This window comes from Acomys russatus, chromosome 30 (genome assembly GCF_903995435.1).
Source record: "Acomys russatus chromosome 30, mAcoRus1.1, whole genome shotgun sequence".
Taxonomy (NCBI): Eukaryota; Metazoa; Chordata; class Mammalia; order Rodentia; family Muridae; genus Acomys; species Acomys russatus.
This window is the reverse complement of record NC_067166.1, coordinates 6,029,906-6,174,084: the sequence shown is the minus strand read 5'-3', so window position 1 is coordinate 6,174,084 and position 144,179 is coordinate 6,029,906. Positions and strand designations below refer to the sequence as shown.

The following is a 144,179-nucleotide window of genomic DNA, read 5'->3' as shown; positions in this document are numbered from 1 at the left end:
TAATTCTCACAGATCTTTTTATATTCTACATTCCTGAGTCAGAGAAATAATTCATGGATGATTTGGGGAAGAAGAAGGCAGACCGTCTTACCTAGTTATGGAAGGCAAGAGTCTAGCACTTACACTGTGTTTCTCTCAGGATGTTTTAACATCCTGCTTGGACCACAAGTATAGAATTACAGGATCTGAAAGCTGACTGATGCCCACTCCAATAAATTCTTATCAGGAAACTGATCTCATTCGGGTGTTTCAAATGGATATATGTTCATAAAGCCCACCCTCACAGAGATGTGAGCAGGGTAAAGTGACTTCAGGCACTCGGGGACATGCGGATAAAAGGAGGCTATTGTTGGTGCTGTTTTCCCACCAAAGGGGGGTGGGGCTGCAGAATGGGAGGGTGAAGACTAAAGCCAGGAAAGAAGTATCATGGGCTCTCACTCTCTTTCTCTCCTTGGATTTTCTGCAATTTCTTCTCATGCCAAACTACCAGAAAGCTGAAAGGCAAAGAATTCTGGGTAATATATAGTACACACAAAGCATGGAATAGGGTAGGAAAGGGGAGGGATTGTATTTGGGATGGGAGGTGTCACATGGAAAAACCCATTGTGGGATATAAGGGAAGCTATAAACTCTTTATCTGACTACAGACAGGGAGGGACCAGGTGGACAGTTTTTCATGGCTGGTATGTGACAGTGTGAAGATAAAGGTGGGTTACCTTGGAGAGGTGAGCTTGCCAGCCTCTCCAGGCTGGAGATGGCCAGTGGATGCCTTAATGGTTTCAGGGATCAGTCCTGGCCAGCAGTGACCCTGGTGGCAGAGGGGCTGGGGTTCCCCAGGCAAGAATGCTAATTCTGCAGCCAGTGGTGGCATCCTAGAGCCACAAGACTCAGCCCCCAGCTCCCAGCATAAAAGAGAATGTCAGGGTCTCCCAAGAATGGATTACTGGGATGGATTTGAGGTACTGGCGGGTCATCTTATTCTGTGTCCAGTCTCTTCTCACACCAGAGGAAGTTGCTGGGTCCCAGCTCTAGTTCTGTCTGGCTTCTGTACTGCCCTTTACACTAGTTTAACTGAATAGAAGCCCAGAGAATTAGAGGTGGGGACAAGACACAGATGGTCCTCTCTTGCCCAAGCCACTCTCCAGAGTCTCATTGGTCATCTTGCATGTCAGTTCATGAGGCCGAGCGCATCAAACATTGCTCACCTTCACTGCAACATAAGAAGAGGAGTGAGACCAATGTTGGAAGTTATGACCAACATTAACATTACACCTAGTTTCACCCCTGTGGGCAGACATCATCATGGAACAGAGAATTAAGCAGGAAAAGCAAACAGACATGCCCATCAGAAACACAGTTATGTAACCACACTTGACTAGCTTAGTTACTTATTTGGGATGCTCAGTGATGTCTGTATTTATTTCTGAATGTCTTGGAAATTGTTCAGCCATGTCTTTCATCCCTCCCTCCTAAGGAGAGCTTTGACTTTCATTCATTTTGTTTGGGAGAAGGGATTATGCCACCGAAATCCCCATTGTCTAAGATCCAAGTGGCTATAGCAACTAAGTCTCCTGTTGAACCTTCTTCTGGGCTCAGTCCTTGAAAAATTAGTTGGGAAAGATTAGAGAAAGCTCCGTGAAATGACTTTTCATTTCAGAGGGGCGGTGAGCCGGGAGGCTCATCTGTCCTTTGATCCTCGGTGACTTTTCTGATCCTCTGAGTCTGTATGACTCATCTCACCCAAGGCCCTGTTATTTCACTCCCTTGGAAACTGTTGGGGTGTTGGGGTGTTATAAATAAAGCCCACTCTCAGCCTTCAGGCTCTCAGCTGGATTCTGCAGTCTCACTAACCCCCTAAACTCTGAACCAATATTGAGGCTTCCTTATATATGTGTAAGGCTGGATCTATTAAAATAAACCACTATAGTAGTTTGAGCTAATGTTGACTCTTTGTTGTATGGACTGAGCTCTGTCCATACTCTCTTATCCTGGGCAAACTTACTGTAAAGGTTTAGTGGATGAGGACACAGCCTGAAGTTCTGTCACATCCCAAGGACCTTCTCTGCTTCCTTTTTTATTCTCAATGTCCATCCACTTTGGTGCTTTAAGGGCACCAAGAATCATGGGTTTATAAGGAACCAGGACATCAGTGGAGTCTCTTTGAGTCCTAGCTGGAGTCCACCTTGTCATCAATGTCTATGGAGTGATCACTACTTACCAGGCACTGAGTTGTGAGATCAACTTGAAGACGCATGGCGCTCTCATGTGCCTCTTAAAAATAACACTGTCGGCAATTGTGCATGCAGGGTTCAAACTTGGGCGGTCCTGACTCCAAGCTGTATGTTGCATATGGCGGAGCAAACCAGTTGCTTCTGTTTCCCTGTAATTTCAGATAGAAGAATGAGGGTCAAAAGGAGTGATGGTTTGGGTGCAGTGGGGAGCGAGATTAAGGACAGACAGCTGGTGTGTCAACTTCCACAAATGTGTGGTAGTGCTATGACATTGCAGTGGCCTTTAGCATGTTCGTTTGAAAAGGGGTGTAGGGGGAGAGCATCCCCGATGCACCATTCCCTGCACCCCTGTATGCCTTGGAGAAAGTTGAGGTGCCAATAACTCTCTCTCATTCAGTGTCACTTGGAAGGCTGTGGTGGGTTTTTTTGTTTGTTTGTTTGTTTTGTTTTTGTTTTTTTAAGACAGGGTTTCTCTGTTTAGCCTTGGCTGTCCTGGACTCACTGTGTAGACCAGGCTGGCCTCTAACTCACAGTGAGTTAGAAAACCTCTGCCTCCAGAGTGCTGGGATTAAAGGCGTGCACCACCATGTCTGGAAAGGCTGTGGTTTTTAATCCTACCTTCTGAAAGTTGCCTTCTCCTCCTCCTCCTCCTCCTCCTCCTCCTCCTCCTCCTCCTCCTCCTCCTCCTCCTCCTTCTTCTTCTTCTTCTTCTTCTTCTGTTTTCTTCTAAAGGCTGTACTATGTCATGAGCTCCTGGGCTATGTAAGATTTGAACAAGGTCACAGAATTGGTTTTGCTTGTTGAGGAATAGAAGGTACCTGTCATGGAGTGGCTATGTAAGGCGAATGGATATGACATTGCAAGGTTGGGTGAGGGAGGAAATCCGGCCTGGAGGAAGTCAAGGAAGGCACCATTGAAGTATGAGGTCACTGAAAGGATAAGCCAGAAGAGAGATCATGAAAACCCAGTCATCCTGATCTTGGCGTTTCAGCCTCCAGAGTTGTGTGATAGAAAGTTTTGTTTAGAAAACCCAGCCTGCAGCGCTTTCCTGTAGGCCTCCAAAATGATGGAGATTTGGACTCATTGACTCACAGTCAATGCTGTCTACAGAATCGAATCTTGAATGGTTTTCACACTGTATTTATATGTGCTGTGTGACTACTGCCAAGCAAGATTAAGAAAAATTCAAGAGCTTTAGAAAACAGTAACTTTACTTGTAAATGATTTGTTTTACCTAAAGTAATATCTTATTTAAAGATAAGTGTTCAACTTTCAACTTATCAATTTAAAAAACAAAACAAAATGCTCTGTTTTCTTTGTCAGGTGAGTAAACCATTGTCCTTGAGCCTTTTCTTTCTTTTCTTTTAATTTTAATTTTATTAATTTTTTCAGATTACAACTCAATTGTTATTCCCATCACGTGTATCCTCCCATTCCTCCCTCCCTCCCACTTTCACCCTATTCCCATTCCCTAGGCCTAAGACTGAGGGGGACCTCCTCCCCTACTTTATGGTCATAGGCTATCAAGTCTCATCTTGGTAGCTGGCTTATTCTTTCTTTGAATGCCACCAGGGCTCCCCATCAAGGGGGGGTCATCAAATATGGGGCACCAGAGTTCATGTGAGAGTCAGTCCCCATTCTCCACATAACTGTGGTGAGTGTTCTGTCTATTGGCTAGATCAGAGTAGGGGTTCGATGTTTACTACTTATATTGTCCTTGGTTAGTGCAATAGTTTGAACAGACCCCCCTGGGCCCTGATCCAACCATTACGATGTTCTTCTTATAGATTTCTAAGACCCTCTGGATCCTTCTATTTCCCCATCTCCTGTATTTCTCTTTCCTAGAGTCCCAGTGGGATATCTTCACATCTATCCCAGTCTCCTTGAAAGTGAAGTCTTTCATGGAACATGCCTTTTGGGCTAGTTCCCAATTATAAGTGACTATATACCATGTGAGTCTTTCTGCTTCTGGGTTAACTCAGTATGATCAACTCTAGTTCCATCCATTTGTCCACAAATTTCTGGATTTCCTTGTTTTTAATAGCTGAGTAGTATTCCATGGTGTAATTGTACTAGAGTTTCTTTGTTTTTTTTTTAATTTATTTTTTATTATAATTTATTTATATTACATCTCAATTTTAATCCCCTTACCCTTATCTTCCTGGTCCCACCCACCCTCCCTCTTTAACCTTAGTCCCCTCCCCTGACCACTGACCAGTGTGGTCCTTCTCCCCCACCTTTTGTTTTTAAATTTTAACTTTATTAATTTATTTAGATTACAACTCAATTGTTATCCCATTACTTGTATCCTCCCATTCCTCCCTCCCTCCTGCTTTCACCCTATTCCCCTCCCCTAGGTCTAAGACCGAGGGGGACCTCCTCCCCTACTATATGGTCATAGGCTATCAAGTCTCATCTTGGTGAGCCTTTTCTTAAGTCAGGCTTTTTATGAGTTGGATACACGCTAGCTCAGAGTGTGGGTATATGTAGAGCCTGAATGTTGCTAGGGGAGGACCTGGTTCATAGCAGTAGCCGTTTTGCTTCCTGTGTCCTCTCTTCAGGTACTGAAGGTGTTTATTACTTGCTTATTCTAACCGCCATTGCTGTGGGAATGTGCCTGAAAGAAAGCATCGCTCGGCACTTGGAAGTCTTCAGCTCTCCTCATTGAGTGCGAGTGGCTGTCAGGCATTCTGTCTTTTAGGCATTCCTGGTGCATCAGCAGGGAAAATGGTATAATATCCAGTCTCAGATGGACCCAATTGACCACTTTGACGTGTTGAGCCTCTCACACTTAGGCCCCTTTCAACAGTGTTTCCCGGTGGCCTTTTCTTCAGCCTCTTTGCAATGCCCTTCAAGTATTTCCTGGCAGGGCCAGGTACCCTACATTTTCTTTTTTTTTTGGGGGGGGGCATAGAAAAAAAAAGGGGGTACCTGGAAGGTAATCAAATCACTCATAGCCTTAAAGTTTTGTCATGTTACAATTTTTCAAAAGTATTAATATTGAAAACCAGCAAGTGTTAGTGCTCAACAACGCAATCCTGTGCAGCTATGTTGATTTCCCGCAGACCAGCTTTCTAAACGGGACCACGTGAAAAATCAGAATTTTGATTTGCCACCTTGAGAAGTGCTGGATTCCTTTCATTCTCGAGAGCACTGTTTGGTATTTTATTCAGCGAGTACTTCCTAAATATATTTACCGAGGAAGGCGGGCTCAGCATGTGGTCTGGAAAATGGTGGTGTGGACTCCCGGTCTCCTGTTAGAGACCTAAGCTGGCATGTGTGTGTGCGTGCTTTGGAACCGGGAGTGGGCTATTAAGGTTGAGTTTTACAGTATATGCATCTTAACCCCAAAATACTTCTAGTCAGATCAAGTTAGGATGATGTTTTTCAGGCCGCTTGCAAGAGTAAGGTCTTAGATTTCATAATGTAAGGCTCTAGAAGGAGATTAAAGACGGATAAAATGGAAGGCATTTTGCCAAGCAAACCTATAACTACCGTATTTCACTGAACCTAAGACGTCAACAGGGTGACACGTATCATTGTTCTGTGTCTCTGTTAAAGAAGGAAAACATTCACTCAATTAAATTCCGACATAATACTTTTACTTTGCTGGGTTTCTTTTTTAACTTATAATTATATATATAAAAAAACTTGTATCTTATTTAGAGATAAATAGTTTTTGTCTTATTTGGACATAGATTTGCTTTTATTATTTACACGAAGCTTGTATATTCATAAGAAGAAAGATAAATTCATTAACATTCCTGAGATGACTAACATTCATATCTGAGCCATCTGATTTTATGACTCTGTTTATTTATTTATTTTTAAATAGGTGGTTTCATGGCTACAGTTCCCTAGCCTGCTGTGGTGCAGATAGCCTGCTGGCTGAGACGCACTAGGGCACCCTTGGGTGCTGTATTGACTAAGCTTCCAGATTATAGTCCTGAGAACTTCACAACAGCTATGGCAGCTAACAGAAAGAAATGCTCTTTTTCTTTTCTTCCACCTCTTCTTTTTTTTTTTAGAAAGTCACAACATGGCACTTCACTGTGAATGTCCCCGGGGTAATGAAGCCAGGATATTTTGACATCAGATTTAAAGCAGGAGTCTGGAGCTGCCAGTTCATCCCAAGGGATGAGCTTGGAAGTTATTCTTATTTCTCTTTTGGACCTCGGTTAAAAAAAAACAAAAACAAAAACAAAAAACCAAACCAAACCAAACCAACCAGCCAAACAAACAAAAACCCATATTTTTTACAGCAATCATTTATTATGCCCATGTCGTGAAAAAGGCCATCATCACTAGACAAGCCAAGGAATCTACTGAGGGTAGTCCTGATTCATATTTTACTGTATTGTAAAGGGGTGGGTTCAAGGTCGAGCAAAGGAAGTGCCTCGTTAGTAGAAATACAAAATAGCACAATTGTTTCCTATGACTCTTGGGTTAATCAGACATGTCAGTCTCTCCAAAATTCCTAGCAAGAATTCCAAGTATCTTAGTAGTAGCCTCTAATGTGACTTATTAAATCTGCGTCTTATTGTGTCAGATGGTTCTAATGTTTAGCTGACTTCCAGAGCCTAAATTAATGCTTTAGTCATTTAGGAAAATGATGGTATTAAAAACAAAAACAAAAGAAACTCTTTTTAAGCTAAAACAGAAGTTGGATGAGGTATCTCGTCACGCCATGTTGGAATGCGGCGAGGAAGGACTCTAGGACACAGCTGGGTCTTCCTGGGGGAGAACTGTGAAGCCGTCACCATGGTCCCCTGTGAATTATTGGCTGAGAGGGCGACCTTGCAGAAAGTGAGAGGAATGAATGGGGCCTGGAAGCAACAGTCACTGTCTCATTTCCTTTCATGGTACCATTTGTTTTGCAAGAAAAATGTAATATGTTAGAGTTGATCTGTTCTTTTCCACTTTCCGTTTGTCCTCACATTATCTCTTTTTGAAAGGGGAGACATTCTCGTGTCTTATGCTTTACTGAGAAAAAGGGAGGAGACTTCATGTCTGTCAGCGAGGCTGGCTGACGTCCTACAAAGACCGATGGAAGACCTGACGCTTGGACTCTGGGCGTCTGACGTCAGAGCTGCGTTGCCATATCACATTGCTTCTTTCTGTGTGTTAGGGCAGCATTTGGTTTTCTCTGCATGTGGGTCCATATTTGGAGGTGCAGGGTCACTGTGTGACTGCAACCTCTTTTAGAGATACACTCAGAGCCTCAATATCAAGGACTGGATCTCATCTGTCCCTTGAAAGCTCATGTGTTGGGTACTTGATTCCCACCATTGCCGTGCTCGGAGGGGAGACCTTTGGGAACTTATGGGGCATGATGACTCTGACTTCCTCCATGGCTACATGAGGTATTGGAAAGTTGGAGAAACTTAAAAGGTCAGACCTACTTGGAGGAAGTAAGCTTTGCTCTTGAATATTATACTTTGCTTCTGACACTTCTATCCTTTGCTTCCTGGCTGCCAGTGGGTAAACATCTGTCCCTGTCCTGATGTTCCATCTTCTGTCTCATCACAGGAACAACAGAGCCAAGTTTCCATGGGCTGAAACCATGAAGCAAACCAATCTTTCCTGCTTTAAAGTTGATTTTAATCTGGTATTTTACCACGGAGGAAGAACCTAACCCTCATGGTATGAAAAAGACCTAGTTGCTGGAGAAACTCACCCTGAGTCTTTAGGTTAGAACCTGCCAGAATTGGGAACAAAGAGAGGCCTTTTGAGTGGTAACAACTCTTTAGGTGCTTCCAAGTCTAGACCATGTGACCCCATAAAAAAACTCTGATTCAGTGAGCCACGCTGAGTCTCTAGAGTTTTACTGGGTTAAAAACAACAATGACAACAACAACCTGACTCCATTGCTGTTTCCATAGATTGCGTTCTAGTTAAATATCTGGATGTGGTGGCAAAGAGCTCAGAGATCCTCGGTTGAGTTTTGTAGTAGGCGCTGAAGGTATGCTGTCCTGTCTTCCCACGTTATCTCAGGCCTTTATATTCATGGTTGTTGAAGGGCAGTTTGCTCTAAGCTGCGGTGATAGTTCTTCAGATGCCTACAGTGCTGACCTGCCCATTAGGACAAACCAGAGAGCCAGCATTCCTGATGCTGCATTTCACTCGACTCTTCTGTGCAGATATAGTTTTTGAGAATAGCCTGAAAGTTGGGTATAGCCTTAAAAAAATGCCTTTCTCAAAAATCAAAACTTAGATAACTGTAGAGATCATTTTTAGAAAAATACTTGCTGATACCTAAGTACATTTAAAAAAAAATTTTTTTTTTATGAATGAAGCAAATCTTGGGCTGGGGAGATAACTTAGTAAAGGGCTTGCCACATAAGCATGGGAATTGGAGTTTGAGCCCAGCACTCACATAAAAATCTGAGTTTATAATCCCAGCATTGAGAATTGGAGGCAGAACATCCTTGGTGGCCCACTGGCTAACCAGCCCAGCCAGTGAAAGATTCCATCTCAAAACATAAGGTATAGTAAATCGAGGTTGTCATCTGACCTCTACATGCATTTACACATGCATGTACCTGTGTACACACAAACACCTACACACAGCACACGTGGACACTTACATGCACCTCCATATACACCCAAAGAGAATAAACGTGAATCCCCTGAGATTAGACTCTGGCTTATAATGGTCATGGTATTTTCACAGCTCTTGCTCTCTTTAGTCTTCTCAAGAGTTGTTGTGGAGGACTAAATCATCGGGCACATGCCTTGCTTCTGACCGTATAGTTTGGTAGGTAGTTAAGAGGTTTCTAGAGCAACTATAAACTAACTGTTCCCATGCCCTTGACTTAGACAGATGAGCATTGGCCACCGTGATTCTCAGCTGTGTGGGAATCATCAGGATCCTGTGGCTTTAAGGAGCTCTCATGCACTTCCAAGACTGGAATGTCAAGAGCACAGAGAAGAGTCATTACACAAAAGCTGACACTTGCAGCAATGTTATAAGCAGGGGACGTTTTAGATGGCCCCTGCTACACACTGGGCAATTAAACTTAAAATCTATTCTAATATACCTAAAATCTACTTGTAAGTGTTTCCACTTTCTCCTAGGCAGTATTTGCCTTTAAGTCTACCCAACACTATCTGGTAGAGACGGTTTGTTTGGAAGGCACAGTTAATATGGTACAATTGACTCGACCATGAACTATCTCTTGAGGGTTTGGAACACACACAGGATGAATCCCATTAGATCTTTGTCTACCCATGAATAAATCCTTGGTATTTTATTACAGGCAATCATTGCATGTAAAGTAAAGCACAGATTATCAGTGCATACTGCATCAACTAGTTTATTTGGTTAGCACCATGAGTTCAAGGAAAAGATCACAGTGACTCTTGAAGGGAACAGGATGTGCTGGACTGAGAAACTCTCTGGTCGGAATATTTCTTGGTCCTCTTCTGGAAGACTGCTTGTAATAACTCTTGGGTCCAGAGTTCATTTGGACTGACTTGTTGGAACTTGAACTTGCGTTTTTAGAGTTGCGAGAGTCTGTCCTTTCTTACTGTTTGACACATAATTGGTGCACAGACAGAGCAGGATTGGGACGTGGCAGACAGCAGCACAAAGTAAGCCTTCATGTTTTTTTTCTCTGCTGACTGAATATTCAAATTGGCATCTTCATCAATGATGCTGCCCATCTCTTAACCACCTTCGTGTTCATTAATGATTGTCTTACTTGAAAAGTTGGACAAGTTAGAAATATAAAACAATTCCATCAGGACTGCTGGGACAGAGGGGTTTTGTGAGATCTTAGAAGGGAGTGGTGACCGTTCTCCCCAAATAAATTCTTAAGTATTAATGCCTTGAGATAGTGTGATCATTGATGAACTCTGTCAACGCTATTTTCTGCTTTCTTCTGTGGACTGTGTTTAGTTTAGTGTAATGGGTTTGGTACATTTAGATGTATACTTTCTTTCTGTCCAGTGCATTTACCAAACGTGGTGTCATTTGGGTCTCAGTTTGGCTTACCTAGTGGAAAGTATCTGTGTTATGTATGGTCCTCAGGTGGAAAAGAAATCCATTCTGTGACCTATACTGGCACAGCTCAGTACTTCATCCATCTGGGCCATTTGCTTGTCACACTTGGTTTTGGAGTCTGTATTCCATTGTGCTGAGCCCACTGGTCTCAGGGCTGGAGCCCTAACTGACACTGTTTTCCATGTGATGTTAGACCAGTTACTTCACCTCATCTGTTTTCTCGTGTCTAGGATGGAGGTATGAATAATACCTAGTTCCTCAGGTCGTTTTGAAGATTAAATGTGATAACCTGTGTAACACGCTTAGCTTAGTGTTCAGCCCACAGTAAGGTCTTTATAGAGATCAGCCGTTATTTACCACACTTCCAGTTAACCGCCATTTTCTCAGAAAGTCATGTTCAACGATATCTCAACAGGAAACAGCTTAACTCCTGAACCATACCATAGGCACTATTGTCCATTGAGTCATAATTTTGTTGTGATGAGCAGCAGAGTGCCTCTGATGTTAGGCTGAGATGATTCTCGTCAGCCTCTTGGCAGTATGAGAGTCGTCTTAGTCAGTGTCCTCTTGCTGTGAAGGCACACCATGGCCAAGGCAACTCTCACAAAGGAAAACATTTAATGGGGGCTAGCTTACAGTTTCAGAGGTTTAGTCCAAGAGTGTCATGGCGAGAAACATGGCAGCATGCAGGCAGACCTGGTACTGGAGCTGATCCAGCAGGCATCAAGGAGAGACTCTATTCCACACCGGGCCATAGCCTGAGCATGTAAGACCTCAAAGCCTTCCCCTGCAATGACACACTTCCCTCTTCTCATAGTGTGCTGGCCACTCCCTATGGCCAAACATTCAACCTCATGAATCTAGGGCGCCAGACCCATTCAAACCACCCCGGGAATCATGAGCAAAATCTCATCTTGAGTCTGTTTCTTCATTCATTAAAAAAGTGACACACGATAATAGTAGCTGCGTCATAATATTTTGGTGGTGGTGGTGGCGTGGTGGTGGGGTGGTGGTGGGGTGGTGGTGGTGGTGGCGTGGTGGTGGGGTGGTGGTGGGGTGGTGGTGGTGGGTGGTGGTGGTGGTGGTGGGGTGGTGGTGGGGTGGTGGGGTGGTGGCGTGGTGGTGGGGTGGTGGGGTGGTGGTGGGGTGGTGGGGTGGTGGTGGTGGTGGTGGTGGTGGTGGGTGGTGGTGTGGTGGTGGTGGTGGGTGGTGGTGGGGTGGTGGTGGTGGGTGGTGGTGGTGGTGGTGGTGGTGGGTGGTGGTGGTGGTGGTGGTGGTGGTGGGTGGTGGTGGGGTGGTGGTGGTGGTGGTGGTGGTGTGGTGGTGGTGGGGTGGTGGTGGTGGGTGGTGGTGGTGGGGTGGTGGTGGGGTGGTGGTGGTGGGGTGGTGGTGGTGGTGGTGGTGGTGGTGGTGGTGGTGGTGGGTGGTGGGTGGTGGTGGTGGTGGTGGGTGGTGGTGGTGGTGGTGGGTGGTGGTGGTGGTGGGGTGGTGGTGGTGGGGTGGTGGTGGGTGGTGGTGGTGGTGGTGGTGGGTGGTGGTGTGGTTGGTGGGGGTGTGGTGGTGGGGTGGTGGTGGTGGGGTGTGGTGGTGGTGGTGGTGGTGGGGTGGTGGGGTGGGGTGGTGGTGGTGGTGTGGTGGTGGGGGGTGGGGTGGGTGGTGGGGGGGGTGGTGGTGTGGTGGGGTGGTGGTGGTGGGTGGTGGTGGTGGGGTGGTGGTGGTGGGGTGGTGGTGGTGGGTGGGGTGGGTGGTGGTGGGTGGTGGTGGGTGGTGGTGGGTGGTGGTGGCGTGGTGGTGGTGGGTGGTGGTGGGTGGTGGTGGCGTGGGTGGTGGTGGTGGCGGGTGGTGGGTGGTGGTGGTGGGTGAATCATGGGAGTTAATGATAACAAATTCTTTGGCAGTCTCACAGAGACAACCATGTTTTCCCAGATATGTGAAGTGTAGAGAATAAAGACAAAAAAAGTAAACAGAAGACTACTAGGTATCTAGAAATGGAAAAGGGCACCATGAAGGGGGACTAAAGCAAAAATAATACAAGCTAGAGATTGACACACTACTGAGATCTCAGCAGAGATTCTCTTAATGTAATGAAGCTCACAAATGGTCAGAGAACAGAGAGTGTCTATGGAGTGCTCAGCCACAAACGTGACACATATACCACACCCCTCACCCTCACCCATTCCCCTTCCCCCCTCCCCTAAGGCACAGGGACTATTGTGGAAGAGGGGACAGAATGCTTGTATGTGTCTGTGGTCTGGGAGGATTGAGGTGAAACAGCATCTTCTGGATATGATGGTGCCACTGCACTTCAACTCCCAGCATCTGTGGTTGCTGGTCTCTATTCCAGTATGGAGGGAGGGCAGGCTCAGGGGCCCCTACCCCTCCAGTACTGAGGTGCTCTTGATAACTGAGGACTTCCAGTAGAAGGAGGGTTTAGTTTTCTTTAAGGGCCCCGGGTAGGTTGACCAGGCCCAGGGGATGGTCCTATATCCATGAGCATGAAGGCAAGCACAAATTGGAGTCAGTGGCTTACTTAAAAAGAGAGAAGGAGACAGAGAGAGAGAGAGAGAAGACAAAAATGTGGGAGGTGAGGGGTGGATTTGGGAGGAGTTATGGGAGCCGAATGAGGGGCCAATAAAAAAATCTTTAAAAGGTTGGGCAATCGAAGGATTTCGTATGATCAAAGCATATCCCATGTGTGGAAATGTCAAAATGGATTACTTTGTGTAATTAAATACCTAATGGATTACTTTATATAATTAACATACACACGAAGAACAGTACTTGGCATTTGTTGTATACTTAGTAGGCCTTACCTACAACCATCACGGGCATTGAGTGTCCCACTTGCTAAGTACATGTTTGCTCCTGGAATAATTCAAGTTAGATTGTCATGGAATTTTTGGGAAATCTGGGAGCTAAAGACTTGCCTTTATTTCCCACTCCTCCAATTCCTTGAGCTTTTGTTTCTGCCATCTCCGTTCCCCAAAATGGACCCTGGCAACGCCTAGACAGTGGCTTCGATACCTCTTGCTTTAGGGGCCACAAGACTTCCAGAGGTCAAGAACTCCAACACCATCAGCTCTCAACAGAAGATGAGGAATTCTTTAGACACCCCAGAGTCAGTTTGCGACAGGTAGGAGTTGCCCACTTCACTGGGTCATTTCTTTACCAAGTGATAGTGACTTTATTTCCATGTTGACAAATGGGGTGGGGAGCTTAAAACTGAATATATAGCTAGTGTGAGGACTTCCCTGTCTTCTCTCAGGGTTAGCATCGTCCTTAGAACAAACCTTGCTGTGTAAGGTCCTGGGCCAGCCAAGACTTTAAGAGGACTATTGTTTTCCTTGGTGGGCCACACTCTGTATCCCTCCATAGCATTAAGACCTTGTTTCCTGGTGGTTAATGTTTTCCTTTCCCGGGACTTGCCTTTTTGGAGCTGTGTTCCTATTTCCCTGCTGGCCCGCTTGTTTCTTTGGGCTCACTGCCTCGTTTGGCGGTTTGAAGCTCTGATAGATGCCAGGAGGTGAGAGGAAGGACTGGATGGATGCGGATGCAGTCACTGGACAAACAGACTCGGTGATGGATGAGCCTTCTCCCCAGGGAGTTTGGGTCAGGAACAATCCAACTGATAAGTTTTTCCAGAACTGAGTAATTCAGAAACAATGCCAGGGCAACCTTACCTCTTTTATTTTTGTATTGATTAAACAAAACGTTTAGCTGCAGCACGTCTTGCTAAACACATGGCTAGCATAAATTGCTTTAGAAATTACAGCTGAAGAGGAGCATGCGAGGAAGGAAGAAGTCTTTGAAAGACCTCTATCCAAATATTTTCTTTCTTCTAAGACTTGAGAAAGCACAGTATAGCCATTTCTTCTTCCAAATGACCTCATAGCTATTTGTTGAGGGGAAATACTAAATGCTATTATATTATTGCTGTTGTCATTGTCATCATCATCATCATCATTATTTGATAGATGCTTCTTCTGGCTTGATTCGTGTCTGTATTGGTCTCGTCAGGACTAAGGGACCCTAAGACAAAGCTACATCCTAAGTATTATGTCGGTGTCAGAGCAATTCCTGTGCAGAAGGGGGCTATGCAACTTTCTTTATTCCCCCTTCTCAGATGTCCTTGAGTCCTTGAGACGGATGTGAGCGGAGGTTTTCAGCCCTCATGCAAAACAACCATCTAAACATAACAGATGACATCAGCGTGGGCTTTTCAATTCCTGGATGGCAGTGGCGTGTTAATCCAGCCTTCATCCTGGATTTCATAAACTAAAACAAGAGAGGCTGGCAGGAGCACAGCGCTGCCGCTGCCTTGAGGAAATTGATGACGGGGAAGCATGCGGGCAACGCAGTGTATAAAACCCATAAACGTGTAGGCAGAAGCTCAGCTACTACTTTGGACGGCTGCTTCCAGCCGGCAAAGACGACGGCGGCAGGGGGCTGAGCCTGAGGCAGCTGGGAGATATGAAGAACCTCTTGCTGCTGACCACACTCCTGGTACCTCTGCACCTGGGCATGGCCTGGAGCGCCAAGTACGCGGTGGATTGCCCGGAGCATTGCGACAATACCGAGTGCAGAAGCAGCCTGCGGTGCAAGAGGACCGTGCTGGATGACTGTGGCTGCTGCCAGGTGTGTGCCGCGGGGCCCGGAGAAACCTGCTACCGAACAGTCTCAGGCATGGATGGTGTCAAGTGTGGTCCTGGGCTAAAGTGTCACTTTTACAGCGAGGAGGATGACTTTGGTGACGAGTTTGGTATCTGCAAAGGTAAATAGCAACTTTTTGCTCCCCCCCCCCCCCACTGTTCAGTGCTCCCTGAGGGCATTTAGTCAGATTGGGAGGAGCGCTCCTCCTCTGAATTAGCTGGGGAGGATGGACAGATGCAGGCGGTGTTTGATATAGAGAGAAGGGTTTTCTGCAGAGAGGTTTGGAAAGCAGCGTGCAGGAATCACACAGCAAGGGCTACGGCATTCCACTCACTCACTGCATTTAGACTCGAGAAAGAAAGTTGCAAAGGTAGCTGGTGTGGCTTCTTTTTCTGGGAGGCTTTAGAAACTTGACAGGTAATCTGTTACAAATGGTTTAGGTGAGCTTTCCTCTGCAAGTCAGTGATTACAGCGGCCCTCCCAAGATAACCCTTAGAGTGGCTTCTAGCCCCCAGATTTCACCAGCCTTTGATCTTGAGAGAGTTCACAGGGAGAAGTGCCTCGTTCAAGCTCGAGTATTTCTGGTGAGAGCTAATGCGCTTTATGGCATAGGGTGGGCTTAAGTCAGCCAACGAAATAACTCACGTTCTTGTAAGGGCGTCCCCTGAAGTGTAGAATAAATCTAATTTTACATTTTAAAAAATTTCAGCTGGGCAGAAAGTAGCCAATGTTTTAAGACAAGCAAAAATAATAGCAACCTAGAAGTTTGCAAAAAAAAAAAAAAAAAAAGTGACTGTTTCATAAATTTTAAAAAACATTTTTAAAAGAACATTAAATGAAATTACAATTAAGACAAAAACCAGAGATAAATGATGCATTAATGTATCTGTGGAATTTGTTTTCAAACCTGGTGTCTAAATTAACGTTTTAAATGTATAAAAATAAAGAAATCATTATTAAATTGTCTCCATAGATAGAGGCCATATACTCTCATCGTTATATGCTATTGTGATTAAAAGGCAGTGCATCCATCGCTTCATCCAGCTGTGTAATGCAAAGAAGCTGCCAAAATCAGAAAGCCAAGTTCTGAGAATTTTTTAAATAACTTATATTCTATGTGTTCAACACAATTACATCCTTTCCCAAATAACAATCTTCCAGAATCAAGATTAATCTCATTAATTCTCATTTTAGAAAACCAGTTTATAAATTAATCATCCTTTAGTCTGCAAAAACTAATGAAAGGTTTGGAAATAAATTCTAGGAGGAAAAACCTAGAAAATGTTATTCTTTGCTTAGCTTATTTTTGAGTAAGACCAACAAGAAGTGGGCTACTAAGGAAATAATTTCTTTGGTGAACACACATATACACGTCTCTTTCAACTGAGCAGGCTCTGTATTTTCTGGAAATTACAGGGCTTATCTGGCAAGAAAGGAGCAGCATAAGGAAATTAGGGAGGAAGTGGTTAACACAGTCCTGTCTGTTATAAAGCGAGCGTATGTGGCGGGGCAGGGGGTGGATGCTTTTTCCTTTGTAAATGTGGTTATGAATGGACGGAGACATGAGGTAAAGAATCCAGCTGTGAGGCAGAGGTGACTGAGCTATTCTATGAAGAACCTATTTTGAATTGCTCTTTCTGGCAGCCTTCCCATTGCTGGTGGGCTCAGTTGTTCGTTGCTGGAAACAACTGGGGCTCATTTGCTGCCTTAGCTGCTTTGTGTGGTGTCAGTTGGTCCCCACTGCTGCAGGTGGACCCCTTCCTCCAGCCACACACTTCAGCTTGTATGTCCCGATGTTTTCTGTTTTTAGCATTTTAGACGCTTTGACCCCATGTTGCCGGCTAGCCGTTAGGCAGCCAATACTGCTTATCTAAGGGATGTTATCTATCTGCTCAGCTTTCAGGACCTCAGGGGCCACCTTGGACCTGGAACTGGGAAGTGGGCTAAGGTTTTCGTTTTCAGCTTTGCTGAAGATGTTCACACCCTAACCCTGTGCCTTTCAGTCAGAGAGCTCTCCCAGATGTGCTTTAAGGACTTTCCTTCCTAGGCTAAGGAGAGGGCATAGCAGCGGAGTCCTGGATTACCTGAGTGGCAGGAAGAAGAGCAGTGCAAAATCTCCTTAAAGATCTACTTGATGCATGTCCTTCTTGACCACTCAGTGCCCTGCTGGGTGGCTAAACCTCTCCAAAACCTCACGACTTGTCTTTGTGCATGTGGGGCTGTGCATTAGCAAGGGTGCGTCCCCATGCCAAAAGAATATATCTTCTGCCAGTGGGTCTCAACCTTCCTAACGCTGTGACCGTTTAATACAATTCCTCCTGCTGTGCTGACCCCCCCCCCAGCCATAAAATTATTTTCGTCATTACTTCATAGCTGTAGTTTTGCTACTGTTATGAATTGTAATGTTGGAGATATGGAGTTGCCCAAGAGGTCGTGACCCATAGGTTGAGAACCACTGTTCTATACAGCTCCTGCTAAATTAGCCTACTGAGATGCTGTCAAACATGCCACAAATCCCACTCCTTGAATGAGGGACAGACCTCTTTACTTCACCGCAACATGTCTTGGTCTAAGTATTAAACACTGAGGCTCTGAAAGAGCTCCCCATTGTTGCTAGGTGTGCAAGCCTTCAGGCATGTAAACACTGAGGTTTCTTCCTCACTTAGCATCTTATCTCTCTGAAGAGAGCTTGATCAGTGAGTCTCTTAGCAGCCGAGGAAGTTGGTGAAGGCGTAGTGCTGTTCTGAGAGATAAGGGATTTTAGGAGTGTGGGAGCAGACTGAGGACTGTCTGTCTGTTGGTCAGGTGGGTTGACAGGCCTCTTAGCCCCTTAAAACAGTAAATTGTCAGCTTCTGTAGACTAAGGACACACTCAGGCCCATCAAACTACTTGAGGAGGTCATGGTTACATCTCTTAAGTTTCCCATCCTTCCTGAGCTGTGACCAAGATAACCTGCAAGACTCTGTGTCATCTATGCAGAAAACAAATAGAATTAGGAGTAGTCCAAGGATGGGGCTGGCAAGAAGCCTCAGTGGATAAAGGCACCTGTTGTCATCCTGACAACCCGAGTGTGACCCCACGACCCACAGTGGGAGGAGAGAAACAACTCAACAAGTTGTGCGCGCACACACACACACACACACACACAAAGGCACACAGGCACATGCATGCACACATATGTCTTCGAGCACACAACCCTGAATGAATAAGAAAAGAAAGAAAGCAAACAAGGAAGGAAGGAAGGAAGGAAGGAAAAAGGGAAGTATTCTTAAAGGACTGGTCTAAGGAGATTGGTTATGTGTAGCTAAATAACTTCAGCTTCAAATCATGATCTTAATTAAGCCTGAGGCAGGTGTTGTCTGTATGACTATGTTGTTCCACATTTACGACCCCAACTTTCATCTTTCAAACCCTGGAGTTTTTGGAAAGTGATTTTTTTTCACTTTTCAGTCAAAGTCTAGGAAATCGATCAAATCCTAAGGTTATCATCAGAGCTGGGGTGGAGGGAGCCCCATGATTAACAAGCAGCATCCTCTCTGCCCTCAGACTGTCCGTTTGGCACCTTCGGGATGGACTGCAAGGAGACTTGCAATTGCCAGTCGGGCATATGTAACAGGGTGACTGGGAGATGCCTGCAGTTTCCTTTCTTCCAGTACGAGGCAGCCAAGTCGCCCAGCAGGACCTCAGCCTCCCACACAGGTAAGCTAAGCAGGTGACCTTGGTCTCAGTCCGAATCTCTGTAAAAGCCAGTGAGTAGAATATAGTGTCGCTCTAAATGAGCTTGTTTCTTTGTTTTCTTCAGGGGAGAGACTAGTGGTCCTTGAGTTTGGTTGCTGTTGCTAGTTTCAAAACAAGTATCATCGATAATTCTGGGGACACTATGGTTTCTCGTAAAGTTTATCATGCTTTAATGAATTAACAAAAGCAAATCTGCCATTAAAAAGCACTCAACCAAGACATGCAAAGTTCTTTGAAATCATTGGTGTTCTGTTTTATAGACTCACCAGACAAAATTATCTCTCGCCCAACTCCACAGAGAAAGAGAGCAGTCATGTATTTGTTGGATCAGCTTTAAGAGCCAAGATAAAAAATACAGAACATTTCTCCTCCTCCTCCTCCTCCTCCTCCTGTTCTTCCTCCCCTACTTCCTCCCCTCAGCCCTCCGCCTTTTTCATCAAATGGAAAAATAAAACAGAATAGTTGTGTTTTTATGAATTTTGGAGCTGATAAGAATTAATCCCTCTGGTGAGATCCAGGGAGTAATAAAACTGTAGCAGGGCCTCCCTGACTGGGCTCTGCACTGGTGAGCAGTGCACTGAAGTAAGAAGATTCCATGCACGCGTTTGCTTATCTCGCTGATAAAAGGTCAGGCATGTAGAACTCTTATTAGGTTAAAAGTAGCTCATTTAGCATGACTCCATCAAAAGAAATCAATACATGACACAGCACCTGTCATTAGAGCTTACGCCTCCAGCGCATACATTGGCAATGATAACTCGTTACATATTTCAAAATTGTTAAGAGAATAGATTTGAAATATTAAAAGTTGTATGGTGGAGGGGTATGTTAATTAGGTTAATTTTATCATTTTCTACAATGGACACAAATATCAAAACATCATCTTTATCTTAATAAAAAAAAAAAAAAGAAGCAATTTAAAACAACTGCACTCTTGGGGCTGGAGAGATGGCCTGGTGCTGAACGAAATGTCGTATCACTCTTCCAGAGGACCTTACTTGCATCCCAGCACCCACCTCAGGCGACTCACAGCCACCTGCAATGTCAGCTCCAGAGAGATCGCCTGCTTCTGCAGGCAAACTACTCATGTGCATTTAACTGCCCCCCCCATAATAAGAATAAAATGAAATAAATTAATAAAATATATTTTTAAAAAAGAATAAAATTAAAAAGCAAGTATATAATAAGAGGTCATTTGGAGAAAATCAAATTCACTCTTAAACCCTCAACGTTTAGGCACAACTGTTCATTAGTGTCAATAAGCTATACCTCCTCCACATAGGAAGGAGTCACTCAAATCCATTTTACCTAGACTGTGTTTCTGGCCCTTCGCGTGTGAAATTCCATGCAGAGATTAAATCATGTGACGTATCTTTGCAGTCTTTGACAAAGCAAAGAGCTGGAACTTAAGGTCTGAATAGCGTTCTAGGCGAGTCTCATCTGAAGTATGCAGACAAATGCATTAAGGCCACCAGCGTATCTAGCGCTGCCTACCCACAGCCCCTAACTAGCTCTACAGCCTTTTAGTTAGCCCAGTGCTCACTGGTCTCCTTTTCGTCACGCTCTTCCCAGCACCTGGAAACGGTCTGTCTCCCAGATCTGGAAGTGCTTAGGAGTTGAGATTTGAGATTGATTTTCTTGGTTTACCTCACAGCCTCAAGCATTTTCCTCCTCTTGTGTATTTTCTTTTCTTTTCTTTTCTTTTTTTTAATTGAGCCAGACTCTCACTATGTAATCTTGGTTGGCCTGGGACTTACTGGGTAGAGCAGGCTGGCCTCAGACTCAGAGCAACACATGCCCCTCCCCTTTGATTGCTGGGACCTAGGTGTGCGCCACCACGCCTGGCACTTGTTCTGCTTTCTTAACAACATGGGCTACAGAGAACTGTGAAGGGACGAAGTTTCAACCTTCTTCGCTCATTTAAATTTGCACCCAACAGCCGGGCGTGGTGGCGCAGAGGCAGACGGATCACTGTGAGTTCGAGGCCAGCTTGGTCTACAAAGCAGGTCTAGGGCAGCCAAGGCTACACAGAGAAACCCTGTCTTGAAAAACAAAACAACAACAACAACAAAATTGCGCCCAAATCTTTCTCTTGGGCCAGCATTTCATTCTGTTGCTGGTCTGTGTTGCCTTTGTTGTGTTGGTCAGTTTTCATGGCCTTGGAGACCGAAGCCAGAGCTTTGTCAACACTGGATGAGTATTCTACCGTTGAACTATATCTCCAGCGCTCTGTTGTGGCCCTTACGTGGTACCTGGGATGGGATGCCTGGAAGGATATAATGGCTCCTTGCAACAGTCTCTTGATGAGCACGCCTAAGTCCCTCATGCTGTGGCCATTGGCAGCTTCCCTTTGGTTGCACAGCCTCCTTCATATGAGTTTGGCACTCTCTCTGGTTTGCTTGCAGATGATCCTGATGTTTGGCTACTAAATAAAAGTCTTAGAAATATATATATATATATATATACACATGTATATATATATATATTCCTGGTGATCAGTATATAGTATACTACATAAAGATATTTCTATCCAAATATGGATAGAATGGATATTCTTAATAGAAATATGAGAGGGAATCAGTTAGGTGGGATTTTTTTTTCTTTCCTGATCTATGGTATTTGAAAGTCTTTTATTCATGTAAATTTTGTGAACCTCTGGTTCGAGAAGGAGTGAAGAACGTCTGGAAGGAATGAACAGGCCACCCTCTTTGCCTGTGCCTTGTCTAGCTGGGATTGGCCTCTCTGTGTGCTAGTCTACAGGAGAGAGCATGGCTCCTCAGTCCTGCCACAGGCCTCACATTACCGCCTCACACACCCACCTGAGCCCACCCCGTAGGAACAGATGAAGTGACTCCCAGGCCCACTACCGTAGGGTTCTCAGCTGCAGGGGATCTTCTTCGGAGTGCTATCTACTGCTGCCCACAGATCTCTTGGCAGGTGGGATTCCTGATCCTACCTATCTCAGTTTTAAATTTCATTATTATTATTATTTTGGGGGGGAGGCAGTCAATGTCCAAGAATAGAAATTCATGAGTCTTTTTTTTTTTTTTTTTTTTTTTAAGGAGCTGGGCGAGGCATAAGAGTGCTCCCTGCCTATTTGGCTGCCATGCCACACTGATCTTGCACCATTCTATTTCAGGATGTGCCCTGTGAACACAGGCATGTCTCATTCCTCTTAGAGGCAGAACATGTCACTCTAGAAAATGCTAAGTCTTATAAACCTTTCTCGTATGAAGAGCAAGGTCTACTTTTAGACAAGACAGCTACTTTCTCGAGTTACACCAAAAAGTTAATCCTTTTTTTAAAAATGCAGTTAATGTAAAATTCCTTTTTAGAGACCTGGTCTTGCAGCGTTTGATCATTTACTGAGTACGTATGAAGTGCCTATCATGCTCCAAGCATTGTTACGCATGCCGAGGAGGCAGGTGAGCGAGTCCTGCTTTCAGTAAGCTGAAATTCTAGGGACAGAGTGAGATTATGTCTGGGAGGGGGAGCTACATGTGTACCATACATAAGTGATGGCAGGTATAGCGAGAAAGAACGCAGGGGTGCTGTCTCAGCTGGAAGACTGGTTCGGAGTTGTTCCACAGAGGTGGCAGAGAATTCTGGAAAGATCTGTTTTAAATTCAGTTAAGAGACAAAACCAAAATAAAACCTACCCAGGCTCAGTCTCTGGCTTACAGACGTTTGGATGTGATTTGTGTGCCTTCTGATTTCAGAGCGTGACACGGCATCTGGAGATGGCAACGCTGTGAGAGAAGAGATCGCTGAAGGCCATGCTGCTCGCCCCTCTGTAATGAAATGGTTAAATCCACGCTGACCCTGGCTGAAATTTGCCAAGAGAAGGCTCCACTTTTGTCACCAACACTCCAGTGAACAATTTAAGAACCGTCTAGAACATAGACTATGGACATGTAATTTATGGAGATCGAGTGTGATTCAGAGTGGATTCAGAAAACAAAATAGGTTACATACAACCCATAAAATACATATGACTGAACACTTTTAGATACCTGTTAAATATTTAAATGCATATAAATCTGTTAAATTTATGTGTGTCTGGAATCACGAAGGAACTATATGTGCAACTGAGATGGATGGTCTTACGGTCCATGAGCAATTCCGTCCAAGCTGAAGAAACTGTGGGTTCTTTGACTTGGGTGTACATTCTTGTTGAGATAGAGTTGAAGGAGTTAGCAGCAAGAGAGGGTGGGGACGGCAGTGAAAGTAGGAGGTTATAACATGTGGCTCCTCCTTGTCGTAGCTTAAAATTTATTATTTTGTTTTAATTGGAGGAAATAAAACAAGACCAGAAAAGCATTGAAGGAAATGGGATATTGGAAGCTCATGGGAGTCTGAACAATTGCTTTGAATGGAAATGCTACTATTATAGCTACCTGTATCTGATTATATATATGTGTGTGTGTGTGTGTATACATATATGTGTGTGTGTGTGTATACATATATGTGTGTGTGTGTGTATACATATATATACATATATATATATATATATATATATATATATATATATATATATATATGTGTGTGTGTTCCCATCACTGGTTTAAACACTGTGGGCCTTGAGACGACAGATCTAGGAAGTAATTTTCCTCCTGGGAGACAGAGCAGAGTGAAAGTGACTGTATGTATATGCATATGTATATGTATATGCATATGTGTATGTATTTTTATAAGCAAATTTGCTAGTTTAAATATTTCTCCAATACATGTATTTCTAATCACCTTAGAGAAATTACCCCGATGTTGTTTGTTTAAAATGAGTTCTCAAGCACCCATATAGGGAAAATTTGTTATTAGCAATTGCATTAATAGTAATAAAAATTCAGTTACTATAAGTTTATAAAATGTTGAAAATTTTTTTAAAAATGATGCTACATCTTGAGAAAGTTTTAAATTTAAATCAGAAGAAAATACCTTTAAAACCATTTGAGAAAGAAGAGTTAACTTTTATCAGGAAACGTATTGGCTTTAAGGTACAGCTTATTTTCGTTTTTCACTCATTCACACTTGATTGATGAGTGGAACTGGGATCACACCCTGGAGGAGCTTAGCAAAAAAAAAAAAAAAAAAAAAAAAAAAAAAAAAAAAAGGACTGTTGTACCAGGTGATGCTGGGAAGTATTTGCAGAAGTATTTTTATTTGGAGTGAAGAGTTTATTTAAGAATTATTTCATTATTTACTTATATTTTATTCTCAAACTTTGCCAACAGAGTCGTGACTGTACCTGTGGGAAGATCCTTGAATGTAAGCAGAATCAGCTGTTAGGTTTTGTTTTAAAAGAACAGTTTTACTATTGGTCAATAAAAATGACGCAGCTGTTCCGTGTTGACTGGTTTCCTGTTAAATTTTACTCAGTAACTAGGGGGCTAATTCACAGTAAAGGGCAAGCCTTTCAGTCAAAGTTTATGCTGCAGACGCGTCGTTTCTCCCACCGACAAGAGTGGTAAGAGATTTCTGTCCTTGCTTCTGTCTTTGCCCCACACAGACTCTGACTGTACACATGCACCCATTTTACTGTTTTATTTACTTCTTTTTCAAAAAAAAAAAAAAAAAAAAAAACTCTCTGTTTATTTATCTGTCTTTCTGTCTACTTAAAAACAACAAAAGCTGGACGAAGTGGTGCACACCTTTAATCTCAGCACTCAGGAGGCAGAGGCAGGCGGATCTCTGTGAGTTCCAGGCAGCCTGGTCTACAAAGGAAGTTCAGGACAGCCAGGGCTAGACAGAGAAACCCTGTCTCGAAAAATCAAACCAAATTAATAACAACAAACCACATTTTTGTATGTTAAGTCGGCTGTAGAGTGAGGGTTGGGGCAGTGCTATGGGGTGGCTGAGAGATGGCTCTTTCTCTGTCATTCAGATACCAAACTCAGCATGTATCTAGTTTTGCTTTTCATTTCTTCTTAGAAGGTTGAAAAACGTCCGTGAAAAACACTCACTACACCAGATTCCAGGTTGGTCGAGAAAATCCCAAATATTTGCCTCATTTGTCGGCTAACCGACTGACAGTTACAGATCCCTGCGTGCCAACCCGTTCCCACTCTCCTCAGTCTGTACATCTCATGTTCTTACTCATAACCAACATTAGCAATTTATTTTCATTTCTTTCCTAACATTTTTTGAAAGTAGTTGTGCCTTTAAAAATGAGGACAAAGGCAGATCTTTCAGTAGCTTTGGGGGAAGAGAGAAACTGCCACATTGAAGCTTTCACACACCACACCTGAGAATGGCACAGGTGAGTCAGACTTGTGCACAAGTTACAGGCTCATTTGAAAGTGCACTGATACAGCAGTAGGGAAACAGCATCTGCATATATTTCAAAAATCCAGCTTATTTGAGGTTTTTAAGCAGTAAAAATTAGATGTGAGTTAGACACAAAGTTACATTTTAAAAAGATATTTATATTCTTAGTAAGTTTAAATAAAAAAGTGAAAATCTATACTGTCACCCATGTCAACAAAGTTTTATGAAGTTCTCTTAGCACCTGACAGCTTTCCACTCTGCCTACTGGTGTGCAAAGTGACTGCAGGGACTAGGAGCCTAAGAAAAGTTGGTGAATTGGACATGCAGGGTTTCCACGGCAACACAGATGAGAGTTGTCCCCAGCCCTCGCCTCCCAGACACTGAGAACATCACCAGTGCAAGCAATAATTTCAGGCTGGCTCTGGTGTTAGCCTGACTAGACTGTTGTTTCTTATAAGAGACAATTTGGAAGGACTTCTGTTTCTACTCTGTTTCAGTCTTCCTTTTAGGTGGAGTAGTGGATTCACAAATGCAAAGCGACAGCACACAGCCTTCCTTTTTAGTTACCCTAATCATTTAACTAATATCCCATTTCAAAGGAGTGTGTTCCCAGGAGTCCTGCTCAAACTATGGCACCAGCCAAGGACAATACGTGCAATAAACTTCAAACCCCTACCCAGATCTAGCCAATGGACAGGACATTCTTCACAGTTGAGTGGAGAGTGAGGCTGACTTTCACACGAACTCTGGTGCCCCATATTTGACCACGTCCCCTGGATGGGGAGGCCTGGTGGCACTCAGAGGAAGGATAGCAGGTTACCAAGAAGAGACTTGATACCCTATGAGCATATACAGGAGGAGGGGGTCTCCCATAGTCACAGTCATAGGGGAGGGGAGTAAGGGGAAAATGGGAGGGAGGGAGGAATGGGAGGATACAAGGGATGGGATAACAATTGAGACGTAACATGAATAAATTAATAATATATATATATAATAAAATATTTTTTAAAAATAAGAAGAGTGTGTTACACAGAGACTCTGCAATGTTAGCATCTCTGGAATCTTCTGGAGCCTTCAGTAGACCACACATTGTTGATTCAGAAGGATTGGAGAGAGGGGCCCGAGAATGTTCCATTTGAGTCACTCCTAGGTGATTGAAGATAGAAACCGTACTGTAAGAGAGGCTGATCTAGAGACATGCAGATGCCTAGAAATGACATATAACTGACTCAAGTGTTAGTCTTACAAAGAATTGGCTACTGTATTTTCTAAGCAGTTGGTATAGCTAATTTTTGTTTTGTTTTCAAGGCAGGGTCTCACTATGTAGCTCTGGCTGTCCTGGAACTCTCTCTGTAGACCAGGCTAGCCTAAAACTGACAGAGATCCTCCTGCCTCTGCCTCCCAAATGCTGGGGCTAAAGGCGTGCACGAGCCACTGCTCCTGGCAAGGAGCACTCAATTTTAAAATGTGTTGGGTTTTTTTTTTTTAATATTTAAAAAGAGATGGGAAAAAGTCCAAGTAATTTTCAACTTTGGGATCATGGTATTATGTCTGCAATCCCAGCACCAAAGAGGCTGAGGCAGAAGGATTTCAAGTTTGAGGCACCGTCTCAAAAAATAACAAACAAATGAAAACAAAAATAGTCAGAGGGTTTGTAAGGGCAGATAGGATATCATCATAGGAGGATGGAGGTGGAAGCCATGGAGACTCAGGAAGGTAAAGATAACGTATCCTTTTTAGAAAGAAAAAAGTTCAAGCAAAACGGTCAGTTGTCTTCTGTGTCCCCCAGAGAAAACCGCACTGAAATGTTTCATGTGGTCATGGAGAGGAAGGGATGGAGGCCTGTCTGAAAGGTGTGAAAACTGCACGACAGATGAACACTTTTTCCAGAAGGCTGTCTGGGACAAGCAGAACGCACCAAGCCTACAGCAGCATGGAAAACTGTACCTGGTATGTTGGTTTCTTTCTGTTCCTCCCACTCACTAACAGAACTGGCATTCTACGTGCAGGGTTATTGATGAGAAGTGATGAAAAAGACAGATGCCGACTGTGGGCAGCGTGAAACCAGAGTGCTGAATTCACTGGAGTTTGCAGAAGGGCACCACCACTGAGCTGGTGCTTGGTGGTAGGCTGTCAGGAGCATTGTCACGTGTTTGAGGTCAGCATGGGCTACCTAGTAAGAAGCAAGCAAGCAAGCAAGCAAAAGAAGCTAAAAGAGTATTATTGTTGTCTGTTTGTTGACAAAGCTCATATTATCATATAAGTAATCTAAATTTTGCACAAAAATATGTGCATGGATCAGTGATGTTTATTTTATTCTTTGTATCTGTATGTATTTTCTTTAAAAATTCTAGAAGTTTTTTTTTAATTGGGGGGAAAGAATAAGGTTATCTTTTTTTCTTTTTTCTTTTGATCCTTCAAGAGTTTTGAGATGTATTTTATCACCTGGGCACTCAACTTCAAAAACAGAACTTTAATCTGAGTGAGTGAAGACCTTAGCTCTCTGCTGGAGCAGATAGTGTCTCAACACAAGCAAGCTTGCAAATCCTCAGAATAAAGGTCTTTGGACCAAAGTGCACTTTTTAAAGGACAACTCACCTTCTGCACCTATGCTATCTGCTTCAGGCACAGGTGGCGTAGGCCACCAGGGTTTTTAAAGTATTTCCTGACGCCTGTGGAATTGGTAAATATTTCCTGTTTTTGTTGTGTCTACAGAAAACAGGAATTAACAACTTGGAAGTGTGCTCATCACACACCCATTGTGGATGACCTCTATGTGGGCAGCTTTCGGTGTGAGACACTTGTTTTCTTAAACTAGCCTAATGATTTCTCTTAAGAGAAAAGCTATTGTTAGAATAATCTATTGAACGGAATGGTGGAGGAGAAGGTTTATCAGCAGGGAGTGGCACCTACCAGTGCGGCGGGGGGGGGGGGGGGGGGGGGGGGGGGGGGGGGGGGGGGGGGGGGGGGGGGGGGGGGGGGGGGGGGGGGGGGGGGGGGGGGGGCACGCGCGGATGTAGCTAAAAAGTCAGCTGTCATCCTTAGTATGTGGGACTGATGGCTGAACAAGCAATGGGCTGACTACATAGTACATCTTTAAGAAGATAATCAACATTTCAAAGTTCTTCAGAAGGACAAGACGCCTGGACCGGCTATACCAGAGTGAGTCAGGGCAAATCCACTGCCACTTGCTAGCTCTTGACCTCAGGGGAGCTATTCAGCCTCCATGTCCTCTGCCTGGGTGTGAACAATGGCTTGTGTCACTGTTGCCATGACAGCTACACATGCCCATTGGTTCTCACTGCTGTACCTGCTCTGTATCACACTTCCCAGGTGGGCATTTGTGTCATTTTCAAAGCCACTCTCATTGCTGCTTTTAAGTTCAACTTTCTCATTGTTGCAAGACTGACACATTCAAAGCCTCTCACGCAGTCCCTTTACAAGAAATAGGAAGCTGGCTTTAGGACTAAGTTAAAGCTATCCGTGAAAGGTGAATGACCCTGAATTGAAATTCACTTAACATCTTTAGAAACTCTCCCAATTCTACAAAGAGGTGACTATTTTTAAAGCCAAATAATAGTGTTTTATTTAGATCTCCAAACAATTATTAGCATATGCCGCTGAAAACAAAACCAACAAGAAATACAATGCTTGAGAGGAATGTGAGGGACCCCTGCAGATGTGACACAGGTCCTTGTGGGTTATTTTTAGCTTTCTATTCTTGCCTTTTATTTCAGGACTTGGCTGGCTTCCTTTGTGGCTTCCCCTTACCTTCTTCCTTATATAACGCACTTGAAGCCTCCGTTTAGAAAAGTCCCGGCTCTTAAAGGAAACTGAGGAATGCCGGCCTGTTCAGGAACTCCTGCCACTCTTGGCGGCAGTGAAGTTCTTGGTTTGAAAACACAACCCAGGAATGTTCGCACCTTGGTTTACTTTCTAGTTATTTAACGCACCAGAGCCCCCTACCCCGCCTGGGTTCGAGATTAGAGATAAGTAGATATGGAAAGCCATTTTCCTGACTTCTTTTTCAAGGCTAAAAGGGGAGATTAGAGAGCGAACCCCGTTTTCAGTCGGTTTATATAAAAACAGCAGGCAGTTTTAAAAAGGAGGAAGGAAGCTGGTGAGTGTGAAGCTATTTCATCCTTTAGCTGAGAGTTAGGTGACTTCAGCCGAGGAACATTCGCTGTGCACAAGACAACAGTTACAGAGTGACATAGGGTCTTTGTTTGTCCCTGTCCCTACAGAGAAAGCGTGAGCAGGAGGGACAAACAAAACGGAAACACAGGAGAAGGCAACATCACACCTAGTCATTTTTATGGTTCTTTGGCTGCAAGTAAAACAAAACAAGAATGGGAAAATACTGATGTCCACCAAAACGTAATTTGTTGGTAGGGCGTGGGATGCTCTGCAAAATGGAAAAAACCCACCGCTGAAGAAGCTGGTTTGGGAAATCGGTATTGAGGGGAGGTGAGGGGCAGATGGCCCCCACCCTCACTGGATGCTGCCAGCCGGTAACACTTCTCTGTGCCCACAGCCTCTCTGATGATGCTCTCTGGGAAGGTGGCCCCACGTGTGGTGGCCCATTTCAGCAAACAGCTTAACTGTGACAGCTACTCTTCTTGTAGGTGAATTTCAGTTTGGGATGTGTCCAAATCCATTGAGAGCCCTGTCCGCGGATTAAAAGAGAGGGATGTGGGAGAAGGTAGAGTTAGGACAAGTTAACTTAGTGCCTTCCCCAAGGAGAACCGCAGGGCCCAGGGTGTGTGGCTAGTAGCTGTGACCTTGAAATTCAAACTTCAGGACAGGTGAGGGATTTTAGGATCGTCTTGATGGCATTTTCGTACTTGGCTGTGAAAACAGGTGGGAAGAGTGAGGCTAGCCGTTTCCCTCAATTTGTGTGTCTGTGTTCCTTTCCTTGAGTACAGACTCAGCTGCCTCCCCTGGTGCTCTGTGTGTGTTTAAGTGAGGAGAGAAAATGCGCAGGCAGGAACCCATTTCCTGGGGAAGAGCCTGGGTCAGGACATCGGGCAAATCTTCCCAGACCATGTTGTTTACTGGCCAAGGCTCTGGAATGCTGAAGCTTTGGAAATCTCTTCTTGGGGGAAGGTTTTCTTTTGTGGCTTTTGGAATGACACACCTTCAGAGTGATGGGTTGGGGGGAGGGGGGAGGGGACAACTCTGCTCATTATGCTGTGGGAAAAGTTTTTCCCTTGATGACTCGAAAACATTGGCTTGTTATTCCGAAAAAGCCGAGCACATCCTCATTCCACACAAACAATGTGACACAGACTTGGACTCGGGCCAAAGTGCTCTATGAATAGAACACAGCGGACAGCCTTAGACTCTCTTCCCACTGGCAAAGCAGTCCTGGAAGCAGCAGCCAAGGGAAGGCAGCAGCTTACCTGCTCTTAGGAGGTAGACGCGGAGAGGATGCGGGACTATCTTCCCACACACGACTGGACCAGAATCCTTGCTTAGCATAGCAAGGGAGCCCTGTGTCAGAGAGGATGCCGGCACCTGGCACCAGAGATGCACCTGCCTTTGAGTTGCTCTTGCAGAAGATGAATTTCTAGGGAAGAAAAGTAGGGTAGTATTTCCCTGCTTTACAGGAGAGGCATTCTGAGACCCTAAAGGATTCCTGAGACCGTGGATAGTACCAGCTCCTACACACGCACATATTCTCTCTCTGTCTCTCTCTCTCTATGTATATATGCATACATATATATAACATATATATGTATAGATATATATATCACTGTCATATTTGTATATGTGCATATATGATAGTGTTTAATTTATAAATTAGGCATGATAAGAAAGTAACAATAATTAATAAAATAGAATGATTATCACAGTATAATGCAACAAAGTGCCAAACTCCGCACTTTGGGGCCATCATTAAATAAAATAAGTGTTGCTAAAATATCAAACGTGGTGTCACCATGACAGTTCAGTGCATCAAGTTAGCTATTGAGTGATTAATGGGCAGGTAGCACACAGCAAGGATGTACTAGAGTGAGGGGTGATTTACATCCTGAGCAGGATGATGTGGTGTGACATTTGGTCCCGGGACTTAGAACAACATACCCTTTAAAACATGTGAATTGTTTATTTCTGGGATTTTCCATTTAATATTCTCAGGTTATGGGTGCTTGTAAGTTACTGAAAGAGTGGGCAACACGGATGCAGATGAAGAAGAGAGGCTGTACACAGAGACACGGTGACCTTCTGTCTGGGGCTGCACCGCGTCTTGTGGACGTGATGCTTCTGTCTGAGTTTACTCACTGCAAAGAACAGAAAGCTGCCTAAAAACACAGGGGTTACAGATAGATGGATGGGGGCATAGGATAAAGATACAGAGAGCTGACAAGACATGTCTTGCTCCTTTCTCCTCTTCTGTGGTCCTTCTGTTACCTTCTCCCCCCCCCCCCCCCCCCCCCCCGTTGCCTTCTTTATATTCACTTTCTCCTCCTGCCTATCAATCGAGTCCTGCTTAAAAATAACAGTTGTAATAAATAATAGGGCTTGGAATACAGCTCAGTGGTAGACTGTTTGCCTAGAACACAAGAAGCCTTAAGTTCAATCTCCAGCACCACAAAAATGAAAATAATAGTAATAAATAATGCAATAGTAGTATAATAGTAATAAATAAGTAATAAGTATATAAATAATATATATAATAAAATATAGTATATAATAAATATATAAGTATAATAAAGAATAAAATAAATAATAAATAAAATAGTAATAAATAAATAAATAAATAATGACACTTTACTCACAATAGTTGCTAATGATGATTGCGTATTCATCCACACTTGCTCTGGGTGCTTCGCATGCATTCACTTGTCAATTCTCATGGCATCACGAGGCAAGTGCTGTCTTTATACCTGTGTTTTCAGATGGGTATGCTGGTGTGTGTGGGTAGAGTAGCCTGCCTACAACTGTGCTGTGTGTGGTCAGCCCCATGACTGTGGAGAGAAATGACTGACACTTTAAAGTGCAGCGTGTTTGTTGCTAGGCAAGAATGTTTGGCAAGTGAGATTCATTACATTTATTCTCAGCTTAATGATATTCTCACTTTATAACGGATTTGCTTGGGAGGCAATGCCACTCAAAGGAGGGGGGGCATCTGGATTGGCTCACGTGACATAAGTGGGTCCAGCTGGCGTCAGTTTTGCCTGAGTCTGAGGATGTCACCATACATCCTTAGGGTCTCCTTCACTCCCTGTGTCTCAGGACTGAGGTGAATTGGGGGAATGACATCTAATCTCATAACCTCAGGACTCCTCTTCAGGACTCCTCTGATCACCACAGAGGAGATGCTCCCAGGATGTGCTGTGATCGGGCGGTCTCAGAGCCCGGCTGGGGTGGGGAGAGGGCATGGACTTTCCACAGAAGGAGGAAGAGGAGGAGATGGAAGGCAGAAATGTAGGGACAGAGAATGAGAATCCCGATGTATCTCTGGCCAGAGGAGTGCACACAACACTGGTGGGTTTCTGTCTTATTTTCGTTGGAGCTGCTACCATTTTGGGGCCCAGTTTAACTCTTGGCTTCACCAAACTCGGCAAATGAGTGGAACCCTTCCTATCCATCCAGGGACGCTAGTTAACGAGCTCCGCAATGCTTAATCTTTATTGCTAACTGGACTGGATTTAGATGCACGCTGTTGGGAACGTCTCAGATTCTATAGACCACATTCACGACACGGGAAGACCTGACCAAAATGCAAGCAGCTGGGTCTCAGAGTCGAAAGAAAGAAAGAAAGAAGGAGAAAGCAAGCTGGGTACCAGAGTTTGTCACCCTTTCTTCCTGACTAGATGCAAGGAGACCAGCTGCTTCAAGCTCCTGCTGTAACGAACCCCTACCCTTAAACTGTGGGCTGAAATAAATTCCTCCTTCTTTAAGTTACCCTGTTAGTTATTTTATCGCAACAATAAGAAAAGTAACCGATACAGGCTCTCCCAACTTTCTAACGAGAAAATTAAGAAATCCTATCTTCCCCTGGACTCTTTCCTGCCCAATTTGGGATTTGACTTTCATTCCTCTTTGGTTTCCAAGACTTACGATTTATTTATTTTGAGTTTGCAAGTCAAGTTCCTTCACATTTGCTTGTGGTTTCTCTCAGTGCTGCCTCTGCTGTGGGCCCTGGTGTTTGCTCAACACTGAGCAAGTCTGTACTGGAGACGTTTCTGTGCTTGGCAGGGTGTTGACACATCTCAGCCGCAGCAATGGGGGACAAGGAGCACGCTGCTGTGGGAAACATTGACGGGCTGTGCTGGAGAGCCAGAGGCTCAAGAGAATGGACACAGTGACACGGTGCAGGCCTGAAAGCTCCCACATTCTATAAAGAGCATGCACCCACTTGCTGGATGGACTGATGGCAGAGAGATGCCCTCAGCGGTGCCCACTGGGGCGGTGTCTACTGAAGACAGTCTTTCGGCTGTGCTGTCTGCATGCAAACAGGGGAGCTCCAGATAGTTCGCGAGGTTTTAGAACTCCCCGAAGGCTCTCCTGAGGTACTGTGGGCAGAGAGTCATGGGTTAGCTTTTCCTTTGTCGTCCTCCTTCCATTCCAAAATGTGGTACAAAGAGAGAACTGCCCACTAAAATCACCTGCATGTCAATTTTCATTTCAAAGTAGCATGTATTGGGCAGTTTTCCAGTACTGTAGTAAAATATCTGAGATAATCAACTTAAAGAGAGGAAAGAGTGGTGGTTTTGTTTGGGGTGTGCATATACATGCAAGGGCGTGTGTGTGTGTGTGTGTGTGTGTGTGTGTGTGTGTGTGTGTGTGTGTTCTAAATGGTTTCAGTCCAGAGTCTCAGGTCGAAACAATTACCCAACGTGGAGGGCTAATGGGGTGCAGGGTTCTTTGCAGAAGTGCACAGGGGCTGCAAGTGCTGCCCTTTTGTGATCCTTGCCTGGGAGAATGAGTTTTTTCTCTTTGCATCTTGCCCTTCAGCCTACAGGAGGCGCCTTTTTGCTGTTCGTCAGCTGGGAGAAACCCCCTTGGTAATTTGTTTGTGTGGTGGTTCTTTTGCAATGGTCATGAAGCCTCCAGAAAGTGTCTTTTGCCAACCCAAGCTCCAGATCTTCAGGGAGTGGATCTTTTACTTAAGTTTGGATAAAAATATTTTTGAAACAAAAAAAAAAAAAAAAAAAAAGAAAGAAAAAAGAAAAGAAAAGAAAGAAAGAAAGAAAATCAAGGTGGAAGTGAAATATGATGTCTTGAATTTGAGGGGTAAAACAAATGAAAAGGAAGTTCCGTAGGTTCAAGAGTTCAAGTCCTTATTTTTGGTTTTTAGTCAGATATTGAGAAGATAGCTGAGAAATCCATCTCTGTTTGCAAATCAGGCACAACAAAAATATGTTCTTCAGGGTTCCACATCTCAGTCCTACAATAGCTCACCACTGTACCATGGGCTTTTGCTGGGCAAGAGACAGGAACCAAAGGCAGGCACTAAAGTTCCATCAAGACTAAAGAAACCCTAGATGGAACACCCAAAATGCCCAAGTGGCAAAAATAGTAATGTTCTTTGTTAAAGAGCAGTTTAAGATAGTGAACAAGTTTCAGGGTTACCTTGAACTGCTATTTCTGTGTTCCCACACTGAAGAAGGATATAAGCTAACAGACTGGAAGATCATTGTGTGTACCCTTGATGAATTGGGCCCTTGTTTCACATATGCTAGAAGAGACATTTGTGTGTGGTTATGAATAAATAAATAATTCTTGTTTCAACTGACCAGCCCTGCTTTTGTCCACAAGCTGTCTGCAACCTGATTGACTGATCTCTAGGTTTACCAACACCTTTTGTGACCCAGACAAAGATGGCAGGGGAAAAGAAAAAAAAAAAAGAAAGAAACAGTTCTAAACACAGAGAAGAAACAAGAATAGGAAGAGGGTCTGAATGGTGGTGGGTACAACTCTACCAGGGACTCAGGGAAGAGAGTCAAAAAAGATGGAGGGGTTTGATCCGGAATAATGCATACCAGGGAAGAGGCAGCAGGAACAAGGACGAAAGCATGGAAATTTGTGAGCTCAGGGCATGTGAGGAATTTTAAGTAATTCTATAATGAACCCAGGAGGAAGAAAAATTCAGTATGAGGTTGTAGAGAGAGAGACTCAAGATGGGCTGCAGATGGTCTCGGTACTGTGATGTGAAGGCAAACCAATAGATGCTTAGGGTGACGTGTTGGTGACAATGGCCTACGTAAAGGATGAAGAATAGGAAGAAACAGTAGTGAGGCCAGGCCTGGTGGTGCACGCCTTTAATCCCAGCACTCGGGAGGCAGAGGCTGGTGGATCACTGTGAGTTCGAGGCCAGCCTGGTCTACAAAGCAAGTCCAGGACAGCCAAGGCTACACAGAGAAACCCTGTCTCAAAAACCAAAAAAAAAAAAAAAAAAAAAAACAAAAAAAAACAAACAAAAAAAGAAAGAAAGAAGTGATTAGTTCTGAACACTTGCTATAGCTTTCGTGTTTTAAAAAACATATTTAAAGGTGCTTATGTGGCACAATCAAGAGGAATTTAGTGAACAAGTGACACTGGTCAAAACTAAGGATGGATCTGAGCTTTGAGTTTGGATGCTGGGAAGGTGTTTAGGGACTGGTGATGAAATGATATACTTGCTGTCTAAGACACAGTAAGTTCCCACAGCCCACACAGGTGGAGCATAGCTTTGTCACAGTATACATCCAGATTGGAGGATGACTGGAAAAATTAATGTCTGATGTTGACCAGTCTTATTTCCCTTTGCTGTTCTGGATGAAAGCATTGGTAGTTTAACAGAAACGTTATTTCTCCCCTTATCATCTGCTAGTACATTCTAGCTTTGCTTAAATGCCCTCACATGCCCAAGGAAGACGGCATGCATCTGCACCACCCATGACCGATCAGTTCTGTTTGCCTACGTTGATCTGAGGAGGACAAACTACAAAACCTACCAAATGACTCACAAGGGCTCTTTATTTCAAGTGTGGTGGCAGGAAGCCCTGTGAGGGGCTGGAAAGGCAAGCTGTACTTTCCACCAGAAATATGAATGTCTGGGAGGCAGAGAAGCCACCGTGCTCCAGCCCTTGGACAAAGGCAAAACACACAGAGGGGTAAGCAGAGCCCCAGAAAGCAATTGTAGAGCAATTGTAAAGCAAGGGGAAGAGACAAGTGACCAACAATCACGGAGATTCCACCGCTTCTGCCTTGGGTGTGCAGGCGGTGTGTGTCCCACCGCTTCTGGCTTGGAATGTTTTTGTTTTGTTTTGTTTTTCTGTTTTGCTTTTTTTTTTTTTTTTTTTAACTCTGTAGAAATGTGAAATAAGCAAAATCAAAGAAAGAAATCTGAGACATGTTTGACATCAACTATTAAGACAAAAATTGCTTTTGAGAACTGTTACTTCTCACCTGATGGAGTTTCGGCAAAAGAGTGATACTGTTGGAAGAAGTCTGACCAAATGTTCCATAGACAGACATATTTTGAGTCACCTCTTCCTATCCTACTGTTTAAGTGGGCGATCTTTGGCATATTTTTTTGTGGGCCTCTAAACCTGTCGTTAACTTTATACTTAAAATATTCAGCCTGGTATTTAGTTCATAAACAGCATATTGCCAGACTGGGTTTTTCTTTTTTGTTTGATTTTTTAAAAGCAGAAAATATTTATAACATAATAGTCAAGAACCAAAATGGCTGTTGTCAAACCACATTGTCACCGGCATTTTTAAAACATTTCCAGACATAACAAAATTTTAATAGAAGAAAAAAACTCACAAACAGTAATATAAAATTACTTTCTGCAATTTAAAATGAGTTCTCGTTTCATGGGTTTAAAAGTTGTAAGACTTAATGTGTTGGGTTTTTTTGGGTTTTGTTTTGTTTGTTGTTTTTTTTTGGGGGGGAATTGCAAACATATTTGTTGCTGAATATTGGAGTCATAACAGACTTCTGCCAAAACAGCTAGTAAGCCCTGAGCTTAGCTCTGCTCCTAAGCACAGAATGAAACTCCTTGGAAAAGGCTCAGAAGGAATGGCCAAGCTCTGTTGCTCTCCTGGCATCTTCCAGGTAAGAACTTGGTGCCATACCACTGTCACATGAAGATGCAGCAGTAAGATGCCGTGCTGGAAGCAGAGAGCCTGCATCAGAGACCCAATCTCCTTGCTCCTTGGCTCTGGTCACCCCCAACTTCCTGAGCCTTGATATAATACATTTCTGTCCTTTGTAAATTACCCAGCTTCAGTTATTTTGTCATACAGCTGTGGTAGAGTGACGTTATTCAATGATGCTGACCCTCGTTTCAGAGCCAGTGGATGTCTAGCCTCCCGTGAGGTGAGCTTAACTCCAGTCCAGTCCATTTATTTTCTGTTGTTCAGTACAGACATCAATCGACCTTTGGTCAAATCATCAGTGGCAACATCAGCTTTTATTCAGTAGCCATGACAAAAAGTTACCACAAGTTGGAAGATCAAGGTCATTGGAAACCTCTTTCTCTTAAGGAGGCAACACAGCAACAGGCTTGTTGTGACATTTCTAGTCTGCAGCACCCTGGGCGTGCTATTGCCTGCACCGAGGGATTTCTCCCCCTAGCTTGGATATAGCTGTGACAAGGTGGGGGGAAGAGTGGGGGAAGGGGGGGATGGTGGCAGTAAGACACTGTAAACAGGAGTAACAGTGCACAGCACACTATTGCAACTGTGACATTGATCCCCAGCATCTCCCTTAGGGAAGACTCAGTCAGTGCAAAAAGGACACCACCTGTATCCTAGCCCGTAAAGTTGGGGCTAAAGCCTTAGAGAAGAGGGTGCTCCCTCCACACAGAGGAGGTGAAGGGTTTGTTTGTTTGTTTGTTTGTTTGTTTGTTTAGGGGGGAAAGAGTGTGTCATTTGATCTCAGTAACAACGGGTTACATCTTCAGCTCTAGTCTATTTATTCTCATTTTCACAAAACAAAACATATTGAATTGTACTGTTCCCACTGCCAGGCAAGTCTCTAGTGACTCGCAAACACTAACGGAGCTCTTCCCGTCCCTGTTAGACCGTTTCTCTCTATGTAGCCTGCCTTGCCTCAAACTCATGGCAAGCCTCCTGCTTCAACCCTCTGGTTTTGTCACCGTGCCCAGCTGAAGTTGAGTTTGTTTATATTTGGTGGTGCCTATCCTAGCCAAGCATTTGACCAATGACTCCACACCCGGTCCCTTCATGTTGCTGTTGTTGGGTTTTGTTTGTTTTGTTTTGTTTAACTATGAAGGCTCTTTTTTTTTTTTTTCTTTTCATTCACTTTCTTCCTCTTTCTTTCCCCCTCCCTCCCCCCTCCCTCCCTCTCCTTCCTTCCTTCCTTCATCTATTCATTCATTTATTCATTCATCTATTTATTTATTTTGTTGGGACAGGCTTTCTCTGTGTAGCCCTGGCTGTCCTGGAACTCACTTTATAGACCAAGCTGTCCTTGAGTTCTGAGATCCACCTGACCCTGCCTCTGGAGTGCTGAGATTAAAGGCATGGACCACTACTTCCCAGCAAAGGCTTTTATGTCTCTATCTGTTCTCCCTTTACTAGATCTTCAAATGTATACATACACATTGGCATATAAGTATATATATTTACAAGGTATATCCACTTGTGAAGTGTGTGTTGTGGGAGAGGATAAATAAATATATAACAATTATCTCTCTGTTGGTTTCTGTGACATAAGTATCTTACTGTGAATGATTTCGAATTTCGAATCCAATCTTGGTGAACTTGGATTTAAGGAGTCATGTCTTTGGCTCTCATGAGCCAGGGGAAGCTGCCTCCACATCACTCTCTCATGTATATTCTATGTGTATACATACATACATACATGTATGCCTTGTATATTTATCAAGCATGCCTAATATTTTGTTGAAAGACTTTGGCAATGCATACCTAATTCTTTTCCCAACAGTTGAAGCTCATTAAAAATCATCTTTATTCTCTGAGCTAAAACAACCACAGGCAGCACTGGCTAAATCTCTGCCTTCTCTTACTTCCAACCCTCAAAATATGAAAAAGAGAGATTATTACTTAATTTCTAGGTTAAAGTATATTAGTTTTAAGTGTCATAATTTGTTATGATTGGAATCATTTTATTGCTTTAAAAACTGTTTTTAGACCAGTAATGTCTGGTCTTACCTTAGCTAAGTATCTTTTTAAAATATAACATATAGAGAAAAAATAAAACATGAGGGCTAGAGAAATGGCTCAGGAGTTAGGAGCAAGTACTGCTCTTGCAGAGGCCTGAGTTAGGTCTGTGGCACCTGTCTCAGGTGACCCACAACTGCTGTAACACTGACTCCAGGGGCTCTGACATCCTCTTATGGCTGCTGAGGGCACTCAAACACATGTGTGGGCATGATCCATTCATACAGACATACATGCACATAAATATGAAATTAATTAAAGCCAATTTTTAAAGAAATAATCACAGGACTTCCTGCTTTGATTTTGGGGTCCTAGTTCAGTTTTCTTTTATTCATTAGATTTGAGTTTGGTGGGATAGACCTTCTTGTGGTGTGGCAATGGAATGTGTCAGGAAGACAAGGTGGAAGGGAAGCCAGGGAGACAGCCCGGTGGTTCAGAGTTCTTGCTGCTCTTGCAGATGACCTGAGTTTGGTTCCCAGGACCCAGTTGTGGTACCTCAGCACTGACTGCCTGTAACTTCAGCTCCAGGGGATTATATGGTTTCCTCTGACCTCCAAGCATACCTACACTCCCGTGCACATCCTCACACACATATATGGGGTATGGACATGGAATTCCCACCAGAAAACTGGGTACAAATAAATGGTACTTCTATGTATTCGAGCTTACCAAAACCTAATACTTAAGCACTTCTCTCTCTCTCTCTCTCTCTCTCTCTCTCTCTCTCTCTCTCTCTCTCTCTCACACACACACACACACACACACACCTTAAAATAAAAAAGGAAAAAGCGAAATGACTGTCTATTCACAGGAATTCTGGGAGACCGCCAGCCTTCCTCAGCCCAGAGCTTCTCAACACCTAAATGGTTGGGGAAGCATACCTTGGAGGGTTTCCTCTAGGCTGGGCAAAAAGTCTTTATAATTTTCAGTGACATGTACATGTTTAAAGTTTCCTTGGGAGTTTGGGGAAATTGTGAGCACCTGTCATGGCCAAAGACTGAAACTTAAGCAAAGGCTTGCAGTTCAGACACATAGTTGCTACGCTCCTTTTCATAACTCTTATTCTGGAGAGGAGTAGTTTGCTTGGCCATTGCCACCAGGGAACTGGGTAGCAATAAATGATGTTTCTATGTATGCAAATATATTACTAAGTCAGACACCCTTATTCAGACAATCAGCTTTGTAAATAGAAGACTAAGCCAAAACCCAGGACATAAGGATCTCTTTCCCCTGTAGACATCCACCACGCTTTGGACTTCGGCTGACATGTACTTATGGTTTGGACTGTTGACAAGACACTAGGACATCCTGGTACTGACAGCCTGTTCTCGATACCTCTCCTGTCCCCATTGCTTGGAGCAGAAATCCCACCCTTGTCCCCATGTGCTGTGGTAGCAGGTAGGTCACCATAGTTACAGGTGTGTGGAGATGTAATCCCTTGACCTCCACAGGGGCTCTAACTGTGGTTTCCATCCAAAGCAGGCTCATCCATTCGCACACCGTGCCGTACAAATACAGTTACTCTCCGCGTGAGCCACAGCAGGGGAAAAGAGACCTTTTGCAAGCTCATGGGGTCTAGTTAAGTTCTAGGTGTGTCCACTATTTGACACAGACATCGTATCAATCTTGTCATCCACAACCAAGAACCAAACAATTGAGTCAAAACCCCAAAGTGCCCCATCACAAATCTCACGAGGATATAAGTATGTTCATGGTTTGTGTTGGGCAGCATTAGCTACGCGGAGCCTGCAGACCACAGGCTGTGCATGCCTGCACTGACCTTTGAAGCTTTTGCAACTTGCTCATGCCGTCTGCTTACAGACGGACCCCTCACTGCTGTTTTCCACTCTCAGGGCTACGCAACATGGGGGGACTCTCTCTCTCTCTCTCTCTCTCTCTCTCTCTCTCTCTCTCTCTCTCTCTCTCTTTCTCTCTCTCTCCTTTGGCTCATTTGCACTTTCAGCATCCTATGACTCTTTGCAACATAAAAGCCAGAGCTGCTTCCACCAGAAACTGTGCCTAGCTGAAGCACCCTCCTTCCTGTGCTTTTCCAGATGTTCGCTTGTTACCTTCTCAGCCATTTGTCACGTTCTGCTGCTAGTAAGTGGAGACCCATTTTGTTGATCTCTGTTTCCAGCCCCATGCTGGCTGAGTCTTACATATTCAGTAAGTGCCTGCTCATTGATGACTATGCAAATACAAAGAGGATAGAACGAACACAGTATTATACACCTAGCACATGCAAGGGTCCCAGGGGCTCTGTAAGTGGGATAATGTGTATAAGTCTTCACAGTGTCCTCTGAGAGAGAAGCATGCTGTGGACGGAGAAACTGAGGAGCAGCAAGGCTGGCTGCTTCCAAGCGAGGGGGCTTGTAAAAGAAGAGAGAAATTGCAGAGCAATGTCCTGTTGAGTGGCTCTGCAAACACAGCTGGGCCAACGGTAACACCTAGCCCTAATCTAAGCCTGGAAGGGAGCAGAGGCAGCTTGATGGAAGCCTGATTTGTGATTTCACTGTGGGAACTGTGGGTGGTAAGAGATCTGATCCACAGATGTAAAAACTCCTTCTCAATGGAGAAAGCCTCTCCCTAAAATCAAACCTAAGGTGTCCTGGTTACAAAAGGGCTAAAAGGAAGATATCTTGTTTTCTTTGCTTGAAAAAGAATCTTAAGTTTAAAACCAGGACCACATGTCTATAAATTTAAAATACACTTTTTGGCTAAGGGCTTCCCCTCTGTTCTTGTCACACCGCCACTGTTTATCTTGTAGTGTTTATATTTTGTTACTATGCCTCGAACAGAGTTTTGAAAACAACTCTTAGATTAAACAAATTCAATCATTAGGCTTCATTATTTTTTTTTAAATACAAAACATTTATGTGCACTATGTGCAGTGGCTCTAAGTGGCCAAGAATTGTGATTAAAAGTGATTGTTTTAAATTTCTGGGCGGAGGTCAGAAGACATCTTCCAAGCGTCAGTTCTCCGCTCTCACCGTGGGTTTTGGTGATCCCACTTGGGTTTGTCAGGCCTGTGTAGCAAGTGCCTTCTTACCATCTGGTCCAATGAACAGAATTTTTGAGCAACTGACTCTTTGATACTTACATGTGATGATGTCCAACTCAGCTTGCAACTGTTTGGCACTTTAAAGGAGGAGGAGGAGACTGAATGACAACTAGGAGCCCCGCCAGCCTGTCCCAGCGGGCACAGCTCCTGCAGCGTATGTTAAATGTCATCAAACTGGTTTATGCTCTTGATTCAGAATGAAAATTCGAGGGAGAGATGGAAAGAGAAGAGACCAGGTCTAGAAAACGAGAGACTCGCAAATGTAATGAGGAAAAGTGATGAGGAAACAAGAAAATGAGGGATCTGCAAATGTGAACATTTAGCTGCAACTTTCATTAATGAGTAATCACCTTGAAGGTTCCGGGAGGACTAAATCTGCATCCTGGAGCATGACCTGCTGGAGCTCGGTGCAGGGATGGGATGGACACGGTTACTATTTGGAACTGTTTGTGATGATGGTTCCAGTTTTGTATGGCTGCTGGCTGTTGAAATGTGGATAGCTGGAAGAAAGAGAGAAAGAGAAGGAAGGAAAGGGAAGAAGGAAGGAAGAGCTTTACTGTCACTTACTCTTAATCAATTTAAATATAATTAATCATAGTTAGCCGGTGGCTGCCATCTTGGACAGCAGAATTCTGGGCTGTCATTGGCTCACAAGAACTAGCACATTGATGGACAGAAGGGATTTATAAAAGGCTGGCGTGACTTCCTGCATGTTTTTGAGGATAAGGATTCTTACTGCTTGGTTAAAAGCAGACCTTGGAAAAGACTGTGATGGATGAATACATACTAGACTAATGATACAGACAGACTACGTAGCTTGGGCACATTTCCTGCTGTCTGAGTTTGGGAAATTCAGTTTTCTACTTCAGCTGAGAAGAAGCCACAGGCCCATGAGCAACCTTATCAAAACTTTAAACTTTGGGTACCAGTGTTTCAGAACTCATAATAACCAATTGCAGCTCATCAAAAAGTCTCCTGTTTTTATTCAGTTTTTAACCCCAAGGCAGTCTCTTCCAGGACTATGGAATTTCTTTCACAAAAGCACGTTCACTAAGATAGCGATCTGTAGCGCGTGGGAAAACTGAGAGAACAAATGAATGATAACCAATTGTCTGTCTACACAATCCCACAGCGTCTGGCCTTGTCAGAGGGCTCAGCCCTTCACAAAAACACATCTGTGAGGTCCCCAGAAGAGATCTCATGGCTGTGATCCTTGTCACATGCCTCTTTGTTTTTCCCTTGAGAATCCGAATGAGTGAAAAAAAAAAAAAAAAAGAATCACAACCAAACAAAAGCATCAATAACAGGAAACTGTTGGTGAGAAATACCCTGACGTTCCTGTAAATTCACGTCACTAGATTCCCCAGGGACAAAGGTGCACGAACTGCACGGGTAAATAATTATGATTTAATACAGAGACCTTGCGGTGTTGTTTATGGCAGAACAACAAAAACTAATTGTTTCTGGAGGCGCAAATAAGCAAATAATAGAAACATATATCAATATAATCAGGAAGTGGTGATGTTATGTCTAGGTCAGCTGCTGAAAACAATTTGTAATCTATCAAAGTATCTGCTCTGTGATCACAAGCTTACACAGTGGGACCGTAGCGGGAGGAGATGCCGTCACCCACTGGTGCTTAGAAAGCACAGAGAGGCTGCACGCTCACCCTGGAGATCAGGTGGGAAGACACTGGTCTGTAGGTTTTAGGCACACGGAGGAGAGAAGGACAATAACAAATGTTTCCTTTGTTCTTTAAAAGGGTTTCCATTGGAGGGCAATGTCACGCCTGTGTGTAGGTGTATGTCCCAGCAAAGGAAAGAGGCAAGTGGCTGTGCTTAAACAGTTTTCTTTTCATTATAACTCATGGTTTATCTGTTGCAAAGGAGAAAACCCACAACTCACTGCCACCCCCATCCTTCTTACGGCAAAAGGCCTTAAAAGCCCTTGCTGGGCATCTTACGATGGAGGGGGCTGAGGGGGGGAGAACCTAATGTTTCTGTGAATGTGGAGTCTTAGCAACACTGCAAGGCACAAAGTCAGTCCACCTGGACTTCTCACGTGTGATGGCACTGCTCCTTCCTGGGTGGTGGACAGCATCCTCAAGCCTCACTCTTTGTGTCTCTAGAAAGGTTTTTTGTTTCTTTGTTTGTTTCTTTTTAATTTACCTAGTCACACAGCCAAGCTGCTGTCACCTGGATCACCCCTCCCTCCCACTCCTCCACTTCTTAAATGATCCTGTGGTAGGCGGGATGGTGTGCCCCTCCCCAGATGTCCACATCCCAATTTCCAGAACCTGTGACTTTATTACCCGTCAGGATATAAGAGACTTTGCACATGTGATTAAATTGAGGATCCAGAGCTTTTTTTTAAAATGTAGGATTTCCAGATGCGTCCAGTGCTATCACAAAGGTCCTTTTGGGAGCCTCGGCTGCCCCGGCCCGCCGGGGTTCGACTAACACTTGGGAGGAGAATTTTCCTGTATGGAGACAGAACACTAGACACGAAGAAGGGGGCAAGTCTGGATTCTGATCAAACCCCGTTTATTGAAAATTTTCACAGAGTTTATATAGGCACAGAGGCATGGGTATTTGTGTAAGCAAAGGTTGCTATAGATACCTAACTCTGGGATGCTCCAGCAGGTAGGTATCTACCTTTACAGCTGCTGATTGCAGGAGAGAAATTCCAGGAAAGTCTTGAAGGATCTGGTTAGTCAGGAAAAAGCCCCCAGAACTGCTGCTCACAGGCAGCTGGCCTTTAATCTGATCTTATCAGTAGTCCCACCGGAAAAGGAGTAGCTCGGGGGTCTAGAATGACCAGCCCCCACAATAAACCACAACAGGTGTCTAACTGCCGACCTACGACAAGCTCAGCTAGTTTCTGGTGAATGGCAGACTTCTGGAGAAATAGGAACCTAGATTCTGACAAGATGGCTGAACATTGGCCATGTAGCCCGTCCCCAACATTCGGCGATGTGACAGTAGAAATAAAAGCAGGGAGATTTGAAGATGCTATGCCACCAGGACCAAGATGCTATGAAGACAGGGACCAAGAACCATGGAATTCTGGTGGCTTCCAGAAGCTGGCAAACATTCATTCCTGAGCCTCCTCACGGCTTTGGTTTTAGCCTCAGAACTCTTGGTTTGGACTTCTGACACATACAGAACTAAAAAACAATAATAAAGTCGCCGTTGCTTTTGACACTAAGTTAATAATAACTTGTTGTGGCAATAAGAAACTGATACAAATTCAAAATGATTTTTTTCTATTAACCAGTTGTACTGAGCCTGTGAAGTTGCGTTGCTTTTGACACTAAGTTAATAATAACTTGTTGTGGCAATAAGAAACTGATACAAATTCAAAATGTTTTTTTCTATTAACCAGTTGTACTGAGCCTGTGAAGTTGTTGCTTGTTTTGAGTCCTAATTTGAGAAGAGTGGGGTACAGAGAACAATGATATTGGGGCGTTTGATGAACACTAAGGTCAAAACTCCAGACTCAGTGGCTGAAAGCCGGAAGAGCTAGGGTGGAGGCACTGGGAGGGTATCTCATAAACCTGCCAAATGGTTCAACCACCTGACACCATGGTTAGAGGAACAGCTCCCTTGCAAACTCTCTTAACATTTGAACACAGGGAACACACCTCTGATTAACATTAATCACTTCACTATATTAGCAAGACAGTTAAAAGCCTAGCCTAATTTAGGTCTTTAAGATTGCTTTAGATTTCTGTCTCTAACTGTGCGCATCAGATGTCCTGGGTATATGTATCTAGAGAGCAAAGCCCCCTCTGTTTCCTCCGGGTCTCACTGTGTACTTACATGCACCTGAGAATGACTCTTCTCTTGAAACAGGAATTCTGAGACTTGGACAAATATATTTCAGTAAACACAGCTCCCACCCCATCACTGTAGGCACCAGACCTTTTCACACATGGATATTATTCAATCAATTAAGAAAACCTTGAGGGGGTAGAGGTATTATTATTGTCAATTTTATGCTGATAGATTTAAGTTTTGTACAAATGCAAAAATGGACGTCTATGGGGTTTAAGAAACTCAGAGCTGCATAGAGAGTGATGAAGGCAGAGGTTGAGGCTAGCCCTGTCCAATCCAAAGGGCTCCTCCTGAGAGAACTGGGTGAGGTATGTGTGATGTTGGTGCGATCCTGGACCTCTCCCATCTTGTGAAGTATTCAGCACTAAGACTTCCACAGCCCGGGCGCTACAGAAGTCTGTGAATCATTTGCCTTAGCGCTTCCTCCATGGCCGCCATCTTCTTCCCCAGGAACTCTCTGAGGAACATAGCCTCAGACAACCTTCCTGCCCAAAGCAACATCACATTGTGTTCTCCTATCTATCCTGGAGAAAGGCCCTTTCCTGCAAATCATCCACTTAGGCTGAGTTAGGGGCCTTGGTGACTCCGCCAAAGCCCGAGACGATAAAGCTAGAATGTTAGTTTGCATGCAGGCCACTCAGCCAGCACCAAAGGGCCCTGGCATGTTGCAATCACATGAAGCTATTCATTGGTATGTGCTAGGATACAACTGGAGGGTGTTTAGCAGCTCACAAAGATACTTGGTTGGTTTGTTTGTTTGTTTTCAGAATTACCAAACACATCAAAACACAATAGAAGGTTTTGCATTTTGTTTGTTTTTAGCCATTGAGTTGGATATATATATTGGGGGAACTACTCAGTTGGACTCTATCAAGAATAAAATGTTTCCTTTCTGTGTTAAAAGCAGTGGCGCATTCCTGTAATCCCAGCACTCGAGGAGGCAGAGGCAGGTGGATCTCTGTGAGTTTGAGGCCAGCCAGGTCTACAAAGTGATTCCAGGAGGACAGTCAGGGGTACACAGAGAAAGCCTGTCTCAAAACAAACAAATAAACAAACAAACAAACAGCAACCATAGGAGTGCAAGTTAGGAAAAGCTAGCTCAAGTCTTTTGAAAAGTCCATTGTCAAGAAGTTGTTAGCAATTTAAAAGATTTTTCCTGTAAAGACTTTGCTCTGAAATGATTTCACATTTTTCTCAACACCTTACATCAAGAACTGAGGATTGTTAGTGTTTGTGGTTTAATATAGATGAAAAAAGGTCATGCTCTTCTTGGGAGACAATGAAGAAATGACAGACATTCCCTGGTGGATCCCTGTAGCCAAGACGCCCTCGAGGACGCCATCCCCCTTTCTCCGTGTTGTCACACTTACGTCATTCCCAGCCCTCATCTCCACTAGATGTGCCCACAGCAGCTCTGAGCAACGAAACGAGACCGAGCAGATGAACGTCACTCTGAGTCAGGCCCACAAGCCTGCTCTCTGTAGAGCCTCGCTGGCTTTGCTGATGCACATGCCTCTGAGACCCTGGAATGCTGAACCACCAGATGGAACATGCCTGGATCATGCCACCTGTTGACTTGAGGTTTCCAGCACACCAAGCCTCAGACATTTGGATTCACTGGATACAGGGAGCATTTCTTGCCTCACACAGTACCATCCTTTAGGAATAAGGTGCCTTCTTGTAGTAGAGATGGATGTGGAAATGAGACTGAAAAGGCAACACTGAAATGACCTGTATGTTTTCTGACAATGGCTAAGAACAGTGCCAATTCCTCCTCTGGTCAAGGAAAAGCAAAGCAGCCAAATCTTTGGGGAAAAGGAGTATGTGCTTGCACTGTGCTTTCTGAACCACCCTCGCCCCTGCTCTTTCTAGCTCTAGCACTTTCTTGCTGCCAAAGTCTGAAGTTGCAGCACATCGTAGTTTGTTATTCTGGTAGAAATTGCTGGCCAATGTTCCGACAGTGCGGGCATCTTTATGTAGCCTGTACTGACCATCGCAGAAGAAAAGGCCATTCGAGTTCCCCAGCTTAGCTCCTGCTAAATCAATCCATCATTAGCTCCTGGGTGAGGTGCAGGGATCACGGATAAGGAGACATTTGTCACAACCTGGGTGGGGACAAGCCTTTGTCCTGGAAGCATCTAGGTATCTGGAAAGTCCAGGAAGAGAGCAGAGGGCTAGCTGGGAGTCAGTTTGATTTGTCTTCACAAAAATACCAGGTTCTGGGACTAACTAAACAGTGGGCCTGGCAACGTGCTCCTAAACGTGAGCTTGGCTATTTGGGCAGTCCTTCTTTTGGCCCTGCCCATAAGCCACCTAATATTTCAAGAAGACTGATTTGATCCATTTCTTAAGTCTCTAAAACACCTCTTGTTGGATCCTAAATTGTGAATCTCCTGGGATAAAATTAAATCTCTAATATCCAGTAACTTAAAAGGTGGCTTTTTTTGGTTGACGTTAAAGAGACAATTAAGTTAAAATAAATCTTTGGGGTGAAGCCTAGTCTGTCCTCTCTGGGATATTCATAAAAGAGAAAACTGGCATCATGACAAGACTTGGGGCAAATGCACACAGCACAAAGACCTTGTGAGGACCCAGTGGAAAAGTGGTCATCTAAATATCAAGGAAAATTGCTCTCCAGAGACAGTGGACCTGTCTATACCATGATCTTGAACCTCCACCATTTAGGTCTATGGGAAAGCAATGACTGCACTCCCACAGCAGCACTAACATGAAAGCAGGCCTCCTGCAGCGTCCCAGCTTCTTGGGACACAGGACATAATAGCAACAAAAAGGCTAAGCTTTTCTGCCATTATATTCCGCAGAGCAGGCGAGGAGTCCTAGCTCACTCCCCGGCCAGAGAACCTCGGGCCAAGGAAACAAGACAAATCTCTCGAGCCCATTGTCAGCAAACAGTCTTCAAGTGGGTTATGGCTCGGTTTGCCTGGCTGACTTCTAAAGAGTGAGACGTCTCCGAAGCGTAACTAGGCCAAGTGTGCCAAGGGCCTCCCTGGAAGGACAGTGGACCACACGGAATAGCCTGGACATTGTTGAGTCACTCAGAACACATCTGTGTCTCCCGGCTCCGACCCTGAAGAACCTAGCTGACCAACAGAAGTGCCGAGTGCTGTTTCTTTGCCCAACTTCCGACCCTGCCCGCTAGGCACAGCCCTGACTGAGTCTAAGAGACAAATCAAGGCTCCGGTTGTTTTAGCATTCGCCGCCTGAGAACACTGTTCATAATTTCATGCCTTGTCCGCCTTCTTCCATTAAAACAATTCAGGTTTTTCATTATCTCTATTTTTAGAAATCACTTGGTGTTAAAATATGATCATTTCCCTCCTAGATTTCTAAGAACTTGGGAATGGAGGGTGGAACTTGTATTTTAAGCAAACTTGTATTTAAGCAAACTTGTATTTAAGCAAACGCTTAATTTTTTTTTACTGCCGTCTCTGCCTGCCAGTGTCATTATGTGCACATTACAGGTTAATAAACTGAATTAGACATTTCTCAATTTTGTTCTGAAGTACCTTATAGTTTCTAAGTGGTCACCTCAGACTGTCAGTTGTAACTTTTGGCCCTTGAAATTCTTTTCGTATTATTTACTTTAAAAAATGGTTTGGTTTTGTTTTTTAAATCTCCAAGCATTCCCTGTAGGGAGAAAAGCAACAAAGCCATCTTTATTTTATATTGAGGAAAACTTAGGCAAAGGGAAGACAAAGTTGCCCTAATCTCCTCAGAGACCTGTGACACAAAAGGGACATGGACCACTCATGCCTTCCTGCCATCCACCCTGATCATTCTCGGCTGGGCAAGGGGAGCTCGGCTGCACATGCCTTTCCCTAGTACACATTTGTCTTCCTCAGATGGCTTCCTTAGTCGTTGAAGGGCATAGACTTTTTCAGAGTAGTGTGAGGTTTTCAGTATTCAAAACCAAACCCAAACCTAGGCTAAGTAAGGAGGCATACGCTTCCAGAACACCGTGCTTTGTGATTTGTTGTTGTTTAGGTTTTGTTGTACGTCCACATTTCCCTGAATGCCTGCCTTAAAATTCTGCCCAGGTACTAGAGAGATAAATCAATGGTTAAGAGCACTGGCAGCTCTTTCAGAAGTCCCGGGTTCTGTTCCTAGCACCCACCTGGTGACTGATGTCTGCAACTCCAGGCCATGATTTTTTTTTTCCTATCTTAGTTTTTTCTCCTTTTCACGTTCCCCTGTTGGATTTTCTTTGTCTCTTAACGTTGTAGTATCCACAGCTCAGTTTCTGGATGTTTTCTTGATCTAACTAACAGATGTCCGGCCCTGTGGGTTTAAATGTCTCAACCACGCAATGCAACACCTGGTTGGACTTCTTTCCTAAGAGGTCAAACCCGGTGGCCGTTGCTGGACCGCAGCTGCCAAAATGAAGTTCAGTCCCTTCATGACTTCTGATCGAAGCAAGAACCGCAAACACCATTTCAACGCACCTTCTCACATTCGGAGGAAGATCATGTCCTCCCCTCTTTCCAAAGAGCTGAGACAGAAGGATAACATCCGGTCCATGCCCATTCGAAAGGATGATAGAGTTCAGGCTGTCCGAGCACACTACAAAGGCCAGCAGATCGGCAGAGTGGTCCAGGTATACAGAAAGAAATATATCATCTACATTGAACAAGTGCAGTGAGAAAAGGCACAACTGTCCATGTGGACATCCACCCCAGCAAGGTGAGTATCACCAGGCTAGAGCTGGACAAAGACCACAAAGGACTGGAAAGGAAAGCCAAGTCCCGACAAGTAGGAAAGGAGGAGAGCAAATACAAGGAAGAAATGATGGAGAAGATGCAGGAGCAGAGGCCTCAAATGATGGAGAAGATGCAGGAGCAGAGGCCTCAAATGATGGAGAAGATTCAGGAGCAGAGGCCTCTCATATACAATTTCCATTAAAGACTATTTAATTAAAAAAAAAAAAAAGAGGTCAAACTTGCCTCCTCAACTAGACTTGTGAATCCAGGTGCCTATATAAGACCTGATTACCCCTACCCAACCAGGCTTAGGTAAGAAAACAAACAAACAAACAAACCCAATATTCACTGTGACATGAGAAGCTCCCTGGGCACTGGGAGGGTTAGAGATGCAAAGAAGAAATGCAGAGACTAGACGCAGGAGATCAGGGGAGAAGAGGTGACTGCTGCCTGGCCACCAGGAGCCGTGTGCATTTCCGCATTGGAGCTCAGACGCATACACTGTAGCAGATGCCATGTTTTCAGTCTGGACCTACTGGGTTAGCATTGGAACTACTAGGAATGGAATACCCTTGCCAAGACCTTCTCAGAGGGAGGAAAAAGGAAAAGAGGGCCAGAGAGAAGGAACAAAGGGTGAAAGAAAAAATTAACCCTTTGAAGATGTGTTGGGAAGCAGAGGCAGGTGGACCTCTGTGAGTTTGAGGCCAGCCTGGTCTACCAAGAGAATCCAGGACATCCAAGGGTCTGTGTCACAGAGGAACCCTGTCTTGAAAAAAACAAAACAAACCAAAACAACAACAACAACAAAAATGTGTGTAAGGAATTGTGCCTGTGGTGTCTCACTCTTGTAACTATGTACTCTGGTCTCTTATCTCAGATGTGTTGGACTGTCCTGTGTGTGTGTGTGTGTGTGTGTGTGTGTGTGTGTGTGTGTGTGTGTGTGTGTTGGTCATGGATGGAAGTCACAGTAACTAAAAGGGAACAGAATAACCACTCACAGCAGTACAGTTTTCTATGCTCGCCTATCCGCTGAACTCTATAGCAGCTTCTACCTACCTTCAGCTTCTGTCTTGTCTTGTAGACGTTTGTGCATATGTCTCATCTGCCTAGGAAGAAGGAGCCGAAGTGGTTGGCCTACGGCTCATATTCTCTCTCCATCATGAGGACGCTCACGAGGGAAAGAAGAGAAGTCGATTGACTTGATTGAAGCCCTTGTCAGCAAATAAGCAGAAAATAAGTAGTGATGTTCCCCAAATAGGGGCCCTTGTGTGGGTCTCCCAGGTGGGGGTCTTCGGTTATCTTTGGAAACATAGCGGGTCTATGGCTTTCTGTAGCATGGCTCTTTGGAGAATTGTCTGGTGGGAGGCATCATACTTTTGGGTGTAAACCAGAGACGTAACATATTGTCTACACTACCTGGCATGTAGGTGGCCTTTGATTTTCCTAAGAAGGTTCATTCGTAATGAGCCAAAGTACGAGCCTAAAGAATGTCTCAGGCCTCCCCTGGCTGTGCCTGTACTTGCTGAATGCTTGTTTCTTTGAATCAATAGTAAAATCGAAGTTGGGTGAATTTGATTGGAGAACGTAATCTTTTCATTAGTCCACTCTTCTGTTAAATCATGAGCTCCTGGAGGGCCAGAACTTTAAACAAGGCAGCTCTGTGTCCTTCCTAGGTCTGGCATTGTATCTTCTACACAGGACAGATGCTGAATAAAGAAATAGAACAGAGTAGAGTGGCAGATTATTAAAAAAAAAAAAAAGTCCAGAAGACAAAAAGGCGATGGGAAAATATAGGAAAAGAAATACACGCAGAGAGAAATGATGTACATTTTAGTACTTTGTTTCAGCATCATGCCCTTTCCTTGGAATATAATGTGTATAGAGTATGGATGTGGTTTATTTGCACATTAAATTCAACATCTCTATAAATAAACAACAAAAACACTAAGATGATCTGGGTTCTTTAAAGCTTTTCCATTTAAATTCAATTATAAAGCTTATGGACACATTCTGAGGAAGTCTGAGCTATCTTGGTTTGTGGTAGGTCATCAGTCAGAGGCCTTTATCACGTTCATCATCTGTAGTTCAAACTGCGTTCCGCTGAGGAAAAAAGTAGTCTGTATTTCCCCCTAATAAGTAAAGCAACCTGTCTAGACCCGGAAACTTAATTTGCATTTGCTCCACTGTGGTTGGAAATGTAAGTTTAGCAGGCGTACTCCCGTCTTTATGCAGAGCAAAACCTCGTGGGTGCAGATGGAAATGCTGTGTGTTTTAGAGTTACCTACGGGTGCTGTGTGTCTTAAAGTCTCTCCTTTCCAGTGCATCCCTTCGGTCCAAATCACTGTTGGCACTTGCATTGTTTTGCTTTGAAAGATACCCCAGGTTAAGAACAAGGGCATCATCTACCAACATTCAAGGGTGATCTAAAAAGAAAACCCAGGAGTGCAGTTACCCATTGATAGACAAAATGGGCAATGTCGTTTTCTGAGTCACTCAAACGCCATCCTTAGAAAAGTACTCGGAGGCAGGGGAATTTTTATTTGGAATAGAGAGTGATTTCTGGAAGTGGGGAGAAAGGAGAGGAAGAAAGTCAGAGTGTGGCATGAATAAATGTTGTGTTAAGGAGAAAACTCCTGCTCTTGATGCCTGGGCTCCAAGATCCACCAAGTGTTATGGGAGTGTTCGCCAGAGAAGATGCTCGGACGTGGGTCTAAGCCAATAGAAAGTCTTTATTAGCCGGCCAGCAACTGCACTGGGTGTTCAGGAGCCAGTGTGGCTCCAAGCCTTTATTAAGGTTAAGCTTTCAAGCTTAAAGACCATGTTTTGCATGGTATATTTCAATTAATAAGAACAGTCAGCCAGAAGTGGAACCACTGAAGTCAAAACCCGAGGCTGCTGCATTTAGGCACTTTCCCAGAACTGTGGACTTTGATGGATTAGTTCTTTGTTTTAGTTTTGGCAGGTGCTGTTGTCTACGTGCTGAGTTTTACAACCCAAATGGTACCTTCCACCATGGCATCAGCTGTGCTAAGGCCTTGGAACCTACTAAGCCTGGAGCCCTGTTATAAAGGCAAAGGTGAAACATGCATGCCGGGACTATTTCTTGGAAGCTGAGTACTTGTCTCGTAGCGGACAACCCTCATTAAATGGTTTAGGGTTTCTCCTATGGGCCATTTAATCTGTAGACAGACCCCCACAGCATACACAGGATTCCTATGCCATAGGAGAAAGCCCCAGGCAGAGGGCAGGAAGATGAGGTAATTGGTGTACAGATAGTGCAGGACTGCTCCTTGCACGTCAGGTGAACTTGAGGTGGGGAGAAAGAACGTGGGTTGGGGCCCCAGCAGTGTCTGCACTCAGTGGCTCATCCCACAGTCTAGAGCCAGAATGTCAAGGAATAGGCAAGAGATTGATCAGGCACTGGTTGATTTGGGACGAGGGGGTAGGGTGGTGAAGCAGACATGAATAATGGGGGAATGATACTTTGTGGCTGGAGAGAGAGGTCCGAGGCAAAGACTGGGTGTTGGAATCTGTGGATACGGGAACCTGGGAGACAGAAGGAAAGTTCGAAAGGGCATGTTTCAAGGAAGGGTCCCATCCTTCCATGACCTGTTTGGTCCTCGTGAACTTTAAGAATTCAACTCAGAAGCTGGGAAAATCGGACCGTACACAATCTAAAAAGAGGCCGATCTAGTAGTCTCATATTGGCAAAGTCCTCTCTCTCTCATATCAGCCCATGACTCCTCAGTCGTCACCAGCTCGCTTGATGCCTTGCTGTTTTGGTGCATCTGTGTGGGCAGAGCACAGGTTTCCACATTAAGTGACTGGGCCCAGCAAAGCTGATCGTGCCCTACTTATTTTTCCTCACCCAGCTTTTATTTTAAACTTTCAGGATGACTTGGACCCTTTAAAAGCTTTTCCCCCCCCATCTACAGGGTTCCTTGTTGTTTGATTTTCGTTGTACAATCACATTTCCCTGAATGGCTGCTTTAAAATTCTGCCCAGGGACTAGAGAGATGGACCAATGGTTAAGAGCACTGGCAGCTCTTTCAGAAACTCCAGGCAGCTCTTTCAGAAGCTCCAGGTTCTATTGCTAGTGCCCACCTGGTGACTGATGTCTGTAACCCCAGTCCCAGGAAATCTGACGCCCTATTTTGGTGGCCTCAGTGGGCATTGTATGTATGTGGTGCACAGATAAGCATGCTGGAAAAACACTCAAACACATAAGAATAAAAACAAAATTATACCCTAATCTTATGCCTTCTTTATCTCTTATATAAAAGATAGCTGTAGCCTCCTAAGTCTCCCCTCGACATCCATGGCTCACCACACCCCATTTCTATTCTGTCTTCACTCCCTCATCAGGTTGGCCTTTTCCTAGGGAGTGTATATCACTCCACTCTCTTTTCAAGCCTGGAAAATCAGGGGTACACACACACAAACACATCTCCCTACTTCAACCTTATAAAATACGTCCCACATGGACCCACTTTCTTATCACTAAGCCTATGGCCTATGCAGTTCCAAACTGCAGATTTTGCTCAGCAGACTCCTCTTCGTGGGTTCATGTTGAAGCCTTGAAGCAGAGAATTCACATTTCCATCTTCTTCTGAAACACTGAAAGCTTGAGCAACATTGCATCAAATATCCTCAAAATCAGGTTGGTGTGAGAGATGGCTGCTGGGTGATGTGCTGTTTTTTAAATTACCTGATTTATCAGTAGTGTCAGTATGCCTGGCTAGCAATCAACCAAGACACAGACACCTGCTATGTTTTCAAATAGCCTGAGTTAACCTGGGGGCAGGGCAGACATTAATCCTCTAAACTACTTACCATAGTGGGGCAGGTAGGGGATCCCTGCCTCAATCCCACCATCTGCTTCTTATGATTTCTATCAAGCTACCTCCTGTCCATAATCCAAAATACTTGCTAATGTTTTTCACCTGGGCTGGATTCTCTATCCATGCCTGCCATATGCTTCTCCTCCATTTAACCCATGGTGGCCTTCTCCTCGCCTCTTCTCCTCCTTGGGTCTTTCTCTTCTTCCCAGGATCATCTCTCTATCTCTCTCTGTCTCTCCAAGCCCAGGAACCTTAGCCACACCTATCTCATCTGCCCTGCCCAGGTGGGATGACTTCTTATTAATTAGCATCAAAATACATCAGACTATCGCCCAACAGTGATGACTTTTAGACTGCTGAGAACCTCAGGGCTGAGGGTGGGCTGGACAGAAGGCTCAGCAGTTAAGAGCACCGACTCCTCTTCCAGAGGCCCCGGGGTTCAATTCCCAGCACCCACATGGCAGCTCACAACTGTATTTAACTCCAAGATATGACACCCTTACTCAGATATACAAACAGGCAGAACATCAATGCACATAAAATAAAAAATAAGTAAATTATTTTATTTTAAAGAGAGAATCTCAGGGCGTTGTTCAGACTGATACAGCTATTCAGATACCAGATGATGTCTGATTTGACAAAATATCTATCCAGTTGTTTGCTGATCATAAAATTGAGTAGAGACTTCAATGGCAAAGACCATGCATTAAATAGAACCATCCCAGGCAAGACACTGAATAAAGTGAGATAACACTGGTCCCTGAGGAGAATGTGACTTCCAAGCACCCTCACAGCATGCTGTCCAAAATTCCCAAACGTCAACAAAAAGTGGCCTGTCGAAGTTGTCTCTGAGAAACCTAGACTCTGACTTTATTATGCAAAGATTTTAAATAAGTGATTAGACAGACATATTTCCAGAGAACTAAAGGAAATGAGATCTAGCTGACTGTATGTGTGCGAGAAGACTCTCTCACCAGATAGTGGGTATCAATAATGAAAACAGAAACTATGAGAGACTAACATGTAAACTCTGCAGTCCAGAATTACAGCGGTGACAAAAATGAGAGCTATCAGAAGGGCTCACGTGATCTGTGGAACAGAATCAGTTAACTGGAGGACAAGCTTATGTAGACACATATTGAAGCGCTATAAAATACAGAAGAGGCCCAAAGTTATGTCACCAGTTTATACGTGAGTAGGGCAGCGGGTTCTGAGACAGAGAGAAAATTCTGTACTCTGTAGTCATTTACAGTCATTTGAATGTGAATACAGTCTGTCGGGAAGAGAAAGGGGACAGTTCCAAGCCTGGAACATAAATGCTTGGCTCTTGGAAGGAGAAATGTCATTATTGCATAGATTGCAACAGATGGCGACAAATCCTACCCTCTCTTTAACTTGCAGGATTTTTAGTCTAGATTTTAGTTTCATTGCTTTAATAGCCCCAATGTACATAAATATGAAAATGTTCCTCAGAGTCCCACAGCCTGACTTTTATTGGAGTTCTGACCATGCCAGATGACAGGGTGCCTCAGAACGTACAAACGACTGGACAGCTTTGAGTCTTGCTTTGCCCAGGGAGATTGTAGTTTACACCTGGTATAGCTAAATTAGGTCCTCTCATTATTTGTAATGTTTGCTTTCATTCTCAAAAGTGTCTCATGGAGATGCTGGTCATGCCATCACCTGACACAGTACCCCGATGGCTCCTGTTGACAGTGAGTAAGGCCAAAGGAATGAAGGAATGAAGACACGGGACCCTGGCTCATGACTAAACGGCTTGTCTCCATAGAGCCTGAAGAGCCATCTGCACAGTTGGTATTTCAGGCATTATATTTGTGCCATTTTGTATCTAATAAGTCCCCCGGTGGAGAAAACCTAAGCCCCAGGAAATTTTAGGAGGAGGTAGATAAGCTTCAAACAAAGAGAATAAATAGCAAGGAAAATAGTACAAAATAGCAAAGAAATGAATCAGCATTGAATCACAGGCAAAAAAAAAAAAAAAATTGCCATTGGTCCATTTTAAGGGTATGAACCAGAGGGGAAAAAATGAAAGAAATGGTCCCTGAAGTGTTTGGCAGTTAGGAAAGCCCACAGGACAGTGCTTGTATTTTTCCCCAGGAAACACTTTGATGTGTGAGGTGGTGTCAGATTCTTTGTCCTGTGTGAGCTCAGCTCTGCTGCTTAGGTTTGAAGTAGGGACAGAATTCTCGGTCCTCGGTGTGGGATGCTGAGACACAGAGATGAAGCCAAAGGCTCTCCTACCCACGGACTTCCTGCCAGGACCCTGGAAAGGCTTAGTGGTGGTGGAAGCACCTTTGTGTAGCTTTCATTAACTTCATTCAACCTCTATGCTCCTCACGCAGTTAACTTCGGTTTTTATTGGATGCTTATAAAATTTAGTTGTTTATATATAGTGGTGGTCATCTTTCCTTTACAATTTTTATGAACTTGTTATGTAGTTGAGGCTTGCCTTGATTTTCTGATTCTCCTAACTTATTTTCCCTAGTGTTAAGGGCACAGGCATGGCCCAGAAACCATAGTATCTTAAAGCATAGAGGCTGACTCGTATAATTTGTCAAAATGGAATTGCTATAATAAAAATCACTTTTGGTGCATTGTTTCTAGAGAATTAGAATTACACCTACCCAGGGCTTTTATTTAGTGTCCGTCCTGCCACTCACCAGCATTAGGGCTCCCACCTGTCTACAAGAAGGCATGACACAGTCCTGACTTGGGGAGCAGAAGAACATGGGAGACCAGTCAGAGAGAAATAGAACAGCCACCTGTAGCTCCCTCAAAGGACTACAGACCTTCCTGCCCCCGCCTACTTCTGATGAGAAACCCAACACTTTAGGTAGCCTTCTTGCCAAAGCTGTAAGGTGATAGAGAACTCAGAATCCCAATGACCTACCTCCACCTCCTTTGAATTTTATTAAACCACGGATCCCAATGAACTCTAAAGGTCCACAGCAGAAAGCTATCCAACCTCTCCTACATTGAAGAGATGGAAGACACACGTCATGGAGTTACTTGGAGGTAAGCTGCTAACAGTAAGGACAGTGTGGTAGATACAACAGTCCATCTCATGATAGAGATGAGAAGGAACAAGGTCCCACATCTCTCTCTAGAAACTTGCCCCTAATGACTTAACCTCCAAAAGGTTAACCACATCCCAATAACATCATTTTTTTTTCAGGGATGAAATCTTTAATATGTGGGTCTTAAGCAAAAGTGGAAGATCCAAACTATAGCAAAGACTTTTTTTTTTTAATGGAGAAAGAACAAAGCTGGAGGACTTAGCTGTTGACTTAAGCAGGCGCAAAGGGGCACGTTGACTTGCGGATGAAGTTTTAGAGTCACATGACAGTGCAGGCTAGAGGGTGTTCATGATGTGCTTAGGATGTCGTAGAATTTGCAAATATGGTAGCAACCACTTCCTTCTCTCCTGTGTGCACAAAGGTTGCTTCTGTCAAGAGCGGTGGCATCTACTTTCTTCCCCCCTTGAAGCTGGGATACTTTAGATGATGGTTTGAAAAACAGAACCAGGAAACAGAGCTACTTAGGTAATTCTAGGTCCAGCCTTAAGGAGGTTAGACAGCTTAACGCTCCTTCGTTCTCTTTACGGTCATACCTCATGCTGCAGAGAAGCACAGGCTAGACCATTGTGAGAAGAGAAAGAACACAGGGTATAAGCTTAGCCATTCTCTCGCGATGCCCTTTGGAGGGCTTCTCACGTGTAGACACACCGCCGAGTGGGCGCTCACTCCCCACTGCTCTGGGTTTCTACTTTACTACCTGACTACAGAACCGCTCAGCAGCTATTTGCTCTGGAGTCTTGCTGGTTGGCTGAACCATATGTCTTACAGCTGTGTCTGGAGTGTGTGACACTCACAACACATCTTTCAATGAACAAGCTTTCAGGCACTCGGCGCTGGGCCGATGTATTGCAGAATAATCTTGTGGGTTTGGACGGAGGACAATGGGCTACATTTTATGACTCAAGACACATGGCCACCTTGACTGTACAGTCAAATTTCCAGGCAGATAACCAGAATGTCTTCAGGAAAAGTGAGGTGAAACAACAGTTATTGCCTCACTAAGCTGTGCTGGTTTGTGGCACGGTACCCGGCTTGGGTGGTGGCTGGAGAAAGTAACGCAAGTATATCGAGCTTTTGATGCTGCCAACATGTAGTTTAGTAAGTTATTAACATGTTCCAATAAATAAATAAATGAATGTCCTGGTTATAGCTCGTGTTTGAAGGTTAGTACAGTTCCTGGTTTTTTTATTATTTGCTTGTCTACTTATTTATTTGGTTTTCGAGACAGGGTTTCTCTGTGTATCTTTGGCTGTCCTAGACTCACTTTTTTCCCTCCTGGCTTATTTTAAAGATGCCTGTCTGCCTAGGAGGGACACTAGCACCATGCCAACAAAGGAAGCCAAGAGATGCTTAGCGGTACCCATTACTAGACTGAAAGATAGTTCCGTAATTATTTTAAAGCCACCTAGGATCTACTTGCACCCCCTTAATAGTTAATGTAGATTTCTCCTTCTACCTCTGTGGCCCTCACTGGGGCTCTTGGTGACGACACTGTTTGGTGACTTCCCATAGACCGAATGAGTGGTCAGAAGATGAACTTGCTGTTCCCTTAGCTGTGTGGTCCTGGGCGAGTTATTCACCCTCTCTCTCTGTCTATGCTCAACATTGATTCATGGTACAAGGCTTCCTTCTCCTTCCCTTCTGGTCATCATCGTCATCGTCGTTGTTGTTGTTGTATGGTTGTTTTGCATTCTTGCCTTTGGCAGTTATATAATAGCTTATTAGACTGTACTGGCTCAATGAATTAACATGCTTGGCTGACTATACATTGCATGCTATGCACTGTTAACACTTGCACACATGCACATACACATGACACACACACACAAGCGCGTGCGCATGCACACACGCACACAGACAGACAGACAGACAGACACACACACACACACACACACACACACACAGAGGAAGGTGGTTCTAGGAGCTTCTAGAGGCAGAAGGTAGTTTATACACATTTTAAAACAAGATACACAGAAATTCAGATGCTGATTTTTAAAAAATCAGATAAGGAGAAAAACCATGCAGGAAAAAAAATATGGATCAGTGAAGAATGAGGTTAGTGTCCCTTTAAAGAGAGGGCTTGGGGAACGCCCTGGGAGAAGCTATACTGAGCAAAGCCCTTGAGAGAAGGGAGTGAGTCCTGAGGATGAGGATGAAAAGCAGAAGAGAGCGGTGGCAGAGGCCATAGGGTGGCGAGTTGCATAGGTTTTCACACAGCCCAGAGGCAGCTGCTCCTGAAGCAGGGAAGAACTCAGCGGAGGGTAAATCGTTCAATTGCAAGCAGGGAATAGAGATGGAGTTGATGCCCACTGGGGTGAATGTGAGGGGGTGGGGATTTTCATGTCTTTGTAAGGGCTTTGGTGGCCAAAATCAGTAAAGGGGCATCTGCAACAATCAGAAGGGGAAGTGCTAGTTGCAGTGGCTCTCAGCTTATGGTTGTGACGACTCCTTTGGGGTTGAATATCAAATATTTACACTACGATTCGTAGCAATAGGAAAACCACAGTTATGAAGTAGTAACAAAATGCTCCCATGGTTGGGGGGGGGGTCACTACAACATGCGGAACTGTATTGCAGGGCTGCAGCATTGCAGGGGGCGGGACTGTATTACAGGGCTGCAGCATTGGGAGGGTTGAGAACCATGGTACTGGTAGCTTGAGACCTGGGTGGCAGCATCAGTGAATGCAATGGAGTAAGACTGAGAGTTACTTGGGCTCAGGCAGAAGGATGAGGGGACAGCATCTCCCTAAGATCTACCCCCTGTGGCCTCCCATCAGCACCAGTCCTCAGTCACTACTAGGTCAACTGTGATCGGCTGTCTCCAGGATGCTCCAAATTTATCTCACCCCAAAGCACCGTTCCCTAACCCTGTCCCACTCCAGCAACCCTCTGTTGTTATTCATCATTAATTACTTAGCACCATAGAATACTGTGAAACTGTCCTCTACTCTCCATGCAGAATAAATGAGAATTGTAGGTTACATCCACATTGCTAACTGAATACACATTTCCTTTCACTCTCGCTCCTCTCTCTCTCTCTCTCTCTCTCTCTCTCTCTCTCTCTCTCTCTCTCTCTCTCTCTCTTCCAAACATTCAATTCCACAAATATTACTATTTGTGATGGTGAAGGAACTTCTAAAAACCTTGGAAGGGGCCAGGTGCAGCTCCAGCCGAAAAGGCAGGTATCTGGTTCTGAGATGAGACCGTAGGGAGATAGGCAAGCTCTAAGGAGCCATTGATGGGCTTGGACCCCAGTCCCCTGATCATACCAGGGAAGGGGCGGGTGCTCATGCCACCATCAAATAGTGAGCTGCTCAGGGGAGGGTGGCTTAGGTCACTGATTTGTACCCCGGTTCTTGTTGACCTTCTTGGCCAGCAGCATAAGAGACTGTTGTAGAAGTCCGGCGGCTTATGGTAAAAAGGCCTAAGACCCAGAGCATCCCTTAGGCCATGAAAATAAAGACACCAAAACCTTTTAATATTTCAAATCTTAGGACTTAGTTGGGCAGATTCTCAACCAGCTCATCTCATTTAACCTGTTCACCTACACCTATCTGGCCACGTGGATAGCTATACCTTCTGGGCCCATAGTCACATCTGTCTCCTGGCGAAAAGGCCTTTTCTCTTTCTTCTTCCCAGAGTCTTCTCTCTCTCTCTCTCTCTCTCTCTCTCTCTCTCTCTCTCTCTCTCTCTCTCTCTCTCTGTTGTCAACTTTTATTGCCCAATCAGGGACAATTTGGGAGGCAAGATTCACACATGAGAATCAACAAGGACCCTGGGGGGCAAGAAATCAACATTTGAACATGTACTAGGTTCCAGAACAACCCCAGCAAGAGACCTGGAGCCATTGTCCCAGAGATGCTAGGCTCCTTTCTCTCTTTCCCTCCCTCTCTTTCTTTCTTTCTTCTCTTAGTTCTCTTTAGAGAAGCCTCTAAGTCTGAAAGCATTTATCATGTTGTGATAGCTTTCTGGACTGGAAAATAGGAAAGAACAAAAGACAGAGTGTTTGTCTTTGGCAGTGGCATTACAGTTGAATGGAAGATACTGGGTTTGTAAATGAAATAATTAGAGAAATACAACTATAGGGGAAAAAATTAAAGATGTGAAGCAACCATTTGGGGGACAATAAAATGGTGTGAAGAGAACCACAGAGTGCATGCTGAGCTCCAAAGACCGGAAAGGAAATTCCGTTTGGGCCTGGGATGCTCTCTCAATATTTCCCCATTGACAGTCTCATTTGCAATTCACCAGTGATGAAGGTTTAACTCCATGAAATACTCCAGTGAATTTAAAAAAAAAAAAAAAAAAAAAAAAAAAGCTCTGTCTGAATCCCCCCTCTGCAGAGCCCTCTGAAATATTTGGGGATCTCAAGTCTCCCTATCTTTTTCTGTTAACTCTGACTTGAAATTGAATCTGTGTTGGACAGGCACACTTCGGTTTTTCTTATTTTCTGCGAGCTTCAAACACCCAAATAAAAGGGAGGGGGGACCTCCCCCTCACAGAACCCAAATGACTTAGGTTTATAGTTTTGAGTCAGAAGATTCCTGCTGTGCAATTCGTTCTCGCCATGGCTCTCTTTCTCTTTTCACACTGGAATGTTGGTTTTCAGCAGTTATCTCTCCTGTCAAAATACACAGAGCCGCTTTTAGCACAACACCCTTTTATTTCATTTGGCTGGATAAAGGCAGCTTTGTACAAGGGAAATCGAGAGCTTGTCAGCTGAATTTTTGCCTAATCCCACTTGAACATAAAGGGGCTAAACTACCATTTGTGTTTCATTTCTTAGAAGTGATCTCTAAATTCAGCTTTATTTCATAGCACTCCCTGGACAGGGGACTGGGTCAAAGATGACACTTTGAAATAGCAGATTTTCATCAAACCTAATGGCGCCCCCAAGTGGCTTAGCTTGTTTCAAGATAGGTACCCCATGGCAGTTCTTTGAAAAAACATTCTGTCTTTCCTTCTTCTTCTTCTTCTTCTTCTTCTTCTTCTTCTTCTTCTTCTTCTTCTTCTTCTTCTTTTTCTTCATGGTTATTTTAATTATCTGTACATGTATGTGTCTGTGTGGTGGTACGCACATGTGTTTGGGTGCCAGCAGAGGCCAGAAGTGTCGGAGCCCCCTGGAGCTGCAGGTAACTGATGTTTGTGGTCCACCGGCCATGGTTGCTGGGAAGCAGGCTCAGCTCCTCTGCAAGAACAGTTGGTGCTCTTAACTGATGAGCCGTATCTCCAGCTTCCAAACTCTTGTTTCTTAGAAACTGGTGACATTATTTTGAAATAATTAGACTCTCAGTTAGGTCTATCATCACCGACAACATCACCACCACCTCTATCATCATCATCATCATCATCACCATCACCATCACCATCATCACCATCATCATCACCATCATCACCACCATCATCATCACCATCATCATCATCACCATCATCATCACCACCACCACCACCACCACCACCACCACCATCACCACCGTTTTGGTTGCTGGGAATTAAACCCATGGCCTTGTGAATACTATGCATGTACTTTACTATCAGGTGACACCCTTAGCCCTTAAGGTATATATATATTTTTAAGATGACTGCAAATTCTTCAACACTAGCCTTTAATTTTTGGAGTACTTGAGATGTGTCTTGCTACTTGCTGCCACAAGAAAGAAACTTAGATGCAAAGGCTGACGTTAGTAGAGGCGGCTGACTTTTTTGATCTCGTGATATGACGTCATCTACGAACTTACTAGACCATGTTCATAGCTATCACGGGATGCATACAGCCCAAAGTCTGCACCATAGGCAAACCTGTGTGAGAGCATGCCTAGTCGGTGGTTTCTCTAATACTCTCATGGGAAGGGCAGGTTAATTAGAACAAATGTTTCCATCTGAGTGGACACTTAAGGAATGAGAGGAAACCTGAGACAATGATTTGAACTAGAATTCGCACGCGCATGCCCTGGTCATCGCATGCTGTCTTAAGAATGTGCAAAGACCTGTGCTGATCCAGGTAATCAATGGGACTGAATGTCTTGATTTGCTCTGCAGTGCCAATGGTGGAGTTATCGATGGAACAAGAGCACGGTGCCTTTTATTTCTCAAGGCTGGACACAAACTCTTTGCAGCATCTCGAATTGATGGAAAACCACCCACCAGACCTCCTCTCATTCTCCAGTGTACTGGGAGTGAAGAGAGAGATGACGTAGCTACGGGGTGTGGCTAGATAGGAGAGCAAAGAAGATGCCACTCTGCTGGCTAGAGCTGTACGGCCACACTGACATGGCAGGCAGCAAGGAAGGCCTCCGATTCATGACTTTGTCAGGTGAAAGGACAGCGCTCAGACTTGATAAGACATACTTAACAAACTCTTGCAGGGGGAAGTGTGAGAATCAAGACAGCGCTTGCGCGCCCCCACGCGATGCACTATTCACACTGGCCACTAGAGGGCAGGCCCGCACAGTGTTCCCTGTGGGGAATTGCAGATCTTGAGACGATCAGGGTTTTTCTCGGCTTCCGCAGGGAAAATATCCTTAAATCTCAGACCAGCAGATCATCCTTGTGATGAGGCTCTACCTTTTACATAGCAGAGCGTTTAGCAATATATCTGAGCACTCGAAGCCATCAGCCACTGACTCCTCAGTCATGACAATAAATAATCTCCAATTGCCAATTATCCTCCGGGGAGGAGAGATTGCCCTTGGCTGACAATCACTTGTGTATTGTATTCTAGAGTTGTGTACCAGTTATTCCATCGTTATAAGGCTCAAATATCTCTTTTCTCAAGATTCTTGTTTGGCCTAGAGTCAATGGACATAACTTTAAAAAGACACAAGTCTCCAGTAATTTCCCAGACACGGGGGCCTTGATCGGGGCCGTTAGATACGATTGGGCTCACGTTCGGTTGCCTCTCACTATCTTCTCTCTGTGTGTTTCAGAGTCTTCTGCCGAGAGTTCAGACCACAGGAAACAAGGTGTTTTGTAAACTGATTTACACTAAGGACTTCCTTTGGATATCTGTATCAGCCACTGTGTTGATGCTCAGAGAGTGGAAAGTCCTGAAAGAGGATGTTATGTTAACCTAGAAAGTTGCCCCCCAACCCTGCACCCGGACCCAACACACACATTGTTTCTCTTCTGTAGAACAGGCTGGCCCACCAGCCCCTGCTGGGGTTAGAGGCGAGCATCACCATGGCACTGTTTTTGTGAAGGAGTATGGTAGTTTGGAGACCAGGTTGCAGGGTCAATTACTAATTATTCTAGACTGAATGCTACCCATGGATGAACAATATTAGGGGTTATTCCTACTGTAGCAACAGTCAATGCTATGTTGTCTGCGGGCCGAATTAATTAAAAAAATGTTTGTATAACAGAGATTATGGCAGTACTGTTACCACAAAGACAGAAGAAAAAAGTGAAAATAGCTATGTGTGGCACCTTGAGTCCCCTCACTGCATATAAAAATAAGTGCAATGAAAGTATCAGCTTACAGACCTTACATACACACCACAAAATATACCAAAAACAATTTGTAAGAAGTTATGATTTTTATGTATAATACTGATTCAGTATTCATTCTAGGGGTGATTAATTTTTCATTAAATTAATGTGGGTATAACCAACTGTATTGAATCCTTAATAGCAATCTAAATCCCAACAGCTAATTCCTAAGAACTCATTTTTAAAAACCATTATTTCACTTTATTCAAAGCAATTAAATTCAGTTTCAAAATTGTAACTTACAGCAAAAGTAAAAAACAAAGAACAAACCAACAACAACTGAAAGTCAGAAACGCTTGATCAGTATTGTGTGTCCTTGTGTGTACGCTGTGGTGACTTCATTCAAAACACAGTTGCACAAAAGTATTAACTTCAGCGTCTCTAAGGACTTAGCATACCGTGTACCCACACAGTACAGAGAGTGTTTAAGCAGAACCCAGAACTTCTACAGCATAGACAACCCATCCTTGCTTATTTGCATGAGAACATCACCCGCAAAGATAAGTATGTCTTAATAGTCATCTGTGGGTTTTAGATCTGAGAACTCTAGTTTTGATTGCACAGTAGATGGCTGAGATTTTTTTTTCAAAGGATATATATATATATATATATATATATATTGAGCCTGGCATAATGTGCAAAGAGAATTCTTAGGAACTAAAAGCCGGCATCCCAATTGTTGAGATAAGGAGATAAATGTTAGTCCTTTGGAGATGCTGGTACCTACATTGAATTTATCACACATTTATTCCAGTCAGGTATGCAATTTTGTTAGCTTCTCTGCAAATAATTTCATACTTTTAATTTTAAACCACGAGGTCAAACATCTTAAACTAGGAAAACAACAGCCCTACTATGATGAGCAATTCCTGTGATCTAGGATTGTGTCTGTTATGACAATTGCCTGGACGTAAAGCATCTAAGGGAAAAGGGTTTATTTGTCTCACCATCCCGGGTTGTGCCCATCATCAGGGAAGTCAAGGCCATAACTGAAGTAGCCACATCCCATTTCAGTCAAGGGCAGAGCGAAACAAACACCCAAAGGCCTGCTCCTATACTTGTTTGCTGAGAAATCCAGGCAGTCCCTCAGATGAGACTCCTTCTCAGGTGATGCCAAGTTGACAGCTGAAACTAACCAGCACCACTGTTGCATCCACCTCCAGCCAAGGAGGAGAAGAAAGATGCCAGTAGGTCTGAGCTCTAAGGTGACAAACAGAGATGGCTTGGAGGACAGGGTCTAAGTGATTATAGACACTGCAATGAGAGGCTAGCCACTACCACCCCAGGACAGGAAAGGATTTCCAGGAGGGAACAGTCAGCTTGAGTATAGCAAAGCCAGTAGATAAGAACAGACATGTGGCCTTGGAGTGGCATCGGTGACCATAACACAAACAGATGCAGGGAAGGAGGGCTGGGGTGGTGGAAAGGGGTTTTGGAGGTAGAGGAGGTGACAGAAGACACCCCTTATCAACTGTGTTCCTTTGCTAAAAGGAGGGGAGGAACAGTGAGGTCAATAAATGTGATAGACTGTAGGACCAGAAGACCTTAAGTTCTCTCTTTATAACATTGGAGCAGCATCTTCAGCCTTCTGGCCCAGTATATGTGGCAGACATAATTGTGAAACAGGAAGTATGAAGGACTTGCTTAATCAGTCATGGCAGGGCTTGACAGTAAACACAGCCTGTGTCCAAGTCCTGTCCATTTTGGACAGCATATTGTCTGGAGAGAGAGAGAGAGAGAGAGAGAGAGAGAGAGAGAGAGAGAGAGAGGAGAGAGAGAGAGAGAGAGAGAGAGAGAGAGAGAGGAGAGCGAGAGAGAGAGAGAGAAAGAGAAAGAGGAAGAGGAAGAGGAGAGAGGAGAGAGGAGAGAGGAGAGAGGAGAGAGGAGAGAGAGAGAGAGAGAGAGAGAGAGAGAGAGAGAGAGAGAGAGAGAGAGAGTGCACAAGCGCGCTGGAGCATTTTTGCCCAGTGGCTAGCTTGCCATAAATGAAACTACTCCAAAAGGAGAATTTATGGTCCTCATCCTCTTCATTGAAGTAGACTGGGAAGTTGCCAGGAGCTGACATGTTTCAAGTAAAAAAGACTTTAAATTAATAAAAATATTTTGGACTGGAGAGATGGCTCAGGGATTAAGACCACTAGCTGCTCTTCCAAAAGGCCTGAGTTCAATTCCCAGCAACCACATGGTGGATCATAACCATCTATGAGATCTGGTGCCCTCTTCTGGCCTGCTGGCGCACATGTAGACAGAATACTGTATAAATAATAAATAAATAAATATTTAAAAAATAAAAAAATCTTTAAATGCCATATTCTGTAGGTGTCTCAGGTTTTTGAAGACCATCTATCTATTTACATTTATATTTGCATAGTGTGTAATCGTGCCTATCTATCGTCTATCTATGTGTCTTCTGTAGTAAATCTGAACAGGCAAATATTGCTTGTTTGTAGATATTTACTATCTGTTCAACCTAGGATGTATATTTCTGTGAAAAACTAGGCTAATACCTGCATGACCATGAGTCTGGCAGATTAACCATTAACTTGTATAAGTTAATTATCCTAAACAGTTTGTAATAGCAGCTTTTAACAGGACAGGAAGCAAACCTTACATTTGTAAACGAGTTGTATATGTCCAATACCTTGGACTGGAGTAGAAACATACATACACATGTATATTTAAAAAAAAAAAACCCTTAACGTTGAATCAACATATAAAATTTTATACCCATGTATCAAAAATAACCTTATTTCTGTGCCAATGAATTAAAAATATTTGAGAATAACAATAGTTTTATAGTTGAAGAGCATATTCAATAATCTATCCTTTTCTCCTATTATTTCTACATACTTTCCATATTATATTCCTATATTACCCCCTTCTCCTTTCTTTTTTATTATATTGATGTTTTTATTTTTTCACTTTACATCCGATCCCAGACGCCCCCTCTTCTCCTCCCTGTCCAGCTCTCCCACCCTCTTTTCCATTTCCTCCCTCCCTTTCTCCTCAGAAAAGGGCTCCCCTCTCCACAGCCCCACCCCCCCCCACCCATGCCAACCCACCCTGTCAAGTCAAGTCACATCAGTATCAAGTGAATCCTCCTCCACTGGGGCCAGACCAGTCGGGGGAAGTGATCCAAAGCAGGCAGTAGAAGAAACACGGAACGCTTCATGAGTTTGCGCGTCATTCTTGCGCAATCTACGCTGGATTTCTCCCGGTCTCTGGCTCCCCTTGCTCTACCCCTGCAGGAAAGGGGAATACTTCCAGCAGGTGGCACCAGAGACACACTGATCACAAGCAGATGGGTGAAGGGCTACGGAAAAGCCCGCGGGGCTTAGAAATATCTAGAGCGCAAAGGCTGGAGGCTGGGGCTGGGGCTGCGGCGTGGGGCTGGGCGGGCGGGGGTGGGGGTGAGGGTAAGGGTGCGGGTGGGGTCGGGGATGGAGTGGGAGTGGGAGTCGGGGTGGGGCTGAGGTGGGGCATGGCGAGGGGTGTTCTCTCTGGTACTCACCGATTGCAGGGAGAAAGCAGGGTTTAGTCATATGTGTGGGCTGTAGAAGGGAAAGGCAAACCAGGGATAAATAGTTCTTCGGAAAGTAGCGCTCAACCATTTCGAGTCTATTTTGTATTTCCACGAAAGCCCAAAATAGTCTTGTGTGGCTTCTTACATTTCTTTAACCAGAAGGCAGCTTTATGTTAAAATGCTTGTTCAGCGCAAATGCTTCTTTTCCCTAATGAGGCCTGGTGCCTGTTGGTGTTGTGTCTGATCACCAGGCTACTCCGCAGGGGAGGGTGCTGGTGACAACGTCTGGTTTTCCCATTACAGAGAAGTTCTCATAGTTAAAACGGCCATAAGCTACACAGGAGCTTTGGGACTCAGCACAGGACCCCTCTGTGTGGGAGCTCCGTGCAAAACTCACGAGTAGGTCTGTGGAGAAAGCCCACCGTTCAGGCGGGCTGTGTGGGTTCTCATCACATGGTATGTGGCTTCGCATTCCAGCCGGTAGCCTGGGAGAGACTCAGTCCTGAGATGATACAGACATAGGGTGGTCTGAAGCTGAGAATTTACTAGTTAGGGGACGATTATGAGAATTCCCATCTTGGCTCTGACAAGAGTCACCTTTGTGTGTGCTGTGCTAACGCGAAGGCTAATCTTTAAAAGTTCAGGTGCAGTGGCTCGGTGGTTCAAGGCTTCATGGAGAGAGCCAGAGAGGGACCATTCCATCATTTTGAGGACTAGCGCCTTGGGAATACCAGAGGTGGTTTGACCTCTGTAAAGCTATGAAGCCATATGATAGCAACATTTTTCGCATTCCTTCAGCGGGAATCTATTCACCACAGACAGCAGAACCAGAAGCTACAATCAGGTGAGGCATGGAGGCCTCTGAGGCAAAATTCCTCAAGTGTGTAACACACCCTCCACTTCCACGCTCCCCCCTTCTCTCTCTCTCTCTCTCTCTCTCTCTCCCTCTCTCTCCTCTCTTCTCTTCGCTCTCTCCTCTTTCTCTCTCTCTCTCTCTCTCTCTCTCTCTCTCTCTCTCTCTCTCTCTCTCTCTCTCTTCCATTGCCAGCTAATTTCTGACCCCCTTCTCCAATATCTGTCTCTACATGCCAGTTTTCTGGGAAGACTTAAAGCCTATGACTATCTCTTTCTGTAAATAACCTTATTAAGAGGCTGGAGAGAAAACTCAGTCAATGTTCTACCTTCCTTTCTGTTCCCATAAAAAAGTGACCAAAAACACCCTGACTGGAAGCAACTGAAGGGGGCAAAGGGTTTGTTTCATCTTAGAGACTGTAGTCCATCCCTTTAGAAGTCAGGGCGGGGACCAGGAACCAACTGTCAGAAATGCTGCTTGTTACTGGCTAGTTTTATGTCAACCTGACTCATGCCAGAGTCATGTGAGAGGAGGGAGCCTCCACTGAGAAAATGCCCCCATGATGTTCAGCTGTAGGGCATAGTTTTAATTAGTGATCAATGAGGGAGGGCCCAGACATTGTAGGTGGTGCCACCCCCGGGAGGGTGGTCCTGAGTGCTACAAGAAAGTGGGCTGAGCAAGCCATGGTGAGCAAGCCAGGAAGCAGTACTCCTCCCTGGCCTCTGCATCAGCTCCTGCTTCCAGGTTCCTGCTCTGCAGGAGTTTATCCTCCTACAGGTAAAGGAGAGCAGAATTAACCCTTTCCTCCCCCAAGTTGCTTTGGTCATGGTGTTTCATCACAGCAACAGAGCCCCAGCCGAGACACCGAGTGTCAACATACTATTTGGGTGATCTCATTTAACTTTAGGACATCACCACATTTCAGACAGCAGAACTGGTTCTTGAAGGTTAAGCAACTCGCTTTGACAAATCATGGAGCTTGGGTTTAAATCTCTCATCACCCATATAATCAGAGTCTGAGGAGCATACAAACACTGTTAATGTTATTTTTACAAAGCCATGTTTGTTTCTCTGTTCCTCTCTTAACCCAGACATCACACGAACAACCGAGACTCTTTTTTATTTGTTCAAAAATAAACCTCACAGCACAATAACTGAGCAATTATTATTCTATTCTTAACCCTCTAAGATAAGTTGGCTTCCTCCCAGCTTACATCCCAGAGATAATTGTACTTTGTGGCTTTCCTTGCTGAGCTCTCTCCTGGCCCCTCCTGGACATCTCCCCTGCCTCAATCTCATGGCTGAATCCTCTATTTCCTCTTCTCATTCTCCTCCCCTGGCTGGCAGGAAGTCCAGCCCTATTCTTTCCCCTGCTCAGCGATTAGCTGTAAACTGCTTCATTGGCATACCAGGGAACAACTGGGGAGCAGGGTTTATACAACATTGAGACAGGAGAGTCTCAGAACAGGGATTGCAACCAGATATAGATGGGGTACAGAAATCAGCGTTTGAATTACACAATAACCTCATGCCTATAAAACACAGACACACACACACACACACACACACACACACACACACACACCACTTCCCTAAATAATGACACAATTGCCTTCCTCTGAAGCTGCTTCCTCTAGGGAAGTGTGTTTGAGGAGGGGGCATTTCAAGAAACTCACGAGACCCTGATGTCCCTCCCCACAGCCATATAAACACAGGAAGGCTTCAGTGGGCGCCAGTGACATGGCTTTCACCAGTCATCCTCGCTGGGCGAAGGCGTTCTTGTTGGTGCAGTTGCTGTGTCACCCATTCTCCTTAAGCTGCCTTGGTCAACTCATCAGTTCCCTAAGCTGTACTTGGAGGGGGTTGTTTCTTCTACCTCTCATTGGCTACTCTGTCTGAGGAGAATAAAAATAGGCTTCCTAGGATGCACCTCACAACACAGGCAGAGAGCTTCCCAGCTGGGTTACTTCCTGACAGCTCTCTCTGAGGAGAGCGCCCAGGACCCTTTGTGTTTGGGTCACCTCTGGTTTTCTTTCTTTCTTTCTTTTTAAGATTTATTTATTAAGTATACAGCGGTCTGCTTGCATGTGCACCTGCATACCAGAAGAGGGTACCAGATCTCATTGTAGATGGTTGTGAGCCACCATGTAGGTGCTGGGAATTGAACTCAGGACCTCTGGAAGAGCAGCCGGTGTTCTTAACCTCTGAGCCATCTCTCCAGCTCCCACTTCTGGTTTTCTAAGCTCCCTTCTCCATTATCACATCTACCCCCAGCTTCCACATCAATAGCTGCGGAGTCTCCCGTCATCCTCCCACAGGTAAGGGGGAGCAGGAAGCATTCCTACCTGGAAAACATTTCTTCCTTCTGCTCAAAGCAGCTGTCTTGAAATCTCCTCTGTAGAGCTGGTCAGAGTTCTTACCCTAGCCTGCAGCCGTCACCAGCTGGGATGCGTACATTTGAACGGCCTTTATGTGGGTTGATTTCTTGAGTAGACGCTGTAAAGAAACAGACTTAAAGTCACCATAAACAATAGATTTTTTTTTTTCATTAAAAAAAAAAAAAACCTGTGAACATTTTAATCTCTCCTTAGTTTAGAAACATCTAAGTTGGCTGGAGACTGCATTCCCCTCTGGGGGAAGGATACAAACAATGGATTGAAAATCATTTTTAAAAGAGGAACAAAGGGCATTCTACAGGGAGGTAATCCTGTCTTCCCTCTTTGACACTTTAACAATTTCCTCTAAATTAAAAGCTCCAAGTTTATTAGCAATCACTTCCTTGGCTTGGGTAAAGAAATCCAAGCATTTCATGTTTCCCTATGCCCTAATTAAAGGGGCTTTATTAAATGGTGCAGCGGTCCCAATGCCAGTGATAACTAATTAGAATCATAAAATGTTGAACCTGAAGGGAATTTATTTAATCAATTCCTTTCATCTTTTAGGGAAGGAAACAAACTGGTGTGGTGTATGTGTGACTTGCTACACATCTGGGACCAGAGCTAGAGCTCCCCTACTCCTAGCTAGTTCAGCGTCAAGAAAATCAGCACTGCTATGAGTGGTTGGAGGATGCTGCTGTCCACACACATGGTGACAGGATTAGGCTTCAGCTGTGCATATGCTGTGCCTATCGAAGGAAAACAAAATAGCCCTAAAGAAAAGACCAAGAATGCTTGGAGCCTGGCAAGGGGGCCCTATAGCCCTGGTTGGGCTCCCAGGTATAGTAGTGTTTGGTGAAATCACATCACGAAGCACACACGATGTTCAATATTTAATCTTGAGTCTGCAAGCCACATGATAAGCCTTATAGGATCTTCAGTTTAGACCAGGAGACAAAGAGAACTCCTTAGTGATTCTTCCGAGGCCTACACCAATGGCAATGACTAGTATCTCGGCTGCCATTTGTAGTAGGCTTTTGCGGATACCATACTGTGTTCTTAGAGATGATAATCGAATAGAAACCCTTCTGGAAGGCATGGTTAAGGCCTCTTTGGGAGGCTGTTTGTGCGTTTAGGCTGACTCAGATATCAGCCTGCAGAGAGAAATTTGATATGCCCACAGATCCTGAGCTGAACTGACCTCTTGGCTGTTCCAGACCTGATTACAAATTTTATCTCCAGAGCTTTGGTCTAGCCTGGGCTAATATCAACTTACATTCTGAGTGCAACGTTTAGGAAGTGTTTTACTTAGGTTTTCATTGCTCTGACCAGACGCTATACCCACGACAACTCTTTTAAAATATAATGTTTAATTGGGGGGGGGGGCTGGCTTACAGCGCAGAGGTTTAGTGCATTATTATCATGGCGGGAAACATAGTAGACATTGTGCCGGAGGAGGGGGTGCTAATTCTACACAGAGATCAGATCCTCAGGCAGCAGGGAGGAAGAAGAGTGAACCACTGAACCTCTGAAACCTCAAAGCCCACCCCACCCGCCCCCAGTGACACACTTCCTCTAGCAAAGCCACACCTCCTAATAGTGCCACTCCCTAAGAGCCTAGGGAGGCCATTTTCTTTTTTTTAATATATCTTAATTTATTCATATTATATCTCAATGGTTTATCCCATCCCTTGTATCCTCCCATTCCTCCCTCCCTCCCATTTTCCCCTTACTCCCCTCCCCTATGACTGTGACTGAGGGGGACTTCCTCCCCCTGTATATGCTCCTTGGAATATACCCAGGAGATACTCCAGCACACAACAAGAACATTTGCTCAACCATGTTCATAGCAGCCTTATTCATAATAGCCAGAACATGGAAACAGCCTAAGTGTCCATCAGTGGAAGAGTGGATAAAGAAACTGTGGTACATTTACACTATGGGATACTATGCAGCTATTAAAAACAAGGAATTGCCGAAATTTGTGGACAAATGGATTGAACTTGAAATGATCATGAGTGAGTTAATCCAGAAGCAGAAAGAGTCAAATGGTATATACTCACTTATATCTGTCTGCACCGTAGCCCAAGGGACATGTCCCATGAAAGTCTTCACTTACCAGGAAACTGGGACAGAGGGGAGGACATCCTATTGGGACTCTAGATGAGAGAAGCAGGGGAGAATGACAAAGTAGAAGGATCCAGAGGGTCCTAGAAACCTTCAAGAAGAACATTATGATAGGCAGATTTGGGCCCAGCGGTCCTGCTCAAACTATGGCACCAACCAAGGGCAATAAATATGTGCAGTAAACATTGAACCCCTACCCAGATCTAGCCAATGGACAGGACATTCTTCACAGTTGAATGGAGAGTGGGGTCTGACTTTCACACGAACTCTGGTGCTCCATATTTGACCATGTTCCCTGGATGGGGAGACCTGGTGGCACTCAGAGGAAGGATAGCAGGCTACCAAGTGGAGGCCATGTTCATTCAAACCTCCACAGAAAGCTGAAGCTGGGAAGACCAGATATGTAACGTGATCTTCAGAAGGAAGAAACAAAGGTCTGGGTTTGTCTTTTGTTCATGCTCTGCTACAGAGGGTAGGAAAACAAGCAGTAAAAGCAGCAGGGCTGCCCAGGAACTAGAAGTTGCAATTCTTTTTGGCTGGATCCCCGTTTGGCTGCTCATTCTGTTAATGGCCATGTCTTGCTTGATCTGTAAATGTGTACTGATGGGGAGAGAGGACACAGAAGAACTGGATGTGGGCGAGCCTCTACAGAGAGGCTGTGGGCAGAATTCCACGCGCCCAGGAATGGAGTTAGCTGTCTACTGCTTGCCTCAGGGCTTGCAAATACATGCTTTGCTGACGTGGTTTATGTATGAAGTATTTCTCACTCCAGCCCCCAAAACGCCCGTTGTGTGGAAGGCTGGGTCCCTGGTTGGTTGGCTGTGTTGATTGACACTGGATCATGAACGGTTAATCCGCTGACCAGTTCATAGCTGAATGGGCTCTTAGAGAGTGTGGACCTAATTGAGGGAAGTGGGTCAGTGGGCGTGTCTTTGAAGGTGTATTTTATCCTAAGACTTTACCTCGCGCTGTCTGCTCCCTGGCGGCCAGTAAGGGAGCAGCTCTCTCCACCTTGCCCTTCCACTGCCGTGTGTCTGCTTCACTTCACGTCTGGAACCAACTGACCACGGATGGAAACTTCTGGAGCCATGAGCAAAATCAGCCTTCCTTTCTTTAAGCAGGTGTTTGTTTTTATTTGGTTTTTTTTGTTGTTGTTGTTGTTTTGTTTGTCAGATGTTTTGCCACCTCGGGACAGAAATGCCACTAGTAATACACCCACAGAACCCAAACCAAAGTTACTGTGTCTGGGCTTGAGTTGACAGGTTGCTTTTGGTTGTAAGTATGGAACTTAATTCCAGGTAGATTCGGTTAAAAGTGGACTTGGATGGTTTATGCAAAAACATCTCGGACAGAATTAAAGTACAACTGGTTTCTGGGATGAATGGAGATGCTAGGTAGGTCCCAATCTCAGATGGGGCCACGGCCCCTTTCTACGTCTGGTCTTCATTTTGTGCACTAGCTTACTGGAAAAGTCAGAGATGGGAGCTATCCATAGTTTCTCCCACGCCCTCCTTAGATGCGTTCTGTGGAAATCTTCAGATTAGAAACTGACTGGCCCGCCTCCGGTCATGAGTAGCGCCCCTCCTCCCCCTCCCTCCGCAGCCTGTCACATGACAGAGGGGGGTTCTTAGAAGTGGATGCCAACTCCTGTTTCCCACACATGGTGGGGTAGGCAGTAGAGTGCCCAGTGAAGGGGGAGGTTCCCAGGGTCGTGGAAGGCTGCTGGGTAGACAAAACATGTTTTCTTAGAAGTGGAACAGTGGCCTCACAGATTTTCGGCTGCAGAAAAGGTCAAAATGTGATTCTATGCTTAAAAAGCACTTTATTGCGGAACTAAAAAGGGAACAGATGGGAAATGAAGTCATCGTTGGTTTTACTACGGACAAAGCAGGGACTAACATTGACCGTTCTGGTAGCCGGAGAGCTGGCATTTTGACAAGCTCCAGCATTGCAAAATGTAGCACAGAGAAAGAAGGAGGTTCCGGAATCCTGGAACCGAAAGCCCTGGAATCCTCCAGCCAAACCATCTCCTTGGACTCTACTTGTATGGGGGCTTCTCCTCTCTGTGAATTATTATAACGGCTCCCGAGGAAAGAAATGAGAGCGGCATATCAAATCTTAGGTCTTAATTACTCTGACTGGTAGCTGTTCCAAAAATTCAAAGGTTTAACTTAGGGACTGGGACGATCTCCCCCCGCCCCCCAAGCCTGCTGCCCAGAGCTCTCTCTTTCTCCACTCAAACACACTGAGCTTCAGATCTGCAAGCGGGGAGAGGGCCACCAATCCCCTGTCCCGTCTGTCGCCTGCGTGGCGTTGGAGCCCCCAATCTAGCCCTTTCTGAGTTCACCCTGGCGGCGGACCCGCCCTGATCCCGTGCAACAGCTGCAGGTTGCTAAAGTGCCCCTCCCCATCGGGCCGCGCGGCCGGGGGCGCCGCCCCTCGCCAAGCTGTGGGACGCTCGGCGGGCGGGCACTGGCCCGCGCAGGTAGAGCTCAGCACCGCCGGGATGGGGCGGCCCGGGGCCCGCAGCCTCGTGCTGCTCACCGCCTGCCTGGGGCTGTGCGGGCCGCGCGGGGCGCTTGGAGGTATGCGTCCCCCAACTTCCCTTTCGAGCCCAGGGCGAGCCAGGCCAAGGGGCGCTGCGTGGAGAGGGTGGGCAGCGCGGGCCGGGGAAATGGCGGGGCGCGTGGGGAACGCGGGGTACGCGGCGTACGCGGCTCTCAGGACCCCAGGCGCGCGCAGGCCCCGCGTGCGTTCCCGAGCTGGGAGAAGAGGAGGACGCGGTGAGGCCCTGCGCACAGGCTTCCCTGCAGCAGACCACTTGTAACTCTCAGCCGGGGCCTGCGCCCCACCTTCTCGCCCGCGAACTCCGGGGCATTTTAAGGTCGGCCATCTGACCAGTGGAATGGCGGACTGTTGAGGGCGGCCCTGCTAGTTCTTTTCAAGTTCGACCCTGTAGCTGTCTGGTCGCATGCCACCTGCAGTGAGTTGAGGTGTCTTCAGTTCATCTGGGGTTGTCTTTGAGCCTTGGCTTCTCGTTGTCGCTTAAGCCCAGACGTAGAGGGACCTTAACTTTTCTGAGCCCAAATGCAAAAAGTGTTTTAGTTTTTTCATGGCGTTTTTTTTGTTTGTTTGTTTGTTTTGTTTGTTTGTTTTGCCTACCTTCCTGATTACTAAGCACGTGGTTCTTTAGTCTTTTACACGACCGAGCCCCAGTTCCTGGGCCTTCCCACCCTCAATTTAAAAGACTTCCAGACTTTTTTTTTTAACATAAAAGAAATTCTAAATCACAGGCATTGTATGTCTGTAGTATTTGATTGAGATTCTGGAGATTTCAGTTCATTATCAGTTTGGCCAAACAGCACTGTAGAGTAATGCTCCAAGAGCCATCTAGGTCCTTGAAGAGTCACTCTTCCTCTAGTTCAGGTGGTGAGGAGGCAGCTTAGAAAAGCTCTTCTTCTTCTTCTTCTTCTTCTTCTTCTTCTTCTTCTTCTTCTTCTTCTTCTCCTCCTCCTCCTCTTCCTCCTTCTTTCTTCCTTCCTCTTCTTTACTTCCTACAATCCTCATCTGTAGGCTGTGCTGCCTCTTTATGCCTGGTTCCAAGGGTGAGTGTGGCAAAGGGCTGGAGAGCCATGGCTGCTGTGACTGAAGGGACAGGTGTGAGTCGAAGAGGAGAGTGACCCCAAAGAGCAGTGAGCAGCCTCTGACAGAACCCAGGTTGGGCTTAGAGAGCCGGTGAGAATGTGGGGGCCATGAGAAGCTCGGGGCTTAGGACCCAGCGAGGCAAGGGCTTCAAACTCTGCTCGGTTCCTTCTCTGGGTTTTGCTTTTGCCTCTTTAAATTTGCCAGGGTAACAAGACGGCAGAGAGACTTAGCTAAAGCAACTGGTTAGCCGACTGAGAATGAGAAGTAAACATCCATTTCCTTCCTTTCCCATTCATTAGGTCCCGCTCCTTTTCCACTTAATTAACCCCGGGCAGGAGACAGTAGGGCGTGTATTCATTTTAGCTTCCGAGTGTGGCTTCTTTGTTCAACAAAGAATTCCAAAGCACGCATTTTAACACGCACCTTCTTCATCCATGGCCCTGACAGCATGACACATAGTGTAGGCCAAAATCTACTTCGTGATGCTTGGAAGAATATTTTATTATTATTATTTTATTTTTATGTGTATGAGGAGAAGAGGAAGCCCTGGGTTTCACCATGTCAAGGACCCCCCAGCGCCTCAGATCCATACAGGAATGGCAAAGGCTTCCCCCATCCCTTTGGTGAGGCTAAGAGGGGAATGGCAAAGCCTTTCTTTGGCTCATGTGTGGATGTTGATGTGTAGATGTGTAGAAAATGTCCACCACAGCCCACCCACCCCCTCCACAATTTGGGCCACAGTAGTCTTCCTGCTGAGACCGTAAAACCCATCTCCTTGTTTCTCTGCCTGTAATAACTCTGCCTCCATGTTCAGCTATGTGCAATAACTGCGTCTCTTTACTGACTGAGAGTCTGCGAGCCACGGTTCCTCTAGTAGAGAGCCCAGACAGTCTGACCCCAGCTTTCTGTCCGTGTGCTGGTCTGTCTGTCTTTTCTTCTTTCCCTTCCCACCCCAGTCAGGTCCAAGTTCCCACAGTCATGAGTAGATGTGGCTAGGAGTGTTTTTTGCCTGCATGCACATATGTTTACCACATGTGTGCCTGGTGTCAGAAGAGGCCAGAAGAGGGGATTCGATCCACTGGAGCTGGAGTTACAGACAACTGGATGTTGGATGTTGGGAACTGAGCCCAGGTCCTCTGGATGGTCACTTTGTGCTTGTAACTGCTGAGCCATCCCTCCAGCCTTGAGGCGGTTTCCCTGAGTTCCTATGTGTATGATTTGAGTTCAGTCTTCCCTCTTGTGTCCTTGTATAATCCAGGGTGTTTCCTTGAACAATTGAGGAGCTCTGTTCCTAGTCTGTGAGGGGCACATTGTGATGGGTAGGTCAGCTTGGCAAGTCACTGTAGCAGGAGCCGACTTTGCCTGGCAGTAGATATTTTTTTTAGTAGAAGCCCTGTTGGTGCACACAACTCGGGCCTTTCTATCTGTGAATCATAGTACTGTCACTGGCCACTTTCTGAAGACGACCGGACGCACACTGCATTAGATCCATGTTATCAGTGGATTATTTTCAGAATTTCTAATTTTGACTACTTTCTTTTTGCGTTCTAACAAGGCCGACTGGGCACTTGTCCAAAAAGTAATGTGCCAGGTGACCTGTTGTTACACACTGCTGCTGCTTGCATATTTTACCCTTGAGTTGTTTGGAAGAATTTTTATAGCTATAAGGAAACAGCCGGGGGACTGAGTTTGCCTTAAGGAAAGAGAGGTTTCTTTAGCTCGTGACTTTGGTGCTGGCTCTGGTGAGGGAATCATGGCAGCTGGCTTCGTGTCAGAAGCCTGCAGGAGGGCAAGGGGGAGCCAGAGCGTGTCCAGGGCGGAGCTAGTCTTGCCTTTTAGAACACTTCTCTCTAGAGACCTAACAAGGGTTCCCTCAGAAGAACCACCATAATCTCTTCTGGGAGTGATGCCTTAAGTAACCTGATACCTCCCACTAGTCACCACCTTTTAAAGCTACTGTCATCTCTTTGGCATTGTAGAGGCCAGGCTCCCCAATGCAGGAACCGTTGTGGGGGTACAGACCACATCCGAACTAAGGCACTCTTTCTTGATTTCTTTTTAAGGATGTGTTTACTTACAAGTGAGATGATGTTTCTGACAAACCTAGTTAACCAGGCGAGCATGCATGAGATATAAGGGAATGCCAAGAGAGGGGAGGGTGCTCACACTCCATTTGCTTTGGGAAGACTTGTGTGCACCGAGAGGTGAGCAGCCATTTCCCATGCCAGTGGAGACAGAACTTCAATCAGATTGAAACAAACTAAGTTCTTTTCTTTCTTTCTTTCTTTCTTTCTTTCTTCTTCTTCTTTTTTTGGGGGGGGGTCATTGTTTTGGTTTTAGACAGTAACTACTTTGGAACTCCTAATATACTCTTTTGGCTCTGCAGTAAGTATCCTGGAATTCCTTTTTACCACCAGTGCCTTAAAATTGGCGCACAAATTCAGATTCTTATAGCGGCTGGTGTGACAGCAGGTGGCTCAGAGTGTGGGTTTCTCGTAGTTGGAACATCTACAGCCCGGCCATGGGTGTGGCAAAAGATAGATTAAGAGACATAAAATTCTGGACATTAGAAGTCAGGGGCAACTGGAGAGGAGGGAGAGCCATCAACTTCAGATCTTAGGGGAAGGCACCGTCACGCTAGGGAGGAAGCCTGCCTCCAGAATGGACATGCACGTCTAAGGGAGAAACCTAACAGACTCTGTCTGGTCATCAGATACCACATGCAGAGCGTGAATGGCTGGGCATAGGCTGTGGCACAGCAGAGGGAGCTGGTGGCTCAACAGGACAGGCTGAGCACTGGCCTACTTTATGCACGTATTCAGCAGGGACCGTCTGCTCTGGAGACGGCAGGAACAGCAGCCCCGAGGCACAGGAACCCTTCACTGAGAGGAGGTAAGGGTGGAATAACTGCTGGTCATGCCTTGGTAACCTGAGGACCTAGCCCAGAGCCATTGCACGGAGGCCAGTATTTGGGGGAAGTGGAAAGTTAAGAGCCTAATGGGTTACAGTCTGCAAAGGGCCAAAGGGCTGGAGATCGAGGGACCTAGATCCACCTGGAAACTGAAAGTTTTTTTCCCCATGTATCTGGACCTGCTGCCCTCTGTGCTCTGTCTTCTTCCATCAGCATCAGCAGCACACTTAGCACAGGGGCTTGGTGCCAGAGTTGTCTTTCACAGCCCAAAGACCATCTGGTCAACTTCCCACCTCCCACGGCCATAGAGCAGGTTTTGGCTCATGGATTTCCTACTCTGAGTTGGATTTAATGGAGTAGGGTTTTGTGTTCATCTGCTAGGGTGGATGCATTGGGTGTTTAGGATGTTTGGGCTAAGTTATTTCCCATTTGTAAGGTTTTGTTTCTTCAGAGGAGCCGGTTAAAGTTAGCCATCTCTTGACTCTCTGTTCCACTTGAACTTGATGTGCGTACAATTCTCACACCATTTCAAAACACTAGAGATTGTTAGGAAGGATCTACAGCACACACTCTCCCTTTCCAACTGATTTCCTGAGCTTAAATCACACAACGTGAGTTCAAGGTGTTTTCCAGTACAAGGCTCTTCCTAGAACGCCATTTTAGGGTTCTGTATAGTGCCAGAGAACTTTTGTTTTGTTTTGTTTCTGGTTTCAATTTTAAAGACAAATTTCTGCACCCACGATGCTCATGGAAATGTGTTTTGAAGAAGAGCAATATGTTAAAAGACAGGATAGAAGCCAGCTATGGTGTCGCACGCCTGTGATCCCAGAACTCAGGGAGGCAGCGGCAGGCGGATCTCTGGGAGTTCAAGGCCAGCCTAGTATACAAAGCAAGTCCAGGACAGCCAAGGCTACACAGAGAAACCCTGTCTCAAAAAAAAAAAAAAAAAAAAAAAAAAACCAAAAAAACAAAACCAAAGAACGAAAACAAAAAAGACCAGACATAACATTGCCTCAGATACTAAAAATATAGAAAAGTCATTTTAATTTTCGGTGACAACAAGTAGATCTGAAATATGTTCCTAAGGACTTCTTTAATTACATTATATCCTAGTTCACAAAACCGCTAGACCCATTTCTCTAAAATACAGAACCCACCTGGCTCTCTACAACGTAAGCTACGCATCGCTTCCTGTTGTTTACATAGTAGGCTCCGCCTTCTTAACAAGCACTGTTGCTTCCCAAGCTTGTGTGTGCGTCAACAACTCAACGCACAAAGTCTTTTCACCCAGGTCTCCATCTCAGTAAGTTTTATCCAAACCCCAAATCTTGACATGGACCGCCTTCCAGCCTCTTCTTTCTCCCTCCCCCAATGACACTGCTGTCTAACTGCTCTTGAGCTCGCTCGCTGCTCACTCTGTTTCTTGGCACCCCTTGGCACCCGTGTTTCAGTACTGCTGCCTTCTGAGTTACAGCCTCCTTGTGTCATTTCCCTAACTTTTTCTAACCCTCTTTTGGTAGAGTCCTGATGCCCAAGGCACTCTTAATAAATGAGCCTAACACGTGCCGGAATCTGTTCTATGCCTTGAGAACTAGGCAGTGAGTGGCCTGACTAACAAAGCTTTTGATCTCCAAATTTTACATTCCATTTGGGGTGGCATGTCACTGGGGCCAGATAACAACCAATGGCACAGATTTTTAAAAAGCAGGGCTGTATAAAGGCCATTAAAGGAGCGGCCGTCACTCGTGTTGTAAAGGCACGTTAGCTGCCCCTTCATGTGGAGAAGGCAGCCCCCCCCCCATCTCTTGTTCATTGGCTCCTTCACCCTTCAGGTTGCTGCAGCTTCAGGTGTATCTGTCCCGTCCCCTTCAGGTAGGGCAGTTAGCCAAGCAAGACTTTCAGTCCCTTGTACTGTCACTTTCTTTGTTTTCTCTCTCCTTTCCTCCCTTGTACTGTCACTTTCTTTGTTTTCTCTCTCCTTTCCTCCGGTTCCATCTCCTAGGTGTGGCCTGAAGCGCTACTCCGTGTCCTTTAGCCAGGCTGAGTGATTCAGCTGTGCCCTAATCAATAGCAATTGTGATCACCTGATTAGCCCTTGTGCTTTGAATGTGAAATGCCTCACTCCACCCCCTTCCCTCCCGTGTGTTTCTTTCTTTCTTTCTTTTCTTTTCTTCTTTTTTGGTTTTTCGAGACAGGGTTTCTCTGTGTAGCCTTGGCCATCCTGGACTCACTTTGTAGACCAGGCTGGCCTCGAACTCACAGCGATCCGCCTGCCTCTGCCTCCCGAGTGCTGGGATTAAAGGTGTGCGCCACCACGCCCGAGGTGTGTTTCTTGGGACAGGCCTTGAGGCTCTCTAGCCTGGCCTTCCTTTTCACTCTGTACATTCGGAGCATGGATACAGTGTGACCAGCTAGCCACCATGGTGTCCGTCTGTCCGTCCCTGCTTGTGGCCATATTTTCTCTGCCAGGATCGGATGGAGATATATATAAGAATCTCCATCCCTTCTTTCTCCTTTGAGTTGCTTTCCTCTGGGTATTTTTTTTTTTTTTCCTAGCGAAAGAAAAGTAACTAAGACAACAGCAGCCTCTTGTGTTTACTTTGGAATCTTTGTTCCTTTGGGCTCCTTTGTGGACCTGAGAAAGGCATGCTTTGCTTTGATTGCTCCCTCATACTCTACCTCCCGCAAACCAGCTCCTATTCCACTGTCTCCACCACTGAAGGGCACGCTTCTCTCTCCTCTCTCTCTCTCTCTCTCTCTCTCTCTCTCTCTCTCTCTCTCTCTCTCTCTGTGTGTTTTGTTTTGTCAAGGCAGTGCTTCTCTGTGTAGCCTTGGCTGTCCTGGACTTGCTTTGTAGACCTGGCTGGCCTCGAACTCACAGAGATCTGCCTGCCTCTGCCTCCCAAGTGCTGGGATTACAGGCGTGCGCCACCACCGCCCAGCTGGGCACACTTCTCTTTTGGGCACATTTTTAAGTTAGATCAGCAGCAAGCTGTTAGATTAAGCCTTTACCTTCTGCTCCTGACAATACTTGGCACAAGCTAAGCACACAATAAACAGTAAGCCAAAGCCAAACCCAAGACAAAACAAACACAAAACCAAAACGAAACCAAAAGCTAGAAAGTTTGGATGGAAGTTCATAAGAAAGAATTCTAATCAAATCTAAGGTAACTATAACTAAATCGTCTCAAGGAGAATTTGCAGGTCAGCGTAATCCTTGCTTTCCAGGAGCCCCGTGTTTTAGCTACCTTCGTACCAAACTCCTCTTGGCACAAAGCGTTTGAGCCCTTGTTTCAGCACGCAGGACTAGGACAGCATCTTCACTTCCTGTTCGACCTTCTTAGAGCCTGACATTGCATCCTTGCCTTCCCCCGAGGTCATCTCTTTCCCTTCCAGGAACTCTTTTCACTTGCTTTCCTGTTTGTTCTTACTGTTATCCTGAGGCCTCTGTTAGAGGCTGAAAAGATGGGGTCAAGTCCGAGGTCATCCAGAACATCAAGTATCTTCTCACTGTCAAATCAGATAGCCCACTTTCTTGTTTTTCTCTGGAGGCGATGGAATTTTCTGGCCGCCAGCTGGGACTGGAATTGATTAGTGCCAGAGAGGTGAAACGTGGGAAAATGTGTAAGGATATTGTTTGTATTACTTTGTCATCGCAGCAGGAGATCTTATGATTTAGAAAACATTTCCTGGCTTTGAATACTTAACAATACGACCTCCACGCCTGTCAGAGTTGGGATGTGCGGGGCGGTCAGCAGGAGCAAACTCAGCTGGGTGGGAGGTTCATGATTGCTTGCTTCGCCTTAATGACATTAGCTCTATATTCTAGCAACGAGTTTACTCATTAATATATTTATTGACATTGATTGACTTCTTGCATGTATTTTTGTTCAATACTCATCAGCCATGTGTGCTATAGGCACATACAGTGTGTACTGACCGTCTCCAGTCTCCCATTACCCTCCTACCTCTCTGCTTCTAGTCATCCCTTTCCTATATTGACAATGACAAAAGAAAGAAGACTTCCACATATGAGAGAGAATCCGCTTATCTCACTAACCCAATGGTCCCTGGTTCTGCCCGTTTTGCTGCAATCATTTTTATGGCTGAATAGTAATGCATTGTGTATCTAAATATTATCTCTGTCAATCATCCATCAGTTATCCGCAATTTATCAAACTTCACTTATCCATTTGCCTGCTGATGGTTTTTATCTTAGCTATGTGACTAGTTCTGCAGAAAACGCGGGCGTGCGTGTAGCTCCTTCCTTGCTTTCCCGCACACCCCTTTGGATATTTGCTCTGAGATGAGAAGGCTGGGTCTTATGGTAGACCTGGTTTACTGTTTTCATATTGACCGCCCCAATCTACATCTCTGTCAGCAGCGTACGAAAGTTGCTTGGCTTCTGCCTGTACTTAGCACCACAGCTTGTTTACCGTTTTGGTGACAGTCGTTCTAATTAGGGTAAGATGATAATATCCTAGTTTTTAGTTGGAACTTTCCAGGTCGCCAGTCACATCAAACATTTTCATGCATCTGTTGGCCGTTTCTCGTTTCTTCTTTTGAGGAGTGTCTGTTCAGATCATTAGTAAGAATTTGTTTCTGCTGCTGTTGAGCCTTTGAGTTCCTTGTGCCACCACATCTGGCTTTGTTTGTGTCTCTTTACTTATTATATATCCATTTTTACAAAATGGTACATTTAATTGGAAAATTGTATACATGTACATTGTGTATTTCTCACATTCTCTCCTCCCCTGTCTTTCTCTCCTTCCTTCTGCCCATTTCCTTTCTACTTTCATGTCATATATCATTATTTGTGTATGTGTGTGTGTGTGTGTGTGTGTGTGTGTGTATATATATATATATATATATATATATATATATATATATATATATCAGAGTTAAAGAGACCCATTGTTGACCTTGGCATGGTGCCATATACCTTTAGTCCCAGCACTTAGGAGGCAAAGGCAGGTAGATCTCAGAGTTCAAGGCCAGGGTGGTCTACAGAGCTAGTTCTAGAACAGGAAGGGCTACACAGGGAAAGCCTGGGTGCGGTGAGAGAGAGACAGAGAAACAGAAAAGACAGAGAGACAGTGAGAGGTCGAGAGACAGGCTATACCCATGTATTTATTGAGGCATCCAAGGTAATTCTATGGATACCCTCTTTCCATGTGTATTATCCATCCCATGTCCTGCCAACCATGACCCCAGGCAGGTTGTGCTGTGAGTTGCCCTTTGCCCTAGCTGCTGGCAGGAGCAAAAGTGTCCATCCTTAGAGGTCCACAGCACTTTGGAAGAAACGCTTCTGCAAACTCTGAGGTGCTAGCTTTAGTAAGAGAATAACCCACGTCTGTGGGCTCAGAGGGCACAGGAGTGTCTAGGAGCCAAGATGCCTGACTTCACCAGTCCAGATACCCAGTTTTCACACAGCAGTCCCCTGCTTTTATCCAACCAGAGCCTTTGCCTCGTCGTCGGCTTGAGCTCGTTTTGAGGTTGGCTACTCTGATGACTGGTTCTTCGGAATGAATCTTAGCTTCCTCTGCCCCACTGCAGGAGATGAGTATGTCATAGTTTATGATCGGCACTGGCCTCTCCCAGCGTATCTTCTCATAACACTCCAGTCTCGTCACTCACAACCCAATGTCACTGTTCTCACGGTTGTATTTGTCCTCTGATTTTTATCGCTTAGTGTTCCACAGCGAGACTAGCACATGGTGTTTCACTACTCTGCCATCTCAGTCCATAATCAGAGGAACATTAGCATCACTGCTAGGGGTTCCTGGGCCCTAACCATCGCGACAGTGACACACTCAACCTTAAGTGTCATTTCAGTTGAGGGTGGGTCGGCATCAAATCCCTCCCAGAGTCACTGTCTCAGGATCAGCTAGGTAAGCCTGAGATGGAACTTAACGTTCAAGAGGTTTATTAGACAGAGCTTGGAGTCAGCCCTTGCAGAAGGCAACGACAGACTTGTGTAGATGAGGAATCTGAGCTGCTTTTCGGCATCAGTGAAAGCCTTGGCTGCTCCTTTGGAGGATTCTAATGAAGTGGGGACCTCTCAGAGCTGTCCTGACTTGGGTCAGAGAAAGCTGAGCCTTTGAACATCCATGCAGGGCCTGTGGGACACCCTAGGAGGCAGCTGTGGCCTTCGGCAAGGTGGCTTTCTTCAGCAGAGTCGGTCTATGAAGAGGAAGAGAACAGAAAACATAGTCGTGGTACAGCAAATTTCCTGACCTGTGCATCTCTTCCCCACAGCGTCTTTTTACGGCGAGAGCTACGTGGCGCTCAGCATCACTGAAGCCTCTTCTGAGCTGTCGCTCCAATTAAGATTTCAGACTAGCAAGCCGCGAGGCCTGCTTTTTCTTGCAGCTGGGAAAAGCGACTATTGCCTGATACAACTTCTGTCAGGAATACTGCAGGTATATGCTTAAAGAATATTTAAAACACATAAGTACTCGGTTCTAGAGAACACAAAAAAAAAAAAAAAAAAGAAAAAATGTTTCTCACTAGAATAAAGCGATATACCATTTATTTAGGGTGGGATTGTCTTCAGTTTTTCCAGCACATCTTAAATATTCTGACTCTGAAGTTTTTTCACTTCAATAACTAGAGGAGGTTTTCATGCCCAAATTTATTCCCTTCCTCCCTCCCTCCCTCCCTCCCTCCTTTCCTCCCTCCCTCCCTCTCCCTCTCTGGCTTCTGTCCTTCCTTTATTTTGCAATAACAAAATAACCTGAGGCTGGTTCATTACTGGGGGTATGAGGGTGATGCTAGGGTCCGCTTGGCTTCTGGCGAAGGCCTCATGGTGGAGGCAAAGAAACAAGGGGCAAGCCTGCTTTCTAACAACCCCCTCTTATGTCTCAGTCCATTTCCCCAAGAGAACTCACTCTCCAGAACGGCATTGCCTTGACCCCTCTTAACAACCTAATCGCTTCTTTGGGGCCCCAGTGCCCCTCAGCACTGGTTGATCGGGGATTTAAGCCTCACCATGAGTTTTAGTGGGGCTAATTCACAGCAACCCCGTATCCCCAATAAAACACTACAAGAACGTTCTTGATGAGGTTCGTTAATCATGGCTCTTGTCTCTTTCAGGTGAAAATGAATGTGGGTGCCGGCGAGGAAATCCTCCTTTCTGAGCAAAGACTTCATGTAGACAATTTGGTTTGGCACTCGGTGGTACTGTACTATGGCAAGGGTAACGTGTCCTTGGTCGTTGACAGGCTTTACCAGACAGCTGGCCAACTGGCTGGTGAGACACATAGCTTCACCTTTCACCATGGAATCTTTGTTGGAGGTCGTGGGGGACTCAGTGTCCCTTACCTGGACAGAAAGACCCCCAACTTCCGAGGATGCATGAAGGGCGTGGTGTTTAACCAGAGGGAGATCCTGGCATCCCTTAGGCCTTACCCTGGTTTTAAGAAGGTTTACGAGGTGTCACTAGGATGTGACGATGCGTTTTTTGCTGGGAAAGATGAGGCCATTAGCTTTTTCAGCTCTAGGTCCTATGTCACCTTCCCAGGATGGAAGGTCCACGCGGAAGGGATACTGAGATTTGCTGTGCAAACAGGAACCCCGCAAGCCTTGCTTCTATTTCAGCTTGGTAGAGGAAGTGATTTTGTTGCCTTGGAAATCCGCGAGGGCCTACTGAAGGCTCACTTAGCGAGGGGCGGAACAAAAACTCAGCTTTCATCATTCATCTCGGTTAGCGACAACAAGTGGCATGCTGTTCAAGTCAGAGTCACAGGGAGGCATCTGGACCTCGTGGTAGATGAACAAGGCATAAGGGCGGCACTGCCTCTGCAGAGCCAAGGGTTCACCTCTGAAGGCCCCCTGTTCGTGGGAGGCCTCGATGACCAGATGTGGAAAACAGTGCGGGAGTTAGCACTCGTGTCTGGGCCTGGGAAATCTACGCGAGGCATCTCTCTGAAAGGATGCCTGAGAGCCTTGGAAGTCAACTCGGAAGACAGAGCCTTGAAGGATGCGCTTGTTTCCAAAGACATCTCTGCTGGGTGCAGCGGTGAGGCTACGCATGGCACAAGCCTTTCTGTGACCGCGGAAGACCTGGTCCAGCCGGAGCCGTCCCCTTCCGCTGCAGTTCCCACCGCCGGTTCCTGTCTGGCAAATCAAAGTGGCAGTTTTTTGGTTTTGAATAAGTTGGAAGTACGAGAAGGTGGGCGAGCCTTGCTGGGACAAAGGCATATACAAGTGAACGTGGACTTTATGGATCTGGGCATCAATGGCTCTCAGATACTGTTTAAAATACAGGAAATGCCAACCCACGGCTTCCTTCAAGTAGATGTTTGGCCTGCACGGGAAATGGCGAGGACTTTCACCATGCTAGATTTGAGACGTAAGAACGTGTGGTATGTCCACGACGGTTCAGAAGAACCTACAGATTCTTTTACATTTTGGGTCTTCTTCAGTAGCAACCAGGCAGTGCCATCCCAGCTGCAGGGTTCCGTCCCATGGGTCTTGAGTATCATTGTCCTTCCCGTGAACGACCCCCCATACCTTAAGCTCCCAGGGGGACCCTTGCTCCTCTTTGAGAACACTAAGCAACGCCTGACCCCCAGTGTGATACAGCCGTTAGACCCTGACACAGATTCTCGGCATCTCAGCTTTTCGGTTTTTAGCAACTTCAACTCAGATGCTGGCTTTTTGGAAAGTGCCAAGGACCCTGGGCGAGCCATCAGTGTTTTCACACACGCGGATTTACAAGACGGCCACATTTTCTACGTGCACCGGGGTCGCCGAAACGCTCGGATTGTTCTGAGAGCAACTGATGGTGAGCTGGTTAGCAATACTGTGGTGTTACGGGTGATGGCTGTTCCCTGGGACTTTGAAGTGGCTGATGGGACTGGTGTGGTGGTGCCACAAGGAGGTTGCGCTCTCATCACTCAGAGCGGTTTATCCGTGAAGGCGAGTGGTGGGCCGCAGGAGGTGGACACTCGCTATGAGATCACTCGTCCACCTCGGTTTGGGCAAATTCAGCATCAGGGATCCAACGGGGAGTGGAAACAAGTTAGTGCCTTTTCTCAGCGTTCTGTTGACCTGAATCGAATCCGATACTGTAGTTCATCCAAAGAACTACAGCGTGAAAACGTGACAGATCACTTCAAGTTTAAAGTTAGCATAGAGGGAAGAGTAAGCAAGGAGTTCCTGTTCCCTGTGACTGTGCAGTGGCTAAAATTGACACTTCTGAAAAATACTCCCCTAGAGATTAGCAACGCGAATAAGAAAGTACTGGGACCTGGTCATCTGCAGGCTGCAACAGGGAGTGGGGACGGAGCCGAGCAGGATATACATTTCAAATTACTGCTTCCACCTAAGAAAGGGAAACTGCTACTCGGCAATAAAGTTCTTAAAACAAGTTCGATTTTCAGTCAAAAAAACATTACAGACTCTAAGGTAAGCTATGAGCCTCAGGGGAGGCCCGGGGAAGACTCACAGGATACGTTTAGCTTTTCAATTGTTGTAAAACACGTAGAATCAAGAGATTATCTCTTCAAGATAAACCTTAAAGCAGATAAGACACAGACGCGTTTCATTTTAACGAACACTGGGTTGTTTGTAAAAGAAGGAGAGCGGACAGTCATTACAAAATCAGAATTATTTGTTCAAACATTGGACAATCATGTCTTCCAGTACAAAGTCACCAAGGGTCCTCACCATGGGGCACTGAAGTTGGCCAGCTCTTCCACTTCTCTGGGAAGTGACACTAGCATCGCTGGATTTACAGATGAAGACCTAGTGCATGGAAGGCTGATATTTGTCCATGATGATTCTGAGACCCGGTGTGATGAATTCTTTGTCTTGGCCTCTGCCATGGCTCTGGGCCAGCAGGGAGGGGTCAGGAGCCTTGACCCCGAGCACACGTCCACAGAGATCAAAGTCAGCGTTTCGGTTGAGTTGAAGAATGATGAGAAGCCGGTGCGTGTGGTGGAGAAGGTCTTTCACGTCGCGCGGGACAGTCAGCGCTTACTCACACTGGCAGACCTCCGTTACCATGACCCTGACGTAGACTTCGATGACGGCCAGTTGCTGTACACTCGGCGCGGCATACCAAATGGAGAGTTGGTGAAAGCAGGTGAGCCAACTCAGAAGCTCTACCAGTTCAGACAAAAGGACCTACAGGAAGGGCGTGTGCTCTTCCGGCACCACGGTGGTCCAGACTCTGCTCGGTTCCTGCTGTTTGTGACCGATGGCGTCCATTACACGTCATCCCTTCTCGAAGTCAGCATCTCAGAGCCCTACCTCCACATAGTCAACAACACAGGGCTGCTTGTGCACAGGGGGATGGACGGCTGCCTCACAGCAGCCAACCTGAGCGTCACCACAAACCAAGATGTCAGAACAGACCATGAGTTTGAATTCCGCATCGTGCAACCCCCAAGACACGGCAAACTCCTGGTCAACCACTCCGTGTTTCACTCATTTTCCCAGCATGACCTGAGGCAGGGACACGTGATTTACAGGCACAATGGTGACGGCAACTTCGATATGTTTAACCTGACAGTGAATGTTAAAGACACCTACTTGGATGTGAGCGTCTGTGTTCAGGTGTCCTTGGAAGGTCACCAACACTACACTCAGATTCTGCACAGCAGGAGCCTTATAGTTGAGGAAGGGGAGACAGTAAAACTGAGTAGAGGAAGGCTCCAGGTAGGTGAAGCCCAAAGCACTGAGCCTTAGACTAGTAAGGGCTTGTTGGTTTGTTTCTGAGCATACCATTTCTGCCTGTCTCCGTCTCTCTGTCTGACTCTGTCTGTCTGGCTGGCTCTCTCTCTCTGTCTCTCTGTCTCTGTCTCTCTCTCTCTGTGTCTCTCTGTCTGTGTCTCTCTCTGTTTCTCTTTGTCTCTGTCTCTCTCTGTCTATCTGTCTCTCTGTCTCTGTGTCTCTGTCTCTCTCTGTCTCTGTGTGTCTGTGTGTGTGTGTGTATTCCATGGCACTGGGAATAGTGTGTATGTGCGCACAAACACTTTTATGCATATTTATGTGTCACTGAGATGAAAAGTTAGGAGGTTTGTGGTCTGATTCTACCAGTTTTCTGACACTTGGAAATAGAATCTGCACAATGTTCAGCCTTATTTGAAAGCTGTATTTACATTCTCAGTCATGTGTGTGCCCATGCTTAGTGTAGTCTGAACTAGGACTGAGGGGGCAAAGTATATGGTACACGAAGAGGTCTTCGTTTTTATTTGTTGCTGACAGCAGTACTAGCAACATTTCAGTTGGTTAATCTACGAAGGGAGGAAGTAGTAACAGACATAGAAAGCGTTTCCCAAGCAGCAGAGGGCACCACTACACAGTCTCTTCTTGGCTTCTCCATGTGGCCTCCTTTCAGTTCTCTGAAGCTGATGGATAAAACTGGTCTAGACCAGCAAAGTAGGTCCAGGGTGAGAGAGCAGAACCACGCATTTCCCTCAAGCTTCTACCTTGGAACACAGTCCTGTGGAGGAGTTTGACCAGGCTCTTGTTTTAGAGGAATCTCCTGTGGGGTGCAGGATGTGCAAGCTGTACTTTTTGACAGACAGGCTGTCCTAACTCTGCCTTGGGGGCTTGAGGCAAGCTTCCAGGCGCAACCAGCGCTGTCGGAGACGAGTCTGAGCTACGATCAGTTCAGTAAATAGAGAGTTTTGGCTAAGGGAACAGAGGGCACCAGCTTTTCACAATTCTTTTTTGAGCTTACAGAGGTAATATGTTTCACCACAAGGGGGCATGTCCTCCCCTGTGACTGTAATTGAATTGCAAATACAGTTCCAAAATGGGACTTTGCTGAATCAATAAAATGAAAAAGTATGGGAAACGCTGAGCTAGTGAAAGTAGAACTAAAGATGGGGAAAAGCCCTTCCCCCTACAGTTGTGAGATTTAGTGAATCAATTACTTTTCTTCCAACATCTTTTATTTATTTATTTTTTTTCCCTTTATGATTCCCCTGCTGTGGCGCGAGGGATCAAGTCCATGGCCCTGCACATGCTAGGCGCTATACAAGCTCCAGTCCTCTCCTTATAAGATATAATTCTTTTACCTACATTATTTGGAATATCTAGGGTTTTTAATGGTATGAGCAAATATTTCATTGCTATTCAAGTGCCATTGACCATTATGTTCCTTAACATTGATTGATTGATTGATTGATTGATTGATTTTGTGACCAGGATAGATGATAGTCTAAATCTTGGCATGGGCCCCCAGATCAGTCCTGGCCTTAAGCTGTATAACAGCCCTGCTTGTAACCTAAGCCACTTGCCAATGTTAAGAGGAGCCATTTGGTTCATCAATGGCTTTGATGATTCTAACAGCTCTTCCTTCACATGCTTTTATTCTTGTGTTTGCCTATTGCTCGTGAACGCAAGGCTGGGCATGAAGAAGACATTCCTTCAGAGGCAGTGTTCATCGTCAGAACCCCACCAAGGCACGGGTACCTCCAAAAATCCACAGCAGAGGACATCAACGTGGACGCAGATGGGAAGTGCCCCCTGACCTTCACCCAGCAGAATCTCGACGAGGGCCGTGTCCTTTACGTACAGACAGCTCCCGGCCAGCAAAAGGACCGCTTCACCCTAGACGTGATGAAGGACGCCTGGGTTGTCGGGAGAGTGGAGATGCTTTTGGACATCATCCCGAAGTGGATACCCCTGGAGGTGCAGAATCTCACAGTTCAAGAAGGCGGCTCGAAAGCCCTTCTGCCGGCCCACCTCCAAATCCCAGGCGAGCATTTTGAGAGTCTTGACTGTGAATTTGTTCTCCTCGAACCACCGAAGCATGGCTATGTTGAGAGTTCCAAGTTTCCCAGAGCAAAGCTAATGAAGTTTTCCAGGAAGCAGGTACTCAATCTTCACTTGCTGCATTTGAGTGTGTGCTGTGCCAGAGGCGGGCTGGGATTGGCGTTTTATCATTTAGACTCAACGGGCTGCGGGTGTGATTGGGACCTTGGAGTCCAGCTTTCTACAAGGCACTGGAAACTTGTCTGCAGAATCCTTGCAGAGAGTATGTTCACGTTGCCTAAGCATCTTCAACGGTGGTGTACTTTCTGCTTCCTGAGAGGGAGGGACCTTTGTAGTTTAAAAACACTTCAACCTTTCTTTTCACTGGCCTGAGTTTAGAAACTCCTATTAGATCCTGGCTCTGTTGAGCATGCAGTGTGCAGCACTGTTCCCAGAGCAGGTTCCCCTGGGCTTGGTCTTTTGTCACATTCTCCTAGTCTGACTTTTGAATGTGTCATCCTGACTGTGGACCTCGACAAGAGCACCCTGTCCCTCTCACTGATACCTGGAACGCTGGGCTATTTCATCTTTGGTGAGGATTTTCCATTCATGTAACCCTTCGCCCAATCACCAGGTGTTTTACAGAGGACATACTATATGCTAAACATGGGTCACAAGTGTCCAGAGTGACTCAGTCCTGGTAATCAGTAGGCTGGATACATCCCACAGAGAGCAGATAAAATAACCAAAGTCAACTCAAGGTTGCGCTCTGCTTTTTTTTTTTGCTTTGGTCTTATTGTTAGACTTTGCTTTCTTATCATGAATAAATGAACGATTTCCACCATTTTTATTTAAACTTTGAAAATTAGCCAGGAGGTCTCCCTTATAAAGCCCTAGCAATAGAGACTCTTTGGGTTGGAAATCACAAACAGCCTCCCACCATCTTTGCCTGGCTTTGCCTCTCTGGCTAAAAACACATGTATGTTGCTTCATTTTGCCTTTAAGATTCCAAGTCGGAACCAAGGACTATGCACGAACTCGACCTAGGCCCCTTACACATACAGAGCCGATGGGTAGCTTGGCCATCATGTGGGTCCCCTAGAAAGGGGAGAGAGGGCTGTCTCTGAACGGACTCTGTTGCCTGCTTTTGGATCACTTCCCGCTGCCAGGGTTGCCTCACCAGGCCATAAGGGAAGAAGATGCGCTCAGTCCTGATGCGTGCAGACTTGATGCTCTGGTGTGGGGTGGTGGTGGACGGATGGGCTCCTCTTATTTGAGGAATAGGGCAAGAGGGATGGGGAAGAAGGAAGGAGGACCTATGATCAGGATGTAAAGTGAATTTTACAAAACCACTCATGTTTACATAATTCTTCTTTACAATAGGGACTTTGTAAATTTTTGGCATTCATACAGTCGATACACACACACACACACACACACACACACACACACACACACACATATATATATATATAAAATGAGACTGAGGGAGAAAAAAAACAAGTTGGGGACTGAAGAGTTGGCTCAACAGTTAAGAGCAGTGATTACTCTTGCAGAGGACCCGGGTTCAGTTCCCAACATCCACATGGTGGCTCACAACCATCTGTAAACCTAGTTCTATGGGATATGAAATGGGTACCAGGCATGCAAGTGGCGCACAGACATACATACAGGCAAAATGCCTAAACATAAAAGTAAATAAGAAACTGAAAACCCAAGTCATGGGATTATTAATGGATTCAAATCTACTTACTAAACACTTGCTCTGTTGAGTTACTATGTGTTACCATGGTAACTGAAACATTCTCTTGGTCTCAAGAAATGCTATGGAGGAACCAGATGTTTCATCTTTAATGGGGATGCTCTCTCCTCATCTCTCATGTCACAGGAGTGTGGTAGGGGTATAGAATTGGCAGAGACTGGTAATTCTTTGCAAAGGGAAATGTTTAATCTAGAATTTGAAAAGGTAGATGAAGAGCATAGAAGTAACAGACTAGAAACCAGAAAAAGGCAGTGCAGGTCAAAGGAGCGACATAGCCAAGGGTGTGGAGGCCTGAGAGACGAGGGGCCATCTCGGTAACTGAGGAGGGGCTGAGGTTGTTTGGTGCTACATTTGAAGGGTTCCTACCTCTGCCTGTAGAAGGTGTAGTCTACATCAACTGTCATAGGCGTAACCAGGTGTCCTCAGGAAGCCATGAGGAAACAGGATGCAGAGGGTAGGAAAGCAGCAAGCAGCTTCTTCCCGAGACCCAGGGAAGATGACTGCTCACCTCACATCGAAAAGGGCTCGCTCAACCATGGCTTCCCTCTCAAAGGCTGGGAAACCCACCAAGGGCAGCCTTCTGCCTTGGTGTAAGTTGAATCAAATACCTTTTACCTCGTGCACTCTGGGTCCTATCTCGGTCAAGCCTGTGACTGACGTGTTCATGAGATGATTGTTGGTTAAAACCTATGTGTGGAGACATATGTTCCCGTGAGGCATCTGTGCTATTGTGCAGCCTGTTCACAGACGTGAGGCAAGGTCACACGAACCTGTTTGTCAGGCGATTCCTCATAGTGTCTCCTTATATGTAACCCCGTGGTCTCTAGGTTTTGAGATATTGTCATTTTTTTTTTTTTTCACTTAAAGAGACGCTAAGCCTATGACGTGTCTGCAGCCTTCAGTGTCTTAGTGGAGAGTTCCTGGCTTCGTTCATTCAATAGTCATATAGGTGGGCTTCTTGGGGGCCTTTTTGGGTTCTTTTTCCTACCTCCCTACACTGCCCCATCTCTTCCAACTCCCGCCCCCCCAACACTAGGTAGGAGAGAAAGGAGGTTAGACTACCTCCTGCTGGTTAGGGATATTGGGTTCCTTGGGGCAAGTTTGGTCTTTGTTGTCAGGATGCCTCCACAGAGCAATCCAGCAAACAGCTACAAACAGCAACCAGCAGCTGCCCCATGTCCCCTTGAGGCTCTAGCATTTATACCCTTTGAAGAGTCCCCAGAATTCCAAACATGATCTGCCCTCGGCTGGCAAATTTGGGTCCCCTGCTAGAGCGTGAGGCAAATCTGAAGCAGCCCCACATCCCGCACCTAGGATTAAAAACAACATGTTCCTATGATATTTCTGTGTTTTAAAAGAAACTAAAAAATTCTCACCACAAATAAGTTCGTGAGTATCTTGTGTCTGGGCTTCTAGAGCTGGGTGAGGGGGACATAGCAGTGAACCAAACACACCATTACCCCTGTCCTTGTGGAATTTTCTCTCCAGGTTGGGGGAAAAGAGGGAGGCAGAGAGACAAGAAATGTGTGAAATTCATAGCATATGAAATAAAGTTAGTACTAGAGGAAAAAAATGAGTAAAGCTGAAACAGGAGCTAGAAAGTGCTGGGGCCTCTGTCAGATCAGCAGATATTTTTCTGGCTTTCAAAAGCTAAGAATGGACATACCCTTTCCTCAGCTTTCAGCCAAATATCATTAAATAGTAAGAGATTTTGGGATACATCCTCATTGGGGGGGTGTAATTTGGGGGACGTGACGTATTTCTCCAGGTGGAGTGTCCTGGAAGTGCGCACTGTCTGTGTCTCTAAAGAGCTTTCCCCTCTGAGTCCTCTCATCTTGTCATCAGGCCCTCTCTGTTCACAAGTAGCCAACAGCATTATTCTAGGAATCTGAGGTGAGGCCTGTTATTTGGAATCTTCTACCCACTGAACTCCAAAGAAATTCTCATCGTGCCTGTGCGAGAGGCCATGGTTTTCTTGTGAGGTCCTAACTGGACCTTTCAACCCTTGTCAGGAACACCCCTGTAAGATCAGAAGACTCTGCTCAGAGGAAGTGCACCACAGGGATGGGCAACGTTCAGCTGCTAAAATTTTATGCTAAATTTTGTCAAAGCAAGCACAGCCTCAGAGACTTGTTCAGAGCTCCAGCAAGCCCTTTGGAGCACTGGGAGTTCTTGCTGTTGTGTTTGGGTCATATTCACTGTAGGTAATTTCTATTCGGCTTAAACCCTCTCCTGATGTCTGGTGCTGAGCGGTCATCTTCAGTGTTTCCAGTAGAGGAAAGGAATTTGCTGAGAATTTTGGTTACTACAAATCAAAGAGGAATAACTAAATTACCCAGTGGTCATTTCAAAATCAAAATAAAAATGGGAATAAAAGTAAATTTTTACATTTGCTTTATCACTATGAAAGAGATCTTCTGTGGTAAAATAATTGGGCTGTGTATATTCTGTGATAATCTATCCACAAGAGATATATATTAGGTGAAGAGACTTATGATTTTGTTGTGAAGGTGAGGGCTTAAGATTAGGAGGTAGTAGGTTGTCTTAGTGACATTTCTGTTGCTATGATAAAAAAAATACCCTGACAAAAAGTGGTTTAGAGAGAAAGGGGTTTATTTCAGTGTACAGCTCCAGGTTATGGCCCATCATAGCAGGGGAGTCACAATAAACGTTGCATCGCATACATAATCAAGAGCAGAGATAAATAAATGCATGCTGCTTGCTTGTTTGCCTATGTTCAACTCTATTTTGACTCTTAAATAGTTCAGGACCTCCTGGTGCTTTTGTCTGGTTTTTGGTTTCAGGTGGAGCAGGAGCTGATTCACTACGTTCATAGTGGCAGCGAGGAGCTGCTGGACAGTCTCACCGTCTTGGCAAACAGCTCCGAGCTTGGGAAACAGAGTCGGCCTCGGACCCTTTTTGTGTTTGTTGAGTCTGTCAATGATGAGGCCCCAGTGATCACAGCCAATAGCATCCTCCAGGTGAGTGCTGCATGCTTTTGATTTTACTACAAGAACTTTGGGGCAACCAGATCAGTTCTGATTTATATTGATACTATTGTAAAATAGCAAAGCATTCCAGGACCAATGGACCCACTGTGCCGGCAACTGTGGAGCCCGCCAGGGGCTAGTCTAGGTAGCCAGGCTTGCGTTTGTTCAAAGCCAGCTGCAGTTTTAACATGTGGTACCATTGGAGGTGGTGTGATCTGGGAGCAGGCTTCCTAGTGCCTCTGTTGTCTTACAGCTTGGTGAGTTCCTCAGCTGCTGCATTTTATGAGGAAATACTTAGGCCTTTGGAACTTTAAGTTTGAATTTTCTTTGCAGCCTTTACCCTGTTCCCTGGGAACACTATGTACTGGCCGGTGAAGCTTCTAGAACTCCTGTCTTCAGTTACGTCTGTCCCTCTCCCCCACAACCCGGGCTCTTCTGGAGCAGTTCCCACAGAAGTTGCTTTGTAGAGAGTCCTCCAAGAACAGACCTGTTGCCTACTGAAAGAAATGGTCCCCTACCCAGATCTAGCCAATGGACCAGACATTCTCCACAGTTGAGTGAAGAGTGGGCACTGACTTTCACATGAACTCTGGTGCCCCATATTTGACCATGCCCCCTGAATGGGGAGGCCTGGGGGTGGCACTCAGAGGAAAGATAACAGGCTACCAAGAAGAGACTTGATACCCTATGAGCATATACAGGAGGAGGTGGTCCCCCTCAGGGGAGGGGGAGGGGAGGGGAGGGGAACAGGGTGAAAGCAGGAGGAGGGAGGAACGGGAGGATACAAGGGATGGGATAACAATTGAGATGTAATATGAATGAATTTTTTAAAATGGTAGCTATCAATGGTGGCTAAACCCTGCTGTAAAAGTTTACACTTCCTGGATGCTCACTGAGACCCAGTGCCTTCTATGCCTGTCATTGTTTTCACAGCCCTCCCAAGGAGTGTAGTCATAAAGGGAAGAGTAGCCAAGTCTCTCCACCACTCAGGATGATACCCTCCTGTCAGAAAGAGGAGACCTCTCTGAGGACAGGACTTTTTTATGGAGGCGTGAGTGCTAGGGGGACCAAGGCCTCACCTAGACGGGACTGGCAGGACTTGTCATGCTGTGGCTAAGATTTATCTCAGGGAAACAAATTAAGCAAAATCACCAGAGAGAAGCAGCACTCGGGGTGGGGCCCAGAGGAAACTAGGTCAGCTCCCCGGAGTGCTTTTCCAGTGAGGTCACGCGGGACACAGCCAATTGGCCCTGTGAGTTGTGACAACACATGCAAAGTGGCTTCTACCACAAAACTCACTAGCTGCCGAGTGGCAAAGATGTTCTTTGGGACTGGTCAGGTCGGCAGGCATCTTCTGCCTGGTAAAGAACCCAAATCCCAGACTCCTAGGAGAAAAGCAGGGGTCGGTCACATGGGTAACGTTGCAGTTTTAGACACGGCGAGCCCCGGTTATCATTCGGGGAATGTTCTGAGCCAGTGTAACAAATTGGTTAGCAGCCCCGGGTACCAGTCAGGGGCCAGGCTTACAAGTGGACCTCTCTAGGGAGCAGAGTCTGCTGCTCACTCCTGAGGAGTGGGCTGATTGGATGGTTCATTTGTATGCATATTAGAGGGAAGAGCCTTGCTAGCCCAGGAGTGTTCCAGAACAAAGGTGAGCAGGCTGAAGTACGCCTGGCGCGTGCAGACAAAAGCTCGTGTGAGAAAAAGGATGATAACTATTAGCTCCGTGTTGAGAGTTGACATCTGAGCACAAGGACCCATCAGCGTGACGCTGTGTCGGCCTTTTGGTCTCCAGAGATAATACTGGGGAGCAGCCAGCATTTGCAAGTCACACCCCAGCCTGCCCGCTACCCGCTACCCCCAATCCCACCCCCTGTTATGTGTCAGGCTCAGCTTTAACTGATTAAATGATTTCTCATTTAATTCTTTCCTTAATTCTTATAATCAGAGGAGGGTTACAATAAATATTTGAGGCAATGAAAAGTCAAGTCACTTGACAAATGCCATATAGTTAGTAAACGTGGGATTTGAGCCTGGGGAGTCAGAGCAGAGCCCACATACCTGCTACCCATAATGGGAGTGGTCTGGAGGTAACAGGTCCTATGGTTCTACATCAATATTTTAAATATGTGTTAAATGAAATAGAATATGTAATGCCAGAATATTCTATGTGTAACACACACACACACACACACACACACACACACACACACACACACACACACACAGTTGGTGTGTAAAACATGTTAACTACTTTGGGTAATTGAAAGGCTTGCAAGCCATGAAGCTAGCAAAGCCGGATGTTTCTATGTGGCTAAGCAGTGCCCCCTCCATTACTCTGTCTGTTTCTGGAAAAACGTGACCTGTCTGTCTGTCTGTGTGCATTTGTGTGGCATGTATACGTAGAATGTAAATCAACACTGGGTATCTTCTCCAACCGCGTCTTCACCTCATTTTCTGAGGCAGAGTCTTTCTCTGCACTGGAGCTCGGAGTCGGACCAGCCTGGCCGCCTGGCCTATCAGCATTAGGGATTCTCTTGTCTTCACCTCCAGTGCTGGAATCACAGGCACATGCCAGACAGACCTAACTTTGTATGTAGGTGCCAGGGGTTATTCAGGCCTCTCATGCGTGTGTGGCATGTACTTCACTGACGGAGCCATCACTTCAGCCCTGACACTTCATCTTCTATGACTCGAGTCAAGGTCTAGGAGATCATCTGTTGAAATCGCTAAATCCTGAGCTCCTGGAAACTCACACCATAGGCTCATGACAAAGTTATTGCCACCTAGAATAACCGGCATGCCGCTGCGCAGACACTGTCAGGGTTCTTTGCTACATTAGCGGTCCGCCGTCTGCCAGGCAGCGAAGCCTGCCTGTTGTCCTCAGCTTTGAAGTCTCTTTGTGACTTGTCGTCCTTTCAGCTCTGTCAGCCAAGTTAACCCTGCCTGCTCGTTGCCCTTCCAACTAGAAAGCAGGTTGAGATGGTGACCAGGACACATCTTCTTTTAAGCCTGGCCATCTCACTCTATGGACTGCTGTGGTCATCCAAAGTCATGGTCACCACAAAGGAAGAAAGGTAACAAACAAGAATTTAAGTAAAAGAGGTAGAGTTGAGGGCACACACACACACACACAGCAGAGAGACAGAGAGAGACTGGGGGGGGGGCGGGGGGGACAGCCTTTCAACTAGAAAAGGAGCCAAGAAGCATCAGGAGTTGGCCCTTTTAACTTAGAAAGCCTGTCTAGGCAGTTCATGGAATCCGAGATACACTATTATTTTCTGCTCCCAGTTTTTGTTTTCAAAATATTTCTGTCTTTCCCACTAGACTGTCTGGTAACGATGACACATTAGCATGGAAAGACTAAGTGTATTGGCCATATTGCAGGGAGTTCCGTGATTCAAGTGCCAATAATATTAAAGAATCGTTGCGTCTGTCAACACTTTTCTAGAAGTAAATGTGGAAAGCATATGCATTAAATTAAAATAATAACCACAAGAGTATATTTTCCAGTAGCAGATATGAGGCCATTTCTCCCCAGATTTAGTGACATTTACTGACAATGACATTTCTTCTCTGCATTTCAGAGCAGCTCATTGGTGAAGATTATGACCACTTCCTTCCCACTTACAAGGTAGCTAATACTTCCGGCGTATTTATTCTGTGCCTGGTATTGGGCTTGACACGTATACATAAGTGTTCAGCAAACTCTGTAGGGTATCATTTGTATTTAAAGATGAGGAATCTATAGCACAGAAGACTCTTAGCTGAGATAGGGAGAGGGGAGAGAGAGAGGGAGAGAGAGAGAGAGAGAGAGAGAGAGAGAGAGAGGGAGGGTGGGTGAGCACTTCAGGGAGATAGCAAGTAGCAGAATCAGGTTGTGAGCTTGAGATCTTAATGGCCAAACACTATTGCTTCCTCCTTCACAGTTACAGTGGAGCCCGGGGCTCCGGAGGAAGTAGGAAGAGTAGACAGCTTCCCGGGGATATGCACACCTTAAATGTGGAGAGGGAGTCAGGGTTAGAAGAAGTGGGCTACTTCTGCACTGCGTGCACGGGCCTGGGCTGTAGAGAGTAGCAGTGGGGCGGGACAGTAGATATGACTTCCCCAAATAACAAACTTAGGCGGAGACAGACTCGGGGACAAAAGGCAAAGTGTGACTCCCACAAGGCCGTGTGTGTGTGTGTGTGTGTGTGTGTGTGTGTGTGTGTGTGTGTGTGTTTAAATCACATTTATCTATTTGGGGTAGGGGGTACGCACACAGGCATGAGTCTTGAAGTCAAAGGGCAACTTGCAAGGACTTGGTTTTCTCCTTCCACTATGTAGGTCCCAGGGGTCACACTCAGCTCCTCGGGTTTGGTAGCAAGCACCTTTTCCTCCTGAGCCACATCTGTGACCCAGATTTTATATCATCTCCAGTCTGCGTTTTATCAAAACCTTCAGGTGATCTTATCTGGCCTTATCCCTCTTACTCCTGCCAGGGCCTGTGGATGGCATGAGTATCCACCCAGAGTCTGCTTTGGAGAAGGACGTGGGAATGGAGAAAGTAGAGTCCCGGTGGCTTTCTGGACTCTGGATGGGGGTTCAGAGCCAGTGTCTGAGCATTGCCTTCTCTGGCTCAGAGGTTCTTGTGGTGTAGCTCTCCTGCAGTGACAAGACTTTAAACTGCAGGTCTTGCAAGGCCATCTCTCAGGGTGTTTGGTGGTGTGAGTGGGGTCATTTGTGTGTGGACAAACCAGACTCATGGTTAGAGCATCCCAGTGGACTCCTCTGCTCTGAAATCCATTTGTAAGAGTGCTTTTGTATTTAAGCATGACCAGTGATCCTTTTTTATATAGGACACATAAAATTCTGGCCACAAGGGGGCTTCATTTTCCCACTTTCCAAATACTGTACTATAATGCTATAATGCTTGGGCTTGTTTTTTAGCCCCTCCCTCCCCCCAAAAAAGGAACGGTTTAGTTATTTTTCTGTTTATTTGGCTTGGCTCAGCTTTACATGTTTGTACGGTGCTGGGAATTGAACTTGAGCCAGGCGCAGCGGGAGAGTAAAGGCTACAAAAGTCAGTCACAGTCACGGGGTACCACACAGAAGGGCAGCTAGTCAGAGCGCAACTCCCCTGAAACCTGAAATCTGGAACAAAGATTGGGGTCTTGAAATGTTGGTGTTGCAACTTGGATGACACTGGGTCATTACTAGACCTTCCTTACACAAGCAGAGACGAACTTAGGTGTTCTGCCCTGGGGCATGTTGCTTGTTCTCAGATACTTATTTCTTGAACCTTGGATCACTTTCAGATCTGAATTGGAGTTTGAGGTCGTTGCTGTTTCCCCTCTCTCCGCCTAGTTGAAGTTGCTGTGACCCAGTGCTGGGCATTGAACCAAGCTGCCCTCGAAGCAATGGGGCTGCAAATTGAACTAAATTGGATGTGAATAGAAATGAAGACCCGAGGGTGGTTTTTGTTTTAGGTGACAGGTTTTCTATTTGTTTTGGAAGATGGCATGTATATCGCAGAGGCGAAAGGCAGAAAGCAGTGTTTAGCCATAGAGGAACTGCAGTGGGAAATCCGCTTCGACAGCGCGGCCATATACCTGACTGGAAAAAACATGAGTGTCTACAAGTTTACAGGAAAAGAAATGGTAGCACACTCCCAAATGAATTGTTATTCCTGAAGAAATAAATATAGGCCTCATGGAATGATTAAAAAATATGAAGCCTGGGACCAGTGGGCATGGAATTTTGTTAAACAGGCCAACTTATATGTTTTATAGAAACTGCGGTCTTTCAACAAGTTAAATTAAACCTAACACCTAGTAATTTGAACACTCTGTTAATTTTGTATTTCCAATAGACATAGAAAAGTTGATGTCCTTAGAGCTTGCTGCTAAAAAAGTCTTCAGTGAGTGTGTTCTGAATGGTGAGAGAGAAATGGCCACTGATTGCAGTTGTCAACAGGTGAATGCCTCATCCCGTTATGGATGCTGTGAAATTAAGCAAAATATGCAGTGTGTGTGGTAGGAAGTAGACTTAGTCCTATTGCCATAACTGGGCCAACTTTTGGGTACTGTTTAAACACACACACACACACACACACGTACACACACACACACACGTGCACACACATACGCACACACGCATACACATACACACACACACACACACACACACACACACACACACACACGCACAATGGGTTGAGTAGCTGGAGCACTTGCTGCTCTCACAGGCTGGAGTTTGTTTCCCAGCATCAACATTGCACAGCTCAAAACCACCTGCGAGCCTGGCTTTGCCACCCAGCACCACAAGACAAGATCCAATAATGTCTCATCCTCAGAGCCTAATCTCATGAAGATAATGGGCAACACAAAGCTAGTGTTTACTAAAGTCTTGCTGTGTCTCAGATAAGGTTGTACGAAGTGCAACATACACAATAATCCCACTATTCCTTGTTACTAATAGGAGAAATTAAAAAATGTGGACCTGAGGATGCTTTTTTTTTATATTAGGTTATTATATTACATATGTTACGTTATTATATAACCTTTATTTAATAAATACTAGTAAATACCAAGACAGTGACTTGAACCCTGGTTGTCATTGGACAAAAACAAAATCCAATGGTTTTGGAAAAGAAATTAATTTGAACACAAGAATTTGAATTTCGAGCAGTGCTATTGTTCTTGGCATGTGTTATTCTTCAAGTAAGTAACTGTCTTAGTTGCTTTTCTACTGCTGTGAAGAGACACCATGACTAAGGAAACTTACAAGAGAAAAAATTTAATTGGGAGCTTGCTCACAATTTTAGAGAGTGAACCCAAGGCCATTATGGCTGGGAGCATGGCAGCAGGCATGCAGGCATGGCACTGGAGCAGTAGCTAAGAGCTCACATCTCATCTGCAAGTTGGAGGAAAGAAACAAAACAACTTGGCCTGGTGTAGGCTTTTAAAAATCCCAAAACCTTCCCTCAGTGACACACTTCCTCCAGGAAGGCCGCACCTCCTAATCCTTCCCACACAGTCCCCACAACTGGGGACCAGGCATTCAAACATATGAGCCAATGGGGACCATGCTCATTCAGACCAGCACAGTAGGCTTGTAGAGTGGAACACACTTGTATGTGTAAGTTCTGGTGTGTGTGTGTGTGTGTGTGTGTGTGTGTGCGCGCGCGCGTGCACGCGCACACACACACAGGCGTGCACGCGCGCACACACACGGGGATTTTTTTAATGTACAGTTATTTTATGATCATAGCTGCCAACTTTCACAAAGTTAAGGGATCATTCACAAATGAGAATTTTCCCTGCTGTCAGTAGGTGGAACTTTAGGTAGAATTTGAATGATTTTTTATTGTCTGGATATCAGACTTGGTATGAAACTTTTAAAAACCCCTACATGTCTTCTGAACCCCCATCCAAACTCTGTTTCTGTGATGTTTAGATGACATGGGACATAAAGTGTCACTATAAAAAAAAAATGCTTCTTTTGCTGAGGAAAATTGTTCCTTTTGAGCATGCAGTATATCCATTGAATGGCGTGAAGTTTTAGATGCTCTGCTAAAAAAGCAGAGGCAAATACAGTGCTAGTCTAAGAGTAAAGATGGGGCATTAGCTTCAGGGTGTGCACATAGTATCTCTGTTCTGTAAGGACAACATGGACAGAGGTGTGAAAGCTCAGTTAATGATAAAGCCGCTTGCTTTGGGTGTCATTGAAATACCCTGTGTCTTAGTCACTGTGAAGAGACACCACAACCAAAGGCAAGTCTTACAAAAGAAAGCATTAAATTGGAGGCTGGCTTACAGTTTCAGAGGGTTAGTCCATTGTCATCATGGCGGCAAGCATGACAGACAGAGACACAGAGACAGACAGAGACACAGGGAGAGGGTGGGAGGGTGAGTGAGAAAGGAGAAGAGAGAGAGAAGGAGGGAGGGAGACAGAGAGACAGACAGAAGGAGAGAAACAGTGAGGTACACAGAGAGAAACAGCGACAGCCTTTTGAAACCTTAAAGCCCACCTTCAGTGACACAGTTCCTCCAACAAGGCCACACCTCCTAATCCTATCATCTACTTCCTGGTGATTAAGCATTCAAATACATGAGGGCATGGGGGCCAGTGTTATTCAAACCACCACATCCTGTGAGTCCCTGAGTCTAGAATATTCTGATTCCATATGATGAGACTCAGGATTCAAATCATTTAGACCCAACAGATCTCTCCCGTCCACTCCACATGAAGCTGCGCATCTTCCAATGGTGGGGAATGTCTCCTTCTCAGTGGCAAGGTCCCTAATGCGCTGTCGGTGCCCTGCCTTTCCTTCCTCTCATATCCAAGTCCTCATCACCTTCAGCAGACACTGAGAACTGGACCACTTCCTGTCCTGCTGTGGCTCCAAGCCTCCCCTCCTGTTGTCACCCACTGAGTGGTCTCCCTGTGTCTACAGACCGTTGTGACATAAAAGCTAGGTGGATTGGATATTTTGTACACCAGGTCAAGACTCTACTTGGATTCTGCCCCTGCCATGGAGGACAAGCTAGCGTTTTGACAGTGCAAGCTTTACCATCTCTTATGCCTTGAGACATCACCTATTCTCCTTTCTCTTGCTTAGTTTCTTCCTGCCGTGAAGTGGTGACCTCTTCACCACTCCTCTACCCCGTCTAACTCCAGCGTTCTTCCCCCACTCCTGAATATGCACACATGTGCATGGCTTCTCTTTGCCCCTCCTGTTTTAACATCCCACATCCCAGAAACCCCACTTTGTTTCATCCTTTTCCTGGTGCAGTGATTTTTTTTTTATAACTCACTACATTGTTTATTTCCTGTTATGCCTGTTGCCTCTCTTCTGGGTTCTTTTGTGCCCTCTGCTGAAGTGCAGGTCCCACCCACAAAGGCATGGCTCCTTTTGTTTTAGTCGGTGCTAACGTGGAAGCATCCAAAATATTTGCTGGCACATGGTGGATGAGCAACAGATTTGGGGAATGGTTGAGTTAAGATGTGGAAGTATTGTCAGTAAAGTGCTTGCCATGCAAGTGTGAGGACCCCAGCATCCACAGACAATGGTCGGCCAGCCATGGTCCCCATGCTGGAGAGGTGAAGATGGGCAGGTGCTCAGAGCGCTCTGGACAGTTAGCCTAATCCATGAGCCCCAGGTCCTAGTGAGACTTTGTCTAAAAAAATATAAAGTGCTTGACCTGAAGAAAGATAGCTGAGGTTTTCCTCTGGCCAACACATGTACACATACGTGTGTGTACCTACACCAAATGAACATGTGTACACATCTGTGCACATGTGCTCACGAGCACACACACACAAATCTGAACACACACAAAGTGTGGAAGAGATGGGGGTAAGAGAGAGCAAGACACACACACACACACACACACACACATCCTTAGGCAATACACATAACAAGCAGCCATGTTTCTCAGCTACGGTTACAGATGTGAACCATCAGTACAGCAAACTGCACAAGAACAAAGAAACTGGGCCCTTGTTTTCGTGTTAGACAGGAAGAGGCAGGGGATTAACAAATGTGCAATGTGCATTTTTTCCTCCTTGGCTGTTTAAAAGCTGGTAAGGCCATTAGCTGCTTAACTGAGTAGAGGCCCTCAAACCAAACTCACAAAGTAGATGCTGCACTGTCTGAGAATCCATGTGGTGTATTTAGCATATGGTCAGCACACAGGGTGCTTTGTAACCATAAGTAAATAATTAGTTAATTATTAGTTAACTTCTTATCTAAATCATAGGCACCAGACATGTAGATGGTGCACAAAAATACTTGCAGGCAAAACAACTATATGTGTTAAAAAGTAACTCCATTCCTGAAATCCTCCGGTGAATTGGTTTCGTTGTTGTTGTTTTGATGTTTTTTTTCATCTTTTCACATTGCGCCCAGGGTCCTGACTATGAAGGTACACTGGAGTTGCTTCTCTTCTCTTTAAGGTGTGGGCGAATTCTGTGACTGAGGTGACCAGAAATGACCTGTGTGCAGAAGATGAGGACTCGTCCCCACAGGACTTGGTCTACTGGGTCACCCCTCCCAGCAACGGACATCTGGCCCTCAAGTCCGTTCCTGGCAGAAGCATCCAGAACTTCACTCAGGCTCAAATTGATGAGGGCCAGCTCGTGTTTGCGCACTTCGGTAAGTCACAGAGCAAAACAGTGTCAGGTACATGTGTCTTGAGCAACAAGTGCTGTGTGGCTGTCATACCTAAGCGCTGCTGACTGGAAAGCTGCAGAACATAGAAAGTTCCCAAGTTCTGTGTTTTTCTCAAAGTGACATGTTTAGGAGAGCTAATAAAAGCAGAAGAGCCTGCCTGTGCAGCCCTTGAGGCTTACTCAGAAGGCCATGGACGGTCAGTTGCCTTCCATGAAAGCCCATTCCCCAGACAAACTGTCATAGCATCTCTCTGTGACTCTCCACCCTTGCCCTGTCCGGAAGACTAGTGTAGATTGGACCGGCTAGTTTTCTCCTTTCCCCACAACAGTGCCAGCATCCTAAGGAAGGGCAGAGTCTCCTGTATCCTCAGCCCCTCAAACAGTGACTGGAACGTAGTAGGTGCTTAAGAAATAGAACCTTTCTGAACACCAAGTATGTACCAGGTGATAGCATTGTTGACACTGAGGATATGTGAGTGAGCGAAGCAGTTTTGGGGACAAGGGTTGTACTCTTGAATGAATGAATGTAACTACACTCATGAGAGACCCTGATGTTGGTTGGAAGGCTCTTTCTGCTTCCTGTTAGTCACCAGTGAATCGATACTGACAACATTTGCTGAAAATCTGATGCAGTGGTGACCCAGGGGAACTCTGCCAGGGTGTCCTGGCTTTGTTGCAAGTCTGCCCTTGTCAGAGGACCAGGGTCAGCAGCAGCTGGAAGGAGGCATTGGGGAAGGAGCACAACCCGGGAAAGCTCTGATCTCATCTCCCCCACCCCCACCCCCAAGTTAGTTTAAACTGTATTCTTTGCAAATATTACTAAGGAAAGAAAGATGGGACACCTTCTAAATTCAAGTGATAGTGTCCTGATGATCTGTGCACGCAGGCTCTCCAAAGCATCTGAAAACAGTTGAGCATGTGAATGCTCTCTTGTAGTGGTCAGAGCTGGGGGGATGGGGCGGCAAAGATTTATTTCAGCACTCTCCCAAACCTCTTCCATTTGTCAGGCAGCACGTTAGGCGCAGCCACACCCAACATGTCATCTCACAAGTTCTCAGCCTCCATGACTCCATTTTGAGATGAAAAAACCTTATGACTCAGAAGGGCTCTTCCTGGCCTGACCCTGAAACTGGTCTTTCTTCTCCGCAGGGCGTGGCCGGTGAGAGGACAGGGGTTACAGGCTGCAGTGAAGGGTGGAAACAGCGCTTAGCTCTCTGGGTTGATTGACTTGGCAGCCACCAGGTCAATATTTGCTTTTAGCAGATAAAGAAAAATAACTTCTAAAAAAAAAAAAAGGAAGGAAAGAGAGGGTAGAAGCCAGGATAACATGAGGGCTAATTCATTATGTTTCCTAAATGGATATTGAGACAAGCTGGTAACTCCCAAAGCAACTGGGGCCCAGCTGCAGATGGCTGCTGCTGAGCTCAGCTGTACATCTGCCCATCACCAGCCCTGAACAAAGGCGAAAGGTTTAATTAATCTCATTTAGCATCTTACGTTTGCAAAGTGCTCGACGTGCTCCTCTGTAATTTAATGTACCAGTCCACACAGTGACCTAAGTTGTTTGATGCAGCCAAGTACTCTCCATCCACGTGCCCTCCCAACAGCACCCTTGGGAAAACTCAGAGCTCTGCCGGAGATAACCCACAGGTCGGCCTACACGCTCAGCGCTCCATTCTCTCCCTGTCTTCCTTTCAACTCACTTGCTCCGTAAGGCCTCACTCTGCATAACATTCTGTATTTGTTTTGATATGATCCGTTTGGCTCCGTCCCTATTTCATTTCTCGATTCTCAAGGTGCTCCCAGAACTCCTAGGGGCGGAGGCATTCGTTCATTCTCTCTTTAATTTTGTGTTTTCATTAAGTACAACTTTGAGAAGCTGTTTCTAGAAAAGAAAGCAAATGCAAAGTGTGTGTTTGCGAGCCCCGTTAGGAGTTAGGCACACTTGTTCTGTCCCTCTCTGTGTCTCTAGTGGTGACCTACGGATAGACTGGTTTAAAAAAAAAAATTACCACCTGTAAACATTCTTCTGAGGAATCGGGGACTCCTAATGAGGAAGCTAAGCTTTGCTTATCTAAGGCTTAAAAGACCTACCTCCTGCCAATCTGTGTTATTAAGGGAGTATCCGTGCCTAATTGCAGCCTGACCACACATCCCTTCACCCCTCACTTTGTTTCCCCTAGGGCAACCAAGATACATTTTTACATAGTGCATTCCTCAGGGCCTGTGGGCTTTTTATTTACTGCTAGATGGACATTTTCGAAGAGTGTTGGGGATGTGGCCACCTCTCCCTGCATCTTGCTTTAGCCTTGTTCTTCAGACTGGTAAAGCACCCCAGGGAACGGGATCGATGCTGGCTCATCTCTGTTTCAGTGATGCACATAAGTTGGTTTTGCACTTTGCTGTCTTACTAGTCTCTGACGGAGGCCGGGAGTTGGAGCTCCTTGCAGGTCCTTAGTGAAGGCAGGGCCTGGCCTTTCCCTTCCTGTCTCGTTCACTCTCAGAATATGATTAGCTTGAGATAGATTTTGTTAGTCAATTTCTTTTAGGTTTTGAGACTATAAAATAATTATTTAATTTCCCTCTAGCCTATCCTCACCTCCCAACGTCCCATATACCCTTATCAACTTTCTTTAAAAATTATGGCTTCTTTTTTTCATTGTTATGTGCATATGTGTATATGTGTTTTCAGAGATGACTGTTTGGTATGGATAGCGAGTGAGTGTGCTCTCCCCCGAGAAAGGCTATCTCTCCAGCTCTCGGTATTCCTTAGTTGCCTATGGTTCTTTTTTAAAAAATATATTTTATTAATTTATTCATATTACATCTCAATTGTTATCCCATCCCTTGTATCCTTCCATTCTTCCCTCCCTCCCATTTTCCCCTTACTCCTCTCCCCTAAGACTGTGACTGAGGGAGACCTCCTCCCCCTGTATATGCTCATAGGGTATCAAGTCTCTTCTTGGTAACCTGTTATCCTTCCTCTGAGTGCCACCAGGTCTCCCCATCCAGGGGGTGTGGTCAAATATGGCTGCCTACGCTTCTTTGTGCAGGGTTGAGCTGCGATCCTCCGACCCTCTCTTCTGCATATCTCATTAAAAGTGGAACTATTTTTAGTAGTTGCAAGATGCTAAATATTTCCTTCCCTTATTAACCAAAAATTTCAAAAATTATTTGTGTGGATATGGGCATGCATTTCCTTATTGATATGGATTGATTTTTTTAAATAATAAAATACAAATGATGTGTATATTTAAAATTTTCCAAAATGTCTCAGTGGTAACATCTGTGCTTTGTCTTAATGTGTCAGAGGTCAAGAGAGTCTGTGTGTCACCCTTTACTGATGTCTTAACTTTGCTGCTTGTCAGTAATACAGTCAAACATCACTTAAAGTCAGGGACACACTCCGAGAAGTGATTTCATCAGTGTGTGAACATCATGAACCTCGGTATGCAAATTGAGCAGGCTGTGACATCTCTGGTTGATGCAGTCTATGGGACCCCAGCCTTGCAGGCTGTCGGTTACAGGTCCAGATGTTATGTGCAAGCAGCTGCATTAGATTCAGTGAGCTCAGTGGGTAGCGAGCACCTCACACAGTTGCTGTGGCTTACTTTTCAGGGGGCCATGGAAGGAGACGGGGTGAGGGTGGGTGGCATTTTCAGGATGAGCAAACTGACCAGCGGTGTATGTTCTTCTTTTGAAGGAGTGATGTCCGGAGGCTTTAATTTTCAGGTTACTGACGGTTTGAATTTTGCACCTCGACAAATCTTTAGTGTCACTGCCCGAGCCCTGATCATCAGCTTAGAAGTCAACAGAGGGTTGAGCATCTTCCCAGGTAAGAGGCTGGGCAAGTGTTTGGGGGCTGGGTCAAGTGTTTTCCTATCTAATTAGAAAGTCCAGGGCTGGAGAGATGGCTCAGAGGTTAAGGGCACTGGCTGCTCTTCCAGAGGTTCTGAGTTCCATTCCCGGAAACCACATGGTGGCTCACATCCATCTAGAATGAGATCTGGTGCCCTCTTATGGCATACAGACAGAACACTGTATACATTATAAATAAATACATCTTTAAAAAGAAAAGAAAGTCCACTTGTATGGCATAAAGTAGTGTCTCTTACTATAGAATGAGTCTGGCAACATCTACTGACCCCACCCCCACCCCTGTCCCCCGTCCCCCACAGAATTCTCAGGAGAAATTTGACAGCAGCAAGGCTGGCGCTCAGCACTTTTCTGTCTTTCCTTTTGCCTCTTTCCCAGAAAAGGAAGACTGAAAAGAGCTGTGGGAAGGCATCGTGGAAGGGGCTGTCTTTACTGTCCAGATGCATTTCCCCTCTGCTCTCCTAGAGACCTTCCGGGCCCCAGATCTCTATTGTTTATGTGTTTAGAGATACATCTTCTGTAGCCCAGGCTGGCCGTGAACTCACTAAGCGTGGATGACCTTGAATCATCCTGCCCTTGCTTCCTAAGGACTGAAGTTACAGGCTTGCGCCACCCTGCCCTGTTTACATGGTGCTGGGACTTGAACTCGGGGCCTTGTATATGCTAGGCAAACGTTCCACCAGCTGAGCCACGTCCCTATCTCCTTTTACTTTCTTCAAACTGCTTTTGAATGGAAAACTTCTCTGCAGCCCCCGGGGCATTGCCAGTGTTTTCTGTTAGTGCCGGCTTCAAAGAGTGGTTCTTTCCCGATAATCTTAGCCAGACCGATGGAGAAGGAGCTCTGAGGCCCTCTGACTTAACACTCTGAGGAAAGGGAAAGATGTGCCCAATGGCAAGGACACTGTGCCAGTATTTTGGTGCTTTGGAGCTAGGTGGTACCTGTGGGCTCTGTGACCTGAAGAGGAAGTGCAGAATTGGCTGGGAGGGTTAGAGCAAGCCCTCCTGCTGCTGTAAAGAGACTTCAAGGAAAATGGCACTCTGCGGTTGCTTTCACAATAACTGCTGGAGCGCTTTTGTTAACTTTCACTGTGATGGTGGCGGTGGTGCTGAGGGTTAAGTCTAGGGCCTGCTACTGCTGAGCTGTATCCCCAACCTTTAAATGTGCATCTTCAAGTTTTAAGTTGTCCTCCAGCTTTTAAGTCTGTGGAAAGAAACCTTTCAAAATGTAGCCAGGGATACGTCACCTATGATTCTAATATTATACAATTTTATTTTTTTTTTCCATTCTCTATAAATCACCACCACCACCAAGGCAATTAGGAAGCCATTTAGTGTTTTAAGAAATAAATAATCAGCTACATCCTAGTAATCGAAAAAACGTGGTAATCTATTTTTAAAATTCCAAAACTAGGCTAATTCTGGCTGCTGCAGAAGATTAAGTACCTTTCATCTAGACCAGCAGGGTCTAGCTTAATAATTAATGACAGTTGTGTTAGAGGGAAGGCGGGGCCGCTCTAGCTTAGACACTTCTGAGTTTCTGGTGGATATTTTACTAAATCAATGTGTCTGGAAAAAAAATACATTAAAGTGGCCAAATTCCTTTTTTTTTTTTTTTTTTTTTAACCTTCAGAAGATTGTGTCAAACTTATGGTTTTTACAGCTTTGTGTGCATTATTGGCCACAGTCCTGATAAACGTTTCTTTTTCTAGGAAGCCTTACACCTGCTATGGAACACCCATCACCACCCCTCACTACCGCCCCCCCCAAGTGTGTCTCAAGAGCTCACTGCTGGGATCGGATGTTGGCCTCACTTTCGCAAACCCTCTCTGGCCTATTAGCTCAGTTATAGTCTTAGTCACCTCTCTCTCCTCTCTCTGCACTGTCTTGTTTCCTGTTCTGGCTCTCAGCCAGGAAGAAGGAGGATGGATCTTCAAATCCATTTCTCTCGAGTGGTGTTTGATGAAGCCTCCCAGCTGTGGGATCAGAAGTCCTAGATGTCAGGTGGACCACAGGGGGTCACCTGGTCCCGCTGTTCTCACTGTTGGCCTGTGTTAGCTTTCTCAAGTAGCAGGGGGTACCAGTCATATATTAAAGTGCCTAGCAAGAGCATGATTCCTGTGGCTTTTGTCACCTCGTCCCCCATGCAGGGACCCACCTGCACCTTGCTCAGCATGGCTTCTTCAGCAGTTACTGGAAGGCTCTGCCCCAGCTGCTGCCTGTGAAGTTGTACGATGATCATGCGTGTCACTCTGTGTCTTCCTTGGAAGTCGCCGCCTTTGCCGTGTTGCGCCATGCACTGTAAGCGCAAGGAGGCACACTGCATCCTGCCTCAGAAGTGTGCTCTAAGATGTCCCTTCAGTGTCAGCAACTGCAGATCCGTGTGTTCAGAACTTCTTCTGTATTCTAGAATACCAGGAGGGCCTGTGGTTTTTGTAGAAGCATAGTTTGCTTTAGAGCTGTTTTAGGAGTAGAAAATCAACTCCTATTACAAGCTGGACACTCAGACACTGGGACTCTATGTTCATATACTTATAGCTTTTTTTTGAAAATATGTTTATTTATTATTTATACAGTATTCAGCCTGCATATGAGCTAGCAGGCCAGAAGAGGGCACCAGATAGATGATTATGAGCCACCATGTGGTTGCTGGGAATTGAACTCAGGACCTTTGGAAGAACAGCCAACGCTCTTAACCTCTAAGCCATCTCTCCAGCTCCATATTTATAGCATTTTTATTTACCACATCATGTTTTTATCTTAAAACTTAAAATGAAATAATGTATGGAAACACAACTTTTGGCTAGGCAGTGGTGGTGGCTGCCTTTAATCCCAGCACTTGAGGCAGAGGCAGGTGGATCACTGAGTTTGAGGCCAGCCTGGTCTACACAGCAAGTTCCAGGACAGCCAAGGCCACACAGAGAGACTCTGTTGGCATTGGCAGGTGAAATATATGGAGACTTGGGAAGTTCCATTGTTGCACAGCTAGCAGGAGTCCTAAGCCCTACAGGCAGCGTAAGCAGTTCTGGTCCCAAGTGTAGCGCCCGTATGAAGTAGCCTGGCTCCATGTGCAGGCCAGCGTTCCAGGGTGGCTTCATTATACAGTGTTGGTTCCCTGAGCTAGGACATCAGGGAAGGTGTTTATTTTGTCTCCTAAGCATTACTTATATATGTGGGCATGCACAAACAAACAAACAAACAACAAAACCATAGCAAGTTCATAGCCATAACAATTGTTTAGTAATGTCACTGTTACCTGTTTCATTCTCCATGATTGGGGGAGTCCTGCAGCCTGGCACAAGTTGTCAACAACAACACGACAAAATTAAACCTTTAAGAACTTTAATTCACATTTGGTTCGTAGCATTTGAGCTTCCTCAAGGCTCATTAGACTTTGGAAGTTTCTGCACTGGCTCCCTCATACACTCAGCCCTGGCTTCATACTTATAACATTTGCACGGCAAGCCAAGTAATTGTTGAAATACATAGTACGTGAATGCCTTGGGGCTACCTGTAGCTTCTAGAGTTTGCCAAACTTGAATGTCAGTTTTTTAACACAGTTACTCTAAGGACTGTAATTCTACATGAAATTTTGTGTGTGTGTGTGTGTGTGTGTGTGTGTGTGTGTGAACTAAGTAATCTATTTAAAGTATATTTGTATTGTATTTTATTTTAATGTTTAAGTGTGTCTAATTTTATTGCATACATGTATGCATAACATGAGTGTATGTGTGTATATGCATATGCGCACACACAGAAGGTAGTCATATATATTTAATTGACATGTGTTCTGTTTCCTTCTCTGTGATTTATTCTCTAAGAAAATGTTTTATAGCAGTTTTTCACATTGAATTCTACCATAGATTTTATTTGTTTCACTTTAGTGGTGCCATGTGGGATTGGGCTGTAGTTTGTTTGTTTGTTTGTTTGTTTGTTTGTTTATCCAAATTGTGCTTGGCTCTTTTTCAAGGAATGTTGGTTTTGCATGTTGGAGGAAGGAACCCAGAAAGGTTTTCTGTAATGCTACAGAAACAAGCTCCCATAGGTTCATCGACAAAGGATCATTCTCCTGAGTTGTGCCTCTGGTCACGATAAAGAGGAAATGGTATCAGTAGCAACCTCCCCACCCCCTACCCCCAGTTGGAACTGAAAGGAAGGAGACGGAGACGAGGTTCAGAATGCTTCAACATCCCAAACCCTGGCCTCTGTGTGGCCTGTGATACAGGCCTAGGGGATGCCTGGCCTCTGCGTGGCCTGTGATACAGGCCTAGGGGATGCCTGGCCTCTGCGTGGCCTGTGATACAGGCCTAGGGGATGCCTGGCCTCTGCGTGGCCTGTGATACAGGCCTAGGGGATGCCTGGCCTCTGCGTGGCCTGTGATACAGGCCTAGGGGATGCCTGGCCTCTGCGTGGCCTGTGATACAGGCCTAGGGGATGCCTGGCCTCTGCGTGGCCTGTGATACAGGCCTAGGGGATGCCTGGCCTCTGCGTGGCCTGTGATACAGGCCTAGGGGATGCCTGGCCTCTGCGTGGCCTGTGATACAGGCCTAGGGGATGCCTGGCCTCTGCGTGGCCTGTGATACAGGCCTAGGGGATGCCTGGCCTCTGCGTGGCCTGTGATACAGGCCTAGGGGATGCCTCGTATTTGTTTAGGAGCCAACACCCACCCTCCTAGGAAGTGGTCTCTTGTGTTCCTAGCACGGCACAATCGGAGTTTTCTTTACACACAGGGCTGAGCCACAGAGGTCTTATTTGGCATGGACTCTTTTCTCTAGGGAGTCAAGCAGATATGGAGAAGCAGCCCTGAGGAGCTCACTTTTATTGTGGCTCAGGTGCAAATCACGTCCTCGAGAAGACATTCCAGGCATCGCTAGGCCCCTGTTGCAGCTAGCACCCTGTCCACACTCAAATCCGCACACTCTCCTGGCAGTTCTCAGAGGTCTACAAAGCCCGAGGAGCTGGCCGCCTTTGTGTCTTTTGTAGTTATGTGCATATTTTAACTTTAGGTTCCACAAAGCCACTTTCATCTCATGACCTGAGAGCTGTGACCAATGATGACAAGGCAGGAAACAGAACTGTAACATTTACAGTTGTCAGTTCCCCTCGACTGGGGAGGCTGCTGAAGATGAACCCTGACAACCACACGGAGGACGTTTCCGTTTTTACCCAACATCTGGTGAGTCTCTGACATCTGTGTTGTGCCACTGAACTGGGCCGGGCCCCCACGTCTGAGTGGGGAAGGCACCTCCTTTTATCCTCATCCTGCTAAACCAATAAGACGAGGCCCAGGCAACTCCGCATTTCATTTAAAATGGGATTCTTTGTAGGGAACACAACCTAAAGACAGGTGTCTGAAAACACTATGCTAATTTAAATTCTGAAAGTAACCAGGTTTTTTTTGTTTGGTTGGGTTTTTTGTTTGGTTGTTTTGTTTTTGTTTTTGTTTTTTAAGTACTTGGAGCTGGAGAGGTGGCTGGGCAGCTGAGAACAAGCACTGCTTTCACAGAAGACCCAAGTTCAATTCCCACCATGTCGAGTGGCTCACAACATTCAGTAGCTCCGTCTCCAAGAGACTCTGCCATGTACTTACACTCACATGCACACACGCATGCACTGCACACACACACACACACACACATGCAGACACACACAAACACACACATTAAAAATAAGTAAACTTTTTTTTTTTTAAAGTAGGACCCTTTAAGAGGAAGTCCAAAGTGTGTGTATATTTATATTCACTATGACATTGTATTCTTGTGTGTGTGTGGAACTTGTACCCTGGGTGTTTCTAACTCACTGGTACCCTAGTCCAAGATCCATGGTTTCCAAAGCACTCAAAAATTTTTTTTTGCCTCCCAGCCAGGAATTGGGTGGACCAGACGTGTTTGCTTATGTGTTATTTCATTTTCCAAAAGTGACGTTCCCAAATATAAGTCTTTAATCTAAGCATTCCTTTGGTTTGTCATTTGCTGTTCTCTTTTTGTCCTGAAACACTGGGCCTGGCGGTTTATTTGGCTATATATCTTTGTGTAACTGAAGAACTTTCTTAAGTCTCAAAATCAAAGTTAGAGGAAATGGAGAGTTCTTAAGCTTTGAGCTCTTCCTGTGTGATGTGACAGCGTGGGTGTGGTTTTTGCTTTTCATTTGTCTGTGTCTGTGTGCGCGTGAGGGAGTGGATGAGGAGGCCAGCACGCGCTCCGAGTGTGACACTGGAAAGGAGAAGTGTAATGCCTGTGGCTCGCAGATTTTTTTCCAGAACACAAAACTTAGGATAAAAGCTCCATTGTGTATGGGGAATCAAGATGTGCCCAGAAGCATTAAAACACGCCTGGGGTCCGTTTGCCTTTTGAATGCTAACAAGAGAGATAAGACTCCTATAAAAGTAGCCCCAGTTCTTAAAGATTGCGGGCATTTTAAAGTATTATTTCTCACAGCTCTTGATTACGAATATGTGGTATTTTAGATTAAGATCAATAAGATAAAAAAGTGTTCGTGAGTGTAGTAGCTAGAATTAAGTAGTTTCTGCTGCAATGACAAGACACCTCCAAGTCCCAGTGGCTTCTGATAACAACCATAATGCCCTTCCCACTTGCACTGTATGACCAGGCGGGGGCTGGCCGCGGTCTGTTTTCTCGTGTCTTCTGTCTTCGGGATCCAGCTAATGGGGCCGCCTCTCTCTGGTCACTGTGCTGATGGCAATGGTGGCGCAGGGGCTGCTTTGCTGTGCTCTAGAATGTCATTTGTGTTCACATTTCACTGGCCCAAGAAGGCCGCATGAGGTAGCCTGTCGCCGGCGTGGAGGATAAATACAATATGATACCCGGAGGAGGCGCTGAATATTTGGAACAACGTTCTAATCACCACAGTGCACTAACATGCACACGGCAGACTGAGTGTGATACCAGAAGCAGGGGTACTTTTTGCTTTTTTAATGAAAACAAACCACTTTAAAAATAGAACACGTTTGTAAATAGGAAATTAACACACCAAGCCTAATAATGTAAGGTCCCCCCGGCAAGCAAAGTCTTAGTTGAGTCAAATCCATCTACTTTCAGGTGTTAATGTTTTTCCCGTCCCTCCTGATTTCTTCCACCTCTGTGAACAGATAGGAATGACATGTCAGCACTGGCAGGTATGAGAAGTGTTGTATGGTGGCTCAGTGCTGCCCAGGGGCATCTGAGACTGCTGCTCCCTGTGCAAACGCGGGCAGGCTACAGTCTGGAAACGCCCTGTCTCACTCTGCAGGTCAGAGGGACGCAGTCTTTGGCTCTTCCTTCCCATGGTCCTCTCTTCCGCTGACCATGCACCCGCCATCCCAGAGGTCTGGTTGAATACTTAGACTGAAAGGACAAAGAAGAAATTATTTTTTATCATCTGTAAGGCTGTGTACAGAGCCTGTGTGTCTGGCTTTGTACACCTGACGTAATCCTAAAACATCATCTCAGATGTATGCATAGTTCATAGAATTTCCACACAACAGCCTTCTGGTGCCTTTGTTGTGTGGTATATAGAGAGCAGTGTATAATTTAGGTATCAGAGACCTACTAGTGACTACTTGTGAGTGTGCAGAAGCTTCTTGGCACAAAACCAGGAGATGTAGGTCACCTCTGTGACTTGGCAAATCACATAGCTGTTGATGGGAAAGATGTAAAGTGGAAGCGTCATAGCAATAACCATTGGAACCTACCCACATACACCACGTGTGGAGTACAGTCCGTGGCCATCTGTGGTCTTGTTCCTCTCCACCTGCACTGTCCATGGCCGTCTGTGGTCTTGTTCCTCTCCACCTGCACTGTCCGTGGCCATCTGTGGCCATCTGTCATCTTCTTGTTCTCCACCTGCAGACTCAGAGCCAGGACTTGAGCCCAGGGCTCTGGATTCTAGGGTCAGGATCCTGTCAACATAGCCATGGCTTTCTCCTAAGTGGTTAAATGCAGATAAGACAGTAATGGGTGTAAAATGCGGAACATTGTTTCCTGCACTCAACTGAGGCTCGTTGAGACGGAAAACATTCTTCCAGTGATCAGGAGAGACACAAACTAGAAATATCATGTTACTTACACATCTTAGGGGTACCTGGCGCACTCAAAGACCATATGCATAGAAAGTCAGGAAGCAAGTGAAGGAAGACAGAGTCAAGCCAAGCTTCTGTTGGATCCAGTGTTTCCAATCAACTTTTCCAAGGGGAGTTTGGGCAGATGAGTTTGAAGCAGCCAGGAGCTTGTTCCAGAAGGCCACATGGTAACTTAGATGTAGTCATGTGACCTGCCTGCATGGTCTAGGTGGGTGTGTGGATCGGTGGGGTCAGCCACACAGTCTTCATTAGCTGCCCCCTATAGGGGAGGTGATCACCACAGAGCAATTGCTTAAGGTAACTCTCTCTCTCAGTGGCCCACACTGAAGAATTTCAATGAGGAGAGCTGCAAACTGGCGTCAGGATGACTGAGAAAATCCAGCTGGTATTCAAGATGGGCGGTGAGGTGACCGGACATCCTGAGGGTCACAAACACTCATTAGATGGTAGCTAAGGCTTCTGCTTAGTATTTTTTTGTCCTCAAAAAAAAAAAAAAAAGTGAAAAGTCCCTTTCTATTCCTCATATTTAAAAGAGGTTTCCCAGGGGAAGGCAATTTTCTGCTACACTGGAATTGGCCGATGTTTGTCCTAATGTGCTAACACTCATTTAGCGAATGCAATGAGGTCATCAGAGGAGAGTGACACTTGCTTCACCTTATGACCCACTTATTGTTTCCTTTAGAGAGTTCCTGGTGTTCTCAAATACACTTCCCTCGGGGATGATGAGAGAATAAGAAAAGCACAAGAAGGCTCATCCACGGACCAGTTTTCCATCCTGGGCCAGAGCAAGAGGGGTGTGCTGGAAGGAAAAGGGCAGCCAAGGGCTAGTGCTGACAAGTCTCAGAGTTTTACGGGGTTGAATGTCTTTCCACCTCAACCGTCATAATGAAAGTCAATAATGTGGTTTGTGAAGGAGGAAGAATACAAAGAAAAATGTGGGAGAATAAAACCCAAAATACGAATCCTGGCTCTTTCCAGGGTCATAGTTTACTTTGAAGTTTCAGTGTGTCTTATTTTATGAAACACACAATACACACACACACAATGTTCAAGGGCTTTCTGGTACTGGGACAATATATCTGAGAAGAATGGATGTAGAGGAGAGCAGGTATATTATTTTGGCTCATAGTTTCTGAAACTTCGGCCCTTTTCAGCTGTCGCTTGCTTTGAGGTGTGAGAGGCAGAGGGTCCTGGCAGGAAACACAAGGTAGAGAAATGCTCCCCTCCTGAAGGTCGGGAAGGGCTACAGAGGCAAAGGTTGCAATATCCCCTTCAAAGGCGCATCCCCAGTCACCTAACTTACCCTCAGTGCTCTCTCTACCTCTTCAGCATTCCACGTATCCCAATGGCACCAGCACCAGGGAACAAAACCTTAACACGTGTGGCTTTAGGGGACACGTCAGATCCAAACTATAACGCATGCTTTTATAAAAGCAAGATGACTAAACAGCAAAATGTTAAACATCTATCAAAACGGAAAGGAACGTCACCCATTAAGACAGCAAATGCTCATTAATCTGGGTGGATTCCAGGAATAGTGGGGATGGGTCAAGCCGTAGGAGTACTTGCTGTGTGAGCGAGCGTGAGGGCCTGAGTTCACACCCCTAGCAGCCACATAAAAGGCTAGGTAGATCTGCATGTCCCTGTAACCCCAGCATTGAGAGGGTGGGGACAGTGGCTCCTGGGAGTGCATTGTTGGTAAGCCTAGCCCAAATGGCAAGCTTTGCTTCAGTGAGAGACCCGTCTGAAAAAGACAATAATGTGGAAAGTGAGAGAGGACGTGGGACATGCTACTGTGACCTTCACATACACAAGCATGGGGTAAAAGCATGTACACATTTATGTGTATGTGCTCCCCCCCCCACACACACACTATTCCACATGCATGCTTCAAACAACACTGAAAGCATTCCAACCCTGGTTAGCTTATGCTCAGAAATCAACATTTTTTACTTATGACTTGAGAAAGGGAAGAAAGTCACCTTTCTTCTTTGCCCCTTCCTCACACACTGCCTCCTTTTCCACTTGCAAATGGATGGCAGGCTTGTTTGGCACAGCCTGAAGTTTGGCACAGCCTCTATGAAACAGTACCCTGTTGAGTCCCCAGTCATCCTATGATAGCTCAGATGTACCATCTAGCCACTTTAGAACATCTGGGAAGTAAGGTGGTGATGGGCAGAGCTGGTGGAGGAGAGGACAGAAGGCATTTCTCTCGGACTGGGGTTTGCTCAGCCGGTGCAGCAGCCCTTGCTTGAGGTTTAACAGAGTGAGATGCTTTTCTCTGAAATCCTCTGTGAAGATCCAGATTAGCACGTGTGTGCCTTCATCAGGCTTCTTCAATGTGCTGGGGAGGAAAATGAAAAAAGATAGCACTCAGGAAGTGATTTCTGTCATATGAAGTGTTCTGCACTAGTTAGCCCCGTGTAACTTCCCGAATGGCTAATTACAAGTAGACTTCCTAGACCAGCTTTTTCTACTCAAGAGTCAGTTGTAGCCAAGTGACCTGCCAAGCATTCAATAGGTTCGTTGTAGGCAGTTGATGGCTGGGTGCTCTTTTACCCTTTAACTGAGGGGATTAATTTGTTCTTGGCTCTCTACCTTTCAGGGGTATGGGGTAAAGATTAAAAGTACTGCATTATTTGCATATAAAACATAGACTTTTCTTTCTTGTGATATAAACAGAAATGCCGTTTTTAATCAGTGCTTATCAGGGGAAATAGCTCATTATGCATTATGCTTAATATACTCTGGCAAAATAACTGCAAGGAAATATTTGTGGCCATTGCCCAACATTATTTTCTTAGCCTAGAGTAAGTTCACTATTTTTCAGTCCATGTCCTATCAGCCAACAAGAGAAGCATGCCGTGGGCCTGCGTGTTTTGCAGCATCACATCCTAAGTGGGTTGAGCTTTTGCTGAACATCTCGTGTCCTGTAGAATGAGAAGGTGGAGATCCACAGAGAGGACATCCGTCACACTGACGCGCATGGGAGCTCTCCTCACCCTTGAGACGTTATTGTCCCTTCCCAAGAACCCATGAGTGAAGTACGCCTCAGATCCCACAAAACAGCTGATGGCTTCCAAGTTGAGCTCACAGCTAATTGAGTGAGCTGCATTCCAGTGCTTGTTGAGATAATTTAGAGTCATTAAAACAGCAGAGTGTGCTGGCTCTGAGGTTTATGACAGCTGGCCTCTTTTCTTTTCCACAAAGGCAGTAATTGCATCTCAGCTCTTGTACTGTTGCGAGCTGGATGCCGTCTGTCTTGGTCTCTGCGCAGATAATGGTCTTCTAGGACCACATTTAGAAAATTACAAAGCCATTCTGGGTTATTAATGTTGTCCAATTACGCCTTCTCCCAAACTTATTGCTTTCGTAATATATGCATTTTAGAGAATTATAGACACATTTCCCAAAGGTTGTAAATTAATTTATTATAATATAATAGAGAGTAAAATCAGCTTAATGTCTCATTAGGCTTTTGTCTTTCAATCCGCTGAGGAGGGAGGGCCCAGCCTTCCTACCATCCATGCTCCCGCCTCACCCATCCTCTGCCTCCTTGTGCTCACTGCTCCAGTGGCAACCCGTCACCCTTGTCACGCATGGTCATTTCCCACCAGCATTTTCCTTTCAGCAATTTTGTTTGGCATTACACTTCATAGAGTTATGTGGAGAGCGGTTTCCACGTGTGGTAATTATCGTATTGTCACTGGGCCACCAATTCATCGCTCAGACTTAAAATTGACTGACAGATCTTGGCCCGACTGGCTTTGAGTAGTCAACAACACTCTGTCCTGTTAGAATGGATGGCTCTTTCTATGCAAAGGCGGACGGCACTCATTCCCATGTTAATGCGAGTGGCTTATTCCTTCTCCTTCTACACAGTTCCCATGTCCGCTGTAATACAAAACCACGGACACGGTGGCTTTGCTGGTTTGTTTTTGTCAACTTGACACAAACTAACACCTAAGAAGAGGGGAGCTCAGTTGAGAAAATGCCTCCATAACATTGGGCTGTAGGCATGCTTGTTAGGCATTTTCCTGATTGATGGCTGATGTAGAGTGGATGACCCAGCCCACTGTGGGTGGTGTCACCCCTGGGCTGATCAAACCTTAGGAGGCAAGCCAGTAAGTTCCTGACTTGAACTCTGGCTCCCCTTATGACAGCCTGTGATGTGGAAGGTGTAAGCCAGACAATCTCTTTGCGACGTGGACGTTAAAAACCACACAAAATCTTTGTTTCCCGTGTTACTCTTGGTCAGCATTTTATCACAACAACAGAAACCAAACTAGAAGAGTGACTAAGAGCCTTCAAGGTGTCTTCTCTCACAGCTATGGCTTCCAGAGCCTGGGCTCCATCCCGCTGGACCTAAATCCCTTTCCACCAGCAGGACCGCCATCACGGCTATAGAGGGCAGCTGGGCACAAGCCGGGCAAGATTCCCACAACAGATGAGAGATGCGGGCCGCACAGGGCATCTATGGCTACAGAATCTCCAGGGGACGGGCTGCCTAAAGCGAGGTCGACTCTCCTTAGTAGCCATGGTCAGAAAAGACATTCCTAAGTGATAACGCTTGGACATCTCTAGGTAGAGACTGGGAAGAGAATACCACACCCAAATAATTATTATAGAGAGCTCCCTAGAGACTCTTACATATAAAACGAAGATTTAATCATCTATGTGAGAGAAAGCAATAGCTATACTTCCAGAGTCCTTGAGGAGACTTTCCTTCTAGTAAGTTGCTGCAGAGACCAACCCAGCCATTCAGGAACTTATGCCACTCCAAGTATGTAGATCTTAAAACAAAAAAATGATCCAATGAGGCCACACAAAGGGTTATAACTAGGAAAGAGCAGAAGGTAGCACTGGCCTTCTTGATTTAGTGTAGGAGCCTCTGAAAATAGCAGGTCCTCGTCTCTGGCACTTGTGAGTAATGCTCCCTTCTGTGGCCAACTTTGCAGATGCAGTTAACAGCCATAGGGTTGGGAGAGTGGCGTGGCTTATCTAGGTGGGCCTCACGTGCAGTCACATGTGTCTTTTCAAGAAGGAGGCAGAAGGAGACTTACATAGACAGATGAGGAAAAGCTCACTGACCACAGAGGAGGAGGTTGGAGTATTGTGGCCACAGGAAAAGGAATGCTGGTAGTCAGGCAAGCTGGGGGAGGCAGGGAAGGCATTGTATCTTTAGGGAGTCAGGGGAGTCAAGCTCCGTGCAGTGGTTGACTCCATCAAGTCTCCTTCATGTGGATGACACTAATCGTGACCCTCAGCTCTCTGCCTCCATGTTTATGAACAGTGTTAGCTGGTCTCCTTGGGGCCTCCAGTCAGGAATTGATCGAATGGGGGAAAAACAAAAACAACTTCCTTTTTCTCCTATCCTACACTTGACCTCCCAGAGTCTTACATGTTTCTATATGATTTAAAAAAGGAAAAAAGACACCAGTGTAGAATTGGAATGCGCCCTCATTGCTGTCATGCGTGGTGTATGAGTGTGTGCATACATGTTGACTGTATATGCATGCGCCCGTGCATACGTGTGTGGAGGCCAGAGGTGGATGTTGACTGTCATCTTCTACTGTTCGCCATCTCATCCTCTGAGGCAGGGTTTCTCACTGAACCTGGCCTCACGGATTGGCTAGCCTAAGGGGCCAGTGTTTGAGATCTGCATGCCTCTGCCCCTCCAGCACGGGGGGCTACAAATGCATGGCACCATTCCCGACTTCTCTTGTGGATGCCCGAGCTCAGATCCTCACGCCGGCTCCCCGGCCCCAGGGCCGCCTTTCTTTACATCGCATGGTCAGCACAGGCTGTGGGAGAGACATTCCTCAGAATCACTGCAAATCAACCCAAGTTCTGCTTAATACTGATTGCCCCTGCCAGGCCAGACAACGAAGTGGCATTTGTTCGCCCTGGTTATATGTTTTAGCAAGCGCTCCCCATGACGGGGCCCCTGGTGTTGCAGAGCATATCTTACGAATTTCCCTGTAATCTCAGGGTTCCACAGCGTGGATGCGGCCCTTACGTCGTGGAAACGGCATGGGTTCTGGCGTTGTATAGTGCTAGGTATGAACTAGGCTTCTCCACTTTCAGGGCCTCAGTTTTTTCTTTTGCCCAGTCTGTCAAATGCAAATAAAAGGCTTTTTTTTTAATTTTTATTTTATTAATTTATTCATATTACACCTCAATGGTTATCCCCTCCCTTGTATCCTCCCATTCCTCCCTCCCTCCCATTTTCCCCTTACTCCCCTCCCCCATGACTGTGCCTGAGGGGGACCTCCTCCTCCTGTATATGCTCATAGGGTATCAAGTCTCTTCTTGGTAGCCTGCTATCTTTCCTCTGAGTGCCACCAGGCCTCCCCATCCAGGGGACGTGGTCAAATATGAGGCACCAGAGTATGTGTGAAAGTCAGCCCCCACTCTCCACTCAACTGTGGAGAATGTCCTGTCCATTGGCTAGATCTGGGTAGGGGTTTGAAGTTTACCGCCTGTATTGTCCTTGGCTGGTGCCATAGTTTGAGCAGGACCCCTGGGCCCAAATCTGCCTATCATAATGTTCTTCTAAATGCTTCTTGAAGCAAAACAAAACTAAATGAATTATATAAAGTGCTTTTGTGGGGTGCCTGCAATCTGTAGAACTCTAATAAGAGGCATTTTCTGTGTTGTTGTTAAATGCATACATACGTAAGAAGCATCCCAGTTTGCCTTATTTCTATGTAAAATAAAGATACAAGCATATACTTGGCAATTAAATGTTATAAAGCCGTTTCAAAGTAGATTCTTCGCTCATTAAACACCAGTTTATATAAATAAACATTATATATGATGGGCAGATACTTATAAAGCAACTGGAAATGTGCTTTTCAAACATGTTCTGGAAAATATTTACCTTAAAAAGTGTCGCTCGGCATCTGGTGGGTGGCCTGGATTCCGTATCTGGCAAGCTGGTCCCAGTGCTGCTAGCTTCCGAACAAGAATGGGTGGACCTTGAGACAAAAGGTCCCAAGGTCCTGTTTCTTGCATGGGGGCAGCTTAGAGTGCTGGGGTACGGCCCAAGGCCTGGGTGCTAGGCCAGGTTCCTGGTCTCACTGGGGGAGGTAGAAAATGAGTTTTCCAGAGAGTGTTACAGTTTAGCTCCTTTAGAATGAGGGTGCTGGTATCAGAAGGCAGTGGAGACTCGGGAGCTCCACAAGCCCCCGCTGATACCCAAAGTGTTACAGCCCTTTCGCACAGCAGAGGAAGTAGGTGGGTATCTGCCACCTGCTGTCAGGCGGATCCAGTGAGATGCAGGCCCCAGTGGCACTTCACTGGGGGGTCAGCACCCATTGCTGCCTTGTTTTGTCTTCATTTTAGCTTTTTTTTTTCTTTTTAAACAGATTGATAGAGAAATATGGTGCATATTTGCTAATGTAAAGTGGTTGTATTTAATCCTGAGGTATGCTGTTGATGCTGGTGTGCTTTTGAACGTCACACTGTGTGAACACTTCCTCAAGTGTTAATGGATGAGCTTGTGTAATGTCTAGGGTTTGATCACAGATAGACTGTTGGGCAGAATGTGGGCAGCATGGATACACAAAACAAGGTCCGTTGTACGAGCCAGTAATGGCTGAAGCTGTCTGTCAAATAAGGAGGCTTAGTCTACGCTTTCCATAAGAAAAACACGTGAGGATGATGGTCTTGTCAGGTCACTGTGAAAAACATGCGAGGGTGATGGCCATGTCAGGGTGATGGCCATGTCATGGTGATGGCCATGTCAAGGTGATGATGGCTATCTCAGGGTGATGGCCATGTCAGGTCACCATGAAAACATGCAAGAGTGATGCCTATCCTAGGGTGATGGCCATCTCAGGGTGATGGCTATGTCAAGGTGATGATGGCCATGTCAGGGTGATGGCTGTGTCAGGGTAATGGCTGTGTCAGGGTGATGGCCATGTCAGGGTGATGGCTGTGTCAGGGTAATGGCCATGTCAGGGTGATGTCTGTGTCAGGGTGATGGCCATGTCAAGGTGATGATGGCCACCTCAGGGTGATGGCCATCTCAGGGTGATGATGGCCATGTCAGGTCATTGTGTTTCTCTTTCATGACTAGATCAGGTTTGAAATAGACTCTCCTAGATGTGAAAAGGGAGTCACCACATTTTTCATGTTCTCTTCCTTTTACACAAACACATGAAGCAGTTTGAGCACAGACACAGTAAGCCCTGTAAAGAGCATGTCTCCTCCAATCAGAATGTGAGTCAATCCTTGTATTATCCCTGAAGGGGGCTCCTAACTGTTCATCCTTCCGTCCAGGTCAGTGAAGGGCTGATACTGTACCAGCACGTGGATCTTGAGAAGACAGGGTGGGCCTCAGAAGACTCTTTCACGTTCACAGCGTCCTCCCCTCCGGCAGCACTGGGCCCTGAGGATTTCCGGATTATCATTTCATATGAAATGAATGAGTCAGGCCGACAAACTAGGCTGCTTGCGAATACAGGTACTGCCACCAAGCTATGGCCACTGCTTTGTCTATAGTAGAAGAGGAAAAAAAAAGTGGCAATGAGTTTTCTCCTGTAAGCATAAGGTTATTGTGTGGTTTAAATGCTAATTTCTAGTACCCCCACCCCATGTTTTGTTGCAAACTTTGTTCTGAGAATTTACTGTCTAAATGTTGTATAAACTCTGCTGCCCAACTGTCCCCCTGATTATGTCAATAAAGCAGCTTACAGCCAATCAATGAGCAGGGGAGAGGACCGGAAGGCTAGGAGAAAGGAGCTGGAGCCGAGGAAAGCTACGAAGTTTAAGTTTGGCTGGAATGTTTGCTGGGAGTAAGACAAAATCACATAGAGGGTTAAGAACAGACTTAAACTGCTGAAGATTGTGTTGTGAAGCCTTGTGTTATAAAAGAGGCTCAATTATTTGTGTGGTAGCCAGGTTAAGAAATAAGCTAAAAGAAACAAGCACAGTTTTATAAAAGTAACTCCAACACCCACCCCGCCTTTGTGTCCACGCACAATATTGTCGTCTGCAATAAGATGGACTCAGTTATAGCCAGTGGTCATTCCTTTGTACACCCTTGTGTGTTTCCTGTCATGAGCCTAATGGTGAGGAATGGCAGTTTAGCTTTAAAGACTCTCTTTAAACCTCCAAATGGGAGCCTTATGACCCCCATGGCTGAAAGCTCTTGATAGAAATGAAAATGGTGAATGAAAAAGAATTATTAAAAGCTGTGCCTATCTCCATAGCAGGAGAAAACCAGCCGTGGGTAAGTTAGTAAATTAGCATCTTATAAGTGGATGTGTGGGTCTTAAAGCTTGCTTGCCTGAAATGTTGCCTTAGTGGTTTGGTTGTGTTTCCGGACCAGTCTCCTCCCCACTTCCTCCCCACTTCCTCCCCACTTCCTCCCCACGCCTTTCCTGTGCTCCAACCATTGCACTTCTTTCCTCAGTTTACTTCCCACCTCTGCCTTCCTGACACAGGGTCAGTGCTGTCCTCCCCACATCCCACCTCCCTTCAGGCGATCACTTTTGTACTGTCATGACCTCTAACATCACACACACACACACACACACACACACACACACACACACACACGTGTAACATTTATCTTCCTGAGTTTCATGAATTTAGCCTAAGAAAATCGTCTCCACGTGCATTCATGGCATCGCTCCTTTTTTTTTTTTTCCCCCTTATGGCAGTGTACGACTCCACTGTCTATATGTACCACATTTTCTTTACTGTTGATCCGTTGATGGGCGTCTAGCCTGATCTTTCTTCCTGTCTGCTGTGAATAAGGCAGCAATAGATATAGACCTGCCATTAACTCTGTGGAATGCCAAGAGTTCTTTGAGTATGCACCCAAGAGTGTACAGCTGGGTTATATGATAGATTGAGTTTCAGGGTTTTTGTTTTGTTTTTGTGTTTGTGTTTTGAGGGACCTATGTATTGGTTCCCATAAGGATGTGTTTATGTTTACATTTTATTTTTGGTATGCTGCTTCAGGTGCTTGAGCAACCTGTGTGTTTAGAATAATCCACTGAGAGGTGTACTTGAGAGAGAAACGTCATGGCCTCCATTAAATGTCTCTTCGTTCTTTAACTGTTTCCACAGGTGCCTCTCTCAAGGAGGGAGGTAAAGTCCTCATCGACCAGTCTAAGCTAGATGCTTCCAACCTCCTACTTCAGCTACCCCGGCCGCAGCGTTCCTCCCACGAAGTCTGGTTCCAGGTCACAGCTCTCCCTCGCCATGGAACCATCATGGTCGGAGAAGGAAACATTGCCACAGGAAAACCCAGCTTCTCCCAGCACACGGTTAATGCATTTGGCGTCACCTATCTGCATGATGACTCTGAGTCACTGGCTGACAGTTTTACCTTTGCTGTTTGGCCAAACCCGAAGAGCAAGCCCGCCCATAAGCCAGAGGCTGGCTTTCTGGAAGAGGCGTTCAACATCACCATCACCCCTGTGAACGACCAGCCTCCAGAACTGAAGACCAGAGGACTCCGGTGGACGGTCCTGCAGGGCAGTCGCTCGGTTGTGGGGCCTGAAATCCTCAACGTAGAAGATCCGGACAGTCCTCCAAATGAAATCCAGTACGTGATCATCCGTCAGCCCAGCAATGGCTTCTTAGCAATGGCTTCTGAGCCAGACACCGCTGCTCACCGCTTCACACAAGCCGACCTCAATGACGCTCAGGTGTGGTTCATTCAAGATGGCGGCCCATCTTCTGGAGTGTTTTATTTTAGTGTGACTGACGGTGAACACCGCCCTCTCTACAAGCTCTTCCACCTGGATGTCACCCCCATCTCCATCACTCTTGTGAACCTCACAGACCTGCTTCTCCCGCAAGGCCAGACAACTGTCCCTGTCACTAGTGTCCACCTTTCGGCGGTGACCAATGGTAGGAGCCTCCGGATCATCTATAGGATAACACAATCCCTCCAAAATGGCCACTTGCTGATTGAAAACCAGGTGGTCACCAGCTTTGGGCAGGAGGATGTGGACTCTGGAAGGCTCTCTTACCACATGACCAATCTCACAGCCTCTGAAGATCAGCTGTGCTTCTCAGTGTTTACGACAGAGAGCAACTTGACAGGACAGACACTGGGCATCAGAGTGCAGCCTCTGTTGTGGGTTATACCAAACCTGAAAGTCACCAGCGGAGCTGCTCACCGCCTGCACAGAGAGGATCTAGATGCAACCGAGCTTGCTGAGAGGACTAATAGTGACCCCGCATTTGAAGTGATACGGCCTCCCATGCACGGACGACTTGTTCGAAGAGCAGTTGACAGCCCTGTGGTGGAAGAGGTCACTCGGTTCACCCAGACGGACATCAGCCAAGGGCGGCTGGTGCTTGAGCCGTTTGCTAATCTAACAGGCACCTGTACCCTAAATGACTCATTCACCTTCTTGCTCAGTGCAGACCATGTGCAACCAGCACCAGGTTATCTGGCCTTTACCATAGTGCCACCAGACCCCTTGCCTTCACAAACATTTACATCAGATGTGCCTTTGTTCATCACTGGAGAGAGCCCTGGGGCCTCCATTTTCTCTCAGAAAAAACTTACGGCTTCTATTACAACACAGACAGAAACTCCAGGGAATCTGACCCAGAGCAGATGGCACTGGACAGATTCCTGGGGACAGCTCAGTAGCAAAGAACCGAACGTGGGTGGCAGTGTCCTCCCCACCAAGGACATGTGGTCATATGCCGCCACCAAAGCCCTTTCTGGGGGAGCCATGCAGCCCGGAGAGAGCGGCTACCCTCTGATGGTCGTCATACCCTTGGCTGCAGTGTTCTTCCTCCTGATGGTAACTGTGGTGGCCCTGTGTGTTTGGCTGCTGAGGCAAAAGGAGGACAAACCTCTTATCCAGCCGAAGACCAACCTCGAATCCCCGTCGCCGTGCTGTAGAGCAGAGAGGAGTGGCGCCATCCCCACGGTCACAGTGACACCCCTTATTAGAAACAACGGCTGCCATGCTACCAGCCTGTTTCAGCCCCCACTGCGTGGTCCGCCAGCCTCTCCGGGGGCGGAGCCTGCAGAGAAATGCGCTCCTTGGGAGGCGTGGCTGAACCTGGACCCTGACATGGCCAAGCTCTGTCGACAAACCAACCCAGCACTGAAACACAACCAGTATTGGGTATAAATGAGGAACCCCAGCCCCCACCCCACCTCACCCTCGTCCTTCCTTCGCCCTCCTCTCCCCCTTCACCTCTCTCTTCTCTTTCCTCTCTTCCCCTCCCCCCATCTCTTTATTTCCGTGCTCTTGTTGACCGCTTGCTTGCTGTGTATGGGCGCTAAGATCCACACTGGGCTATAATGGTGAAGGAAAGTGCATCGGATGGAGGAAGGCCACCCTTGCGTTCCCGGGCTTTCCACAGTGGTGCTTTTTCTGGGCCTGGTATTCTCCACACATACGCTTCTTTTAAGAAACTGCACTGGGGTGCTACAGAGCACTAGGGTCCTACCGGAAGCCATGGCGTTAACCTGGGGCTTGGAGTTAAAGGAGGAAGGCTTGTGCCCTTTTCCTGGAAGGTTCACTCTGAGTGAGTCAACAGGAAGTGCCGGATCTGTCTCCACGGATGTCATCTGCTACATCAGTGAGTTTGTTTGTGTGATGTTTATGTGTCATCCTTCTCCTCTGTGGACTCTTGGTTCCCTCATGCAGGAAATGCCTTGTTCACAGGGCAGGGCAAACTGACCTCCTTTGAGGATAGTCATTAAATACATTGTATTTCATCAAGGATCGTTGTCTATTCCGATCTGTAAAATCAAGAAATATTATCTGAAACTCTGAGGGATAGAAATGTATGTTAAAAGCTTTTTTTTTTTTTTTAATATTTTAAATTTTTGATGCCTTGGTTTGGCACCCCTTTACAATAAGTTGAAATAAAGACAATTTTGTATTTGAATTGCCTACTTAAACCATTGGCCAACATTGATGTCTGTAACTGTAAAATGAAGCTTTTAGTACTTACATTAAGAATGCCTTGAGGTGCACATTGCAGTGCACCCACAAGTGATTTAGATCGAGGCAGGCACAGATGATTTACGTTTTTCTGTGAAGAGTAGCATAGTAAAAATTTTAGGTTTGTAGACCACACATGGTCTCTGTCATTTGTTTTTCTTTTGTTTCTTAAAACAAAGCTTGTTTTAAGAAAATGTAAAAAGAAAGAAAGAAAGAAATTCTTAGCTCATGAATTTGGCCCAAGCCTTATGCAGCCTCCTAGTCTTTGGTTTAGGCAGTAGAAATGTGTTGAATTATGTCAATTACTGAACCTTCTGGAGATTAGCATTCCAAAGCTGGCTCTGGGACTCATTATCATCAAGGGTGGAAGCTCTTTTGTCCCCTAGGCTCTGCTATCCTCAAGCTCCTTGTAATTATGAGGTGGCTGCCAGCACATCCGGCAGAGTGAACATATTCAAGGCAGAATCACACAGTACAGTGGCTTCTTGTTAAAGAAGCTACTTTTATTTTGTACTGGTTATTTTATCGCAAGGAGACTTTCCCCTCGTTTTATTTGCTTTTTATATCTTATTGCCTAAAGCAGACCACATCCTTTCTGTCCTTCCAGCAACCACCAGCAGTGAGGATGGGACCGCGTGACTGATGAGCTCTCCTGAGGTCACTGGTCCACTGTGGATGGAGAGGAGGATGAAAGAATGACTATAAACAGACAGTGATAGGGCTTATTAAAATGCTCTCTAGGTATTGCAATCCCTGGGACGCCAAGGTATGTTTTTTTTGTTTTTTGTTTTTTATTTTTTTTTTTTCAGATGAGAGCCGTCACTTTTTCATGTTGAATGGTGTTTTTAAGTCTGGAGCCGGTGTTACAGCGATAAAGATATCACCAGTTTTAGGACTCCAGTCTAGGGGTCCCTAATAGAGAAAGCTTAGCTATTTGTCCCAGTACACCAACTAAAAAGGTAAACAGAGCTGGGTGCAAATGCCTGCAGTCCCAGCACTTGGAAGGCAGAGGCGGTGAGAGGACCACTGCAGTTTTGAAGCCAGCCTAGGCTACGTGGCAAAGCTCAGGCCAGCCTGCCGTGTAGAGCAACAGCGATAACAAAACAGAACAGAAACAGAACCAGAGTGGACAGACGCTGCGGCAGAGAAAGATTCCATAGGCATGGCCAGACTGGGGAGGGCAGACAAAGGGGCTGGTTCGCGCCGTCCCCCAAGTCTGTCTCCGAGGGTTAAACAGAGGAAGAACTGAAGCAGGGAACGAGAGGCCTGCATAAAGAAGCAGCCTGGCTGCACGTGTGGTCCTTATCTCAGTACCGCGTCTGCAAGCGGATTCTAAGGCTTTCCTATTGCTTGAGGGGGACTATGTGGTTTCCATGAGATGATAGTTACCGCTGGAGGCTGATGCCTGTTGTTCTTGGAATGCAAGGCGACTGCAGGTTTAAGGCATCTTCTTGGAGTCTGCAACAGGACATTGTAAAAAGATGGATTGTATTGTCCCCAAGGCTTTGATCTCTGTGAGCTCAATGCCAGCCAAGACTACATAGTGAGACCCTGTCTTAATAAATATATCCTAGGGCTCCCTTTATGTGCCTTCTGCCTTGAAGGGGGCAGGTAAGGAAAGCCTCACTAGTGTTTGGACACTGCTTGAGTGGTCAGCATGCCCACGTGCAGACTTAAGCCGGAATCTGACCCAGATGCAAAATGGAGGGGCTGGCAAAACCAACCCCAACCAGCTTTACTACCTGTGAGTCCAAGCAAGGGGTCAGCACTGTTTAGCAAACAGTGATTTCTGAGTTCCTGTTAACAAGAGGATGGGCTACGAACAGGGATGTGTGAAGGCCAGGGTGCTTCCTGGGACATTTGACAATGGCTGAGAGAGGAGGGAGGGTAACTTTTGCGTTTAGTCGGTAGAGGCCAGGGATGCTGCCAAGTGTTCAACATATCCCTACCCTAGACAGAGACTCACCTGGATCCAGCACCAGATGCCAGTATTGCTGACAGGTGAGTCACCATGAAGCAGCTTCTTGTATGCCCAATGAAGGATTAAGTCTAGGCAAAAAAAAAACAAAAACAAAAACAAAAAAACAAAAAAAAATGGGGAGGGGGCTGAAAACACCACAGTACATGGACGCTGGCTAATGGCATACATGACATCGTTTCTACTTAAAGGATATGTTAAAAAACAAACAAAACCTGGCAGGCAAATCATTTCTGTTCATTCTTTGTTTAAAGGAAAACATTATACCTTCTATTAACAGGTAGAACACATCCAGGAGGTGGGGGGGGGAGGGGTAGTGGGGGGGCAGGGGTTGCGGGGATGATCACAAGGTAAAGGCAAGGTCAAAGCCTGTTGCATCTTATATACTTTTTTTAAATGGAAAAATGCTTTTGGTCTCATCTTCCCTCTGTCCCTCAAAGGGTCACTGCTTTGTGGTGAATTTATAAGTAGGGCCTAATAATAGTTATAATTAACTCTATAATATTATTACAGCAGCATTTTGTAACTCACTAGCAATCAATGAAACACAGACACCTGTTATATTTTAAAATAGCTTTGGTTAACCTGGGACAAGGCAGATATTAATCCCCTAAACTACATCCCATATGGGGCCAGGTGTGGGATCCCTGTCCCAATCCCATGCCATCTGCTTCTAATAATCCTGTCAAGCTACCTCCCACCCATAATCCCAAATACTTGCTAATTATCATCATTTGGGCCAAATCCTCCATCCACCGCGGCCATGTGCGTCTTCCTCCCCCTACCCCATGGCACTGACCCTTCCTTCTGTCTCCTCCTCTGGTCTCTCCTCTGAGCTCTTCCAGTCACTCTCCCAAAAGCCCTCAAACCTAAGCCACGCCTCCCATTTGTCCTGCCCAGGTGTGTTGGCTTTTTATTGGTCAAACAGGAACAAGGTTCTAGGCAAGGTTATAAACATTTTGGGGTACATGAGTCTGCTCATTTGGGCAGCAACCAGACCAACCTCCAACAGGTCACTTCCCTCCCGGCACAATTTTAACTGCTGCTTTGGAAACAGTTTCACAGTATACAGACCTAATGGCAGCATGACACATTTGGGCATAGAGACAGCCACTAATGCCTTAGTTCCATCCTTGCCTTTTATTGCTGGCCATGGAAAGTAACATTTACTGGAGCTGTCGGGGTAAGAGCCTGGGCCCTGGCAGTCCTAACAAGTGGGAAGGTGTCACCTGCTCTCAATATGTCAATTAAGGACACAAAGTAATAGGAAAAAGCAGGAAAAGATATATTCAATGTGGCCACATCAGGAAGGGAAACCAGGAAGTCCAGTGGCTCTACCAGTCCACCTTCTAGGTCCTGGCATGAAGTATAGGTTCAAATAGAAGCCAGGAGCTACCACCCAGCATGGACACACACACACACACACACACACACATACACACACACACACACACACACACACACACAGTTTATGAGACCAGTCTCTCCTGTAATTGGTTGTCAGAACTGCATGAAATCTCTAGGAGAAAGGCTCCCCTCTGGCTAGCATCAAATTCAGCTTTTTTTTTTTTCTTCTTTTTTTCCTTTTTCCCAGCATGAGCTTCCTGGGTAAATGTCCAATTGCTGAGGGTGTGTTGTTTAAAAGGAGGGACACAAATATCTCCTTACAATACCCATTCCTGCTAGGGCTGTTAGACTAATGCTGAGAAATCACCTCTCCACTCTCCTGTCTCCTGGCTTCCCGATGATATAGTGCCCCTTCCTAGCATTTTCGTTTTAGGAAGGAGAAAGATTAAGAGTGCTAATCCGGGGTTGATTTGATCTAGGTGTAACTCAGAATAGTTCTTAGCCCTTATCTAACCCAAGGCCCCAGACCAGCAGTGCGGCACACGGCACACACAAGGCAAAGGCGGAGGAACGCCTGCGTCCCTTAGTGGGTTTCTCTCTCCCTCGACTGGTCGACGCCTGCTCTTTGAGGAAGAGCCAGATGTCCTTGGCTCACCGAGTCCTCTGGCTTCAGCCATAAGCTCTCTGGAACCAGGATTGCCAGCCTGGCCATATGCAGAGTCTCCGAACAAAGGCAGTTCATGCCGTGTTGTAAAGAGACACTTGAAGCAATAACTCACATCCTCGTTTGCAAGTATGCCCACTAGAGCCAGGACAGCGTGAGATCCGGATGCCAAAGCCCATTGATTAATCGGGTAATTAATACAGAGTTTGTAAAGGTTTTTCTTCCCTTCCAGAGGCTCTGGAACAGTCTGATTTGCAGATGGAGTCAATTAAAATGAAACAATGTCTACCACTTGGTGCTGACTCAAAGAAAGCATAAAAAAAAAAAAAAAAATGTTGGCAAAGCCCCACTCAGCATTGGAAATTGAAGTTCTGGGAATGGAAAAAAATCAGTTGAAGTGGCACCTCCCACAGGAGGGGCTATAACTGAATAGTTTCAACTCTGTCATGATGAGTCGCATACTTATCAACAAGTGTCTGGGAAGACAGAAAATACGTGCTGGAGGCAAAGAGCAGAAGAATGGCTGATTTCTGCTTAAGTGACAAGATATTCTGGGATGGGCTAGAAGTAGCGTTTTTTTTCCCCCCCTATCTTTTCTTTTCCTTGCTTCTCTCCCCACCCCAGCCCACAAATATCTTTTCCTAACAAGAGGCTGTGACAAACCCTGACCTTTAGGGGGTCCCTCTTCAAACACCCAGATGCATGTCTTCACAGGGCGGCATTAATGAGGTGGGGTTGGAAGGTTCCCGTGCCCTCTGGTTCTATAGATTTCTGGAGCTGAAATGTACACATTTGGAGGTGATGGAAGGTGAGGCTGTGCATCAGATGATAGCCCTTAATTTAGGAGTATATCACACTCTTTTGTCTTTTACTTGTTGTAATTAAAGTGGGGTTCAGTTCTGCACAAGAGCTGCAGGGATGAAGGTGGGCATGGGGCCACCGTGGCATGCTGAAGGGTGCATTCTTTGGTTAAGTTGTTCTCTTGAGAGCTCTGTTGGCTAGCTCATATACTCCTGGGCCAGGCTTGCATTCACAGAGATCCACCAGTATTCATTAGGCACCTGGCATAAATGAGACAGTACTAGACAGTCCTGGGCTGAATGCTCGATGATGCCCTGTGTGCAGCTGTTTGGTGATTTTTAAGAATCACAGAGGTGTTCCAGGGTACAAGAGGAGACTTGAAAACTGGACAGAAAGATACTGAGCTTAGGGAAGGGTGTGGAGATCACACTGAAAGTGCTCAAAGGTATGCACTGGCCCTCAAGAACTTGCTTCCTTATGTTCTGCAGGGAGTGGGGTCTAAGACTTCCTGTTTTATTGTATCTTTCGCTGCTTTGGGTAGCAGTGTGATGCTGGCTTTAAAGCATTTGGAAATGTTCTAGTTTATGAAATAATTTGGGAAGTGTTGGATTCAGTGATTCTTTAAAGGGCTGCTAGAATTCTGCAGTAAATCCATTCAGGCCTGGGCCATTTTTGGTTGAGTACATTTTTTTAATGCTGTCAACTTAATTGCTGATAACTTTGGTAAGCTAAATCATAGGGATTTGTCACACATATTAATAAATTCCTCCATTTCTTTTATTTCCAATTTAGTAGAATAAGGGCTTCGGAAGTGTGTCTTTACAGTCCTCTGGGTTGCACTGATGTCTGTTGTAAACCTCAATTTCCATCTCTTCTTTTCTTATTATAAGTCTTCTGTCTCTTCCTTTTGGTTAATTTAGCTAAGGGTCTGTCAGTCTTGTTAATCTTTTTTTAAAAGCCAACTCTTGCTTTCATTGATTCCTTGTCTTGCTTTTGTTTGTTTCTATTTCATTAATTTCAGCCCTGACCTTGGCTACCTTTTTTCCATCTGCTGTTCCATTCTTGTTTTTCCAAGGCTTGAAGATATATAGTTAAGTTATTAATTTGGATATTCCTCAAATTTTTGGTGTGGGCACTTAACCCTGCAAATGTTCCTCTCAGGGATGCCTTCATTGTGCCCGTAGATTTCGGTGTGTCGTGCTGTCATTTTCTCTCAAGCCTAGGAATTTTTAAATTTCCTTCTGGATTTCTTCCTTGATCTAATTATCATTAAGTAGTGTGTTTTTTAATTCCCACGAGTTTGTATATTTTATGTAGTTTCTGTTGCTTGTAGCTTCACCCTATTGTGGTCAGATAGAAGGCAGGGTGTTATTTCAGTTTTCCAGCTTAGGGCCACAAGTTTGAAAAGGACCCCATAGAGAATGTAAGAGTTTCTAGTGCATCTGAGGCTGAGAGCATCATCTAAGGGGTAGGTAAGAGATGGACTGAATGTTTGATTTGCTGCTGTGCAACGAGCAGGAAGCCAGGTCTTTTAATGAGTGTGCCCTGTGTCCAAGATGCGTATCCAGAAGGCAACTTAGGTCCTGTCTAAGAGGATAGCCATAGGGACACAGAGACCTATGACCTATGCATAGAAAAACCAGTAGAGCTGCTAGATTCTTAGAGTGTGAGCAGAAAGAAAGTGGCCAGTCAGAAAAGAGTTGCACTTGCCCAACCAAGAGAACTTCAATCCACAGAGAAATTATGGATGGAAGATGTATATGGTTTCAGAAGACCCGGAAGTGATCACAGATAGTCAGCCTTAAGTATCGACAAAAGGAGGTCACAGAGTCTAAGCCTGTGTCAGCACCAATCAGGAAGCAGCTTTTCTGTTCCCCAGTCTACCAATTGTATCTACCAGTCCTGAAGGAGCAGAGGTTAGGATGAGTTGGGGAGGGGTGTGAGTAAAGAGAGACTCGCCTGTCTTGGCTTCAGGCCCAAACTGTACAGGCTAGCATGGGGCGGGGGCATGGGGGTGGGGGCCGGGGCAGAAGCGGGGGCATGGGGGTGGGGGCCGGGGCAGGGGCAGCGGCGGGGGCATGGGGGTGGGGGCCGGGGCAGGGGCAGCGGCGGGGGCAGAGGGGTGGGGGCCGGGGTGGGGGCCGGGGCAGCGGCGGGGGTAGAGGGGTGGGGGCCGGGGCAGCGGCGGGGGTAGAGAGGTGGGGGCCGGGGCAGCGGCGGGGATCCTTCAGCTTGAACGAAAATTTGACTGGTACCCAAGGCTGGACATTTTAAGGCTAATCTCACATTAATTAAGCACATGTGATCAGAAAACGTGTAAGGATTCTCTCTTGACCCTGACAGGAAACAGGTTTCAGGGCTCATTGAAGAGCGATAGGAGACAAAAAAATGAAGCCTTCCGTTTACATGCCATGGCCTGCCTTTTCAAACATAATGTTTACATGAAGTAATTATTTCCATTTGTAGGAACCCTGCTCCTTCTGGAGGAGGGGGGCGGGACTAGATGCTCTTGCTCTGTTTTTAAATTCTAATTTATTTTCACAAAACCAGTCTATCTTCAATCTCTTTCCTCTGAGGTGTCCAGTGTGACTGTTCAAGTTAGATGCCCCCTCATGCACCACTATGGACATCCACCCTTCTTTCAACCCAGCGTTGGAAGCCCTTTCCTATGTTTGGGGAATCCCTTCGTTTCCAGGCGCAGCTGCCACTCAGGAATAAAAGCAAGCACCAGGTTCCAGCCTCCTTCCAGCTAATATATAAGTTGTTCCTGAACACAGAAGCCTGTGACAGGTAAAAACAGGAGATGTCTGCAACCTCTTTTGGTGACAAGCAGCAGTACTGGAGTAACAGAAGCTACACCGAGTTTCCAGAGGTGGCAATGGCATAGGATGATGGCTGGTTATGGAAAGGGAAGCTGCGATGAAGAAGGCAATCTTGGATAGACTGGTTCTATAGGGTGGACTGAGCAATGGTCCCTGCCTTCATCGCCCCCCAAAACTGGCTCTCTACTGCTTCTAAAGAGTCAATGAGAATCTTAGTAGTTCTTAAAAATAATTCCAAATTTGCCACGGCCGCAAAGACACCCTGATGGCTTGCTCTAAGATAATATGTCATATAAATATGATACCAGTATTAAAAAGCAAAATATCCATCCCTAACCTTGGCACACTATTATCTAGCTGCACCTGTTATTTGGATTTCACCAGTTTTCCCACCACACCACTTTTACAGTTTAAAATCTAAATTAAGACACCTGTTCCTTTTGTTTGCTATTTCTCTTTAGTCATCCTGTCTCCTTCCAGGCTTGAAATAGATAGTACTGATTAGCTATTTTGTACAGTGTCCTTTGATCCAAACTTCTCTGGTCTTGATCTGGACTTTCTCATTATTGGACTATAGATAACGGATTTGAGGAGGAAATACCACACAGACCAAGTTCCCTCATGACGTGATACTGGGTGAGTGATACCCATGTGACCTAACACAATACTAGCCTTAACTAGTTGATTAAAGTGATATAAGACAACATTAGCCTTAACTAGTTGGTTAAAGTGATATAAGACAACATTAGCCTTAACTAGTTGGTTAAAGTGATATAAAAATATTAGCCTTAACTAGTTGGCTAAAGTGATATTTGCCCGCCCTATCCTGAACATGTATTATTTGGGAATTTTCCTGAACAAAATAATTCCTGTCTTCTCTTTTTATTATGCGATCCTCAACATAGCACAAGAAAAAGGACATTTGCTGACAGAGGCAAAAAATACAGACCAGTTCCTTAGAGCACAGAATAGCAGGAAACACCCAGCATGGCAGGGTCTGAACAGCTATTGGAAACTGAGGCCGGAGCCCATGCATGAGAACATGAGTGAATGTGGAGGGCTGTATTCTCTTGCCAGAGGACTGGCTTCTTTTTGTCCAACCCATAGCCTGAGATGCTGATGCTTCTTGTGGCCTGGCTATCTTCACCCTGTGCTATATGGCTCTGGAGAACCCAGGGCATGCCGTCCTGCAATGACAGCTGAAAGCCATCTGGACCAAATTCTCAAGAGATGGAAACTCCTGTTTTTCTGCCCAGACTTTTGCTTCATTCTTTCTGGGCCAGCCGTCCCCTGGAGTCCATCAGTGTAGCCAAGAGTAAGGTGGAGTCACTTCCTCCTTAGCGGGATTTTAGGGAGGAGCCAGCTCTGGAAACAGGGAGGACGGCTGGCTGACACTGCAGAGTGAGTGCTCCTCCTGTGCCTTCTCCTAAAACAGCAGTGGAGGAGCCTGCACTTGTGTCAAAGCCCACACGCAGATTCCTCTGCTCTACAAGTCCCTGGGCTCCCTCTTCATTTCCCAGGATCTTGACTTTGCTTTCTAAAATGTGTGAAAACAGGCAAGGTAGAGCTGCTCCACTCACAGTTTGGTTGTGGCCTCGTGTCATCCTTTTCCCCCTGCTTCCCGTTGCCCAGAAGCCACTGAGATCTCCCTGACAATATATGGCTTTAGGGAGGTGGAATCCTGTAGGTGGTTTCCAAGTTAGAGATCGAAGTCGGTGCGTTTGGATCTGTGTTAGCTCCCTCTCCAGGATTACACTGAGGGTGTCTTGAGAAACACTGAATCCCAGGCTCAGCCCATCATAAAAATGAGTTTGATGGCAGGAAACAAGATGCATCCAAACTGGGAAGTTGGGGCACACTGAATAAGAGACCTGGTAGAGATGTGAGCAGAGCTGGGGAAAGTCAAGTGTGTTAGCAGTGGGGAGTTGTTGCAACCCCTCCGTCAGAGAAAGCCAAGGGAGGCTTGCTCTCTGGGTCAGCTGCTAGCAGCTGCAGCTTTCACAAGAGACAGCCAACCTCGAAGAATAGGAGGGAGGGGCTCAGGGAACTAATGCTCTTGTTTTACCCTCCCTTCTCGTCCTCCCCCAAGTTCCTCCCCCTCTGCCTCCCCACCCCCCAAGCTCCTCCTCCTCTGCTCCCCTCCCCTCCCCGCCCCCACCCCCGCAAGCTCCTCCCTTCACAAACATTCTCAGTCCTTGTCTCGATCCAGAACTCAGGGGTCTGCCTGCCTCTGGTTCAGTCTGTTGCCAGCCCACCCAGGGAAAGGGCCAGGTGGAGAGCAGGCATTATGGCCGGACGTGCATACAGGAAGTGTCTCACACAAGACAGACAGCAGCTTTGTAGCTGAGGGGCCCAGTCCACTTCCCTGACTCTAGTTGAGTCACTGTATTTTTTTTCTCTTCATCACACCACATATTCTCTTCTCATAGTCTCTTTCCCTGGGCAGCTCTAGATCCTTTTAGAATTACAGGGACAGGAGGAGAAGCTTATAATTATGTAAACCACAGGGGACCCATTTGGGTCTGCCTTTCACACTGTTTAGGAG

General features: G+C 45.6%; 2 protein-coding genes and 1 pseudogene across 2 annotated transcripts; all 3 read left to right on the top strand.

Moving 5' to 3' along the window:
* The first annotated feature begins 14,053 nt into the window (after positions 1–14,053).
* Esm1 (endothelial cell specific molecule 1) lies at positions 14,054–22,784 on the top strand. Its single transcript, XM_051172496.1, has 3 exons — positions 14,054–15,007; positions 18,434–18,586; positions 22,345–22,784. The coding sequence occupies exons 1-3, from the start codon at positions 14,707–14,709 to the stop codon at positions 22,443–22,445; spliced, it is 555 nt and encodes a 184-aa protein (XP_051028453.1). The 5' UTR covers positions 14,054–14,706; the 3' UTR covers positions 22,446–22,784.
* A 27,549-nt stretch (positions 22,785–50,333) lies between these two features.
* Positions 50,334–50,854, top strand: LOC127212201 (60S ribosomal protein L26-like 1; annotated as a pseudogene).
* A 26,583-nt stretch (positions 50,855–77,437) lies between these two features.
* LOC127212305 (chondroitin sulfate proteoglycan 4-like) lies at positions 77,438–133,283 on the top strand. The gene is made up of 10 exons (XM_051172382.1): positions 77,438–77,542; positions 87,772–87,935; positions 88,609–92,178; positions 93,874–94,344; positions 98,791–98,967; positions 108,916–109,114; positions 112,835–112,966; positions 118,011–118,180; positions 129,368–129,551; positions 131,165–133,283. Exons 1-10 carry the CDS (start codon positions 77,464–77,466, stop codon positions 133,198–133,200), a joined length of 7,182 nt encoding a protein of 2,393 aa, XP_051028339.1. The 5' UTR covers positions 77,438–77,463; the 3' UTR covers positions 133,201–133,283.
* Positions 133,284–144,179: the final 10,896 nt, after the last annotated feature.

Bases quoted from the DNA above. Each gene is read 5' to 3' on its own strand.
- LOC127212305 (XM_051172382.1), top strand. From the start codon at position 77,464: ATGGGGCGGCCCGGGGCCCGCAGCCTCGTGCTGCTCACCGCCTGCCTG. The intron at 77,543-87,771 runs GTATGCGTCCCC...TCTTCCCCACAG, and splicing joins GCCGCGCGGGGCGCTTGGAG to CGTCTTTTTACGGCGAGAGC. The intron at 112,967-118,010 runs GTAAGAGGCTGG...TTTTAACTTTAG, and splicing joins AGGGTTGAGCATCTTCCCAG to GTTCCACAAAGCCACTTTCA.
- Esm1 (XM_051172496.1), top strand. From the start codon at position 14,707: ATGAAGAACCTCTTGCTGCTGACCACACTCCTGGTACCTCTGCACCTG. The intron at 15,008-18,433 runs GTAAATAGCAAC...CTCTGCCCTCAG, and splicing joins CGAGTTTGGTATCTGCAAAG to ACTGTCCGTTTGGCACCTTC. The intron at 18,587-22,344 runs GTAAGCTAAGCA...TTCTGATTTCAG, and splicing joins GACCTCAGCCTCCCACACAG to AGCGTGACACGGCATCTGGA.